General features: G+C 45.1%; 2 protein-coding genes across 3 annotated transcripts in view; both read right to left on the reverse strand.

The window, feature by feature from the left end:
* Window positions 1-11,044: 11,044 nt before the first annotated feature.
* Window positions 11,045-80,761, reverse strand: LOC143929768 (T-box transcription factor TBX1-like). The gene is made up of 9 exons (XM_077453744.1): window positions 80,561-80,761; window positions 59,137-59,206; window positions 48,570-48,777; window positions 29,545-29,646; window positions 28,286-28,457; window positions 24,603-24,758; window positions 14,763-14,830; window positions 13,006-13,062; window positions 11,045-11,114 (listed from the first exon to the last, which is right to left on the reverse strand). The coding sequence occupies exons 1-9, from the start codon at window positions 80,759-80,761 to the stop codon at window positions 11,045-11,047; spliced, it is 1,104 nt and encodes a 367-aa protein (XP_077309870.1).
* Window positions 80,762-141,537: 60,776 nt separating this feature from the next.
* Window positions 141,538-144,179, reverse strand: part of FTSJ3 (FtsJ RNA 2'-O-methyltransferase 3) — a 68,927-nt gene continuing 66,285 nt past the window's right edge. For both annotated transcript variants that reach the window (XM_077454663.1, XM_077454664.1), the window contains exon 22: window positions 141,538-144,179. This exon is cut by the window's right edge and continues 939 nt beyond it. The gene's annotated coding sequence lies outside the window, so the exon portion shown is untranslated.

Below are 144,179 nucleotides of genomic sequence, written 5' to 3' on the forward strand. Positions count from 1 at the left end.
TCCCATGATGTACGATAAAGAAATGGGATGTCTATGACTCCAAATTTGTTAACTGCTTGTAAATCTTTGATCCCATTATATAGGGAAAAACGTTTAATTCCTACTTTCCCTCAGTAGCTACAAAGGGTTGACGAGCTTTGTTTAATGGAAGAAATAACTTGCAGAAATAAAGGGCTGACCAGGAAATATCTTGAAACATGGGCAAAATGGTTTGAATTCAAGATTAATAAGCTACTGTATATTATGAAATAATTTCAGACTTTAATACAAGGTTGGAATATGACTTATTGAATAACAATAATTAATTTCAGTATTTTTGCACCCTCTCTACAGCTTTATCTCTAGATCTGTTGTAGGTTGCCTCCAATCTCTCTCCCTTTTTTCTTTTTTTTTTCTCTCTACCGGTATTATGTTTTTGTGATTTTTTTTAATTTTGTTTTTTCCTTTGTGCTTCCTTTTCTGCTGTTGCCGCCCTCCCCACTTTACTTTTACTTTGTAAGTGGAGAGGAGAGGATGGGAATTTTCATGCTAACGTGATAAATTGCTGTACATGATATGTGTTTTAAGATATTGTTTGGAATTTACCAAATTGTTGAAAGTAAGTAAAAGTAAATAAAATAAAAAAACAGTTTTATTGTGGGCATATCTGCACATGTGTTGCCACAGTGGTATGACCCTTCTGGTTTTCTTGGTAACCAGTTCTTGATAGTCTTCTCTTCACTTCTTTTATTTGCTTAAAATGGCTACAATATCTCTAAAATGTCTTCCCCTCTGATATGTTACATTGATCATTTAACACCATCTTGAGATTCTTATTGTATGTCAAAATTTTCGAATATTTATTCAGAAGTTAGTTGATCTTATCTAACTATGCTCAGGGCTGCAATCGGGGGGGGGACATCCGATATAAATGTAGGTGGCCCGGTGGCGTCCTGACCGCCGGTGTCACGTACCTTAAGGCAGAGCCCGGAGTGCAGGGAGTGGCTTTTCGTAGACCTCTGACTCGAGAGACCCTGGTAGTGATGACAGGGGCTCGGGAGCACAGAGGGGCACAAGTGCCTGACTGGATGGTAGATGTAAGAAGCAGCAGACCGTTGATGGTGGAGGTGTATTGTAGTCCAGTAGCGGAATGCAGACAGAGGTAAAGTTCAGCAGACAGCAGAGGGATTCCTGTAGTCCGGCAACGGGATGCAAGTGATGGCAGGGTACAGCGAACAACGGGAGAGGTTCTGTAGTCCGACAGCGGATGCAGGTGCAAACGGGATACTGCAGAAGTGGGAAGAGTCCAGTAGTCTGCAGCAAGAGGTAGAAGGCAACAAGCGCAGAGGGAGTAACAGCCGGGTATGGTGGAAGACTGGGAGGTGTCCTGTAGTACAGCAGCGGTGAACAGGCAGCTTACAGATGACGGATGGTGTAACAGTCCAGGTCAGGCACAGGCGAGCAGATCAGGTACAGAAACGGAATCCAGAAGAGTAGTCGGGTACAAAGCCAAAGTCGGGGGGCAGGCAGCAAACAGCAGAGTCGGGAACAGGCCGGGTTCAATACGGATCAGGATACGGATGCAGGTTCAGGTTCAGATACAGGTTACCAGGAAACACGGGAACGCTGTTGATCAGGCAGCAAGGCAGTGAAGCAAGGATCCAGTTTAAATAGCGCTATTGGCGCCAATTGCGGCAAACGGCCGCGCGCGCACCCGCGTGCGTGCTCCTGCACGCACGCGCACGTGCACGCGCCCGCGCACACCGCTGATCGCGGTAACGCTCCAGAAACTGCACAGAAGATCTCCTGCGACTAACGCTGCTCGGACACCTGTGAGAAGGATCTTCCTGACATTGCCCCCCCCCAATGGGCAGCCTCCGGATGCCCAACTGGGACATCTTACTTGGGTGAGATCTTTTGAATGCCAGAACCAACCTCTTGGCGTGGATACCAGTCTCTGGTTCCCAGGAGTTTTCTTCTGGCCCATACCCCTTCCACTTCACCAGATATTGGACCTGGTTGCGTCTCTTTCTGCAATCTAAAATCGCTTCAACTTCAAATTCCTCCTCACCATTAATAAGTACAGGTTCAGGAGGACCCACGTTCCGATCAGTGAAGGGATCCTGGATTGAAGGTTTTAAAAGGGACACATGAAACACTGGGTGAATACGCAGCGATTCCAGTAATTTCAGTTCATAAGCCACATTATTAATTTTCCTGGTTACTGGGAAGGGACCCACAAATCTTGGGCCCAGTTTTCTAGATGGACATGTTAATTCCAAATTCAGGGTAGACAGCCAAACTAAATCCCCGGGTTTTAGATCGAGCTCCCCTCTCCTCTTTTTGTTAAAAACCGCCTTGTTGCGTTCTCGGGTCCTTGCCATCGTCTCTTGAAGCAACTTGTTATTGGTGCAGAAAAAGTTCAAAGTTTCTTGAGCCGCCGGAACCGTACATTCTGGGATGTTGGCTGATAAGAACTGAGGGTGAAAACCATAGTTCGCGAAAAAGGGAGACTGATTCGTTGCAGAATGAACAGAGTTATTGTAGGCAAACTCGGCAAGTGGTAAAAGGGATACCCAATCGTCTTGCGAAAAAGAAGAATAACAACGCAAATATTGCTCAAGGGTTTGGTTTGTTCGTTCGGTCTGGCCATTGGTCTGGGGATGGTAGGCAGAAGAGAACGAAAGGTCAATTTTCAGGGACTTACACAAAGCTCTCCAAAATTTCGATGTAAATTGTACCCCACGATCGGAAACAATGTTTGCAGGTATACCGTGGAGCCTTACTATCTCCTTAATGAAAATCCTTGCGGTCTCAGGGGCAGAAGGTGTACCCTTCATGGGCAGAAAGTGAGCCATTTTGGAGAATCTGTCAACCACCACAAGGATAGTGGTATAGCCTTCTGACGGTGGTAATTCTACAATAAAGTCTATGGAAATCATTCTCCAAGGTCTTTCCGGAATGGGAAGTGGTTTCAGCAACCCCCAGGCTTTGGTCTTGCTACCCTTGTTCTGGGTACAGGTGATGCATGATTCTACATAAAGCTTACAGTCTCTTAGCAGCTGAGGCCACCAGAAGGTGCGTTGGAGAAGTTCGGCGGTCTTGTGTACCCCAAAGTGGCCGGCCAGTTTGTGGTCGTGGCAAGATTTGAGAACAGCAACCCGTAGTTGTTGGGGCACGTAGATTATATTTTCATGCCATAACAAATCATTACTGGAGTGAAGGGTGGTGTTTGATGGGTGCGAAGCCGAAGATGAAGCTTGCTTGAGTTGGGATAAAAAATCTTCCTGGAGCATAAGGAAATTTCCGGGTGCAAGGATGGTATCTGTAGATTGAAGAACTTCGGGTTCGCTGAACATCCGAGACAGCGCGTCGGGTTTGGTGTTTTTCGATCCGTGCCTATAGGTAATGTGGAAGGAAAATCTTGTAAAGAAAAGTGCCCATCTGGCCTGACGCGGCTTCAGCCTCTTAGCAGTCTTCAAATACTCTAAGTTCTTGTGGTCAGTGTATACTAGAATGGGATGAGCTGCTCCCTCCAGGAGATAGCGCCATTCCTCAAGTGCAGCTTTGATAGCGAGTAGCTCCCTGTCCCCGACATCATAATTCCTCTCCGCTTCAGACAACTTACGTGAGAAGAACGCCACAGGATGCAATAAGGCCTTGGGGCCCTGTCTCTGAGAGAGGACTGCCCCCACTGCAATTTTGGATGCATCCACCTCGAGGATGTAGGGTAGCGCAGAATTAGGGTGCTTCAGGACAGATGCTGACACAAACTGCTCTTTAAGGGAGGAGAATGCAGCCTGAGCCTCTGGAGTCCACTGGAACTTGATACCCTGTCTGGTTAATCTTGTGATCGGGGCGATGATCGTAGAAAAACCCTTGATGAACTTACGATAAAAATTCGCAAACCCCACAAAACGTTGAATTCCTCTCTTATCAGTAGGGGCTGGCCAGTCCAGGATGGCCGAAACTTTTTGCGGATCCATCTTGATTCCATCCACCGAAATAATCAGCCCCAGGAACTGAATGCTGCGACGTTCGAACTCGCACTTCTCAGGTTTTGCGTACAAGCCATGTTGATGAAGCCGAGTAAGAACTTATTTAACGTGTTCCCTGTGAGCGGGCAGAGAGGGGGAAAAAATCAAAATGTCGTCCAGGTACACTATGACAAACAGGTCGAGATAGTCTCTAAAAATATCATTCACAAAATGCTGGAAAGTCGCAGGAGCGTTGCATAGCCCAAAGGGCATTACGAGATATTCAAAGTGTCTGAAGCGGGTGCGGAAGGCAGTCTTCCATTCATCCCCGCTTCGGATACGGACCAAATTATAGGCTCAGTGAAGATCCAGTTTTGTGAAGATAACGGCTGATCCAAGGCGCTGAAATAATTCGGGCACCAAAGGCAATGGGTACCGGTTTTTGACTGTAACCTTATTTAAGTCCCGATAGTCGACACAAGGGCAGAGAGAATGGTCCTTCTTTTCTACAAAAAAGATTCCTGCCCCTGCTGGGGAAGTAGAAAGACGTATGAACCCCTTTTTCAGATTGTCATCAATGTAAGTCCTGAGAGTCTCCAGTTCCACTTCCGTTAAGGGGAATATCCTCCCGAAAGGGATTTCGGCTCCAGGGAGGATCTCAATCGGGCAATCATAGGGTCTATGAGGGGGAAGTGTTTCTGCCCCTTTCTTGCTGAACACATCCAAGAAGCTATGGTAGGCCTCAGGAACACACTGGCGAGTCTCAACATCGGTCTCCATACACATTAAATGGGGTGAGATCTTAATTGCTTCTTGGAGGCAGTGCTGCCGACAATAGGGAGAGAAAAAGTAAATGTTTCCAGTGGACCAGTCAATTTGCGGGTTGTGTGCCCGAAGCCAGGGCATACCCAGTATGATAGGGAAAAGGGAAGACTCAATTATGTCCAGGCAGAGTTGTTCCTGATGGTTACCGGAAATAGTGGCAGTCAAAGGAAGCGTCTCTTGTGTCACCGGCCCAGATTTGATAGCTGATCCATCGGCAAGGTGTACAGTCAATCCCTTCGCCCTGGGCCGTAAGGGCACTTGGAATTTTCGGGCAAACGACAAGTCCATAAACCCACTACACGCTCCAGAATCAATTATCGCTGCGACTTGAATGTTCCTTCCGGGAAGCTGAAGAGAAACGGGAACAGCCAGGTGAGTAGCATTACTAGGCACAGCAGGTAAAACAGGAGTAGACAAAGAAGAGCGCTTACGGAATTTGGCAGGACAGGATCTCACGTAGTGTCCGGGCTCCCCACAGTAAAGACACAGATTGTTGAGCTGCCGGCGTTGTCGTTCTTCGGTAGTGAGAGTTGGTCTAAGTAAGCCCAGTTGCATGGGTTCAGGAGTGTCAGCAGCGGGATGTGCAGGGGGGTTTGGAACACGGGGTAACATCCAGACTGGTCGGGACGGCCCGGCAGTGCGTTCTGCTCTCCGTTCTCTCAGGCGTCTGTCAATCTGAATGGAGAGATTAATAAGAGCTTCAAGTTTTGCTGGAATACCAACCCGGGCCAGTTCATCTTTTAAAGGTTCAGAGAGTCCCATGCGAAACTGGTAACGTAGAGCGGCATCGTTCCAGGTAGTATCGGAACTCCAGCGCCGGAATTCGGACGCATAGTCCTCTGCCGCTCTACGGCCTTGCTGAAGAGAATATAAGGCTGCTTCCGCAGTGGCCGCTTGTTGAGGATCCTCATAGAGCAAACCCATTGCTTGGAAAAAGGTGTTCAGGTTGTTAAGGCATGTATCCTTTTGCTCCAAAAGGCGGTGGGCCCATGCCTGGGGCTCACCCAGTAGGAGGGAAATGACAAAACCCACCTTAGTGGATTCAAGAGAGAAAGTTCTGGGTTGAAGTGCAAAAAATAGTTCACAGGCATTGCGGAAAGCTCTATACTTGCTGCGATTTCCCGAAAACCTCTCCGGAGTTGGGACCTTGGGCTCAGGGGGCATCATAACCACTGATGGCGCAGAAGAAGTTCCCGGCACGGTAGAGCCTGTGGTAGATAAGACCTGGACACGCTCTTCCAACCGGGAATAGCCTTCTTGTAGAGATTTAACAGCCTGGGTAAGTCCAGCAAGATGACGGCATAAATCATCCATAGCAGAATCTCCCTGCGTGGGCTCAGACATGGCTGCCTGATACTGTCACGTACCTTAAGGCAGAGCCCGGAGTGCAGGGAGTGGCTTCTCCTAGACCTCTGATTCGAGAGACCCTGGTAGTGATGACAGGGGCTCGGGAGCACAGAGGGGCACAAGTGCCTGACTGGATGGTAGATGTAAGAAGCAGCAGACCGTTGATGGTGGAGGTGTATTGTAGTCCAGTAGCGGAATGCAGACAAAGGTAAGGTTCAGCAGACAGCAGAGGGATTCCTGTAGTCCGGCAATGGGATGCAAGTGATGGCAGGGTACAGCGAACAACGGGAGGGGTTCTGTAGTCCGACAGCGAATGCAGGTGCAAACGGGATACTGCGGAAGTGGGAAGAGTCCATTAGTCTGCAGCAAGAGGTAGAAGGCAACAAGCGCAGAGGGAGTAACAGCCGGGTATGGTGGAAGACTGGGAGGTGTCCTGTAGTACAGCAGCGGTGAACAGGCAACTTACAGATGACGGATGGTGTAACAGTCCAGGTCAGGCACAGGCGAGCAGATCAGGTACAGAAACGGAATCCAGAAGAGTAGTCGGGTACAAAGCCAAAGTCGGGGGGCAGGCAGCAAACAGCAGAGTCGGGAACAGGCCGGGTTCAATACGGATCAGGATACGGATGCAGGTTCAGGTTCAGATACAGGTTACCAGGAAACACGGGAACGCTGTTGATCAGGCAGCAAGGCAGTGAAGCAAGGATCCAGTTTAAATAGCGCTATTGGCGCCAATTGCGTCAAACGGCCGCGCGCGCACCCGCGTGCGCGCTCCCGCATGCACGCTCCCGCATGCACGCCGCTGATCGCGGTAACGCTCCCGAAACTGCACAGAAGATCTCCTGCGACTAACGCCGCTCGGACGCCTTTGAGAAGGATCTTCCTGACAGCCGGGCATCCAGAGCTGCCCGCTCCGCTACAGCTTCTTTTGTTTGCCCAGGGGGCAGCAGATGCCCAGAGCATCGGGTGTCATGTGACTGGTGAGTGAGCATGGTTCAGTCAAACTGAGGAAAGGGCTGTACCTTGTATCAGGATAGGAGCTTGGTTAAATGGTGGTGGTGAAGAGGAAGGGAGGAGCTTTCCTGGACCAGCCTGCCCATTGAATGTGTAGGTGCTACACATTCTTGTGTAGCACCTGCTGCACAATTCCTATGTCTGTGAGCTGAGCTGATCTTTTTGGGCTGTCTCTTTGCTGAAGGGGATGTCTCTTCACTGGAGAGGATGCCTTGATGCTGGATTGGGATGCCTCTTTGCTATATTGGAATGTCTCTTTCCTGGATTGGGTGGTCTATTTGGAACGGATGTCTCTTTGCTATATTGAGCTGTCTCTTTGCTGGATTAGGATGCCTCTTTGCTGGATTGGCATGCCTCTTTGCTGGATTGGGTTGTCTCTTTGCTTGAGGGGCTGCCTCTTTGCTATATTGAGCTGTCTCTTTGCTGGAGGGCATGTCTCCTTGCTGGATTGGGCTGTCTCTTTGCTATATTGTGATGTCTCTTTGCATGATTGGGTTGTCTCTTTGTTGGATTGGGCTGTCTCTTTGCGGACAGATCTCACCACTGATCCCCGCTGAGCAAGCGGATGACAGGTCAGTATCCATGCAGAGCAAACACGGACACGGGCCACTGATCTCTATGGGGCCGTTGGATGGCAATGGACCGCTTGTCTGTTTCTATCCAATCACCACCCAATCTGAGAGAGGGATGGGGACCGAATCCCCATCCATCTGTTTTAGCAGACATGATCAGATTGGAAGCTGTCGGGTGTTAATGGACACATATCCATTGACATCCACAGTTCCATAGAGAGCAATGAGGTATCCGATCTGGTTCGCCTGAAAAACAGACATATGGGCCTTTAAATGGTTGTAACCCTAAAACAAAACATGCTCCTGCCCATTTAAGCCATGAGATACAGCACAGTGTTTTTGTCATGTCAAATGTCCCTTTCTATGTTGTACAATACCTGGCTGATCCTGCCTTCCCCTCTATAAGCTGACCAAATTTATATTGTTATGTATTTATATGTTGTGTGTGTGTCATTGGGGTCTCCAGAATTCTGACGGGTTGATGTGGGCTACCAAGGAACAAAGGGTGGTCAGCTGTCAAGTACTCTATCCTTTCAATAACCACTTTAACTGTTAAATCTTGAAAGCCACGATGACTTAGAATGCACTCTTCATTTTTATATAATAATTTGTGTGAGTGTTAAAATAAAAGTGGGTGTACTGAAGGAGTCAGTGGGATGGCGAGTTGGTGGATTTGTTGATACTGCCAGTGGCTGAGCCCTGGGGAATTTTGGTGGTCAGCTGTGTAAGGGGCCCCAAAATTTCTGATGGCTGCCCTGACTATGCTGATATACTGTATTGCCAGTCAGAGGGAGTAATAGTGCCCTATCTATGTTATCAGTGGGGGAAATAGTGCCTAATCATTGGCATCAGTGGGATGTATAGTACCCTGTTATTGGTATTATTTGGAGGAATAGTGCCTCATCATTGGTATCAATGAGAGGGAAAGTATGGCATCATTTGTGTCAGTGACAAGAATTATGCCCCGCTCTTGCTGTCCAGCGATAAAATTAATGTCTCATAGCAGTGGGAGGAATAGGGCATGAAGAGCCAGATAAGGACAAGCAAAGGGCAGCATCTGCCCCAGGGGGCCACTGTTTGGAGACCACCATTCTAAACAGTAGTAAAAATGCTCACATATATTAACATATGCTATTCCAGAAAAACTATCTATTGTAGGGCTTTTCATCAACTCTAGTTCAGCCAGGGAAGTACATTTTCAGAGCTTTGGGTTTTATTTAAAAGTAAAAATCCAAAAAACTCACAAGGTTATCCTCACATTGGTTTATAGCATCACCAAGATAGAATATACATTTTGAATATTTACACTGTTATACAAGCTGTGCACTCACTGCATTACATTGTAGCAAAGTATAATTTCTTCAGTGTTGTCACATGAAAAGATAATAAAATATTTACAAAGATGTGAGGGGTGTACTCACTACAGTGTGTGTATATATATATATATACACACACACACACACAGTATATATTAATTATCTTTTAGACTTTTCTTATGAGAAGGTATCATGGCAGACTGCAAACATCCCAATAGAAAGGCTTATGACTGGGTAAGGTAAAGTGGATGTAGAGTGTAAGAGTAGCCCCACATTTCCAATTCTGGGGTCTCCTGCTGGCGCTTTCAGATCCACCTCTTCCTATGGTGGCACATGCCTGGGCATGCTCCCTAAAGTCAGAATGTGTACGCCCAAGAACACATACAGTATTGCTCAGTACTGTACCCTCCAATAGGATTTGACTCACAGCCAAAAGAGAGAGAGGGAGAGAAGACTTGCAGATGGGCACAGCACTGCATCAATACAAGACTCAGATAAGTATTGAGGGAGAGGGAATGGAGAAACAGCTACTCAAAATTATGTCAATCTTAATCTATAGAATGCATTAATGTAAAAAACAACAGAACAGCAGGAGAGATTGATGTAATAACATCGGATTGTTAGTACAGCAGCTCTGATTGGAACTAGTGATGTATACCAGGCTTTAGGACAATGATCAAGTCTTGTTTACAACTGATAATGAGATCTGTCAGCACAGTACAGACTGGGTTACTTATGGCATATACAATCCCCTTATAAACCTAAAGAGAACAAAGTATGTATTTATGCTAGAGTTAGTATTATAGACCATCTAAAGCAGCAATTTTAAGTAATTTTAAGTATAAAGTGGTTCTAGAGTCTAAATGCTCTGTTTCAAATGTCGCTTTATGCATTGACATACCTCCTTAGACCCAGTCTGTCCAGACAGTCCTCTAGCACACTGCAGTTTGAAAAAGCTCAGTACAGCTTAATTTTTTGCTGAGCTAAAATACAGCCTAACCCTTCTAAGTCCTGTCTCTGTGAAAACCTAACACTGAATGAGGGAACATGGAAGGAGTGGGGAGGGTCTAGCTAGGACTAAACTAATTAGCACTAAACGGGGGTTTGGGGCCAAACACCCTACTAACTGGTCAACCCAATCCCTAAACATTTGACTCCACTCACCAATACAGCATGTCTATGAATGTACACAGCCTGGATCGGGAGCACACCCCACAAGTGCCCCCATAGCACACAGCTTGCTAAGGGGCACCTGGAGGAAGAAGGACCAGATGGTGCCAGTGGGAGAACCACCAAAGAGGAGATAATGGACCACTCTGTACAATAGCGTTGCATATAGCAGGTAATTATAACATCTTTTTTATTCTAAGTTAAAAAAAATTGTCTTTAATATTACCTTAAGTTATGCTGAACAAAACATGTAACACATATAAAGTAGGTGTTATCCCAATTTGGCTGCAAAAGTGGAAATACACCTTAAAGTGACTGTCAAGCCATTTTTTTTCCTGGCTTTTCAAGAGATACAGAGATGACCCCTCACTTCCTGTCCTGCTAACAACATTTATTGGTCAGGAAGTGATAGTAACTTGCAACAGAAACACAGACAAAAATAAAAATCTTACTGGGATCCAACTTTTTCTTTCTGTCTATGTTGCTGTTGGAGAGATCCCCTCACTTCCTGTCTTGTGAAACTTTGTCGGCAGGACAGGAAGTGAGGATAAATCTCTATAAAAGGAGCTCCAGATAGCAGTAAAAACCTGACCGAGGTTCTCTCCCTTTCGCACGCTGTCCAAAACTAAGACAAACATTTAAGATGAACAGACTGTACAGGCCTAAGGTAGATCAAACATGCTATACTCTGGGTGAGAAATTAAATAATCAGTCGGTGTTCCTATCAGACATGTACAGTATAAGTGGCATTTTTACATAATTGCAGATTAGTAGCTTTTCCATTCCTTGCTGATTTCTGAGTCCCATTGAAGAGGCACGGCCATAGTGAACATATAAAAGGGGCTCATTGTGCAGTTGGCTGCATGTGATGTGCTTCTGAACAGAAGGAGTGGTGGGATTCTGCATTATGCCAACTGTAATAGGGAAACATGTAAATTAGACATGAGCATACCAAACAAACCTGTGAAGAAAGAGAGACAAGGAAAGCACAGAAAAATGTATATGCATGTAGCGCTACCCCCGCAGGGGCTACTGGTGACAACTGTTTCCCCAAATAGTACAGAGGCTGCCCATCACTCACAAGCACACTAGCTCCAATGACTCTGTCTAGGGCAGTCTTCCCCAACTTTTTCAACACAGAGGAACCCTTGAAATAACTTTCTGGTCTCAGGGAACCCCTGCTAAAAATTACTTGTGATTCAATAGTGTGATGGTCAGTGGGAAGAATGTTCCTCACATTTGTGGTTGTTACAGATAGCTAAAAAGATCAATGGTGTCAGTGGGCACTTATCTGATAGGTAGAATTTGCTCATTACTCAAGGAACCCCTAGCAACCTCTGGAGGAACCCTAAAGTTCCACGGAACCCAAGATGAGAACTCCTGGTCTAGGGGATGTCTTTTTGATATTTATTGCTTAAAGAACTTAAACAGGAGAGGGGTTAGAGCATGGGATACTCCAAAATGCTGCACAGGATGATACTGCTCCTATATAGGGACACATGGGAATGGCCAGTAAACTGAGACCCTATGAGAGCTGACTCATCATAAGAGCACGCAGTCACCAGAGATCACAATTTAGGGTTATTACTCACAAGTCTCCCTCCAACTTCCTCTGGGCAAAGCCCAGTGAGGGAGGCAATCCTTCTACAGACCCAAACCCAATGGTGAAATCCCACAGCCAGCTCCTTACAAGAGATCGCTTCAGGCTCCCACCTCTGCTACTGCTGAAACCTCAAAATCAGCTACACGATCCGCTTTGGAACCCTCCCTGAGCAGAAAAACAATCTCTCTATGGCTCCAGACTATTTATCAGCTCCACGGCCACCTTCTTGGCAATCCTTTCCAGGGATTGGCTAGGGCATGATAAATAATCATATTGATTCTCCCAGCCCCATATTCTGAAAGATTCTTCCTGAAGCTGGGAGAAACAGTCAAACTCTCAGCCCGTGAACCGCAGAAAAAAATAAATTTGCCTAGCATCCAATGCTAGGAGGGTGCTACACATAAGGAAACACTATTGCACAGAGTAGGGGAGGGTTAGAACCACTGTCAGGATTTTTCGGCCATCCTGTATTTCATTGAGTAGATTTTGCTAACTTGGCTTTGGCCTAGGTAGATCAAAATATACCTTGCCCCTGTCGGATCCTTGGGGCCCCTAGGGGGTTCAGGGATTGTGGCCTTTCCTATTTGGAGGATAGACCATTTGCTGTACCTCTGTGCACTTTTTTTTTGTTCACAGTGGATTTACTACGTACCATGGAGTTCCATAAATAAAAGAAGACAAAAAAACCCCCATCTAAATCTGTAAGCAAAAAAATGGGGAGCATACCAAAAATCATTAAAACACAACCCACCTGTGTACCTGAGGCTTTCCAAAGCTCGGTTCTGTTTACTCCTATGCTGGTGGCACATTTCTACCAGCGCCAATCCCTATTCACTGCAATTATTCCTAGACTACAATGGTGAAATAAAGCTGGGACAGAAGAAAATAATGCTCTAGCTTTTATATATAATAATGTAAACTACTTTCTTTTTTCCCCATCTTTTTTATTATATTTTTGACTTTTTTTTTACATGCTATTATTGGGTTCCATTTCTGTTTTTTGAGAATTATTTTTTCCGGTATCAGAGGGCATGCATATGCACATAAGAATACTTATGTGCATGAAAATTGTGAACTAAACTTGTTATCTTTTTTTTATTTTCAATAAAAAAGATTGAAACAGACACAAATCAGCCAAAGCAGTGTAAAATAACCAAAAGCACTTCTTCATTTTGATGATTCTTTACTTGCAATATATTTACCTCTTGGGTGAGTCCCTTGCCTGCATTTTGACTGGTGCAGGAATATGGGATAGCAACCTAGGAAAGACAAAATATAACAATGGTGTTTTTGTAAAGTTTACTATTGCTACTTTACTTTGTTAAGAACGTATAACATACTTTTTTTAACGAAGTTGCATAAATATTAATGATTGCTCTTGAGTATTTCACATTTGCTGCTTATAGCCAAAGGTTGGAGTCTTTCTTTAATGTGTTGCCCTTCCATGTGCGCCTTGCTGTGTAGGCCAGTTATAGGTGGGGGCAGTGGTCATTTGTTTATTACCGATTTAATATTGGTGATGGGACACACTGGGCAACCTGTGCTGCCATTGTGCTGGGTGTCCAATGTGCCCCTGTGCTTTTAAGGAGGATTGGGCTACCTCCAGGCCCACCTGCCCCTTATCTATCCATTAGAATGCATGTGCTCCCACCCAGGGTTGTCTTTAGCACAGGGCAAAAGGGGCAGCTGCCCTGGGCCCAGTCATTGTTGTGGGGCCCAAAGCAGCTGCCCCTTGAGCCCGCAAATAGTTGAAGTGAATTCGGAAGTGCCCAAGAAAATGTTTGCCCAGGGTCCAAATCATTATTAAAGACAGCCCTGTTCCCACCATGGAGACGCTCATAAATTTGCAAGGGTTAGGACTACGGTAATACGGGGTGCAGTGAAGGGGCCTTGCAGCTTACACATGCATTTGCAAATGTGTGCTAACTAAACCCATTTTTAATGCATACTTTAAGTAAATTATTTTGGTAAGCAGACTGGTTCTTGAGTTGAGCTGGGAATTTTCTCTGGTTTTGTCTTTCATGAATTCTCCTTCCATGTGCTCCTTGCTGTGAAAGACAGTTATAGGTGGGGGCATGGGCCATATGTTTATTACTGGAGTAAGTTATCCACCTTTACATAACCATTCTACTATTGTGCTGTTAATAGTCTGTAATGTAATCTGCTATTAGGAATACACACAGCTAAATTAGTCATATATATTAGACCCCTCCCTCCTTTTTAGCTGATAGGGATCGATATTAATTAATTTAAATCACAAAAGTGAGCAATTGCCATTGGGCTCTGTTATAGATATAATATAAAGCTGTCCCAAAACTGTTTTACTATTATTGTTGTTGTCGGATAGTTTTATGTGTTTTTGTTTCTTTTTTTTTTTTTTTTTGTAATGCAATCAAGCAGCAAAAGCAGTAATAGACGTGTGATTCTTTTTTTAGTTATTTAAAGTAGTATTTCGGGGCATATAAAAATTATGTGTGCTGGAAGAACACTAGAAATCTGGACCAGTAGTCAACACATATAGTAAGATGCCCACTGCATGATGTCCGTCATTCATATTCCCGTACCTGTGCTTTCGATTGGAGCACTGTGCAGGGGTCGTGTCAGACCTCTGGAAAACTAGACCGTTGGACTGTGTTTGAGTAGCAGTCCATATGTCTAATGTGCTGCCAGCATAAGGTATATTAACCCTAGCTGGAGCACAATAATACAGTCAATATATAAAAAAGGATATAAAACATCAGTTTATTGATCTGTAAGCTTACAATATTGAATGATTGAAAACAATTGTATGCTCCTCTAAAACCCGTGCTTGACCAGGTCTGGAATAACAGGGCTGTTTTCATTTAATTTTGGATAGGTCAACTTTCCCCTGATATACGCTGGAGCACCAGGCATATGAGTTGCATATTTAGCCAGACATCTGCACAGCCAGGATATTTTGTGAAATGGTTCTTCTTACCATTCATCTCCTTCCACATCCCGGAAACCCTTAGCGAATGGGTTGCTTGCAATCTTTAGCTGTGTGATCTGTGACGGGAATAAGAAAACAAGAAACTATATCTTGATCACTTTTCTGTATACCAGAACTAACGGTACCTACAAAAAATATAGTTTATGGGACAGATGGCTTTTATTTTCACATTGGGAGCTCCATTGGCAAAATATCCCTTAAAAGCTTTGTTGCCAGAGACATTTTTGCATACTTTGCACTAAAAAAAAAACATTTTAGGCCTGAAGATTAAGTAAAAAACCCCTAACATTATATATTTTTTGAACGCAAACACCCTAGAGAATCAAATAGTGGTCGTTCAAATTTTTAAGTCAAAAGATATTAGTGCAATGGTTTAGAAAAACTAAATTTCAGTAACATTTTAGGGCACATAAACCCAATATATAACCTAATTTGTTAGTAAAACATAAAAGATGATGTTTATGGGGAGAGTAAAAAGATAATGAACATGTTAAGCCTTAAAATTGCATGCACCTGTGTGCCATAGATGACATAAAACAAACGAGTAAAGCACAACACCATCAAAATGTGTTAATAGAAAACAAATAATATCAAAAATATGCTTTAAAGTGCTTCATATTCACAAAACCACAATCCTCATAAAACGCACAAATCCCTTGTTTGTAAGTCATAACATACAGAAATAAATGTGTGGTATAAATGTGCAATATACTCAAATTGTAAATAAGCTGGAAAAAAAAAATGAGGGAAAATAAGAAGAAAAAGACTCTTTCAATAAAATGTCCTTCATTAATGATGCATAGAAACTCCAAATGACAAACGTGCCCAAATTCCAAATTTCCTGTGCACAATAATGAAAAAAAACATGCAGAAGTGCTTCCACCTCTGTGTATCCACCACCAATATAGGCAGTACAGTAGTGCAGCGTAGGTGGAAGGCCTACATGATGGGGTTTGGACAGGAAGGCTGAGAAAAGAAGGGGTTAAAATAAGTCAGTTAAGAGTAGGAGGAAGTCAGGAAGGTGGAGTATTTGAAGAGAAAGGGTATTGGTGGAGGATAGGGTGTGGCAGGGCGGGGTAGGGTGGTTCTTAGAGGGTTGCTAGGTGGGGTGTGGGGAACCCTGGATCAGATCAGCTAGGACAGCAATCCAGTGATATTCTCATGGCAGGGACGGTAGTTATTTTTGCTATGGAGGATTTGGAAGCTATGCTGTCCACTTTCAGGGCAGCTGTGGTCGCTAACGGGGCAGGTGACTGCTACACCTGCCCCTGTAAGGCAACGTGCTAGGAGGTCACGGCCTCCTGAGCCCACAACTGACCCCAAGGGGTTGTCGCCGGGGGGCTGGGAGGAATCCCCCTCTGAGGCGTGCCCCTGGGGGGCGCAGTGGGTCATCAGCCCACTTCTGCCCCCCCTTCTGAAGTGCGGGACCATACGGCCTCTGAGGGATCCAGGACTGCCTACAGAGGTGCCCATCGGAGGAGGAGGAGGTCACCCAGCGCCGGCCTGATGCCTGGGGTGGCTGGGACTGGCGCACGGAGAAGCGAAGGTGCGGTGGAGAAGAGAGCCAGCATGTCTACTAAGACCCGGGACCTGTCATCGGCTTCTGTCAGCTCTGTGAGGCAGAGAGCGCAACAGGAGAGGAGAAGCACTGCCGAGGATCGAGCGGCGGCTGGGAGTGACGTCACCGGCCGGAGGCTGTAGCCGGGACCGTGCCATGCACAGGGTGCACTTACTGACCCCACCTCCCACCTCAAGCAGGAAGTGAAGGAGCACATTTAGTGGGGTGAGTATGTGGAAATTTTTTCCCTCTTGCCCTTGGAAAAGTTTAATCTGGATAAGGTTAAACCGGATGAGAGCAAAAAAGAGGAGGAAGAGAAACGGCGGTACAGGCTTATTCCCAGGACGTTTGGAAATTGGCTCCAAGCGTTTAATATTTTGGCGAGCGTTATCGGGGAAAAGGCGCCGGAGCAATGCTCTGCCCTTTTTTGTTATGCTGACGCGATTGGTGAGGCGTAGCGTGTTTATGGTGGGTTGTCTTGGTTGCGCTATGATGAGCAATTTAGGCAGCGTAAGGGGGTTAGGCTTCCATCCGGTGGGACCACAAGAATATTAGCTTGTGGATGCGTTTGATGACTCAGGCGCGGACATCCGGCCCTCCCTTTGAAGGGGGGGCTGGTGGCGGTGCGGGAACCTCATCATCGGCCGGAAAGCGGAAAGGTTTCTGCTGGCAGTTCAATGAGGGGAACTGCAAGTTAGGAGGCACATGCCGTTTCCGGCATGAGTGCTCTGGGTGCGGAGGGTCTCATCCGCTCTCTAAGTGTTTTAAACAGAACAAAGGCAAGTCTGGTGAGCCTGGAAAGAGGGAGGATGCCAGTGAAAGTGGAAAGATTGGCTCCCTTCCCAAGTAGGTATCCTGCTAGGACGGCGGCGAATCTTTTGTTGCATGGTTTTTCAGTTGGATTTGTTATTCCGAGCACGTTGGCTACGGTTCCGCCGGTTCCTCAGTAATTTGATTTGCGCGTGGCAACACCCGGAGGTGGTGTCGGCTAAGCTGGCCAAGGAAGTGGCTTTGGGTAAGATGGCTGGTCCGTTTGGGGCCCCCGCCCCTGGTGGACTTGGTTGTTTCTCCACTGGGGGTGGTTCCTAAGAAGGAACCTAATTCCTTCCAGTTGATTCACCATCTTTCCTACCCAAAAGGCTCGTCGGTCAATGATGCCATTGACCGAGAGTTCTGTGCAGTTTCTTACGCTTCCTTTGACAGGGCAGTGTCGTGGGTCCGCAGGTTTGGCAAAGGGGCCCTTTTGGCAAAAGCCGACATTGAATCGGCTTTCCGCCTCCTTCTGGTGCATCCCAGCAGCTGGAGGCTGCTGGAATGCATGTGAAAAGGTCAGTATTTTGTGGATTTATGCTTACCAATGGGCTGTTCAGTTTTGTGCTCTTTCTTTGAGTCTTTTAGCTCCTTCCTGGAATGGGTGGTTAAGGGTTGTCAGGGTTGCACTCCATAATTCATTATCTTGATGATTTTTTGGTGATCGGCCCGGCTGGGAGCAAGGTTTGTCAGACTCTATTGGCTGCATTGCAGTGCATTTTTCTTTCGCTTGCAGTGCCGCTTGTGCAGGACAAGACGGAAGGCCTGGTTACGACAATCAAATTCCTGGGAATTGTGATTGACACGATCCGGATGGAATGTTGGTTACCCCCGGCAGGCAAAATTCAGTTCGCCCAACAGTGACTGAAGGGCGTGCAGAATCTTGTGACCCCCATGTGGAGGACTTGCAGGCCTCTGTAGCGGCAGCTCTCGGGGGTCACAAGATTCTGCACGCCCTTCAGTCACTGTTGGGCAAACTGAATTTTGCCTGCCGCATTATGCCAATGGGCAGGGTTTTTTGTAGGCGTCTGGCAGCGGCCACATCCAGGATTTGGGCGCCGCATCATTTTGTGCGGCTGTCTAAGGATCACAAGGCCGACCTGCGGGTGTGGCGGTTGTTCCTGGAACAGTTTAATGGTAAGTCAGTGTGGATGGAGAGAATGGTCTCGGCTTGGGATTTAGAGCTTTTCACGGATGCCGCGGGGGGCGGTGGGCTACGGGGCCATTATGGGTCGGCAGTGGAGTGCCGGTAGTTGGCCCGATTCGTGGAGGAAGGCGGAGTTGTTAGGTAACCTGGTGCTTTTGAAACTGTTCCCGATTGTCTTGGCTGTCGAGCTTTAGCAACAGGATTTCAGGAACAAATGGGTGCGTTTTCATTGCGACAATCTGGGGGTGGTTCAGGCGGTCAACAAAGTATCGGCTTCGTCTCCTCCGGTCGTCCGGTTGCTTATGCATTTGGTGTTAGAGTGTTTGTGTTATAACTGTTATGTTTGTGCTGTGCATGTGCTGGGTGTAAATAATAATGTGGTGGATGCGTTGTCTCGTCAACAGTGGGACAGATTTTGTGTGTTGGCACTGGAAGCAGAGCGGCACGGAATTCCTTGCCCGGCGTTCTTGTGGGACATCGTTTTTGAACAGTGGCGGGTTTGCTGCAGAATTCGGTATGCACAGCTACTTTATCTGCGTACGAGATGGTATGGTCTGAATGGCGTTCTATGGAATCGGAGAAGGGTGGGTGTTCTTCGGACGTCGGGGGTCGAGGACGTTACCAAACGAGCATTGGTGAGGAAGGTATTACGGGGCTACCGTAGGGGTAAGGTGGTACAGGACCGGTGCCTCCCTGTGTCCTTCCAGTTACTGGGCACTATTGCGAACGCCCTAGAAGGGGTTTGCTCTTCAGTTTACGAGGCCGCTCTTTTTAGGGCGGCATTTGTTTTTGCATTTTTCGGGGCGTTTCACATCAGTGAATTGGTGTGCGTGTCCAAACGGGGGGGGGTGGTGGCATGGATTTGGAAGATGTGCATATTAGGGGTGAGGTCCTCTCTATGCGTATTGGGCGTTCTAAGATGGATCAGGCTGGGAAAGGTAAGTGGGTGGTGTTGGCTTCAGTCCCGGGCTCGCCGTTGTGTCCGGTTCAGGTGGTGCGCCATTGGTTCAGGGTTAGGGGGTCAGTGCTGGGGCCGTGGTTGGTTCATCAAGATGGGTCGGCGTTGTCTTGATTCCAGTTCGGGGGCCGTATTTCATAAGTGCTAGCGAGCTGCTGGTGTGGAGGTGAGGAACTACTCTTCTCATTCATTCCGTATTGGGGCGGCCACTGAGGCAGTTCGCTGGGGTGTGGAGGAGGAGCTGGTGAAATGCATAGGGTGATGGGAGTCGCATTTTTTTAGGTCGTATGTGCGGCCTCATTTGTTGTAAGGAGGGTGGTCCATGGTTTTGAGTCAGGTTGCTCTGGGCAAGTTAGCAGTAGGTTTGTTCATGCGTTGTATGTGTTTTCGTTTCTCGTGTTGGTGTTTTGTTGGTTTGTTCGTGTCAGGGCCTTTTCGGTGTTCTGGACTGTCATCTTCTTTTGCAGGTGCAGAATGTTTGGTGTGGATCCTGGGCATCTCTTACGTGTTCTGGGGAGCAAAGAGGGCGGAAGTTAGGTCGGACGGGCGCCAATTGGGTTTCCCGAGGGACCAGGTGAAGGTTCGCTGGATCGGGGTTCCTGGGATGTTGTGGTCACGGGTGCTCCCTGAGGTTCATCATTATGCCAGGTTGGATATGGTGCTGCATGTAGGGGGTAATGACCTTGGGCTGCGAGCATCTAGGGAATTGTGCAGGGACATTAAATTTGATTTGCTACGTTTGCGGACCATGTTCCCCGACACTATCGTGGTGTGGTCTGACATGGTGGCCAGAGCGTCCTGGAGGTTAGCAGTGTCGGTGGAACAGGTAAACAGGGCCCGCATAAAGGTTAACGAAGCTGTGGCAAAATTCTTCGTTCGCAATGGGGGTCTGGCTGTTAGGCACCGGGATTTGGAGAAGGAGCCTTGGCTGTTTTTGAGGGGGGATGGGGTACACTTGAATGTGGTTGGTATTGACATGTGGTTTTTGGGGCTGCAGGAGGGGATTCAGAGGGCCATAGCAGTGTGGCGGTCCGGCCAGGCGTAAGGTGTTACGCCAGCCGGCTTTGGCGGTGGTCGTAGGGTTTTTTGAAGGCGGGGGATGGTAAATGTATTTGGAGAACGATGGGCTGGGCCCATCACAGAAACAAGTGGACCTGCCCTAATGAGGACAGAAGTAAGAGGTGGCTGTACTGGTTGGTTGATTTTGCCAAATCAATGTCCCTGTGCTGGCATAAGTCACGGCTAGGGGCCGGGTAAGAGGCAAGGTGGTGCCGGATACAGGGAGTAATGTCAATGGTGCCTTCAAAAATCCTCAGCAGTTTATGTTACCTGACGATTAGTGATGTTTAACCACTTTCAGACCGGACCATTTTGCTGGTAAATGACCAGAGGTCTTTTTACACTTTGGCACTGCGCTGCTTTAACTGGTAATTGCGCGGTCATGCAATGTTGTACCCAAACAAAATTTGCGTCCTTTTCTTCCCACAAATAGAGCTTTCTTTTGATGGTATTTGATTGCCTCTGCGATTTTTATTTTTTGCGATATAAACGTAAAAAGACCGCAAATTTTGAAAAAAAATGATATTTTCTACTTTTTGTTATTAGAAAAATCCAATAAACTCAATTTTAGTCATACATTTAGGCCAAAATGTATTCAGCCACATGTCTTTGGTAAAAAAAAAGTCAATAATTGTATATTTATTGGTTTGCGCAAAAGTTGTCACATCTACAAACTAAGGTACGTTTTCTGGAATTTACGCAGCTTTTAGTTTACGACTGCCTATCTCATTTCTTGAGGTGCTAAAATGGCAGGGCAGTACAAAACCCCCCCAAATGACCCCATTTTGGAAAGTAGACCCCCTAAGGAAATTGATAAGAGGCATGTTGAGCCCATTGAATATTTTATTTTTTTGCCTCAAGCGATTGAATAATGACAAAAAAAAAAATTTTTTTTTTTTTTTACACAAAGTTGTAACTAAATGATATATTGCTCACACATGCTATGGGCGTATGTGAAATGACACCCCAAAATAAATTCTGCTGCTTCTCCTGAGTACGGGGATACCACATATGTGGGACTTTTTGGGAGCCTAGCCGTGTACGGGGCCCCGAAAACCAAGCACCGCCTTCAGGCTTTCTAAGGGCGTAAATTTTTGAGTTCACTTCTCACTACCTATTACAGTTTTGAAGGCCATAAAATGCCAAGATGGCACAAAACCCCCACAAATGACCCCATTTTAGAAAGTAGACACCCCAAGCTATTTGCTGAGAGGCATGTTGAGTTCATGGAATATTTTATATTTTGCCACAAGTTGCGGGAAAATTACAAACTTTTTTTTTATTTTTTTTTTTTTAACAAAGTTGTCACTAAATGATATATTGCTCATGCATGCCATGGGCATATGTGAAATGACACCCCAAAATAAATTCTGCTGCTTCTCCTGAGTACGGGGATACCACATATGTGGGACTTTTTGGGAGCCTAGCCGCGTACGGGGCCCCGAAAACCAAGCACCGCCTTCAGGCTTTCTAAGGGCGTAATTTTTTGATTTCACTCCTCACTACCTATTACAGTTTTGAAGGCCATAAAATGCCAAGATGGCACAAAACCCCCACAAATGACCCCATTTTAGAAAGTAGACACCCCAAGCTATTTGCTGAGAGGCATGTTGAGTCCATGGAATATTTTATATTTTGCCACAAGTTGCGGGAAAATTACAAACTTTTTTTTTTTTTTTTTTTTTTTCACAAAGTTGTCACTAAATGATATATTGCTCACGCATGCCATGGGCATATGTGAAATGACACCCCAAAATAAATTCTGCTGCTTCTCCTGAGTACGGGGATACCACATATGTGGGACTTTTTGGGAGCCTAGCCGCGTACGGGGCCCCGAAAACCAAGCACCGCCTTCAGGCTTTCTAAGGGCGTTACAGTTTTGAAGGCCATAAAATGCCAAGATGGCACAAACCCCCCCCAAATGACCCCATTTTGGAAAGTAGACACCCCTAAATTTAGGGGTACACTAGTGAGACTAGGTAATAAATGGCGGGTGCCCTGAAACTATAAAAAAATAACTAACCAACCAGCGTCACCTGTAACAGTTATATGGTGATCACTGGTGAAAGGGTTAACTAGGGGGCAATTAGGGGGCTTTATGCGGTAGTATATGGGGGTCCCTGGCGCTATAAAAAGCTGCAGCGAACCTAAATACCTACCTGCCTAACTAGCGTCACCTGTGACACTAATACGGCGATCAGAAAAACGATCGCTTATTAGGCTGGGTTCACACTGGAGCGATGCGGGAACGCCACGAATGCGCGGCGGGATCCCGCATCGCATGCCTCCCGGCGGCAGTTCACACTGCCCTATGCGAACTGCTGGGAGTGTCAGTGAAATGTTACTGACACCCCCAGATCAGTTCGCATATCGCAGTGCGATCTGCAAACTCGGATCGCATGGTGTGAACACCCATGCGATCCGATTCTGCTGCGGGCCAAAAAAAGGGTCCCGTGCGAATTTGCGGCGGGTGCGGCGGGTGCGGCGAATGGCTGAACTCGAATCGCACAGAGATCGGATGTGATTTGCACTGCAGTGCGGTGCGAATCACATCCGTTCTCATAAACCGCTGCAATGTGAACCCAGCCTTAGTGACACTGGCGACGGGGGGTGATCACGGGGTTAAACCTTTATTGGGGGGGTTAGGGGGGTACCTTAGAACTAAAGGGGGCTAACCCTAACTGCCCTAACAGTTATTAGTCACAAATGACACCCGCCGGGTGATCAGGGGGTTAAACCTTTATTAGGTAATAAATGGCGGGTGCCCTGAAACTATAAAAAAATAACTAACCAACCAGCGTCACCTGTAACAGTTATATGGTGATCATTGGTGAAAGGGTTAACTAGGGGGCAATCAGGGGGCTTTATGCGGTAGTATATGGGGGTCCCTGGCGCTATAAAAAGCTGCGGCGAACCTAAATACCTACCTGCCTAACTAGCGTCACCTGTGACACTAATACGGCGATCAGAAAAATGATCGCTTATTAGGCTGGGTTCACACTGGAGCGATGCGGAAACGCCGCGAATTCGCGGCGGGTTCCCGCATCGCATGCCTCCCGGCGGCAGTTCACACTGCCCTATGCGAACTGCTGGGAGTGTCAGTGAAATGTTACTGACACCCCCAGATCAGTTCGCATATCGCAGTGCGATCTGCAAACTCGGATCGCATGGTGTGAACACCCATGCGATCCGATTCTGCTGCGGGCCAAAAAAAGGGTCCCGTGCGAATTTGCGGCGGGTGCGGCGGGTGTGGCGGGTGCGGCGGGTGCGGCGAATGGCTGAACTCGAATCGCACAGAGATCGGATGTGATTTGCACTGCAGTGCGGTGCGAATCACATTCGTTCTCATAAACCGCTGCAATGTGAACCCAGCCTTAGTGACACTGGCGACGGGGGGTGATCACGGGGTTAAACCTTTATTGGGGGGGTTAGGGGGGTACATTAGAACTAAAGGGGGCTAACTCTAACTGCCCTAACAGTTATTACAGTCACAAATGACACCAATGCAAAAAAAAAAAAAAAAAAAAAAAAAATGACATTGGTGTCACTGTGACTGGGGGGCAGGGGTAATTGGGGGGGTGATCGGGGGGTAAAGGGGGGGTGTGAGTGTGCCTGGCATGTTCTACTGTGTGTGTAAGTGTTGGTGCAACTTACTGATCCGCTCTCCTCCGTGTCGGAACGAAAAATACCGACACGGAGGAGAGAATACATCACTTCCTCTCCTGTGTTTACATTACAGGAGAGGAAGTGATGTCACCGGGGATTTCTATTCGTCGGGAGCGATCGCGAGGGGGTGGCCATGAATGAATGGCCGTCCCCTCGTCCGGGATCGCTCCCGTACGAATACCGACCGCCGCAGGCACCGGGCGGGGGCCCGATCGGGCCCCCGACCCGCGGGAGGCAAGGGACGTACATGTATGTCCTTATGCCTGCCCGTGCCATTGTACCGACGTACATCGGCGTGCGGCGGTCGGCAACTGGTTAATGATTTAAAAAGTGTTTTTGCTGTTATGTTTTTTGGTTAATAAAAGGCTGCTATGGCCATTTAAAACCCAAGAGCAAGGTGTCTGGTATTATTATTACAGATGGGTTATGGGTAACGGTATTTGGTTTAGCCTGAAGTTTGGACAATACCCCATACAAGTTTATGCTGCCGCTTACCTCCATGGTAGACCTACACAATGCTAATGGTGGTGTCTCAGGGCTTTTATGATGCCCAACATGCCTAAAATTTGGCAAATGTACAATGGTATGGCATCTTTTCAATGTTATCTGAGTTTTTACTATTCAACTTACCCTGTGGTTCTGATAGGCAGTCACCGCTGTGAACTGGGTTTCGGGAAAGACAAAAGAAACAAAATTCTGTTCAGCACGTGCTTCTCCCCCTTGTAGGCGATCGGAGAGCAAGATGTGAAGTCTTGGCTGGTAGCGGTGCATGGAGTTTAGTATGATCTGTACAAAGAAAAGGAATCATTTTTTTCAGAATTGCTCTACAAAGATCTACTGTCAATTCTTCCTGTTGACTATAAGCATACTGTAGCAGATCAAAGGGGACTGCAAGAAGGGCCAAACTTCAAGGTGAGATAGAACAGGGGCGGATCCAGAGCCTAGTCTCGGGAGGGGCACTGCCAGAAAATATGTTTTTTTGCAGGCAATTTATCAGGGAAATGGCTGGTGTTGGCGCTCCAATCATCCCGGCACCATGGTTGTTATGGTGTCAGGATGACTGAAGTGCATTATTTCTATTAATACATTGTAATATAAAATGAAATGGTTCAACTCACCATAATGCAGAATCAGTGGGAGCCCTGAGCGTGTCACTTGCCACTGTTGCCTGCCACACCTTTGTGGATTGTCACTTGCCATGTCACCTGCCACCAGACGTGGATTGTCACTTGCCACGTCACCTGCCACACCTTTGCGGATTGTCACTTGCCACGTCATCTGCCGCCAGATGGGGATTGTCACTTGCCACGTCACCTGCCACACCTTGCAGGTTGTCACTTACCACGTCTCCTGCCACACCTTGCGGATTGTCACTTGCCACATCACCTGCCACCAGATGCAGATTGTCACTTGCCACGTCTCCTGTCACTCCTTGCGGATTGTCACGTGCCTGCTAAGGTGATGCTTTGCTTATCTCTTGCTTCTTTGTCCCAGAGTCAAGCAGCAGAGATATAATGTAATCTCTCTGCTGCCCATGCTGACTGCACAGTGAGGGCGGAGGTTACGGCAGGGATGCGGGGGCGGTGAGAGACGATGTCATCTCTCTTCTCTCCTGGCTGCCAGCCCGTTGATTGGCCAGGTGCCCACTCACACCTAGCCTGCTTTCACCCGCCTACACACTGAGCCACACGCCCACCCGTCCACAAACCAAGCCACACGCCCACCCGTCCACAAACCGAGCCGCCCGCTCTGTCCTCCGCCCGACGGAGTTGCCTGCTCTCTCCTCTACTCACAGAGCCGCCCGCTCTCTCCTCCACTCTCTCCTCTGCCCGGCCCACAACAAATTTCTCGGGGGTGGCAATTGCCTCATTGCCCCCCCTCTGGATCCGCCCCTGAGATAGAATTAGTCGTAACAGCTCCTTCTCCTGCCAACATATGCTAGTCTTTTACTTGTCTGCCAGAAAAAGGAACTTGGCAAGGGACTTGCTGATACTTTGATCTGGTTGTGAAATAGAATATAGAGGACCTCAGCTATGAGAAAAGTTTAACGGAACTTCATTTATTCTCCCTTTATAAGAGACACTTAAGGGGGGATTTGGCCGGTATGTATAAATACAAAAAATTTTCCATATCATAAAGTTGTTCAATTTAAGCTCATTTCAAATGACAAAGGGTGTTCACGAGGCGGGAATATATTTCTACTGGAGCAAATTGGACCATGTTTTCTAAAGATTTTTTTGGTTTCTTTTGGATAAACAGTGGGATTAGAGTCCTGTATGTTTTGATTTATTAATTCATTTTTCTATTGGTTGAACCTGATGGACTTGTTTCTCTTTTAAACCTGACTATGTAAGTGTAGAATAAGCAATTAATGAATTTGTCAGTCAATAAATCTGCATGCCTCCACACATTTAAAAAAGATTTCCAGTATAATCACTTCCTGTTTCCAATTAACATTATTAAATAGACTGCTTCAGTCTCAGAAAGAATTGTAATGCAAGTTTTCTGCAGTTGAAGTAGTATTATACTTGCCTCTCTGGTGGCTGCTGTCTCCTACTTTTTCTCTGTTTCAGAATTGCAGTCTTTGTAAGACTCTTCAGCATTCAACTCTCCCTGAAGTGTGGTTCCATTCTCTTACCCCAACAGCATTCGACTCTTTCTGGATCCTGGAGTGTGGTTCCTTCCTCTGACCGAGTCGGCATACCACTCTTTCTGGAGTGTGGTTCCATCCTCTGAGCCCATCAATATTCAACTCTTCCTGGAGTATGGATCCATCCTCTGATCCAGTCAGCATGTGACTTATCCTGAAGTGTTTTCATTCTCTGACCCCGTCAGCATTCAACTCTTCCTGGATCCTGGAATGTGATTCCATCCTCTGACCCAGCCAGCATTTGACTCTTCCTGCAGTGTAGTTCCATTCTCTGACCCCGTTAACATGTGACTCTTCGTGAAGTGTAGTTTCATTCTCTGACCCCATCAGAATTCGACTCTTCCTGAATCCTGGAATGCGGTTCCATCCCTTGTCCCAGGCAGTATTTTACTCTTCCTGAAGTGTGGTTCCATTTTCTGACCCCATCAGCAGTCAACTCTTCTTGGAGTTCCATCATCTAGCCTAGATGTAGTTCCATCATCTAGCCTTATCAGAATTCAACTCTTCCTGGAGTGTGGGTCCATCCTCTGATCAGCCACTATTCCACTCTTCCTGGAGTGTAGTTCCATCCTCTGGCCCCATCATCAGTTTAATTCTTCCAGGAGTGTGTTTCCAGTCTCTGTCCCAGTCAGCAATGCATTCCATTCTTCCTGAAGTGTGGTTCCATGCTCTGGCCCTATCAGTGTTCGCCTATTCCCAAAGTGTGGTTCCATTCTCTGACCCCATGAACATGCAACACTTCCTGGAGTGTGGTTCCATTGTCTGATCCAGTCAGCATTTGACTCTTCCTACAGTGTGGTTAGATCCTCTAGCTCCATCAGCACACGACTCTTCCTGGAGTGGGATTCCATCCTCTGGCCCCATCAGCATTCTACTCTTCCTGGAGTGTGGTTTCATCCTCTGACACAGTCAACATTTAACTCTTCATGAAGGGTGGTTCCATCATCTACTCCATCACAATTCAATTGTTCCTGGAGTGCATTTCCACCCTCTGATCTCATCAGCATTTGACTGTTCCTGGAATGTGGTTCCATCCCTCTGATTCCATCAGCATTTGACTCTTCAGGGAGTGTGGTTCTATTCTTTGGCACAGTTAGCATTCAACTCTTCGTGGAGTGCAATTCCGCCCTCTGACCCAGCCAGAATTTGACTCTTCCTGGAGCGTGGTTATAATCTTTGGCCCAGTCAGCATTGAACTCTTCCTGGAGCATGGTTCCATCCTCCCATCACTGCTAAGTACTTTGGTGAGATGGGGGTCTGTGGAGGGCATGGGCATCTGGCACTGATAGAAACTGAATGCTACAAAATCTTATGTAGGTTGCAGTGCTGAAACAGATGGATGGTGGGAGACCCCCGGAGAGAAGAATATAAATGCTTTTGCAGGAAACTTAAATTAAGACTGAAAGCTGAGTTGTTTTTTTTAAAAGCAGTCACTGCTTGCTCAACAAGTATGAAGCCAGTAAAGTCCCAGCTTACATACTTGTTCTTGGTCAATAGCTTTCTTATTAATAAAGCAAAGATCAGTCTGACAATTATAGTGCATGGATACTCAAAATACAGTTCAGTAGCTCCCTTATTTCCATCCTGACAGGTTCTTATGAAACTGATTCTGATGAAAGAGAGAAAATGGACTGCTGGTCACAGATATGATTAATGGCCTCACATGTCCTCTCATGTCCTGTACATTGTTGGTAAGTTTGAGTCGATCAAAGGAGACAGTCTGCCTCATCCAGTGAGAGCCTTTCGCTGGTGAATCTGGGTGAAAGTGGAGGCGGCCAGGCGGTGCAGGATCTGCAGTTCCCGAGACAAGCCAAGAGGAGGAGTGAAAAGCATACCTGGGAAATGAAAAATGATAAGAAGTTGAAAGGCACACACAATTTACAAAAGAATGCAGAAATTAAAATGTGGGATGTTTTTTTAAAAAGACTGGCTGGCAAAATTTTTAGCATGCCCTCCTTTCCTTGCACTGTGTGGACAAACCAAAAGTTCAATTTAAAACCTAGTTAAACCCTTGCAAAAAACTCTGATAATAGTTTCCGTCCTTCCTTATGTGATAAGTTAGCCCACAAGTATAGTAAAAAATCTACACCGCAGGAAACTGCATGGTAAATCGTGTCTCTCTGCTGCAGTCCGACACACCCCCTTTGTATTAGAGCCAGAGTCCTCTGCTCAGCATATACAGTAGGTGGGGTGCAGCAGCAATAACGCACAGTCAGGTGGAAAGAAAACTTGTACTGAAGTAATGCAGCAACAGTTCACAACAAACCCAGTGGGAAGATTGCCCAACTGTGTACACTTACAGTTTTGAACAACATTGAGAGAGCAGATCCAAGACGATCTGACAGTGACTGTTAAGAGGGCAGAATGTGGTCTGACTGTCTCATGCTAAAGCGGGAAGCTGTCTCGTGCCCAAGCGGGAGGATTTCCAGTGGAGTTGCAACCCTATGCTATCCCTCCTCGTCAGGAACTTTTCCCTACCACTAGTACTGTCCTTAACAAATGGAATAACTTTTCCATTGCTACTCACTCGCATAAAGTACGCCAAACCTGGAAGCCGGAGCCTTAAATTGGCTCTGCCGAACCCAAGATGACTGCCAGAGTCACATCAGTGACAGCATCCAACCGGAGAGCTTCCCCGGGAAAACCTCCTGACTTCCTCTCCAGGTGCAAGGTCACTGTGGGTAAGCCCCACCTGCAGTGCAGAAAGTAGACTGCACCTGCCTACAAGCACACAGAACACAGCAGTCCAGCTCTGCTGCATGATGGTAAGGGATAGGCTTTCAAATATAGCTGTTGGCCATAGTAACACAGTGCAGGCCATGACTTTGCCAGGGTATCGCAGCTGAGTGAAGTTTGCATCGAAGGATTATTTATATCTATTAACTAAATTAATTTCTGTGTTCTATTCATTGATCTATTTACCTGTATCTTTTGTCACCCACTGGCAAGAAATCCAGAACAAGGGAATATTCGGAGGTAGGATCCATCCCCCAAATGCGGATCTGGAAAAGCGGGAACATCCGCCTTGACACATCAGAGAAATTTAAAAAAGAAACCGAAAAAGCAGATTAGTTCTGAAATTTATGAATATAACTTAAATTTACAGTAAACATCAACAAAATTTTAAGGATGGAATAGTAGTCTGCATTACAAAAAAATCTAATTTTTTTTTTATCCTGCCTTTTATCTGCAGTAAATGGTAACCTGGTTCGAAAACTGTGTCCCCCTCCAGAACTCTGTTACTGTATATCAATGAAAGAGACCCTGTCATACCTCTGTAGATAAGTTAGGCATTCAACACTTCTGTTCAGAATACCTGTGTCCCCCACCAGTTCCCTGTAAGAGAAGAAGAATTAGACTTGCTTCTCCAGCAGCCCATTTCTCATACAGCCCCTCGGTTTCGGTGCTGCAGTGACTGTAAGTGCATTTGGCATTCAACACATGCAGAAGTCTTGGGATTCCCATTTACACATTAGTACGCTTAGTCATCCAAGGAAATGTATCACCCTCTTATTGTGGTGTAGGCTGCTAGGTAAATTTAGCTAGCTCCTCTGTAATCAGTGGAGCAGGGGTTGATTGGTTAGGGCTGCTCAGTGTCCCACAGGCTGCTGCTCTATCTACTTCACACTGTATTTTAGAGGATTCTAGAATTATAGTGGTAGGAACAACAGAGCAGCCAGCCTGCATATTTCTGGAACTCAGCCAACCCCCGAAGAGGTGTGCCCAGTAGGTGGTTGAAGAGCCAATAAATAGTCTGAGGCCTGAGGCAGCAGCTGCAGAGTAGGGATGGCCTTGCGGTTTGGGGCAAATTTTGCACGTTCGCGATTCGCCAAACCGGCGGACTTCTGGTGCTGTTCGCACGGCGGACACATGCGTTTACATTGTGAAAGAACTTTGACCCATGATGACACATCCATCATGGGGTACAGGACAGCCAATTGAAACATTTCAGCACATGGACAATTGGACATTCCCCCTACCTTATAAATAGACCTGATCTGGCGGCCATTTTACATTCTGTCTTTTGTCAGTGTAGGGAGAGGTTGCTGTGTGGAGCAGGGACAGACTGTAGTGACACAAATCACTAGCTATTAGGTCCACAAAAGTCCTTTTAAGGACTGGTATAGGTGTACAGTATATAGGGTTGTAATACACCTATAATATACTTTCTTTCAAGTATATTATGGTGCACTGCTGTGCTGCTGAGTGCTGACCGATTCTGCAGCTGTCTTTTATCAGTGTAGGGAGGGACAGTTTGGTGTTTGAAGCAGGGACAGTCTGCAAATCACTAGCTACTAGGTCCACAAAAGGTCCTTTTAGGGACTGGTATAGGTGTACAGTATATAGGGTTGTACACATATAATATACTTTCTTTCAAATATAGAAAGCATATTATACTTGACTGCTGTGCTGCTGAGCTGATTTAATTTGTTTATGTATTGCCAGCATATATTTTTTGTTATGTATCAAATACACTTTTCTGATTAATAAATTGATATTACACTGTTTCACAGCTTGGTATATCTCAAATATCCCTTGGGGTACTGGCTATGCGAATTTGAAAAACAAACGCGCCATTCGTTTGTGCCGCGTTTGTATTGTTTCTTCTGGGATTGCTATACCAGCCTAATGTAGATCACCAGCCTGCACGCATTATATTGATTTGTAATCTCTATTCTGTGGGTGTTAACCCACTATACCCCTTATTAGTGCAGGCTGCCGATCCACACAACATACCCTCTTACTATTTGTTTGGTTCAAAGTTTCACCTATAATCCCATTCTTTCTTGTGCTAGCTTGCATTGTTTATTTACTCTGTTCATTATGGCAGCATATTTGGGTAATGAATAGGAGAATTGTATGAACTCTGTGGCCACTGATTTTGTATCCAAGGAATCGATCGATTCTGAAATCTGATTTTTATTCCTTAATTTATCTCTCATTATCCAAATAAAAAGAATCATTTCATTGGCACATCAAATCCTTCCAGGACTACCTTGCTGAGGGTATGATCCCCTTCAGCTTATGTGTCCAAATTTTCCCTACTTTCGATGCTATAACATCTGAATTAAAATCTTCATGGGAGGCCATCCTTACACAATGCTCTGCAGATCTTATGAAACTGCTGATTCTTGAATATCAACATAGAATGACTGCACTAGACAGCAAAATTGAAGGCATCCATCAACAGCTTCTTAAACTTACTGATCATTCTTTACACCCCCCCCCCCCCCCCTCAAAAACAACTCAACGAACGTTTTGAGAAATTCAACAAGGAAACACTTCTAAAAAAATACAAAAAAATTTTTAGAGACAAAAAGGCATTTCAGGAGGCCCATGCCTACAGGTGGTCTGATTCTAGATGCACACCCCGCCCTACATCGTCTACACGTGGTGTACCTAAACCCAATCACACTAAATATGATGATAATTCATCTACCACATGTACTGACGTGGTTAATATTTCTGACCACTCTTACGGCCCATGCCGTCAGAAATGTGGACGGTCTCAGACTAAGTCACAGGATGACTTGCATGACACTGACAGCTCTTTACAACCACGCACTAAGCACTTGTCGTCAGCCACTCCAGCCCACGATAATAATCATCCATTAACTGCTGGTAGATCTAATTCTTTACCTACTCCCACGCAACTAAGTGATTTTTTAGACAAAATGCGTGCCCCACAGCTCATCCAACAATCATATCCCAAACTGCACAAGCTCAAAAAGTAATATCCCCTCCTTTTCAGGCACTCAATTTGATTAATTTGTCCGATCACAATTCATTCCCACACGAGATTTCAGTATTACAAAAAGGCCTTACTTTCTGTCCTATTTCACAAATTGATAAATTTTCGGTAATAAAAGACATTCACTTATTCATTCGCAACCTAATATTACAGAGTTTGTATTCTAAAACTCCACTCACTGATCCAGCACTTCATTCTTTTGCTGAGGCATCCGCAGTTCAGAATCGTATTGATCTTCTGGACGAAAATGCACCCACCGACTTAATCAACATCCTCGACCTTGACCGCATCTTTGCGGATATTGATGCGGACATAACAACTAGTAAACCACACACATCTATAAAAAAGAAATCCAGTGTATATCCACCCCCTAGCATGAATCATAATGCAGCTCTATTTCTCAAATTGGTTACCCGTGAATTACGTCAGTTCAAACCTACTTCCAAACACCATAGAAATCTTACATACCATGAACATCTCGCCCTCCAGAATCTCAAAATGAATTCCTCTATTGTTATCAAACCCACCGACAAAGGTGGCAACATAGTAATTCAAAATAAATCCGATTACGAAGCAATGTGCCTCGCTATCCTTTCTGACACTACATGCTATAGAATTATACCCCATACTTGCATTCAAGAATTTACCCAACAACTCTATAGTCTAATAGACCAAGCCTTTCATCCAACAAGTTATTGACAAATCTACTCGATATTTTATTAGACCGGCTTTTCCTCGTGAAGCTACTTTCTACGTACTTCCTAAAGTGCACAAAAAACCCACCCAGCCACCCAGCCGACCTATTGTATCCAGCCGTGGCAGCTTGACTGATAATATCAGTAAGTATGTTGACAGACTGTTGCAACCTCCTGTTACCATTTTACCTTCATACATACAAGACACCACACATTTAATTCGAGTCTTGGATGGCCTCCTCATCGATGGTGACACTATTCTAGTTGTGATCGACGTAGAGGCCCTATATAGCTCCATTCCCCACCACTTAGGCCTTCAGACCATTCATCAGATTCTGACACGTTCTCAGCAATACTCGCCAGCACTCTCAGATTTTTTGTTACAATCACTGGAGTTTATTCTCACACACAACTTTTATTCTTTTGGGCGTTCCCACTACCTCCAGGTGCAGGACGTCGCCATGGGCACCTGTTGTGCCCTGGCGTACGCCAATCTGTACCTGGGGGAGTGGGAACGCTCACTTTTTTTCTAATCCCAATATGTCCCAGTTTTGCCGCCATGTGGTGACCTGGTATCACTACATTGATGATATTCTGTTTTTTTGGAACAGTTCAGTATAACTATTACATCAATTTTTAAAATTCTTAAATCTCGATAATAAACTTAATTTAAAATTTACTATGACATACAGTACTTCAATGATCTCATTTTTGGACCTGACTATTACTAAAGACCAGAGGGGTTATTTGCAAAGCACATTGTTTTGCAAACCCACTGCCAGAAACACCATTCTATCTGCGGATAGTTTTCATCCCAAGCCTTTACTTCAATCTATCCCTTATGCACAATACTTACGTGCACGACGCAATTGCTCTACTAATGAACTATTTAACCAAGAAGCCACCTTACTTAGAGAGAGGCTCTCTGCCTGGAGTTATTCTAATAAAACTCTAAAAATGGCATATAAGAAAGCCAAGGCGAAAAATCGCCACGACCCTCTTTTTCAAAAACGCACCACTACACGTCCCCCCCCCCCCCCCGGATCATTGTTCATATTGTCAGCAGCATCAGCAGATCAAAAATATAGTATTAAGATATTGGCACATTCTAACCTTGGACCACAATCTTGCACCTTTTGTTCCAGCCCAGCCACTATGCACATTTAGAAAAGCCCCCTCTATCTGCGACAAGTTGATCCATAGTGAATACTCACATACTACTTCCATTAATACTAAACTACGAGGTACTGATCCCTGTGGTAACTGCAGGTATTGCAAATACATCAATACCGTTCACAACATTATGTTACCCAATCAACTATTTTTTAATCCCCGTCACTATGTCAACTGCCGCAAAGAGGGGGTCGTATATCTTCTACTTTGTGAGTTTTATGTTGGGAAGACCAAATTACCATTCTGGAAACTTATTTACCGCCACATCACCACTATCAATAACAAAGATCCTGACCTCCCAATAGGCGGACACTGTGCCACGGTACATTCTGATCACACACCACATGTGCGCTTCCTAGCCCTCGTTCATATCCCTCCTAGTATTCGAGGAGGTGATCACAATAAACTCTTACTTCAGAGTGAATTAAGGGGGATTTTTCATCTTAATGCCACCTCACCATCTGGCCTCAATGAAGCCTTCAACTTTAGACCCTTCTTGGAAGGTTTTCAATCGGGGATGTGTGAGCTTGATCTCTAACCAATTCAATACATTATATGATTGCTGACCTTTGGTCTATCAGCACCATACTGATACTATAGTTGCTGTTTGATGCACCTTTCTGCTGATCCTGCTGACGTATATCTGTATAATTGTATAAATTTTTGCATATAATATTTAGTTTTATGGTAGCAATATTATCATGCTAATCCTCTATTTATAATACACCCATATTACTTATGTTAAGTATTGTTATTTTACTTTTGTACCTTCTCTTCTTTCATTGTTCAGTCATTATCATTTGTTATACTCATTCAAATATGTTGTATTCTGTTCAGAGTTAATATCTACCATCATGTCTAAATATCATGTTTTTTCCAGCCACTAGCATTACCCAATGCCACCAGGGGTTTATTGAAAATATATATACTGCTATCATACACACATCTATATTGGCAGTTGGCTAGCATTTCCCTGTTTGATTGACACTACCGCCATGGTCCATTAGGGGGCGCCTGCGTAGACTGCTTACTTTGTAATCCCATTGTTTTGCATTTCTATGCTGCTCACACAGTTTTTACTTCCTCCTTGTACATTTTTTTCATAATAGCTGCTGTGGTACCCGGCGCGCGGGAGACATGCGTGCCCCCATCGTCAGTGGGAGGGGCACAGTCTTATAGCCCAATTGGTGGGGTAGTTTTATTCCACCATGGTACGCTTGCACTCCAGCATGGAACGCTGCATCCAGGGCTACCCGCGCACCGGTGACATCACGACGCGGGACGCGTCCACGCCCACTATGTGGCGGGGCCACACCCCACGCCATCCTGTCAGAGCTCTCTATGTGGCCACTGAGTTATGTGCCAACAGGCACTCCCACTGGCCCCACCAGCATCAGCTGTGATTGTGGTCCAGCTCCTCCCACTCACAGCTGATTCATATCACCTTACAGGGTGATATAAGACATACACAGGCTGCAGTTAGTACGCTGCCTGCTGCATGCCGCTTTAGATCTATACACTGTGTAACATTTGGTGAGTGATTTCACCCTACTTATACTTATGCCTATTGAGGACAACCTGTTCCCATATACTTATTTTATTTATACTTTCTTTTGTCCAGACTATCCACCAATGCTGCTTTATGCTGGTGTTTGCACTGGGTTAGGTTTTCCCATACCTTCCTAGCTGAGAGAGCTTGTTACCATTGCAGCTTCTGACACTTTTGTCTCAATTCTAATACCATCCCATCAAAGTGGCTTATTTGACATCAGGCACTGCCTTAATTATTGTGGCAATCATCAACAGTACTATACTCGCACCCCCTGCTGGTATCTATTGGTGTTAATGCTTGGCTGGTATGTATCAAACATTTTACTATGTAAAAATTTTTTGCAAGCTTTCTGTACATTTAAATTTACATTTTGCTGTAATAATTTCAATCACATTTCTTAGACTCTGTACATACAAGATAAATTATATGTCTATGAAAAAGGACAGTTGGTCCGAAACATGTCGGCATTTTCTCCAAAGCTACTTAAGTCGCAAGTCTACTATTGACACCATTTCTAATTGATTTAGTAATTTATGTATTACCAGCAGATGTTTTTTGTTATGTATCAAATACACTTTTCTGATTAATAAATTTATTGATATTACACTGTTTCAAGGCTTGGTATATCTCAAATATCCCTTGGGGTACTGGCTATGCAAATCGCATAAGGCCACTTTTTTTGTATATAGGGTTCTGGTGCACTGCTGCTCACTGCTGTGCTGCTGATTGCTGAGTGCACTGCTGACCGATTCTGCAGCTGTCTTTTGTCAGTGTAGGCACAGGACACTGTGTGGAGCAGGGACAGTCAGTTTAATCACACAGCTGTTACTATTAGGTCCACAAAGGTCCTTTTAAGGACTGGTATAGGTGTACAGTATATAGGGTTGTACACGTATAATATACTTTGTTTCAAATATAGAAAGCCTATTATGCTTGACTGCTGACCGATTCTGCAGCTGTCTTTTATCAGTGTAGGGACTGAGGCAGTCTGCAAATCACTAGCTACTAGGTCCACAAAGGTCCTTTTAAGGACTGGTATAGGTGTACTGTTTGGTGTGCAGTATATAGGGGTGTAATACACGTATAAAATACTTGCACATATAGAAAGCATAGTATAGTGCATTTCCACTGTGCAGCATTGTGACTGCTGAGCGTTTCTGCAGCGATACTACAATGAGTGACAAACGCAATAAAAAAAAAGTATTATAACTGGTGTGATAGACCAGTGGCCCCCAAAAACGTCAGATTGAAGCAGGGTGTTATATACCTTCTTCCACATACATACTGCACTTCTCTAGAGACTTTTCTCACAGGGTCATTTAAAAAATGACAGGCAGAGGAAGAGGCAGGCCCTTCCGCAGGGGTGGTAGGGGTAGGGCAGGAGCAACAGACTTGAGCCAAAGTGGCAAATTGCAGAAGGTGCGTGTGATTACGTCAAAGGACGCACCAAACTTGGTTGAGTGGCTCACTCAGCCTTACTCTTCTGCACCCTCCTCATCCTCTTGATCTGCACCCTCTTCACTCTCTGCTGTGTGCACCCCCAAAGACACTACCACCAACACCACCACCACCATATACCTTCCACTTGAGTCACAGGAATTATTTTCCGATCCATCACAAGACATTTCCCATGCGCAGCCATTCTTGGCATTAGATCAGGAAGAGGAGGTAGCAACAACCACCACTCAGCAGTCTAACGACAGTTCCCCGATCAGCCCAAGGAGGTTGGTCCCCGGTGTTGCTGCCTACCCCGAGATCTCTAATTATAGCGGTGGGGAAGGTGACATCGATGATGACATGCCTAGTGATGTCACGTGGGTGCCCACAAGAGAGGAAGAGGAGGGAAGTTCAGAGGGAGATATGGACCAGCAGATAGGGAGGAGAAGCAGGCGGAACTTCGATTGCACAGGAGGGACAAAGCAGACTGCTAATGTATCAGGAGCAAGGCATCAACCATGTACGGTCATATCTGGCGATCCCAGGACACCGTCACATGGCTCCGCAGTGTGGGCTTTTTTTTAACGTGTCCGCTGCTGACAATAGTGTTGCCATCTGCAAACTTTCCAGTCAACGCATAAGTCACGGTAAGCCCAACACTCACCTAGGGACGACCGCCTTAAGAAGGCACATGAGCTGCCATCACCGAGCCCAGTGGGAGCAACGGAACCCACACAGCCACACTCCAGGCTCTCACCGTCCAGCCTTGTCTTCTACTTCTCCTTCTCCTCTATCCTCACAATTGTCCTCCACTCCACCTTCCATCATGCCGTCCTCACGTTTTTCTGCAAAAAGGCAGGCTTCTGTAGGCCAAATGTTCGAGCGTAAAAAAAATCATGACGCGGGATAACCCTCTTGCCCAACGGTTGACGGCTGGCTTGTCAGAACTGAGCCCACCAACTACTGCCATATAAATTGGTGGACTCGGAGGCCTTTCGAAAATTTGTGGCCATTGGAACACCACAATGGAAAGTCCCAGGAAAGAAGTATTTCTCACAGAAGGGCATCCCAGAGCTATATGGCCATGTTCAGCGGCAAGTGAATGTATCTCTGGCACACAGTGTCGGTGCCAAGATACATCTGACCACAGACACGTGGTCTAGCAAACACGGGCAGGGAAGGTATATCACTTTTACTGCCCACTGGGTGAACCTTCTGACGGCCGTCAAGCATGTAACCCGTAGCACCAGTGTAGATTTGGTTTTACCACCACGGATTGCATGCAGGCCTCCCTCTTCTCCTCCTCCTACTCCATCCTCCTCCCTCTCCTCCTCGGCTGACTCCTCCTTTTCCGCTGCTAGCGTCTCTTCCGCTGCGCCACCCAAGCTCCCTAGAACCTATTCGACATGCCAGGTGAGACATTGCCATGCTGTGCTGCATCTGTTGTGCCTGGAAGCCAAGAGCCACACTGGCCCTGCACTCCTTTCAGCTTTGCATTCACAGGCAGCAGTGGCGGCCCGCCCATAGGGGGCGCCCGGGCGCCGCCCCCCCTCTCCCTAGGTGTAAAAAAAAAAAAAGTTAAAAAAAAAAAAAAAAACGGGCCCTTTAAGACATTAAAAAAAAAAAAAAAATGTCATTTAACAATTTAACACAGTGTACTGTGGCGCCGGTCACAGTGCACTATGAGAAGCGCCACGTCGATGCAATCACAAGATTGCATCCATGGCGCTTCATTTGCGGGTTAAAAACCCGCCTTGCGGCGCACTGCAGAACGCCGACTAGCTTCCGCCCGTAAAATCACTGTGATTCTACGGGCGGGAGCATTGTCATTCTTAAACAGGCAGTCACTTCCGGCTTTCGGCTGCTTCACGAAACCCGGAAGTGACGTAGGCAGCTCCGTTCCTTAGCCCGAGCGGAGCTGCCAGACAGTGAGAGGTGAGTCACCGCATAAAGGCTTTCTAGCTTCTACTTTGTGGAGAATGTTCGTGCATTTAGCTGAATGAATGCAAAAAGCTTTCACAGCCAGAAAGGTTTCCCCAGGCCAGGCGACTTTTGCCGTGGCCAATCAGAGAATGAGCTCTGAAGGGGGAACTCCACGCCAAATTTCTGAAAAAAAATTTGACGTGGGTTCCCCCTCCGAGAGCATACCAGGCCCTTAGGTCTGGAATGGATTCCAAGGGGAACCCCCTACGCCGAAAAAACGGCGTGGGGGTCCCCCCCAGATCCACACCAGACCCTTATCCGAGCACGCTACCCGGCCGGCCAGGAAAGGGGGTGGCAACTGTGACATCAACCCATGTGACCAACCCATGTGACATCAACCCATGTGACACCGCCCCATTGTCCCTATATAAGTGGCAGCGCAGCGCTTCCCTGGCTTTCCGGCCAGGGAGATCATCGAGGCAACATCTCCTGGAGAAGAAGGAGAAGAAGAAGAAGAAGAAGAAGAACGGGCGGCAGCGGCGGCGGCAGAAGACCGGGCCACCGCCTCTAAAAGAGCTATAAGAAGGCGCGGTGGCCCGGCAGAAGAACCGAAGAGGGGGACAAGACCCCCGAAGTCGGGAGAAGAGGCCGGCGGCGAGGAAGAAAGCCGGACTCCTCCGCTAGCAAAAGAGCTACAAGAAGATAGCGGAGGAGTCCGGCGAGAAGACCCCCGAAGACGGAAGACCCCCGGAGCTGTGCAATAAAATATTTTAACCCTGTGTTGTGTTTTTTTGTACTTTTTTCACAGGTGAATGGGTAGGGGTACATTGTACCCCATACTCATTCACATAGGGTGGGGGGCCGGTATCCGGGGCCCCCTTATTAAAGGGGGCTCCCGGATTCCGATAAGCCCCCCGCCCGCAGACCCCGACAACCAACGGCCAGGGTTGTCGGGAAGAGGCCCTTGTCCTCATCAACATGGGGACAAGGTGCTTTGGGGTGGGGGGGCCGCACGCCCCCCCTCCCCCAAGGCACCCCCCCATGTTGAGGGCACGCGGCCTGGTACGGTTCAGGAGGGGGGCCGCCCGCTCGTCCCCACCCCCTTTCCTGGTCGGCCGGGTAGCGTGCTAGGATAAGGGTCTGGGGGGGACCCCCACGCCGTTTTTTCGGCGTAGGGGGTTCCCCTTGGAATCCATACCAGACCTAAGGGCCTGGTATGCTCTCGGAGGGGGAACCCACGTCAATTTTTTTTTCAGATTACATAAGGGGCGTGTTTTATGAGAAGTGGGAGGGGCCAAAATGATGGGCGGGTTCATGATGGGCGGGGTCTGGTGCCCCCCCCATCCAAAAACTTCACCAGCCGCCACTGACAGGCAGATCAATGGCTAACACCGCTCAATTTGACAGTTGGTAAAGTGGTGTGTGACAACGGTGCCAATCTGCTTAGCGCATTGAAACAGGGCAAAATTACACACGTGCCATGCATGGCACACGTCTTAAACTTGGTCGTGCAGTGATTCGTTGTCCAATACCCTGGGGTCCAGGACATCTTGCGGCAGGCAAGGAAAATCTCGGCCCATTTCAGAAGATCTTACACGGCCATGGCTCGCCTTGCTGACATTCAGCGGCGACATAATCTACCGGTCAGACGTCTTATTTGCGATTGCCCGATGTGATGGAACTCAACCTTCTATATGCTTGATAGGCTGTACCAGCAGAAACGTGCAGTTGACGACTACCTGTACGAACTCTGCGGCAGAACAGGTTCTGGGGAGCTTTTTTCACCGCGCCAGTGGCTGCTCATGTGCGACGCATGCAGACTTCTGTGGCTATTTGATGAGATCACCAAACTGGTCAGTCGCAGCCATGGCGCCATCAGTGACATGGTACCTTATGCCTTCTTTATAGAGTGTGCATTGCGTCGTGTCATTGATCAAGCGTGGAGGAGCAGGAAGACGAGGAAGTCGCAATGCTGGAAGAATTCCCAGGGGGAGCTACTCTGAGACAAGTCAACAACAGGAGTCTGAAGAGGAGTCAGAGGAGGATGGTGCCGGGGCAGATGAGGAGAAGCAAGAAGAGCATGCTTTAAACCTTTCTGGGATCCCTGTTGTTGTGCGTGGATGGGGAGAGGAGAACGAGGACAACGACATTATCCTGGATGATGAGCAGGAGCCTGGCCACCACACCGCTTCCAGTTTAGTGCAAATGGGGGCCTTCATGCTCCAGTGTTTTAACAGGGACCCCCGTATAAAAAGCATAAGGGCCAAGGACCAGTACTGGATGGCAACGTACTTAGACCTCCGGTACAAAAACATAATGACAGAAATGTTACCACCGTCACAGAGGGCTGTCAGAATGGAGCGCTTCCAGGCCTTGCTTCGAGAAATGCTGCATTCTGCTTTTGCGTGCGCTGGCAGGAGGAGGAATTCCCACTCCCAGAGAAAGAGTTGCAGATACCAATCCAACAGCGCCTGCAAGAAGAGGGCGGTTTGAAGATGTGTTGGTGACTTCTGATATGAGGTCATTCCTTCAGCCGACCCATCGACAGGTGCCATCCGGATCCAGCAACAGGGAATGCTTAGACCGACAGGTGTCTGACTACATCGGGTTAAAGGCCGATGTGGACGCTCTGAGGAGTGATGAACCCCTGGACTACTGGGTGGGCAGGCTTGATATAGCACACTGTACTATATTCCCATACCCTCCTGTTTGAAGAGGTTGAGCGGTGTCATATTTTTGGGTCCCGCAGCGAGTTGCTGGTATCAGTGCTGGTGTCAGTGCTCTCTATCACGGTACTGGTGTGGTCTCAGTGCTCTCTATCATGGTGCTGGTGTGGTGTCAGTGCTCTATATCACGGTGCTGGTGTGGTGTCAGTGCTCTATATCACGGTGCTGGTGTGGTGTCAGTGCTCTCTATCTCGGTGCTGGTGTCAGTGCTCTCTTTCCATCTCGGTGCTGGTGTGGTCTCAGTGCTCTCTATCACGGTACTGGTGTGGTGTCAGTGCTCTCTATCACGGTACTGGTGTGGTCTCAGTGCTCTCTATCACGGTGCTGGTGTGGTGTCAGTGCTCTATATCACGGTGCTGGTGTGGTGTCAGTGCTCTATATCACGGTGCTGGTGTGGTGTCAGTGCTCTATATCACGGTGCTGGTGTGGTGTCAGTGCTCTCTATCTCGGTGCTGGTGTCAGTGCTCTCTTTCCATCTCGGTGCTGGTGTGGTCTCAGTGCTCTCTATCGCGGTGCTGATGTCAGTGCTCTCTATCACGGTGCTGGTGTCAGTGCTCTCTATCACGGTGCTGGTGTCAGTGCTCTCTATCACAGTGCTGGTGTCAGTGCTCAGTCTCTATCGCGGTGCTGGTTTCAAACAGTGAGGGAGATAGCAGAGGAGAAGCCAATCAGCAGGCAGTGCCAGCACCATGGCTGAGGATCAGCACTGGACTGGCACCTCCGGACCACCGCAGTGGAGCCCTGCATAGGTGGGGGTAATGGCTGGGCAGAGGGAGGTGCTCAAGCACAGGTTGGCACACTGGGACACTGGCACAGGACTGCGCTGCCCTGACTGTGGCACTGATAATCTCCTGCACCCACTTCATAGGCTGCTCTGACCTTGTCTCTCCTCCATGGCCTTCATGCGCTCCTGAATTGTCAAAATTTCACAGATAAAAAAAAGAATGCTTGTCGTTGTCGATCCCAGATTCACTTAATACTTTTGTTATGTCAGTGTCCATGTGGTGGGACTATGTGTGCACAGCTAGTAAGTATTTTGTGGCTGAAAATATGACCTGTAGGTTTTTAAAGCGGTGTTTCACTGTCTCAAATGTTTTTTTTTTTTTGGGGGGGGTAAAATGACAATCATTAATATAGTTAAATATATCACTCACTTGTTCCATTTTAAAAGACTTCTGCTGTCAGTTTTGTCCGCAAAAAAAAAACCTATAAAATTTCATGCTGCCAGTTGTCATATTGCCTGTGGGCATGTGAAGCCCACAGGCATCCTCTTCCACGACACTGTGCTGCTGATGGACCAGCATGCACCGCCCATTCTATTGCCGATCTCGCGCATGTGCAGTAACATCGAATTGGAGCGCTGTCAAAAGGATAGGTTGCCATCACAACGGGCGGCATCGTAGAAAGTCCCGCCCCGTTGTGATGGCAACGGAGCGTCGAAATCCTGCGATAACTCACGCCAGGCCGCCACACAGACTCCTGGGAACAATCACAAAAGCTCCCAGGAGTCAGTGCGGATAGAGGAAATTACGATTTAGCCGCACTGTCCCCGCCCATATCCGCAGTCCCCACATCCATGAAGACAGACAGACTGATCAGCATAACAAAGGTACAGTTAAAAAACGAAAAAACGAAGGGTCCGTTTTTAAATGAGATCATCTACATAATCATCATGAGCTATTGTCTTAAAATCGGGTGGAGCTCCGCTTTAAGGTTCGCCTGCCATTAAAGTCAATTAGGTCCCCCGCAAACTTTGCAGTTCGTGAACTTTTGGCCGCATTCGCGAAACGTCCCGTCTGAAGTTCGTCCATCACTACTGCAGACAGTGGCGGAATTATAGGGGTCGCTGAGATCGCCAAGGCGACCGGGCCCCGTGCTGCAGGGGGCCCTTGAGGGCCCCCCTGTATATCTGAAGGAGCAGGCGGCTGAGACCGAGCTCCCCGATCTTCAGCCGAAGTGTAATCGGCACTGTGCGGGGAGCTCAAAGTCATCACACTGCTTGTAACTAAAGTGTAAGCAGTGTGTGCTCTTTGTCTCCCCCTACAGTGCAGTACCCAGCAGGAAGAGGTAAGATAAAGCACTGCCGTTTTTGAAAAGACTTTATGTGTGTGCATTTGTGTGTGTATGTGTGTGTGTATTTGTGTGTGTGTGTGTGTATGCGTGTGCATGTGTGCGTGTATGTGTGTGTATGTGTGCGTATGTGTATGTGCATGTGTGTAGCTGGTGAGCGGGCAGGGGGGGCACACTGGCGGCATTCAAGGGCACACTAGCAGCATTTGATGACACACTGGCAGTGTTTAATGGCACAGTGGCTGCAATTGATGGCACAGTTGTAGCATTTGAGGGCACAGTGGCAGCGTTTGGCACAGTGGCAGCATTTGGCACAGTGGCTGCAATTGATAGCACAGTGATAGCGTTTGAGGGCACAGTGGCAGTGTTTGAGGGCACAGTGGCAGCGTTAAATGGGCACAGTGGCTGCAGTTGATGGCACAGTGGCAATGTTTGATGGCACAGTGGCAATGTTTGATGGCACAGTGACAGCTTTTGATGGCACAGTGGCTGCAATTGATGGCACAGTGGCAGCGTTAAATGGGCACAGTGGCAGCCTTTAATGGCACAATGGCAGCATTTGAGGGCACAGTGGCAGCGTTAAATGGGCACAGTGGCAGTGTTAAATGGGCACGGTGGCAGTGTTAAATTGGCACGGTGGCAGCGTTTGATGGCACAGTGGCAGCGTTTGATGGCACAGTGGCAGCGTTTGGGTACAGTGGCTGCGATTGATTGCACAGTGGCTGCATTTGAGGGTACAGTGGCAGCGTTTGACGGCACAGTGGCTGCATTTGATGATTTGGTTTATAAAAAATTTTGTGCCCCCCAAAAATTTTGAGCACCAGCCACCGCTGTTTAGATGTATGTATGCACATTTTATGTATCTGCGTTTAATCCTGCCCCCCCCTTCCCATATTAGAGCTGGGCGATTTTCTAAAAAAAAAAACTCCATTCACAAATCAAATCCAGTTTTTTTTTTTATGGACACCGCGCCAGTCCTGAGGAGCTGCGGGCAGGAGTTTTTAGGTGAGGCCGTGGCTTCGTACTAGTCCACAGGTCCGGCCTCGCGGGCTAGGCCGAAGCCACGGCCTCACCTAAAAACTCCTGCACGCAGCTCCTCAGGACCGGTGCGGTGTCAGCACTGATCCTGGTGAAAAAATAAATATCTAGAAAAAACTATTTGCTGAAAATTTTAATCGATTTGACCTCTCAACTCAATTCAAGATTCAAATCGATTTTTTTCCCCAGCCCTACCCCATATGTGTACAATCAGAACTGTTTTTTTTTTCTTGCTTGTTCAAAGTAGCAGCAAAAAAATGCTATTACTCTGAAAAGCGATCTGTGCTCAGATCGCTTTTCAGAGGCATTTGACAGCTGGTAAAGGGGCAATATGTTGCCTCCTGACCACCTGTTTTAATCCCTTAATGTGATTGTAAAGGTTTGCTTTTTTTTTTTTTTTTTAATAACAAACATGTTATACTTACCTTCACTGTGCAGCTTGTTTTGCAGAGTGGCCCCGAACCTTGTATTCTGGGGTCCCTCGGTGGCTCTCGTGGCTCCTCCTCTTATCAGACAACCCCCTAGGAGAAGCGCTCTCCCGGGGGGGGGGGGGGGTTACCTTGCAGGCGCCCCCGACGCCTGCCTCATTGGATTTTATTAACAGCAGTGGGAGCCAATGGCTGAGCTGCTATCAATCTATCCAATCAGGAGCCGAGAACCCCGGGCAAAGGAAGAGCGCATCTCCACCTGGTGAAGTTCCAGGGCTCAGGTAAGTAAAAAGGTGGGGGCTGGGGTTCCGGTGACTGCCAGGTGTTTTTTCACCTTAATGCATAGGATGGATTAAGGTGAAAAAACACGAGGGTTTACAACCCCTTAAATGCCTCATCACTATGCTGCAACTGCATGCAATGCACACAGTTGCAGGGTGGTTGCAGTGCAGCCCCATTCACCTAGGGATGTACTTAAAGGGTGCCCTGACTGGAAAAAAACATGGAGAAATTGGTTCCTTTACATGTAGCCACCCACTTGCAACCGGGTCCTGTTGTTCCGCCACCAAACTCGGAGTAAAGGGCCCTGTCAGGGGGGCCCTTCATGGTTTCTTGCATCGGGGCCCTGAAGGTTCTAGTTACGCCACTGACTGCAGAGTTCCTAGATGCAGTCCTGCTGGAGGAGATCCCTGTGTCAAGGTCCAAGTTAGGCTTTGCTGGGGCAAGCTTAAATCCTGGAATCATGTTGGATCTGCAGAAGCTCACTGGAGGGTGCCAGGAGGAAATTAGTGGAATAGAGTCCAGATGTCATATGGTGGTGTGAGTCTGCAACTCCCTCACTGAGAAGAGCCTGGCGGATTTCAGAATGAGGGAGACGATGATTCTGTGGCTGTGTGAGTAATGACCCCACTACTGGAGAGTATGACCCCTTTCACACCAAGGGCATTTTGCAGGCGCTATAGCGTTTCTAATTATCACTTTTTTAGCACCTGCCCCTGATGAGAAGACGCTATTTTTTTTTTATTTAATTATCTGAAGCTGTAGTTTGGTTTAGATTAATTTCTCTAAAGTTCTGGTTTTTGTACTAGTTCAGTTGGGTTGCACTGATTCCCACCTGACCGTAGGTGTCACTGTCACCGTCAGTGGGTGTGGAACAGCAGCAGGCTGGATGTATTGAATACCGTCTCTTGCTCGGAAATGGTTCAGTGGGTGTGGTTTCCCTGCTGCACATTCTGGGAGTGGGAATTTAAGGTACCGACGCCATTTTTCTAGGTTGTTCATTCATTTTGCTTTCTGGGGTCCATGATCCCTCCTGGTCTGGGGTGTGTGACGCATGGTCCTGCACCTCTGGACCTGCTGGCCCGAGGCTCTGCAAATGAGAGTGTAGGCCCAGGAATGTCTTGGGGCCTACTGATCCAGGGGTGGCCCTGTGCTGTGTCGCCTGCGGGGAGAAGTTGAGGAAAGCTGGAGGATCCAGGGGAGGACTTTTCCAGTGGAGGACCAAGAGCAAGGCTGGTGTCTATGGAGGAGCCTGGAAACTCAGTTTGAGGACGTATCCCGGATCAATATCCTTACAGTATCGCCGGGTCAGCTGAAAGAATCTGGTACTGTATGATAGTTCTTCCTAAAAACTCTCAAGAATCTCTAAGTTTAATTAACAAATCTGTGGCAGAGACTTTGTTGCGCACCTACTTTCAAGAACCACTAAGTTCATTTAACAAGTCTGTGGCAGAGACTTTGTTTAGCATATCATCGGCTGCTAGGTCAAGTGAGAGGGGCCTATCCGGTGACTGCTGGATCCAGTTTGTGGAGCTTTTTGTCCTCTGGATCTGATTGATACCTCTAACCCGCAATTACCAGGTGCCTGAACTCCCCTTTATCCTCTAATCCTCTGTTGAAGGACTGTGTCTTGTGTCTTTCTTTGGTGTTATCCCTAAATAAATCTTCAGAAAGAACCACGTGTCTTATACTTCTTCATTTGGGCTACTTTCCACAGGACCCCCCCTATGATGAAGAGGCGAGCAGAAAGAGGTAACAGTAAGCCAGAATAAAACCAGCAGCTCCTTCGGGGGTTAGTGCTACACTTTCATGCCTCCCCAGCTAATCAGATCCCTCTTTCCCTGCCAATCATCTCCCCTTGCTGATCCATCATAGATCCCCTCTCCAGCAAATTTCTCACCTCCATGGCACATCATGTCCTAAGCAGATCCCTTATCTCCCAGCCAGATTACCTTCCCAACAGATCTCTTACTTCCATGATAGGTCACCTACCAAACAGACCCCTCACCTTCCCAGGAGATTACCTACCCAGTGGGTCTCTCGCCTTTGTGGCAGATGACCAGCAAATCACTCATCTCCATTTTAGATCAGTTCTCCAGCAGATTCCACACCTGCATGGCAGATCACCTCCTCAGCAGACCCCTCACCTACACCACCTCCACCACCACTACACACCATTCACAGGCTTGACTGTTGCAACTCTGGAGTTTTAAAAAATTGTATCATTCCCTGCCACGTCTAGACATGAATGTGACAGAGTTTACACTATGGTAGCTTCTTCATAGGGACAAAGGAAAGGGCACTCCTCTTCCCCCTCTGGGTGCAGATAATCAAGGGGCTCTTGTCCAGAACAAGTTGTGAGCTCTGCTGAAATCTGAGTCGCTCATCAGTTACCTCTGGCTTTTTTTTAAAGTTGAACTCAGGGATCGTAGTTATTGTTTTTAATACAAGAGTCATGTGTATTCTTACTTGACTCTCAGAGTTTTGTGTGTATCTCTTCCAGATTTGTGCAGTAATCCAATGTGAAACTTTGTGCATGAACTCCCTGTAATAAAAAGACTGGTCACTGCTGATCCCTCTCTTTGTGCAGGGTGACTGGTCTTGTCTCCTCCCCCCTCCTGTAGCTTTATACAGACTGTCTGTACTGGGTGGGGTCTGTTGGGTCCCTCCTACAGCTCTGTTCTCCACATAGTGATGGAGTCACTGCTCTTTTAAAAAGTTATAAATTATCTGAGTTTGCAAATGTAATTGGTGCAGGCAAAGTGGATTTATATTCTTTGTGGTTGTTGCAGAATATACAGGTATTTTAATGAAAGTTTTTGTGTCTGGAGTTCAGTTTTAAATATCAGTCCATGCGATTTAAAAGCTTCTCACCTCCCAGCTTTTGTCACAATCATTTCAGTGCCAAGACTATTGAATGTCTCCCAAAGTGCTGAGGTCTCCAGGCTGACCATAATACTCCGCAAAGCAGCATTCTTACGTGAGACATCGTCTTGTGGAGGCCGAGGGACGTCTGAGAGAGATGAGCTCCATGAGCCGATGTCGGAAGACACAAAACACCCAGAATGGATGTTGTGCACGTCTGAAAGATAAAGAAAACACCGAACCAATAACCCCAGTTCTTGGTAGTCCAAGGGAGCTTATAGTGGAAAAAAAAAAAAAAAAAAAAAAAAGGTTCAACACCCTCATGCTTTATGAAAAAAATGACATTAAATATTATACCTTCCCTATTTTGATTTTGCTCCATTCACGCAGAACAAATCTACATGCCAGTTTTACCAGATGAATAGTTATACAAACTTTTTATAAATACACCCCCATTTCATTAATGCTTATTTCTAATCACATCAAACTGTATGTAACTCACTCACTCAGCTTCCCACTACTCTAATCACTGGGAATCGTATAAAAAAAAAAACCTACATAGATGCTACCTGACACCCAACCATCTTCCAAAAATCTACCCAGGACATCCTACTACCTGCTGCAGGTCCTGTGGAAGTACTGCCACCATTCTATGGTTCTGCAGATCTATAAGCTTCTTCTGGAGACAAATATTTTCTCTGGTCTCTGTAATATCACATACCCCCTCTACACCTACTCTAACACAGATGCATTTCTCCAGTCGGTTGGCATTCATGTCTATGTTTTTGATATATGATGATGGTTCTACATCATCATATTACGTTTACAATTACTGGCCCTCATGCTCACCTCACTCAAAGTCCCATGGGCATAATTCTGTGTTGTTGTATATAACTTAGGGATGGAGGTGTGTCCCAGTTGAAGTCACGAGGTATGTGACGTAACGCGTAGGACACCGGATGTGATGTAGCACGCACGAGTGGACCGCTCAGCGTTTGTTTTCTATGTGCAATTGCCTCCTTCATATTTGTGAGTAGCCTGTATTTTTTAATAAATCAATTTGTTTTAAAAAATACTATACTATGGCTGGCTCCCTAGCTGTTCTTTGAGTACCCTCCCCCAGCCACCACGGACGTTGTGGGTTGCCATTAGAGGAACTGGACGGTGGTCTGTGTGTCTCCTCCCATCCATCCATTTCAGGAGTTACTATTCATGCTGTTTACCTTACAGCTGTAAGGTAATTGTTGAATTCACACACTGGTTGGTGAACACTTGGATGTTTTTGGCACTTGGTTTGGCACGGATGAATTACCTCTAGCAATAACTCAAGAACTGTTTATTGTTTGCTATATAAGAATTTTCTTGCACTTTATGTGACACTGTTTCCTTTATATTTATTGGGATATATATCACGATATATATTTCACATTGTATTTAATTTACAGTTTTAATTTATTCACTTTTTGCACTTTATATATATATTTTTTTGCACTTTTGTACTTTATATATATATTTTTTATATATATTAATTCCTGGTATTTTTAGGGTATGTATATATATATATATATATATATATATATATATATATATATATATATATATATATATTGTTATTATAGGTATTATGTCATTTTGGTACCGTATCCTAATTTAGGTTAGAGGTGATTTTTTTTGATCCCTTTAAACTTTCACTCTCACGGCAGAAGTGCAGCACCATTTATATTTATCATGTGTGTATGCTCCATCGGTCTTTTGCTGGCAGAATTCCAGACAGCAAAAGATTGGGAGCAGGTTCTCTATTTTTTGGTCGGGAAAAATTTCTATCTGAAAATGTGATCGTCTGTATGCAATTTGGACACGCAAAAAATCACACATGCTCAGAAACAATTTGATGCATGCTCTGAAGCATTGAACCTAATTTTCTCGGCTCGTTATAGTGTTGTATGTCACTGCGTTCTCGGTGGTCGAAAGTTCAGAGAACTTTTGTGTGGCCGTGTATATGCAAGGCAAGCTTGAGCGGAATTCCTTCGGAAAAACCATCCAAGATTTTTTGGATGGAAATTATGCTTGTGTGTACGTGGCATAAGGCATAGAGAGATTTGTGGCAACACATCCTTTTTCTTGCAGCAAAATTTAAAATCACCAAACTTTGGAATACCATCAGAATCCCGCTACGATTGCAGACCTGGACTATCAATGTGAGATGGAGAGGCTAGTGGCTAAGAAGAATTGAAATAACCTATGTCATTTTTTCTCGTTTTGGATAAAGTAGGGAAGAGTTAGACACTTTTTGTCTGTGTTCTCACAGAAAAGATTAATCTTCTGAATTAGTCCGGGTGACCATTATCACTGAGACGAAAAGTGGAGGGAAATCCAAAAGAGTTGAGGCAAAATCCTCCTCCTGTTCAACTCTCTAAAATGGAGAGTAACTTTGAAATTTCCTCTATACTTTTTAGACAAGCTAGCATGGAGGAGATCATGGATCCAGCTTATTGATACATATACAGTACATAGTTTTTATGTGTGATTTACGGATGTACGTTTACCTTTTGAAAGGATCCATGCCTCCACGCTTTGCGATATTGGGTATCTGTTGACCTTTCTGTCCTAGGCTGACAACATTCACTAACTGCACTGTATCTATAGATAAGCAGTGCTGTCACCCTAGAACAAGATGTCACGATCAGGGGTCAGGCTCGAAGACCAATTGCTATAGCAGTTGCAGGACTACCACTAACCAGCAGGATAGGTACACAGGCAGATGACACAGGCTCACCTGAGGGGCCTAAGTACTAACCGTTTTTCACCAGAGCTCCTGATGGCGGAGATGGATTTAGCTGCGTGTTAGTACCAGGTCGCGGTCCTCAGGATCACCCCACCAGGAGGTGAGCAAGCCGGGATTCAGTAGCGGATGAGCAGGTAAGGATCAAACAGAAGCGTGGTCAGAAAGCAAGCCAAAAGGTCGGTAACGAGTTGTTGCAGGTTGGGATCAGGCAGAAGCATAGTTGTGGAACAAGCCAAGGGTCGATAATGAGTAGTAGCAAATATAAATGGCAGCAGGGAAGACAGGAGCGAGATACAGGCTCGAGATAGCACAATATTCTGGCAAGGAGGAAGTGCAGAGACATGGCTTATATCATGAAGTTCATGGGAGGAGCAAAGAGTTCAAGGTTCAACTGAAATCAAGGTAAAAGGCAGGGTTGTCTAAAGGATCTGACAAGGCACTGCCCAGCATCTCAGATAGTTCAGTGAGAAGATTCATTGCGAGACACAGCTGAGGTCCCAGGTTCAAGTCCAGGTCCTGACAGTACTCCTCTCCTCCCAGGACGTCCACTGGACATCTTAGGGCCCGGTTTGTGAGGGAACATTCTGCTCAGGCTCCCAAGAATTTTCTTCTGGCCCATAGCCTTCCCATTGAACCAGATATTGCAATTTGTTCCTATAGATCCTGGAATCAAGAATTTTCTCCACTACATATTCTTCTTCACCCTGTACCTTAACAGGTAGAGGGGGTGGAAGAATTCTTCCCAAAAAAGTATTTTCGTGAAAAGGTTTGAGTAGCGATATGTGAAACACAGGGTGAATCTTCATACTGGCTGGATGTTTTAGGCGAAAGGTGAATGGGTTGATCTGGGCCGAGATCTGGAAAGGTCCCACAAACTTTTGTCCCAACTTTGCAGATGGAACATGAACCTTCAGATTTTTAGTAGATAACCAAACTTGATCACCCACATGAAAGGTAGAAAGAGCTCTGCAATGTCTATATGTAGCCTTCTTGTAACTTTCCTGAGCTTCCCTCAAAGTCTCGATCAATTTCCCCTGGATCTCCTGTAAAGCAGTTAATCTGTTGGTAACAGTAGGAATTGGAGTTGAGATCAGGGATAAAAGCTGGATGATACCCGGTATTTAGGAAAAAAAGGGGTCTGAGAGGTGGAGCTATGTTTAGAATTGTTATACACAAACTCTGCTGTAGGAAGATAGTCCACCCAGTCGTCCTGAAGATAATTAAGAAAACATTGAAGGCACTGCTCTAACGTTTGATTGGTCCTCTCAGTCTGACCATTAGACTGAGGATAAAAAGTAGAAGATAGATTATTTGTTACTCCTAGAGCTGAGCAAAAGCTTTTCCAAAATTTTGAAGTGAACTGTACTCCTCTGTCAGAAACGACATCTTCTGGAATTCCATGTAGTCTAAAGATTTCTCGAACCATCAACTCCACAGTTTGTTCTGCAGAGGGTACCCCCTTGACCGGTATAAAGTGAGCCATCTTTGTGAAGCAGACAATAACAACCAAGATAGTGGTCATTTCTTTAGAGGGGGGTAAATCAACTACAAAGTCCATAGAAATTGATCCCCATGGTCTTGATGGGACAGGGAGTGGCTGGAGCAACCCAAAAGGTGAAGCTCGGGGTGTCTTATTGCGAGCAAAGACCAGGCACAAGGCTACATAACCTTTGACATCTCTTTTGTACCCAGGCCACCAAAAGGAACAGGATAAAAGTTCCTCTGTCTTAGAAACTCCAAAATGTCCAGCAAGTTTGGAGTCATGAACCAACTTGAGGACTTCAACCCGAGCAACTTTAACTACATATAGGCGATGTTGTTGAGTCCAGAAGCCATTTTTGTTCTCAAGGATGATGTCCATAGGAGGATTTTTGAGGAGTGGGTCATTCTCATAGCCTTCCTTGAGGATGCTCAAGAGTGTTTTAGAACTTGTGGCACCTAGAAAGTTCTTTGAGGCAGGACTGTGTATACAGAGTTGTTTTCCTGGAGAGGCCTAGACAACATTCGTGATAAGGCATCAACCTTACCATTCCTTGACTCAGGTCAATGTGAGATAATAAAAGTGAACCTGGAAAAGAACAATGACCAGCGTGCTTGTCTCTTGGCAGAACGAATGAATTTCAGATTCTTATGATCTGTGAGAATGGTAACAGGATGCTTAGTGCCTTCCAGCAAATGCCTCCATTCAGAAAATGCTTCCTTAATTGCCAGTAACTCCTTATTCCCAATATCATAATTTCTTTTGGCTGAAGACATTAAACGAGAGACGTAAGCGCAAGGATGAAGCTACATCTTTTCACCATGTCGTTGAGAGAGGATAGCGTAGTCGTGGAACAAGCCAAGGGTCGATAATGAGTAGTAGCAAATATAAATGGCAGCAGGGAAGACAGGAGCAAGCTACAGGCTGGAGATAGCACAATATTCTGGCAAGTTGGAAGTGCAGAGACATGGCTTCTATCAGGAAGTTCACAAGAAGTCTTTTAGGATCCTAGAACTACAAACACCTCCCCCTAGGGCTCTTCTCTATTACATAGGTGGGGGGTTTAGTTTAAAGAAGATAAACATTGTTTACCAGTACAGTACAAAAGAAGTTACAAGGATATAGGATTTCTATCAGAATCAGCATCTATACATGCAGAAAATATCATTTATTATAGGTGCTTACCAAATCCTGCCGTCTCAACCCCTGAAACATCTTTAAAATATACCCCTTTCTAACCAATGACAACAAAGCTCTTACTTCACTCGCTGATCATTTCTCGCCTTGACTACTCTACTACAACTTCCTTCTCATTGTCTTACCTCTACATGGTCTATCACCTCTTCAGGTCATCATGAATGCTGCTGCCAGACTCATCCACCTTACCAAACGCTCTGTCTCTGCTACCCCTCTCTGTCAATCCCTCCACTGGCTTCCGCTCAGCCAAAGAATTAAATTCAAAATACTAACAACTACGTACAAAGCCATCCACAATTTAGTCCCCAGCTACATCACTAGCCTAGTCTCTAAATACCAACCTACTTGTTCTCTTCGTTCCTCTCAAGACCTTCTGCTCTCTAGCGCCCTCATCACCTCTTCCCATGCTCGCCTCCAGGACTTTTCCAAAGCCTCTCCAATCCTATGGAATGCCCTACCCCAATCTGTCTACTTTACTCTATTAGCTTTTAGACGATCCCTGAAAACCCTTTTCTTCAGAGAAGCCTACCCTACTCACACCTAACAACAGTTTTTTTAATTTTCTCCATCAGCTCACCCCCCCCCCCCCCCCCCCCCAAAGTTAATACCTTTTATTTCCACTTGACCCTTTCTAGATTGTAAGCTTTAATAAGCAGGGCCCTCTGATCCTTCCTGTATTGATTTTTATTGTAAGTGTACTGTCTGCCCTCATGTTGTAAAACACTGTGCAAACTGTTGGCACTATATAAATCCTGTGTAATTATAATAATAATAATAACAATACTGTGTATAGTACTGTCAATTTACAAATATATTATACATTCACATCAGTCCAGAGGAAACCCTTGCGGACACAGGGAGAAAATGAAAATTCCAGGCAGGTAGTGCCATAGTTGGGATTTGAACCAACAACCCTAGTGCTGCTAGATGGAAGGACATATCCACTTAGCCACTGTGTTGCTCCCATAAACCTTAACTGCTTGGCAACCAGCCGCCATCATTTTATAATGGCAGAGCGGCACAATCCCACGAAGCGTTGTAGCTATAAGTTTGCTCGCGGGATCAGGATAGCAGGCATGCCCGCTGCTCTGCGGGTGGTGCCGATGCTCGTGGCCAATGGTTGCTATGACTGCTGGCCCTGAGCACGTGGGACAGAGCACGGAAGTGTGTGTGTAAACACACAAATCCCTGTTCTGTTCTGAGAGGAGTGACAGATTGTGTGTTCCTATTAGCTAGGAACCATGATTCATCACTTCCTCTAGTCAGTCCCCTCTCCCTTCAGTTAGAAACACGTAGCAGGGAACACAGGTAACCCCTTGATTGCCCCTAGTGTTAACCCTTTCCCTGCCAGTGACATTTTTACAGTAATCAGTGCATTTTTATAGCACTGATCGCTGTATAAATTTCAATGGTCCTAAAATGGTGTCAAAAGTGTCCAATGTGCCCACCATAATGTCGCAGTCCTGATAAAAATCGCAGATCGCCGACATTACTAGTAAAAAAAAAAAAATAATAATAAAAATGCTATAAATCTATCACCTATTTTGTAGATGCTATCAATATATGCTTATTACCAAAAATACGTAGAAGAATACATATCGGCCTAAACTGAGAAAACATTTGCCTTCTTCAAAAAAAAAAATGGGGATATTTATTATAGCAAAAAGTACAAAATATTGTGGCTTTTTTTTTTTTTCAAAATTGATGCTCTTTTTTTGTTTATAGCGCAAAAAATAAAAACTGCAGAGGTGATCAAATACCACCAAAATAATGCTCTATGTGTGGGAAAAAAAAGATATCAATTTTGTTTGGGTGCAATGTCACGCTCAATTGTCAGTTAAAGCGACGCAGTGCCGAATTGCAAAAAATGTCCCGGTCTTTCAGCAGCCAAATATTCCTGGGCCCTGAATGGAGTGAAAGAATGGAAAATAATGAAGGGCCAGGCATAACAAGTGGGAGAGGAGAGACAGCAGGGGGTTAATTGGAGAAGGAAGTAAAGGGGAGGAGGCAGGTGAAAATTAACTAAGGGGGAGGGGTGCTATAAAAGAAGGAGGCGGGGACTTCTGGGATCAGTGGGGGAGAAAAAAAAGAGAGGAGAAAGTGTCAAAATGGGCAGCACCCTCGGCCACTAGGGGGAATGGGCGGAATCCTCGCCATTGACGGAGCTCGGGAGCGGGGCTACAGGCTGTAATGGCGCCCATGCCTCGCCTTCTAGGACCGAGACCAGGGGGAGAGTGATCCCTCCCTTCACAGGCCTCTGACCGGGAGAGATTCTGCAGGGGAGGCACTACCGGAGGCTGCTGGCGGTCCGGTGGCTCAAAGAGAATGGAGGGATGCAAGACCAGACAGGGGAAGACGGGCAGGGCCTGACAGAGGAGCCACACGTACAGACCTGCGCGGTGTGGAGTCAGAGGGAAGACACGTGAAATGAGGCAAGCGACAGCAGGGATGGAATCCACAACCTCTAAGCCTGCTTTACCTGGGAGGCTGGTTACACTGATGCTCTCAGACACAGAAGTACAGTCGGAGGGGGAGCTATGTAGCACGGAAGAAGAGGAGCACCAGGAGATCGTGCTGCCAGGAGGGGAGCAGGCCCAGTCAGCCCAGTAAGTTACCTGTTATATCTGCTGTTGATGTGAATGATGCATTGAGCAGGTTGTTAGGTGTGGGGAGCGAGGGACTCAGGAGTGTAAAGGGGGTCACAACAGAGGCCACAGCGGGGGTGCCGCCTGGTCCACGGGTGGCAGGCAGCACACCTGTCACCTCTGGGTGCAGGAGCCATTGCAAGAGCTGCTGGGGGGGGGCTAAGGGATTTGGTCCAGCGTTTTGCGGGCAGCCCAGTGGTGCCAGCACAGGTAGAACCGTGGGTTGGGGGTAGTAGGGGAGTCCACTGCTACACCGGAAGCCGGAGTGACAGCTGGAGAAAAAGCGGGCAAGGGCAGACATGGTCAGGATAGCGGATGCGGGAAAATGGGAAGTCTATTTGCTACGAGGGAGCCCATTTGAAGCAAGAGGTTAGGGATAAGATCGGAAAGGGTGAGTATGTGGAAATCTTCTCACTGTTACCTCTGGAAAAATTAAATTTAGGGTAAATTTAGGGTAAAACCGGATGATTCCAAAAAGGAGGGTGAGGAGAAGAGGCGATATCGGTTGATCCCTAGGACATTCATGAATTGGCTACAGGCGTTCGCCAGCATCATAGGTGAGAAGAACCCAGAACATTGCTCTGCATTGTTCTGCTATACGGACACCATAGGAGAGGTTCATAGAGTATATGGGGGGGAACGCGTGGCTACGGTATGACGAGCAGTTTAGGCAGCAGAGGGCGGTTCGGCCAGCTCTTAGGTGGGATCATAAGGATATCAGCCTGTGGATGCGTTTGATGTCTTCTGCTAGGGCCCTGAACCAGTTTTTTTCCAGGGGGGGCTGGGGGATCACCCACCTCTGGACTGCAGGGGGAGTATCACCCCTTGTCCCGCTGTTTCAAAAAAGGAAAATGGGCAGGGGACTTTGTTCAAAAGAGGGACAACACCGGGGAAGGAGGTAAGGATGCGGCCCTTTCTAAATAGGTACCCAGATAGGGAGGCGGCGAGGGTGTTGGCCGAGGGGTTTTCGGAGGGTTTTAGGATACCATGTTCCCTAGCGGTGGTACCTCCTATGGTAAAGAATTTGCGGTCGGCACTGCAGAACCCTGGGGTGGTTTCCAAAAAATTGGACAAGGAGGTGGCGTTGGGGCGCATGAGTGGGCCGTTTGCAAAAAAGCCACTGTGGGATTCAGTAGTGTCACCTTTGGGAGTGGTGCCTAAGAAACAACTGAATAAGTTTCGCCTTATTCACCACCTCTCATTTGCAAAAAAAAAAAAAAAAACAGATGTGATGGAAGTGGTGGGGGGCTCATCAGTGGTATGGGCCCCTCTGGTGTGTTTCCAGCGGAAGGGTAGGCTGGAATACAGGAATGGTTGCACTGCGGGAAGGGGGTTGTCTCCAAGCTGATAATACCGCTGGAGGCCTGGTATGGTGAAATATGGTCCCCGCAGTGTACTGGTGGAAAGTTAAAATCTAAAGTGTGAAATTCGGGGGGACAAAGATCAGCAGACTGGGAGTTAAAATTGTTGTTACAAAAAGGTTGTACATATTTATACATATCTTCATTGGAAGTTATTTAATATTGTATTTAATAGTTTATTAATAAAAGGCTGCTATGGCCAGTTATACTCCAAAAACTCTTGTGTGGTCTATTTCTTTATAAAAGGGGGAGGTAAGATAGGGGAGGTAAAAGAAAGGGGTTTTGAAAGATAAAGGGGGTTATTGGAAAGTTGGGGCTATCTTGCAAACATTGGTCATGGAGAAAGCCATTCATATGGGGGAGCCTTCTTGCTGGGAGACCCAAATTGATCCCTCTAGAGCAGCTTCCTTCAATGCAGAGGAACCTTTGAAATAACTTTCTGGTCTCAGGGGATACCTACTAATAATTAGTATCTAAAACTCATGATACATTAGTGTGATGGCCAGTGATAAAAATGCTCCTTACACTTGTGGTCAGTGGGAAGGAGGAGGAGGACATACCCAAAGAGCTCTGTGAGAACTACCCTTTTTTCAAGCCTGGGCCTTGCCTGTTAGCTTGGCCCAGGAATAATGCCTGATCCTGGGGGAGGCACAGAGAGGGATCCCCCTGATGACACAGGGCCCAGTGAGGAGGAGGTGGAGGCCAGTGTTTTCAGCCAGAAGGTTGTCAATCGCTTTAAGGCAATTGGGAGAGCGGAGGAGAAGCTTAAAGTTTTGAAAGCTGAGCATAAAAACTTCAAAGCCTAATACTTCCAGGCCTGGAGTAAAAATCGCACAGCCATGAAGCCTGAGTTACAAGATTTGGAGGAAAAGGTAAAGCAGCAAACTTTATTGTTGGAGAAGTTGAAAGAAAAAATTTGAACATTTAAAGAAAAATTTGACAATGAGAGGAGATTTGTCAGCCAGTCCTCAGCAGGTTCCGTGGATCAGCCTCAGGTAATTGATGACCCGGCCCCATCTGCCTTTGCTCCTCTCCCCCCCCCATGTAAGGCCTTGGAATCGCCAGCGGCAACCAGTCAGGGGGTTGCGAGTGAGCATGGCACCCTGACCTTCATCAAGCAGATGGAGCCACCCTGAGTGCAGACAAGTTTGCCATTTCTGATGATCCATCAGAGGTCCCTGAGGATGAGAAGAAAAATCAACCAGGGAATGAAGATGGACCTGCACCAAACCCCCTGAACATGGAAGTTACTAGACCTGCGTTTGCTGAGACCAAGTTTGCTGCATGTGTTTCACACAGTATGACTGACACCTGCAATGAGATTGCCTCACTTGAGCATCTCTGTGTTTCAGCAGAGCTGATTGATGCTGGTGGGGGAGGGGGTCAGCATACTGCACCATGTGCAGTGGAAGCCATGGATGTGTCAGTCCAGCCTGCACTATCCTCTGCAGAAAGTTCTGTCCTGATGGAAGAGAACAGGCCAGCTGAAGATTCCACCAGCACAGCACTGGGAACTGACACTGTTGGGAAGACTGCAGGAACTGTGACTATACCAGCAAGTATTAAGAATGACAGTCATGATAAAACAATGAATGTGGTGGGTGGTGGTGATGGTGAAAGGGTTAATACTGCTGGGAAAAATTTAAAATGACATTTCTCTTTCTGCTCAGAGGAAAGACTCATCGATTGTGCAGACCAAATCGATATCTGCTAGAAATGTGTCAGATGGTTCAAAACACACAAATGTTTTTTTCTGCTGGGAAGAAAGTGGGCAGTTATGTGTCAGTTTTGGGAAATCGCACCAAGGAGGGTGGAGGGAATTTTGTAAATATTAGTGGTCACAATTTGGGGGGGTTTGGTGGTGGGATGGTTAGTGGGTACAGGAGGAGAAATGTGGTTCAGTTGAAGTGGGAGAGGGAGGGGACCCCACCAGTAAGGGGGAGGGTAGCTGAGCTGGTTTTGGAAATGGGGTTTAAAGCCTTGGATATATTTGCTTTGATTTGCCCAGTGGGGAATTAGGAGTTTTATTTGTCCTTTGTAAAGCCTAAGGGTCTGGATTTATTCTGGGAGCGATATAGGAGGTGCAAGGGCCTTCCGCAGTGGAGTGGTTTGCTGCCAAAGGTGATTTCCAGGCAGCCTCTGATAAAATCGGTGATGATCCTGGTGCGCAACGAATCCATACCAGAGGCTGATTTAATAGTATGGCTACGCCGATATGGTGAGATCCTCACTCCACTGCGGAAGGTCCTGGATGAGCATGGAATATGGACAGGGGCCTGGACAGTGTCCATAGAATTGGGGGTGCTGGGAAATGTAGTTCAACATCTGCCCTGTTCACCCTTTCTGGGGAGAGATCGGCTGACAATATTCTACCAGGGTCAGCCTAAATTCTGTAATAAATGTAGTGAAAAAGGCCATTTTGCATCTACCTGCACCTGTAAGAAGTGTTCACTATGCGAGGATCTGGACCATTTGGCTAAAGATTGTACCGAAATTTGGTGCAATTTGTGCCAAAAGCTTGGTCATCCTTATAGTCAGTGCCTGGAGGCATTACATGCCAGGATTGGAGGCTGAGCTGCAGAGGCTAGATAAGGAGGATGAGGCCGCTGAAACTGTTGTTGTTCCTCCTGTGTCTGTTAAATCTGTTGTTTTGGATTCCGTTTCCCATGGTAATGTGGTCCCTGAGTCTGTCCCTTCTGCGTCTGTTACATCTGTTTCAGATTCTGTTTCCTGTGGTAATGTGGTCCCTGGTCCTGCTGTACGTAGATCCTCCAGACTAGCAGAAGCTGCTGGGGGGGGCAGGTTTAACGGATCTTCCCACTCAGCCTCCAGTCCCTGTCCCTCAGCAGTGCAAACGTCGTCAAGGGAAGGTGGGGGTACTGGATGGGGCTGGGGCTGATGGAAGGATGTCCATATCCCATGTCTCACCCTCTGCTGAGGGGGATTCGGATGATGAGGGGTGGGAGAAGTTTAGGAGGAAGAAAAAGAAGAAGAGGAAGACAAATAAATTTGGTTATTTCTTGCTCAGGGTCGGGCCCAGGATGGGTTCCTCTTGGTAATATTTTTTCAGCTTTGTCAGGTGATGAGATATATGATATATCCTTCTCTTTATCATCCATGGATGAGGAGTCGTCACGTAGTTTGAAGAGAGCTGTTTCTGGTGATGAGGGTGTGGTAAAGGTTAAGAAACGACTACCCCAATCATCCTGATGGCAGTTCCCACTCCGATAAAGGTGGCAACCATTAATGTCGTCAGCATTAAATCTGCAAGAGCTTGTGATATTGCCATATTTTTGCTCAGCGAGTTTGATACCGAGATTTTATTTTTGCAAGAGACCTGGCTCAATACTTTGGCCGATGTCCATCTAGCAAAAAGGGAGTGGAGATGCGGTCCCTCCTTTTGGTCTCTTGTGGCTGAGACCAGCAGCGGAGTTGCAGTCCTTTTTAAAACCGATATGGTAACGTGCCGGCGGGTAATTGAGGTAGAGATTGGGAGATGCATGGTCTTGGACGTCTCTGTTAGGGGGCAGGACCTGCGCCTAATCAATATCTATGGACCGCAGTCAAAATGGGGCAGGAAATGCCTCCTCACAGAGATCAAGCCCTTCCTTTTTACTTCCCAGCAGGTTGTCTTTTGAGGTATTTTTAACACCATAATTAGGCCTGAAGACAGGAGAGGCTCCATAGACAGACTGGCTTACGATAGCATCTTTCTTAGAGATATGGTCAGACAAGCAGGCCTCGTAGATGTGCAAATTAAGCACTGCCCTGGCAGCACGGGATTCACATTTCAGAGAGGGAATAGATCCAGGGGAGATCTCTGAGGTGAAGTTTGTTCTTAGAAAGTGTCAATATGACCGGCATGCCTCCTTGGTTCTGGAGAGGGATTATGGAAAATATCACTCGCCTGATCCTTACCAGAACTGTAAGCAAGGCATAGCAGTTAAGACGGTCATAGGCTTGAGGGATAGTACGGGTTCCCTGGTGAAGTCCAGATCAGGGATCCTGGAGATCTTCAGATCATATTACGCAGACCTTCTGGGAAGAAAGGATCTTTGTTGGGACAAGATGCAAAGCTTTCTGGATTCTACTCCAGGATTGGGAAGTGGTACATTGTCTTTGATGGATTTGACAGAACCAATTTCAGTGGATGAGGTAGTTCATGCTATAGAGAAGCTGGGTACCAAAAAATCTTCAAGTGTTTTGAGTCCATTCTGGCTCCCTTTTTAGCAGAGGTTTATAACAGCTGTCTAGAAGAGCGTTCGCTCCCTCCCTCCATGAGGCAATCCGCTGTGATTCTTCTGTCAAAGGGTAAAGACCCCTCAATGATTGAGAACTGGCGCCCCATCAGTCTTCTCAATGTTGATAGAAAGATCTTGGCGAAGATTCTGATTTGTTGTCCAGTCATCAGCACTGCTCAGTCCAAGGTAGAAGTACCTTTTCAGCGGTTTTAGCTGTCCGGGAGGCTTTGGAACGATGCAGGGCTGCTGGATGGAGAAAGTACTTGCTGGCATTGGATCAGGTGAAGGCTTTTGATAGAGTCAATCACGAGTACCTGTATTTGCTACTTGGTAGATACGGCCTGCAGGGGAGGTTTATAGATTGGCTGAAGACATTATATAGAGGGGCTGAGAGCTTCCCACTGGTTAATGGTTGGGTTGGACAGCCTTTTGAGGTTGGCTCTGGTGTGCGTCAGGGATGTCCTCTGAGCCCCCTGTTATATGTATTTGCAATCAACCCCTTCATAAGGCTAGAGTGTGGATCTTTATGCGGGGTGCCTTTGGGCATTGCTGGTGTGCTGCCTTTGAAGGTCGTGGTCTATGCCGATGATGTGTCTGTTATTGTCTCTGGGATGGAGGAGGCGCAGAAGGTGGTCTCTATGATAGAGCAGTACACGGAGGCTTCTGGTTCTAAAGTCAACCATGAAAAGAGTGAAGGTTTCTGGATGGGCTAGGAGGGTGAAAGCTCTAAAACTTTCGGATGCCTTCCCAGAGCCCCAGCAGGAAATTAAAGTGTTGGGCATCAAATTTGGTCCTGGTGACTATGGCCATCAAAATTGGGAAAGCAGTTTGGTGTGTGCCAATGCCAAAGTAGCAAGCTGGAAGAAATGGAAGCTTTCCTTGAGGGAGAGGGTTGACTTGATCAAAATGTACCTGTTCCCAATTTTTTTATATGTCAGCTTCATCTGTATCGTTCCAGTATCTCTCTATGCAAGGGTGTACAGCAGTTTTTTCCAACTGTTATGGGGAAGTAGGCTGAACCTGATCAAACGCAATGTAACTTACCTGTCTAGGCGGGAGGGTGGACTAGGAATGGTCAACCCAATCGTTTTCTTTTCTCTGCTGTTTTTTAAAGTACAATCTTGGTAACATGCTAGCAGAGAACCCACTGGGATGGGTGGGTATTTTTCAATCTTGTTTTAGGCCTTTTCTGCGATGCTGGGAAGATGGCGGGCCAGTGAAAAGTCTGAGAGTCCAACATGGCAAGCTCCCGGCTTATGTTGCCCCGTGTCTGAAAATATTTCGGCAGTGGCAGGTAACAGTGGAGGATATCAAGTCCCTCCCCAGGAAGCTTCTTGAGAAGAGGATTTTGAGCTCTGCTTTCAATGTGTCACTGGCCTTAAGGGATTGCCCAGGCTCTGTAATGAGGGAGAGGTTGCGTTTAATGAATTTAGAAAGAATCCCCTTGAAGTTTAGGGATCAAGCCTGGCTTGCTTTCCATGGAAGGCTCTATGTGAGAGGGAACTTCAAGCATCGCCCTGTGGATGATCGGGATTGTCCTAGAGCGGAGTGTGTTGGTAAAGTCGAGTCTATGGACCACTTTTTGCTCCAGTGTCCCTTTAACATAGGGGTGTATAAAAGGGTGGGGAGGGCTCTAGGCATCCCCTTTTTTTCTATCGCATGAGTTATGTGGAGTGGGTGTATGGGGCATTCCCGACTCGCTGGGATTTTGATTTGGATACACTGTTTTTCGTTAGTATAGTTGTACGTTACTTCACATGGAATGCACGGTGCCAGATTACCCTGCAGAAGAAAGTCCTCTCTGTTGAGGTGGTGGTGCATGATATTCTGGGTGAGGTTGGGAAAATTCCAGGTCTTGAGAAGGGCAGGGAGCCTCGGGCAGTCTGGATAAGGGCGTGGAGGAATATCAGATCTGCCTTTGGTGAACTGCCCATCTCTGGGTGAGGAGCTCTTTTATTTTTCTGTTTCTTTCACTCCCTTAGCTTTTGTTGGTTAGTATCTTCTTTTTGGGCTGCATGCATAATGGGTGCGGGTTTGTTTCTTGACCTCACAAGTTTGATGTCTGGTGTAGTGGTGTGAGTCGTAATAGGATTATCCTCAATAATGACATGTTCATGATGATTTATGTTTTTGCTGTAAAGTCTTTTTTGTTTGAGAGCAGATTTGCTATATTTATTTTCATTTATGTAAATGTGTGTATATATATATATATATATATATATATATATATATATATATATATATATATATATATATATATATATTTTGATTTTATGCTTATTGATTGCAAGAGTTTTAATAAAGAAAAATTGGGAAGAACGATCACCTTACAGATAGCTAAAAAGATCAGTCAGTGTCAGTTAAAACTTATCTGAATTGCTGAAATTGCTTTTTGTCCAAGGAACCCCTAGAAACCTCTAGAGAAACCCTGCTTTAGAGAAGGTGGTTTTCTTGCTGATGGCCTTGTCATCTATAAGATCTGGGAAAACTTAGCCTTAGCAAATACACCCATACCAATGGAAACCTATACCAATCCCTAGAGAAAGGCCTGAGGTGGTTTTGGTGCCGATAGCCTTGTCACCTATAAGACTTGGCCAACCTTATACCTAGTACACACAATGGTTTAGGTTTGGCCAATAATTATTGGATGAAAGATCGTCATTTTTTTTTTTTTTGCATCTCCATATCGAAAACAAATAGGTTAGTAAGTACAACAATTCTTGTGCAACAGAATAACATTTTGGATGTGTTGTAATGTATATGTATTGTATTTTCAGACAAAAACTGTGCTGTTTAACCACTTAAGGACCGGGCCTATTTTTCAAACTATGTGTTTATAAGTTAAAATAGATTTTTTTGCTAGAAAATTACTTAGAACCCCCAGACATTTAATATTCTTTTTTCCAGAAACCCTAGAATATAAAATGTCGTTGCAATACTTTGTCACACTGTATTTGCGCAGCGGTCTTACAAGCGCACTTTTTTTGGAAAAAATACTTTTTTTTACTTAAAATAATAAAACAGTAAAATTAACCCAATGTTTTTTTTATATTGTGAGAGATAATGTTACATAAAGTAAACTGATACCCATGTCACTCTTCAAAATTGCACCCGCTGGTGAAATGGTGACAAACTTTTACCCTTAAAAAGCTCCATAGGCGAAGTTTAAAGATTTCTACAGGTTACCAGTTTTAAATTACAGAGGAACTTGAAGGCTAGAATTATTGCTCTTGCACTAACGATCGCGACGATACCTCACATGTGTGATTTGAACACCGTTTTCATATGCGGGTGCGACTTACATATGCGCTCGCTTCTACGTGCGAGCGCAGCAGGATGGTGGGTCTTAATTTTTTATTATTATTAAACTTTTTTTTTTTCCCTTTTGACACTGTCCTTTTAAAAAAAAAAAAAAAATTGGTCACTTTTATTCTTATTACAAGGAAACATACATTGTAATATAAAAAAAGCATGACAGGGCCTCTTAAATATGAGATCTGGGGTCAAAAAGACCTCAGATCTCATATTTACACTAAAATGCAATAAAAAATAAATAAAAATTCAATGTCATTTGAAAAAAAAAATAAAAAAAAAAAAAATGTCCCATTTAAGAGCAGTGGGCAGAAATGAAGTTTGACTTCGCTTCCGCCCTCCAATGCTGTGGAGCCGAGCGGGACCATCTTTCCCTCACTTGACATCCAGGCAGTGAGGGGAGAGAAACCAGTCGGCTCCGGAGCATGGCGGGGCCCCTCTCCCGCCACCGATAAAAGTGATCTTGCAGTGACAATGGTATTTAATGTCAAATTAGTGACGTATAATGACGGAGGCTGGTCTTTAAGCAGTAAAATGAAAATCGTACAATCTGGTATCTTGTGAGAAAATGGTTTTCGTGTTTGTCCCTTTGGATAATTTCAGACGAAAGCTGTGTACTAACAATCCAATTATCGTTTGAAAACAATATTTTTTGTATGATATTCTGATTTTCTATACTAGGCTCAAGTCTAATGTAAATACACCAATTGGGTGGTATGCCCCCCATCACACGCCTAACCCACCAGGACCTAAAACATAATTTATTTCATGTGAAGAATATGCTACATGTTTTACAAGGGTGAACTGTATCACTCTAAGCCCCTGTACACATGGTCGGAGATTTCCACAACCAAATCCGTCGGATTTTGCCCGTCGGATTTTGTCCGTCGGATCTTGTCCGAAACTGTTGCATACACACGGTCGGACAAAGTTGGCAAAAAATCCGATCTTTCAGAACGTGATGATTTAATTTCGTTACGATGGGACTACATTCAGGCTAGTAGCCAATAGCTTTGATGTAGGAATTTGATTTGAGCATGCGTGGCACTTGGTCCGATCAAAATTCTCTACACATGATCGGAGTATGTCCGATCGGCCCAGTTGGTCGGGAAATATTTCCAACATGTTGGAAAATTGGGTCCGATGGATATTCAGACGGAATCAGTCTGATGCATACCACACACAGTTGGATTATCCGACGACACGGTCCGATAGGACACATTCCGACGGATTCTCCGACCGTATGTACAAGGGCTTACACGTCACTATTAACTGGATAAAAGGGTACACCTCTGGTCAACAGGGCCTAAGACAAGGTTTCTCAACTAGGGTTCTTCCAGAGGTTCTTTGAGCAATTTCTGCCTCTCAGATAAGTTCCCACTGACATCATTAATGTTTTTAGCTATCTACACGGGGGTAATTCTTCCCAATGACCACAAGTGTAAAGAGCTTTCTTCCCATTGACCATCACACAAATGAATCATGGTGTGTAGATACAGTCATTTTTAGCAGAAGTTCCCTGAGCCTGGAAAGCTTTTTCAAGGGATCCTGTTTTGAAAAGGTTGAGAAAGGCTGCCCTAAGTTTTACCTCTGTAAATACATGTCAGTATTTCAGTGGGATATAGTCAAAGTATACAGTGCATCCAGAAAGTATTCACAGTGGTTCACTTTTTCCACATTTGGTTATGTTACAGCCTTATTTCAAAATTGATTCGATTTATTATTTTCCTCAAAATTCTATAAACAATACCCCATAATGACAAAGTAAAAGACGTTTGAAATCTTTGCAAATTTATTAATAAAAAAATGAAAAAAAATCCCATGTACATAAGTATTCACAGCCTTTGCCATGACACTCAAAATTTAGCTCAGGTACATCCTGTTTCCACTGATCATTCTGGCGATGTTTCTACGACTTGTTTGGAGTCCACCTGTGGTAAATTTAGTTGATTGGACATGGCACACATCTGTCTATATAAGGTCCCACAGTTAACAGTACACGTCAAAGCACAAACCAAGACAAGGTTCAAGGAGGTCTTTAGACCTCCGAAACAGGATTGTATCGAGGCACAGAAAAAATTCTGCTGCATTGAATTTATCAATGAGCACAGTGGTCTCCATCATCCATAAATGGAAGACGTTTGGAAACACCAGGACTCTTCCTAGAGCAGGCTGCCCGGGCCAAACTGAGCAAATGGGGGAGAAGGGCCTTAGTCCGGGAGGTGACCAAGAACCTGATTGTCACTCTGACAGAGCTCCAGCGTTCCTCTGCAGAGAGAAGAGAACCTCCCAGAAGAATTACCATCTTTGTAGCACTTCACCAATCAGGCCTGTATGATAGAGTGGCTAGACGGAAGCCACTCCTCAGTAAAAGGCACATAACAGCCTGTCTGGAGTTTGCCAAAAGGCACCTGAGGGACTCTGACCATGAGAAACAAAATTCTCTGGTCTGATGAAACAAAGATTGAACTCTTTGGCCTGAATGGCAAGCATCATGTCTGGAGGAAACAAGGCACTGCTCATTACCTGGCCAACACCATCCCTACAGTAATACATGGTGGTAGCAGCATAATGCTGTGGGAAGACTAGTCAGGATAGAGGGGAAGATCGATGTAGCAATGTACAGGGACATCATCAGGGCCGTCTTTAATATTGATTGGACCCTGGGCATGCAGTTTTGCTCTCCACCTGCTCTTAGATATACATTAAATAGCAGCTAGACTCAAAATCAGTTTAATGAATCAGACCAGGTGGCTATTGCAATTGGTTGCCAGAGGTTACAGTGTATCATTACTGCTCACTGACTGGTTGCTAGAGGTTACAGCACACATTACAGCTCACTGATTAGTTGCTAGAGGTTACAGCACGATTTCTGCTTGTTGATTGGTTACTAGAGATTACTGTGGATATGACCTCAGGGGGGCATGATATACATATCAATGCTGCCAGTCGCCCCTATTTACATATGAATGCCGATAATTTACATGTAAACACAGGGTCTGCAGATCAGTCATCTGTACACAATAGGGCAGAGCTGGGCAACATTAGTAACATTATCATATTGAGATATTGGGACACATCACAGGACTAAAACCTCAAGGGATGAGGGAATTTAAACCAGGATAGTTGGCAAGTATGAGGCAGCTTCTTTGGGCCCCATAACAATGACAGGGCCCAGCGCAGCTGACCCTTTTTGCCCTGCCTTAAAAACGGTCCTGGACATCATTGATGAAAACCTGCTCCAGAGAGCTCTGGACCCCAGACTGAATGAATTCATCTTACAACAGGACAAAGACACTAAGCACACAGCTAAGAAAACAAAGGAGTGGCTACAGGACAACTCTTTGAATGTCCTTAACCACTTACAGACCGGACCATTTTGCTGGTCAAAGACCAGACCACTTTTTGCGATTCGGCAGTGCGTCGCTTTAACTGACAATTGCGCGGTCGTGCGACGTAGCTCCCAAACAAAATTGACGTCCTTTTTTCTCACAAATAGAGCTTTCTTTTGGTGGTATTTGATCACCACTGCGGTTTTTATTTTTTGCGCTATAAACAAAAATAGAGCGACAATTTTGAAAAAAAACGCATTATTTTTTTACTTTTTGTTATAATAAATATCACCCAAAAATATATAAAAAAAACATTTTTTTTCCCTCAGTTTAGGCCGATACATATTCTTCTACAAGCGATTATTGATTGGTTTGCGCAAAAGTTATAGCGTTTACAAAATAGGGATAGTTTTATGGCATTTTTATTAAATAATTTTTATTTATTTTTTACTAGTAATGGCGGCGATCAGCGATTTTTATTGTGACTGCGACATTATGGCGGACCCATCGGACATTTTTGGGACCATTGTCAGTTATACAGTAATCATTGCTATATAAATGCAGTGATTCCTGTGTAAATGACACTGGCAGTGAAGGGGTTAACCAGTGGGTGGCAGTGTAGGGGTTAAGTGTTCCTAGGGGTGTGTTACTAACTGTGGGGGGTTGGGCTTTCATTTAGTGAACACTGATCTCTGCTCCAATCACATGGAGCAGAGATCAGCGTCACTAGTTGCTAGGCAGAATGGAGAAATGCTGTTTACAACGGCATTTCTCAATTCAGCCATCCCGTGAGACGATCGAGTCCGGACTTACGGGGTTCCAGACCGGCGGCACGCTCGCAATGGCAGGACGCATTGAAGATTGGACGTACCTGTACACCAATATGCCTGCCCATGCCATTCTGCCGATGTACATCAGCGTGCGCTGGTCGGGAAATGGTTAAGTGGCCCAGCCAGAGCTCAGACTTGAACCCGATTGAATATCTCCCGATTGAGAGATCTGAAAAAGGCTGTGCACCGACGCTCCCCATCCAACCTGATGGAGCTTGAGAGGTCCTGCAAAGAAGAATGGGAGAAACTGCCCAAAAATAGGTGTGCCAAGCTTGTAGCATCATACTCAAAAAGACTCGAGGCTGTAATTGGTGCCAAAGGTGCTTCAACAAAGTATGAAGCAAAGGCTGTAAATACTTATGTACATGGGATTTTTTTTTTCATTTTTTAATAAATTTGCAGTTTTCAAACTAACTTATTTCACATTGTCATTATGGGGTATTGTTTGTAGAATTTTGAGGATAATAATGAATTGAGTCCATTTTGGAATAAGGCTGTAACATAACAAAATGTGGAAAAAGTCAAGCGTTGTGAATATTTTCCGGATGCATTGTATACTATGGAAAACATTACCAACACATTGCCTCCCCAGCCCTCCTCTGTGTATAAACAAACATAAATTTCCCCCTGTAAAGCTGCTGTCTCTGCAAGTCCCACAGATAGCTTGCTCTCATAAGAGGTGAGTATTGTTATATGTCTCCAAATACATGGGATTTAAGTCTCAAATCGAATTCTCAAAAAAAAAAATGTAAAAAGTGCCCAAAAGTGACAAGAACAGAAACAAAGCAAAAAAACAACATATTTCATCCTCTTAAATCTTGGCTTTGCCAGGGGACTAATATTTGTGAAAAGCACATTGAAGAGAAGGCAATGAGATAGCAAAATGGTGCTCGCTGTGTGTTTTTCCCCATATTTATAGAGTTTCCTATGTGCATGATGACATCATTAACACAGCACCCTCTGCTGGTGAGTCAGCCACTAACATATAAACTAAACCATTCTTCATAATTTATTTAAATCACACACAGGATACTACTGATTCATAATCCTCCATTGGTGACTGAAGGCTGTCTAAACCATACACTGCCCTTATTTATATCCCACTTAGGCCTCTATTGCCACAGCACCCTCTATCTATGGCCTGACAAATTACATGCAATTTGGTCTACTAAATTTACAGTTATAGGTGTATGGCCTAGAGTTACCACCTCATCCCTTTAAACCCAAACGCATTTTAATTACACAGGCTCTTTGGCTGATTAAGGTGGTAATTAAACTCACTTGGTGCCTTATCTGCATTCAATTAGCCTCAGAACCTGTGTAATTCAAATCTAAATTGCAAAATAGATCAAGACCCAAACTGAGGAATGATCTCTAAAGCATCTCACAACCCTAACACACTATCCACTTCCAGAAAACAATTATATATTTTACAAAAATGATATTTATATATGTTACAAATAAATAAAAAATAATATAAAATACATATTAATAAAAACAATTACTTTCATTTTGTTAAACGTATCTTGAGAAGTAACATTTTGCTTGCCGTCGTCTGTAAAAGTTTTATTCTGGACTGGTATATCGTTTAAAAAAATATATATATTTTGGCAGCTCCAGTGAAGCACACATCAAGCGCTATGACTTCATGTGTGTGTACGCATGACCTCAGAATGATATTGTGTCATGCATTTTAAAATTGTGCGACTATCATTGAGAATGTACCCCAACTCTGTGTATGAGGGCCCCCCAAAGGTCTAAATTTGACCCTACCTGACACTATAGGGCAGCCAGGTGGTTTAGCCTGATTGTTTTGGGAGACAAAAATACCTTATGTCCACCCACTTTCATCTTACATTGAAGATGCAAGGGATTTTGTGTATAAATTGACATTTTTCTCTATATCTGACAATGTTTTGCTGGCCAACCTGGATGGTGAAGCTTTGTATGGTAACATCAGACACACCCGGGCTTAACAAGCTTGGGAGTACTTTCTATCAATTTGAGAGATTTCAGGTTGACACTTGTGTTCATCCTAGAGATTCATCCTTGAACATAATTATTTTATTGTGTATAGACAGCTGGTGGGTACGGTGATGGGAACAGCTTGTGCACTGACTTACGCCAATTTATTCCTTGGCTGGTGGGAAGACACTTTTGGGTTTACTGATAATATACAAAAATTTCCATCAAATATAATCTTATAGACTTCATTTTTAGATGATGTATTCATTCTGTGGAATGGGTCGAAGAAAGCATTTGGCAGTTTTGTGGTGCGACCAAACAACAACGCAATAGTGATGTTTTTCATACAGAAATACACAATCAATGTCTTGGTTCTCAAAATCAGTAGACAGGAAAGGGGGGTAATCGAAAAAACCGTACACTGTAAACCAACAGCAATGAATAGTCTTTTGCACAGGGACTGTCATCACCCCAAAGGTCAATTTATGTGCACAAACCACAACTGTTCCACTCAACACGACTTTGAATTACAGAGAAGATGGCTTTTTAATAGTTTTATAAAGAGAGGATATCCTAAAAGGGATTTGTTGAAAAATCACATAATTTAGTATTGAGTATGAAAATAAACGATGACGGTAGGGGTCAAACATGAATAATTGGCGCACATTCATCAGTCGGGTGACATCTACAATTTAACTAGCTCCAACCCGAGCCATTTCTACATTCCTCTCATACACAAAAAAGTTTTGCCTTTTTGTTACTAGAAAATTACTTAGAACCCACAAAACATTATATATTTTTTAAGCAGTGACCCTAGAGAATAAAACAGTTGTTGTTGCTCAATATTTGCACAGCGGTTTATAAAACACAAACTTTCAGGAAAAAATACACTTGAATGAGTTTAACTTGACAGCTAGAAACCGGGCACTGCGTCGCTTTAACTGACAATTGCGCGGTCATGCGACGTGGCTCACAAACAAAATTGGCGTCCTTTTTTCCCACAAATAGAGCTTTCTTTTGGTGGTATTTAATCACCTATGCGGTTTTTATTTTTTGCGCTATAAACAAAAATAGCGACAATTTTGAAAAAAAACGCATTATTTTTTACTTTTTGTTATAATAAATATCCCCCCAAAATAAAAAATAAAAAATTTCCCTCAGTTTAGGCTGATACGTATTCTTCTACATGTTTTTGGTAAAAAAAAAATCGCAATAAGCGATTATTGATTGGTTTGCGCAAAAGTTATAGCTATTACAAAACAGGGGATAGTTTTATGGCATTTTTATTAATAATTTTTTTTTACTAGTAATGGCGGCGATCAGCGATTTTAATTGTGACTGCGACATTATGGCGGACACATCGGACATTTTTGACACATTTTTGGGACCATTGTCATTTAGGCTGGATTCACACCTATGCAGTTTTAGTGCTTTTTGCATTTTTCAGATTTGCACTACAGTCCATTTAACATGGTTTCCTATGGAACACATTCTGTAGTGAAAATCTGCAAAATGCAAAAAGCACTAAAAATGCATAGGTGTGAATCCAGCCTTATACAGCAATCCCTGCTATATAAATGCAGTGATTCCTGTGTAAATAACGGTGGCAGTGTATGGGGTTAAGTGTTCCTAGGGGTGTGTTACTAACTGTGGGGGGCTGGGCTTTCATTTAGTGAACACTGATCTCTGCTCCAATCACATGGAGCAGAGATCAGCATCACTAGTTGCTAGGCAGAACAGGGAAATGCTGTTTAGAACAGCATTTCTCCATTCAGCCGCCCCGTGAGACGATCGCGGGTATGCCCACGGCGATCGAGTCCGCGGGACCCGTGACCGGACTCACGGAGTCCCGATGACAGGGCGGCCTTAAAGATTGGACGTACCTGTATGCCAATATGCCTGCCCGTGCCATTCTGCCGATGTACATCGGCGTGCGCCAGTCGGGAACCGGTTAAAAATATATATATATTTTTTTAGCCACTTTAGCCCTGGAAAATTTGGCTGCTCAATGACCAGGCCATTGTTTGCGATACGGCACTGCATCACTTTAACTGAGAATTGCCCGGTTATGCAATGTTGTACCCAAACAAAATTGAGGTCCTTTTTTCCCACAAATAGAGCTTTCTTTTGGTGGTATTTGATCACCTCTGCAGTTTTTATTTTTTGTGCTATTACAAAGAAGAGCGACAATTTTGAAAAAAAACACAATATCTTTAACTTTTTATCAAAAAAAACATATTTTTTTTCCTCAGTTTAGGCCGATATGTATTCTTCTACATATTTTTGGCAAAGAAAAAAATTGAAATCGTAATAAGCGTATATTGATTAGTTTGAGCAAAACTTATAGCGTCTACAAAATAGGGGATAGATTTATAGCATTTTTATTATTATTTATTTTTTTACTATTAATGGCGGTGATCTGAGATTTTTATCAGGACTGCAATATTGCGGAGGACAAATTGTACACTTTTGACACATTTTTGGGACCATTGACAATTATACAGCGATCAGTGCTATAAAAATGCACTGATTACTGTATAAATGTCACTGATAGGGAAGGGGTTAACTGTGTTCTAACTGTAGGGGGGATAGAAATGTCTGGGAGGAGAGAGAGATCGGTGTTCACACTTAGTATGAACACACAATCTGTCTCTACTCCCCTGGGAGAACCGGGATCTGTGTCTTTACACACAGATCCCAGTTCTCGCTCTGTCATGAGCGATCGCGGGAGCCCGGTGGTCATTGTGCCCGCCGGGTACTCGCATTGGCTGCGGGCGCACGCCCCTAGTGGCCAAAAGGCGAAGTGATGTAAAGTAACGTTGTTTTGCCCAGCCGTGCTGGTCGGCAAGTGGTTAAAATTAAAAACTACTGTAAAGGAAACGCTGCTAAATGCGAGTTACCACATTTAGCAGTGTTTACAAGCTGTTACAGACATTTGGAGTTTCAAATGCCTCTGAACATCCGTCTAAACCCATTTTTTTTTGCATTCCAAAAAAAACTTTTTATCGCTGTAAAAATGCCATTGGTCACAAAAATGTGTCAAAATTGTCTGATGTGTCCGCCATAAAGTCGCAGTCCTGATAAAATTCGCAGATTGCAGCCATTACTAGTAAAAAAAAAAAATAATAATAATAAAAATGCGATAAAACTATCCCCTATTTTGTAGACGCTATAACTTTTGCGCAAACCAATGAATATACACTTATTGCATTTTTTTACCAAAAATATGTAGAAGAATATATATCGGCCTAAACTGAGGAAAAAAAAAAATATATATTTTTGGGGGATATTTATTATAGCAAAAAGTAAAAAATATTGAATTTTTTTAAAAATTTACGCTTTTTTTTTGTTGATAGTGCAAAAAATAAAAACTACAGAGGCAATCAAATATCACCAAAATAAAGCTCTATTTGTAGGGAAAAAAAGCACATCAATTTTATTTAGGTACATCGTTGCACGACTGCGCATTTATCAGTTAAAACGACGCAGTGCCAAATCGCAAAAAATGGCTCGTTCATTCAGCAACCAAATCTTCCAGGGCTGAACTGGTTAAACAATGCCCCATGTAAATGAACTCAAACACAATATAATACACAATTTTTTGGTAAAACATAAAAGATGATGTTATGCTGCGTAAATAGATACCTAACATGTCACACTTTAAAAATACATACGATCATGGAACAGTGCCAAACTACAGTACCTAAAAATCTCCACAGGGAACCTTTTAAAACCGTTACAGGTTAGAATTCCACAGGTCTGTCGCTAGAATTATCTGACTTTGACATTCACAGCAATACCTCACACGTGTAGTACGATTGCCATACACATACAGAATGTGTGTGGGACCAAAATGCATGTTCACCTTTGCGCTTAAGCACAGGGCAGACAACCCAACCTGCAAAAACTAATTTCAGGATGGTGGCAAACTCATTTCAGGGAGGTGGCGCTCGGTGCCCCCATCCCACCAGTTTAATACAACTAGAGGATGATCAATTGAAAAGGAATTATACAAAGGTTTACTTTTTCTGATAGATATTAAAGGAACACTAACCACCATGACCACTTCAGTGAATTTAAGTGGACATGGTGGTAGGAGTCAGTATGCGCTGTGTTTCTGCTTAAAACAGGTAGGGGGGGCTGAGAGTGAGAGGGAGTCGACTGAGAGATGGGGGCTGAGGAAGGAGGGGCTCAGAGAGAGGTCGGTGGAGAGAGAGGGGGGCTGGGAGAGAGAGAGGGGCTGACAGATAGGGTGGCTGAGAGAGGATGGTTAAGAGAGAGAAGGGGGGACTGACAGAGAGAGTGGGGCTAAGAGAGAAAAGTGGTGCTGGGAAAGAAGGAGGGGCTGAGAGAGGGGGGGACTGACAGAGAGATGGGGGGCTGAGAGAGAGGGGGGCTGAGAGAAAGAGGGTCGGTTGAGAGAGAGGAGGCCTGACAGAGAGGGTGACAGAGAGAGGGAGGGGGCTGTTGTGAGAGCGGGACGAGAGAAGGATTTGTACATAGCTGATAGAGGTTTGGACAATTCTTCACCCATTAAAAGATCCATAGCACCTCTACCCTCCAGGTGGAGAATTGTGTCTGAAATGCATTGGCACAGTTGTAAATACCGGACAAAGTATGGATTAGGTAGGTTATGTCGTGTTTTCAATTGGTCAAGCGTTATGAGTTCTCCCTCCCTTGTAATGTCCCCCAGTACCTTAACACCCCTACTAGCCCAAACCATGGAGTCTAGCAGGGAGTAGAAATGAGGCAGGTTAGAATTCAGCATAGGGGAGCAGAGGGTGTAGTTCCAATGTAACTGGGGGACGTTAGATTCGTAGCTACTTCCCTGGCTTTTATGGTTGCTTTCATTGACACAGTCAAAGGTTGATTGGATTTTGGGCCTCTATACAGCACTAGCCTTAAACTCTCACAGGAGCCTAACTGAGCTGCCTCAAGAACTGTGACAGAGTCTCCATCATCCGCCAACAGCCAGCGTTGTGCAAAAACCATCTGGCCAGCCAGGTAGTACTTCTGTCAGTCTGGTAGTGCTAACCCCCCCTGCCCCCATGGTTCTTGGAGTACCTTTATGCCTATGCAGGGTGATTGGGGAGACCACAGAAAGGATCCGATAATACTGTTCAATTTGTGGAAAAATGACATGGTAACCCACACTGGAGAGTGCCTTAAAAAATACAAAATTACTGGCAAGTACTTAATTTTCAGGAGATTTATATGTCCTAATAGGGATAGGGGCAACTGTTTCCATGCCTGTGTTATTTGGTTAATTTGGGAGACTAATGGCAAAAGGTTCAGTGGTATATAATCCCGGATGTTATCTGTAAATTTTACCCCCAAGTAAGTGATAGCGGAAATTCACTGCAGCAGAAGATTGTCATCCTCTGCTCTCTGTGCCCCAGGACTTAATGGCAATATCGATGACTTGCCCCAATTCACCCGAAGACCCGAAAAAGAGGCAAACTTATTGAGTATGCCGCCTGAAGGGATGGTCCCGGATCTCTGAGGAACAGAAGCAGGTCATTGGCATAGAGCACGAGGCTTTCCTGTATGGATCATACCTGGATTGCACCTAACTCCTTAGATTGATGTAACGCTCTTGCCATAGGCTCCATCGTTAAGGCAAAGAGGAAGGGGGAAAGAGGGCATCCCTGTCTAGTGCCCCTTCCAATAACAAAAGGATCAGAGGTTAAAAGCCCCAACCAAATTGCCATCCGAGGGTCGCTGTACAATAAAGTAACCCATTGCCAGAAATTAGCCCCAAATCCCATACTCTATGCATATATAGCCAGTCAACTGAATCAAAGGCTTTTTCAATGTCAATAGATACTATAACTTTTTCTGGGACTTCTATAGTGTCTAATTGTAAATGAGTGACTAATCTCCATAGGTTAGTGTCTGCGGATTTCTTGTGCATTAATCTCGTCTGGTCAATGTCCATTAGTGAAGGAATGACCTTGGCCAGTCATGATGCCAACACCTTGGTTAAGATCCGCATTCAGTAATGCTATGGGGCGGTAGGACGAACACTCCTTTGGGTCCTTACCCTGTTTCAATAGGAGAACCATGTATGCTTCCATCATTGAAGGCGGGAGGGCTCCACTTTTAAGGCAGTAGCTAAAAACAACACTGATTCTTGGGGATAGTTGTGCCATATATTGTTTATAGAAGTTCACCGGGAAGTCATCTGGACCCGGGGATTTATGAGGCGGAAAAGCTGTTTCCAGAGCTGAAATATCAGCATCCAGAAAGGTAACCTCTGAGTCTGACAATATGGGGAGAGAGAGTTCATTTAATAACCCATCTAGCTCACCGGTGTCATATGCTGGTATTGGGGAGTAAAGCGTAGTATAAGGCTGGGTTCACACCGCTGCGGGTGGGAGACCCGGATGTGATTCGCACCGCACTGCAGTGCAAATCACATCCGATCTCTGTAGCGATGCGAGTTCAGCCATACAGATAGTATGGCTGAATTCGCATCGCACCCGCCGCAAACTCGCACGGGACCCTTTTTTTGGTCCGCTGCAGAATCGGATCGCATGGGTGTTCACACCATGCGATCCGATTCCTGTCCGAGTTTGCAGATCGCACTGCGATATGCGGACTGATCTGGGGGTGTCATTAAGATTTCATTGACACTCCCAGCAGTCCGCATAGTGCAGTGTGAACTGCCGGCGGGAGGCATGCGATGCGGGAAAACGCCGCGGATTTGCGGCGTTCCCGCATCGCTACGGTGTGAACCTAGCCTAATACTGCACAAATTCTTCCACGATACCGGAATGGTCAGTGACCATGTTCCCCCCAGCGGTTTTAATAACAGGGATACTGACAGGTATTGTTTTATCCTCCCTATTTCAGTGCGGCCCAGTTAAGAGAAGTGCACTGACAAAAATTGTCGTGTCTCTAGCAGAGATGTATAATTGGTCTCTGATGGAGAGTCGGTGTGAGCACTCGCACATTCTCGTTCATTAGCTAAGAGAAGCTCTCCCTGTGCATCCCATACCAAGGTCGGTTCAGCCGTATCAACATTGGCTGACCAGTAAACTGCAATGGAGCCCCGTATCTGGGAAGCCACTTGATCCTCCTGCAACCAGTCTGGCGACAACCTCCAGCCTCCACTCCTCCCCCAACCGGGAGAGTCAGGGTAACCGAAAGTGGGCAGTGGTCTGACGTTCCTCCAGCCAAGTATTCAGCATCATGAACATACATTAGCAGTGGAGGATTGCCAAACGCCAAATTAATTCTGGCAAAGGATCTATGGGTAGCAGATAAGTGTGAATAGGATTTGATATTGGGGTGTTTCCAGTGCCATAACTCAGTGAGACCAGTCACAGACATCCAAGAGCATAGGTCAGCGCAGGCAGGCCTATTGGTATTGCAAGAGTCCAGTGTGGGGTCTAAAATGGCATTTAAATCCCCCATGAATAGGGTAGGCAGGCTAATAAAGGGAGCCAATTTTACTATTAGATAATAAAGCACTTGCATCAGAATAGGAGGGGGCAAGTATATATTCACAATCAACATTTTCTAGTGGTATATATCCAGCACCACAGCCACATATCAACCCCCCCGGTCAGAGAACACCTGCTGAATAGTGCAAGGGACTGGCTTGCTAATTAGGATGGAAAACCCTCTTGCGTAAGTGGAGTATATAGAGTGTAATGCTTTTGAATCCAGGATTTTGCACAGGGATAAGATTTGATTTCCCTCCAGGTGGGTCTCCTGCAGGAAGACGACATGTGGCTTTACTTGTTTAAGGTACTGAAAAACAGCTGCTCTTTTAAATTTACTGTTCAAACCCCTTACATTCCAAAACACTACCTTGAGTCTGAGGTCCATCAGTAAAGTTCAAGGGAAAGGATATTACAACATGTTGCTATACAGATCCTGTGACATCATTTCTGAACTAAAGCAACAATTGGTGCAAAACATCTAAAAAAATAAAAAATGAACATGCTGAATGGTAAAAAAAAACAAAAAAAAAAAACCTGCTGTTATACCAGAAACTTGCAACCAAAAAATAGAGAATAAAAATTGTCCAGTGTGCAGCTTACTCCCAAAAAAACCAAAAACTGAAAAGGTCCAACCGTTGGTGTCAAAAGTTTGACATTGCTATATGAAAAACTTGCATCTCCACGCAGAACTCCTTGCCAACCAATTATAAGAGTGGTGCATCCTTCAAACTGCAGGTTATAGTGTCATCACTGAGAAAAGAGTGCTTATCAGCAATATACAGTGCCAGCCAGCACCGCAAATGTTGGTGATGCAAACGTGATAGTGAAAAACCTACCATGTATAGCAGAAAACATGGAGATAGAACAGGCCTCATCCGCCGAGGCGAATTGAGCACCCAGGTGGCGTTAGGGGTTACCATCCAGCCAATCACACGCATCTTGTGGAGTGTCAAAGAATTTGACCGAGCCTTTGTATTGAACCTGGAGATGGCTAGGATACAATATGTTGTACTTTATTTCTTTTTCTCTGAGGCGTCTTCCCACATCTGTGAAGGAGTGATGTTTCCTCTGTGTTTCGGCAGAAAAGTCTGGAAAGAGCATAATGCGAGCATTTTCAAACTTTAAATCCTGATGCTTGCTTGCTTCAGCCAGGAGCATATCACAGTCTCTATATTTTAGAAACTGTACTAGGAAGGGCCGAGGCAGAGAACTAGGGGGTCTAGCACTGGTGTAAACCCGATGTGCTCTCTCTACCACATACGTGAGCGGGAGATCCTCCAGGGAAAGCAGGATTTTAAAAAACTGTTCAGCAAACAGGACCGGTCTGACTCCCACCACTCTCACATTATTTCTCCTCTGCCTATCCTCAGCGTCATTAGCGCAATGTTGGAGTGATCTTACCATGTCCCTGAGCTCAGACAGTTGGGAGCCCTGGGAGTGGGAGGCATTTTCCACCTCAGAGATGTGGTCATCTGCCATTGTGAGCCTGCCTCTGATCTTGTCCAGGTCATGTCTGATGAGATTACACTCAGATGCCAGGTAGTCAAAAGGACCCATAAGCTCAGTCTTGGATGTTGCAATTGCCTCCAGGATCAGACCCATGATTGCCGCAGTATCCACTTCTAACCTGGGGGGTGGTGGTGATATCTCCGGTGCATAGTGTGCAATGCCCACGCTTGATCCCTGCTCTATCCTGGTGCGGTGTGAGGACGACACAGGAGCCAAGATGATGGGGGGTGGGGCCAACGTCTCCACACACTGGGAGCAGAGCTGCCTTTGATCTCATGGCAGTGGCAGACGGGTCTCCATCGAGGATGGCATTTTATGTGCTCCGCAGTCCCTACTACCTGAATCCGTGCAGTTATCTGAGCAAGGGTCGGTTTTGAAGGGCTCCAAAGGGGTAATTTTCAGGAGGAAAGCCGGAGCTCAGAAGAGACATGTCTTGCCCCAATCACATCCGGTCATGCCCCTACCAATTATTATGTTAGGATTAGGATGTAGGTGATATATATTATTTTTGTAAGTAGTTTTCTGAGTGCATATCCACTTTAAAATAATATATATCATTGTTTTATTGAAGTAGATGATGTGTTAGGCCAGGTTCACACTAGCTGCGGCAGCAGCTCACAGCAGGGGCGAATCAGAAGTGTGAACCCAGCCTCACACTGGTGAGATCCTTTAGCTGTGATAATTCCCCAGTTTGGCTTTTGATCGATTTAACAATTAGGATTTTTGGTCCATACACCAATAAATGGAAGTGAGGTAGACCAGATTGTATGTAATTGGTTGTGCCACAGGTAGAAGGTGCTGTGGCAGTAGAGCCCTAAGTGGGATATAAATATGGCAGTGTATGGTGTTGAAAGCCTTTAGTCACCAATAAAGGATGACGAGTCAATAGAATCCTATGTGTGATTAAAATAAAGGTGAAGTATGGTTTAATTTATATGCTAAGAAAACTAGCTGAGCCAAAAAATAAAGATTACTAAATGTTAAACCCTTATAAGCAATGATTCAAAAAAGTTTTTTGATTACATGAACCTGTAGTAATCTTTATTTTTTGGCGCAGCTAGTTTTCTTTTTCTTGAGTTTTCTTGGTGTGTGTGTCCCACTTCTGGCTGCGGCCTGTTAATTTATTCTTATTTTTACATTTTTTTGTTTTGTGTCTAGTTTTTTTTTTCTATAATTTATATGCTAGTCTGTTTTTGCTGTCTGTTTTCCATTGGCGTAGATTATCCTTCACTTCTTGTTCTGTTGACACAAGAGTAGCTAAGAGGAAATATCTCCAAGTAAAGGAAACCCCCCTTTTAGACAGTTGTTAGAAGAAACAAGCTTCTACATTGGAAGTTTATTCACCAGAACGAATATTCACATTAGGGGATTTCCCACTGTAATAAGTCCTAAGTTCCTACAGTCCTAATTGTTCCTAATGTCCACATTGGTTTATTTTTCACTGGAACAAGTGTCCACATTGGGAGATATCCCATCTGAACAAATGTTCACATTGGGAGATTTCCTACTAAAAGTGCCCACTGTGGGATATTTCTCACCGGAACAAGTGCTCAAATTGGGAGATCTCCCATCTGAACAAGTGCACACTATGGGAGATTTTTCATCTGAACAAGTGTCCACATTGGGAGATTTCCTACCGGAACAAGTGCCCACTTTGAGAAATTTCCCATCTGAACAAGTGTCCACATTGGGGCATTTCCCACTGTAATAAGCATACACATTAGGAGATTTCCCATCAGAACAAGTGTCCATACAGAAAAATTCCCTATAGAGAATTTCCACATTGATTGATTTTCCACTGGAACAAGTGTCCACATGAAAAGATTTACCAATGGATCAAATGTCCACTTGGGAGATTGCTCATTGGAACGTGTCTACAGTGAGAGATTTCTCATTGCAACAAATATCCACTTTGAGAAATTTTTCACTAGAACAAGTGTCCACATTGGGAGATATCCCATCTGAGCAAGTGTTCACATTGGAAGATTACCCACCAATAGTATCCACTGTGGGAGGTTTCTAACCTGAACAAGTGTCCCACCAAAAGTGCCCAGAGTGAACGATTCCTCGCCGGAACAAGTGCCCATGGTGGGAGATTCCTCATCTGAAAAAATGCCCACAGTGGGAGATTTCCCACCAAAAGTGCCCACAGTGGGAGATTTCTCACCGGAGCAAGTGCCCACATTTGGAGATTTCCCACTAAAAGTGGCTACAGTGGAAGATTCCTCACTGGAACAAGTGCACACATTGGGAGATTTGCCATTTGAACAAGTGCCCACATTAAGAGATTTCCCATCTAAACAAGTGTCCTCATTAGAATACTTCCCACCAAAAGTGCCCACAATGGGAGATCTCTCATCGGAACAAGTGTCTACATTGGGAGAGTTCCCACCAAATGGGCCTCAGTGGGAAATTTCTTACTGGAACAAGCGTCCACATTGGAAGATTGCTTACCAGGACAAGTGTTCACATTGGGGAATTTCTGTTAAAGTGATAATTTGAAAATAATTGATTCTCAATCAATTTTAGTCCCACTAACAACAGTCATCAGGACAAATAGAGTGAATGGATCTTCCTAATAGGGACACAAATAGCAGTGAAAACTTAAACAAGGGTCCTAATCTTCACCGCTCTATCCAAAACTAGAAAAAAAAAAGACTTTGGCTTTACATATATATTAAAAGGGTTACTGCAATTATGACAAACAAGCTACCAAGATTTATGTGACATAAATACTAAAAACAATCATTAGTATGGATGAAATTTTAAAATACTTTTGTTCTGATAAACCCCATATTACTATCAGTTTATAGACTATTATCAAATATATTACATTTCCTTTAACTCTCTTGAAGAAGCACACCATTGATCTGCAAATTATGCAGAGATACCCAAAGTATTTCCCTGTATATCTATAGCAAAAGCTGAATATAATATACCAACTGAGACTGTATGGAACAGAATACCAGTGTATTAACAGAAACTTTTATGTCTGTTGGGGGGTCCAGTAGGTTTAGGGGCAAGAAATAAAAATGTATATTGATGCAAATTCTGTGCTTGGAATTACTTATTTTTTTATAATTCACATGTATAATGTGTTTTATATATTCTATTTACTACCTCAAATTTTTTATAGAAATAAAAAAAACAATAGTTTTACATTTTTTACTATTAGAAAAGAGAATTAATTAATTTTAATTACGCATATGGAGAAACATAGAAGAGTGACCAAGTGATCCAATAAGTATGCCAAATTTCTTTTAGTCTGAGTAAAGATTAATGTTTGTCCCAAGCATGTTTGAATCCACTTACTGTTGATTAACTACCTATGCTTGAAGTCTATTCCATCAACTACTCTTTTGGCAAAATAATAATTTCTAAGATTCGTTTAAAATTTTCCACCTGCTGTTTTGAGGTCATGTCCCCGTGTTTTTGATATTGGCTTTATATTGAAAATACTGCCCTCCTGAACCTTATGCATACCCTTGATGTAGTTAAAGGTTTCAATCATGTCTCCCCTTTCCCTTCTTTCCTTTAAACTATACATATGAAGTTCCTGAAGTCTCTCCAGATATGTTTTATCCCCCATCCCCCCCCCCCCCGACAATTCACCATTTTTGTTGCCCGTTCACTCTTATCAATATATTTTTGTTAAAGAGATCGCCAGAACTGGACACAGTATTTTAAATGGGATCTAATTAAAGATCTATAAAAATGAATGAGGACCTTCCAGCTGGAGATGCCTCTAGTAATGCATCCCATAATTAATTCCATACCACTAAAGTCCCAATAGTGTCATAGAGAGCCAAATATTTTGGATTAGCTGTATACAGAACATTGGCAAGCATTGTATAGAAAAAAAAAAAAAAAAAATATATATATATATATATATATATATATATATATATATATTTTTTTTTTTTGTTTTTGTTTTTTTGTTTTTAATTATTTATTTATTTTGCATATGATGCCTCTCAATACCCAGTATGCAAAAAATTATACTAGTCAAAAATAATTTTTAAAAATAAGGGACATTAGTGGTACACAGATAAAAAACAAAAAAAAAATAAAAATAAAACAGTATTACAGAAACATCGCCATGTTTGCAATGCTGTAGAATGTCAACTCTTTCAAGGGAAGGTAAAGATATGGTTACCTAAGTGTTCTGAATCTTTGTAAAACTTTTTAAAGTATAATAGATTTTATGCACATAAAAAAAAAATTGTTCTTACCCGTTGAATGAGAGCGATGCATCCTCGCTCTTGTTCTGTATCTTTAAGAATACCACCAGTGCCCTGGACTTTATCCGCTTTCTATTGCAGTTTCTTATGGTCTCTCTGGTCCAGATCTCTCCACTATCCCTTCCCAAAGTGCTCTAAGTCTCCCCCACCCTTTTCTCTCACTACATGGGCTCCCCTGCTGTGACAACTGATGTCTACATGACAAGGTCTGAGAAGGCCTTTTAGGAATGCCAGAAAGGTTCAGCAGGAAGATGTCCTGGACTCAATCAATAGCTCATAATGAGATTATTGTCCTGGTGACAAAGCCACAGTCAGCACCTGCACATATGTGAGAGTAAAAGATGGAGGTACTGCTGACGGGACCGTCCCCAGGAGTCCCAGAAGCGGCATGGAACGTACACTCAGGGCAGGTGCTTTACTATCCTGCACTTGGCGATGTCTCATCTATCTTTGGGCTGCCACCGCAGTCACACTTTGTAATAAGTTCCATTAATCTTCCATTGACAGGCCTGATTAAGTTATAGCTTCCAGCAAAAGAGACGAAGCTGGCTTCATCTTGAAACATTGATCATAACTTTGTTTTCTTCAACAAGATCATAACTAACTGCAATTAGAGATCTTCAGTATAAAATATAGGTTGCTTTATGGAAAGGTGACAGTAATGGTATTCACAATAAAGGTTTGATATCTAAACAGAAAATGAAGATATGAGACTTTGTATTAATGGAGACCTCTGCTTAGAGAAAGTGCTGGCTTTGCAGGCTTCTTTCTGAAAATTCTAGCTGCCTGTTCATGGCTTAAAGCAAAGCTTGGTTGAAATAAGCATATACATTGTAGATATGGTAAAGTAAAGTGAAGTGAATTCAGGACTCTCCTAACACACATACTTGTTTCAGTCCAGTTACTGAGAATGGAGTGAGGCTATTGGACTAGCATGGCAGCCAGAGGACTGTTAGGGCTTTTGCATAAGGACAGTCCAGCTGCAGTGTGTCCTTCCTGGTATTTTAGTTTGCCTGGTAGCAGGGCTGGCACAAGACATTGTGCTGCACCCCCCCCCCAAAAAAAAAAAAAATCACGCCCACCAAAAAGGCCCCCACATACATTATTTTATATCATGACAATTAAAACTAAAATTAAATGTATCAGGAGTTAGATTTACATACAACTGTGGTGATGGTGGTGGGGCATTTTGTCCAATGCAGCTGTGGTGGTGGTGGGGGGGGTTCATTCAGAGTAGGCAGTGGTGGTGGGGGTTCAGCCTGGGGAAGCAGTGGTGGTGGGGGGTTCAGTGAGAGGCAGTGGTGATGGTGGGGGGGTTCAGTCAGAGGCAGCAGTAATGGTGGTGGGGATGGTGGGGGGGGGGGTCCAGACAGAGGCAGTGGTGATGGTGGTGGTGGGGCTCAGTCAGAGGCAGTGGTGATGGGGGGGGTTCAGTCAGAGGTAGTGGTGATGGTGGTGGTGGGGTTCAGTCAAAGGCAATGGTGATAGTGGGGGAGGGGGTCCAGACAGAGGCAGATGTGGTGGTGGGGGGGTTCAGACAGAGGCAGTGGTGATGGTGGTGGTGGGGGGGGGGGGTTCAGACAGAAGCAGTGGTGATGGGGAGGGGGGTTTCAGTCAGAGGCAATGGTGGTTCAGTCAAAGGCAGCTTTGGTGGGAGGGGTTCAGACAGAGGCAGCGGTGGTGGGGGGGTTCAATCAGAGGCAGTGATGGTGGGGGGGTTCAATCAGAGGCAGCAGTGGTGAGGGGGTTCAGACAGAGGCAGCAGTGGTGGGGGGCTTCAGTCAAAGGCAGCAGTGGTGGGGGGGTTAAGTCAGAGGCAGCAGTGGTGGGGGGGTTCAGACAGAGGCAGCAGTGGTGGGAGGGTTCAGACAGAGGCATCGGTGGTGGGAGGGTTCAGACAGAGGCAGCAGTGATGGTGGTGGTAGGTGGGGGGGTTCAGACAGAGGCAGTGGTGATGGTGTTGGTGGGGGGGTCAGTCAGAGGCAGCAGTGATGGTGGTAGTAGGTGGGGGGGTTCAGACAGAGACAGTGGTGATGATGGTGGTGGGGGGGTTCAGTCAGAAGCAGTGGTGGTGGGAGGGGGATTTCAGTCAGAGGCAATGGTGGTTCAGTCAGAGGCAGCTCTGGTGGGAGGGGTTCAGACAGAGGCAGCAGTGGTGGGGGGGTTCAGTCAGAGGCAGCGATGGTGGGGGGTTCACTCAGAGGCAGCAGTGGTGGGGGGTTCAGACAGAGGCAGCAGTGGTGGGGGGGTTCAGTCAGAGGCAGCAGTGGTGGGGGGGTTCAGTCAGAGGCAGCAGTGGTGGGGGGGGGTTCAGTCAGAGGCAGCAGTGATGGTGGTGGTAGGTGGGGGGGTTCAGATAGAGGCAGTGGTGATGGTGGTGATGGGTTCAGTCAGAGGCAGCAGTGATGGTATTGGTAGTTGGGGGGTTCAGACAGAGGCAGTGGTGATGGTATTGGTGGGGGGGGTCAGTCAGGGGCAGCAGTGATGGTGGTGGTAGGTGGGGGGGTTCAGACAGAGGCAGTGGTGATGGTGGGGGGGGGGGGTTCAGTCAGAAGCAGTGGTGATGGGGAGGGGGGTTTCAGTCAGAGGCAGTGGTGGTTAAGTCAGAGGCAGCTTTGGTGGGAGGGGTTCAGACAGAGACAGCGGTGGTGGGGGGGTTCAGTCAAAGGCAGCGATGGTGGGGGGGGTTCAGTCAGAGGCAGTGGTGGGGGGGTTCAGTCAGAGGCAGCGATGGTGGGGGGGTTCAGTTAGAGGCAGTGGTGGGGGGGTTCAGACAGAGGCAGCAGTGGTGGGGGGGTTCAGTCAGGGGCAGCAGTGGTGGGGGGGTTCAGTCAGGGGCAGCAGTGGTGGGGGGGTTCAGTCAGAGGCAGCAGTGGTGGGCGTGTTCAGACAGAGGCAGCGGTGGTGGGGGGGTTCAGACAGAGGCAGCGGTGATGGAGGGGTTAGTCAGAAGCAGCAATGGTGGGGTGGTTCAGACAGAGGCAGCGATCAAAAACCACCAGAAGAAAGCTCTTTTTGTAGGAATAAAAAGGACTTCAATTTTGTTTGGATACAGCGTCGCACAACCATGCAATTGTCAGCTAAAGCAACGCAGTTCCGTATCTCAAAAAATGGGCTAGTCATTAAGGGGGAAAATCTTCCAGGGCTGAAGTGGTTAAATTACTGAAAGGTGATTTTACATTGTGAAACCATGCTGCAACTGAGTTTGGCTCGCAATTGCAGTGCAGTCACATTCATCTTAATGGGAGAGTCCGGTGCCGCCTGTCAAACTCTGTACCCCAAATTAGAAATTGGTTTGCATGCAGCTGCCAAAGTGAAAAAGCCCTAAAAGCATCATCTCTGCGAGTGTGATCTGAACTACAAGCACATATAACAGCATCTTGTTTCATTTGGATGACAGACCTCCTTCCTGTGCAACTGCCAGACTCACAAACTTCTCTGCAGCAAGTTGTTGTGTTGCTCTGTATCTGTGAAAGCAGTGTTTACCATTATTATTCCTTATTGTACTGGGTAGGTAGTTATTGTGGATTGATCAACAGGTACATTTCTGTATTTGCCATTGTTTTTTAAGAGCGAAAACATGGCGAATTGTGCAGAGATATAGTAAATATGCTATTTGCCCTAACATACATTTAATGGCACTTCAAGAAGTGTCTAGACCAAAGGTTCTCAACTAGGGCAGTGGGCAATTTCTGCCTCTTAGATAATACTTTTAGCCATCTCTAAGTGGAGAACTCTTCCCAATAATTGAACAATATACACCCAAAGAGCACAAAACTGGAGTTTTAAGGTACAGAAAAAAATCAAAAAGCAAAATTTAGAAGAAATAGAAAATTTTATTACATAGATAATTGTAAAACAATTTGTAACATTTATGTCATATCGACCCAATGGTCAAGGTACAAAAATGTGATTGCCTCTACATGTTTCACCATAAATGTGGCTTCTTCTGGAGCTTTTGTAGAACCTTGTTACTTAATATTTACCACCTTTCAAAATGATCTTAGTTCCAAATGATCCCCTGGACCCATCAAAAGATTTTATGGGGAACATCTGTGCCAAATAAAAGGGAGCAGAGATATTGCCCTGTAGCAGCACCTAGTGTTACGAGGGGTTTAAATAGATCAATCGATGTTTCAGTCCTTTTCCGTGTACAAAACCTCCTCTGATGCCAGCAAATTTACAGGGTAATTATGCCATCTGAGCACTTCTCCCTTTCAGTTTAACACTGTTCCTTGGCTCTGTGTCAGCACGACACCTCTTTAACCAGTGAAGATTGATTAAATCTAACACTTAAAGAGGAAGTAAAATTTGTTCCCTGCAAAGTAAAAGCATAATGGGCTAGTATGCTTTGCATTCTTCGCAAAATGCTTCCCATTTTGTTCCACTTACCTGCCGAAGAAGGTCGTGATGTCATTGCTGTTCCTGCTGTGTGGCCACGTCCATATTTAACCGCTCTTCTTACTGGGGGGTGGTGTACTCCTGCTCTGTTACTGGCGTGCGGGAGCTGACGGTCACGGCACTGGCACTATAGAAATGGCCCTTTCTTCTGTGTGCATGCGCCGATGACGTCGCAGCAAGCGTGTATGGCGAATATCCCCTAAACCGTACAGGTTCAGGAGAGATTTCCAGTAGCTACAGGTAAGCCTTATTATATATAGGCTTACCTGTAGGGAAAAGTGGTTGTTCAGGGTTTACAACCCCTTTAAAGCTCTATTAATGTATAGATACACTATACCATTCTGTTTATATATGGATTTATAATAAGAATGTATATGAATTGATATTAGATATCACAATGAGCACTTTAAAAATCGGAAGTACCATATACGATTTGAGTTGAATAGTATCCATCCCATTTTATGGTTTTGAGAAGATAAACACAATATTATTTCTGTGAAACGGATCCAATATTATCTAGCTAAATTTACTCTCATTCACGGAATCCCTTAAGATAGCTAAATAAAAGCAAAGTGCCTCATTAAATAGCTTTGTTAACCTTGAAGCACTGTATATGTGGATAAATATGAATTTATAACACACCCATGGAGAGCACTGTAAAAGATTAGAAGCACTTCGCTGAATTGGATTTGAAGAAAACAATCTTGATTTTAGTTTTTGTGATAGTTACACAGTATCACTTTTGTTTATTTAGATCAACAGAGACACATCCCATCTCATGTTAAGGAAGTCCATATTATAGGGAGCCCTATATAAGGACGGACGGATGGACTTGTGTCTAACTGGATGGACTTGTGTCTTTTTTCAACCTGACTAACTATGTAACTATGTAACTATGTATATAAGCCAGGTGCCACGTCAATTTATATTATCCAGCAGATGACATGACTCGCCAAATCATCACTGACTGTGGAAATTTCACACTGGACCTCATGCAACTTTTGTGCCTCTCCACTCTTCTTCCAGACTCTGGGACCTTAGTTTTCAAATGAAATGCAAAATTTACTTTCATCCGGAAAAATGACTTTGGACCACTGAGCAAAAGTCCAGTCCTTTTTTGCCATAGCCCAGGTAAGAAACATCTGACATAGTACAAGGAATGTGACAGTTGAAGCCCATGTCCTGGATACATCTGTGTGTGGTGGCTGTTGAGGCACTGACAGCAGCCGTAGTCCACCCCTTGTGAATCTCCCACAAATTCTCAAATGGCATTTGCTTCACAATCCTCTCAAGGCCACAGTTATCGCTTTTTGCTGTGCACCTTTTTCTACCACACTTTTTCCTTCCACTCAACTTTCCATTAATATGCTTGGATACAGCACTCTGTGAACAGCCAGCTTCTTTAACAATGACCGTCTTCTGGGCAACTATCATTCAGCAGTCTTCCCTGTGAATGTGTAACCTACTGAACCAGACTAAGAGACCACTTAAAGGCTCAGGAAATATTTACAGGTGTTTTGAGTTGATTAGCTGATTAGAGTGTGACGCCATAAGTCCACAATATAGAACTTTTCACAATATTCAAATTTTCTGAGATACTGCATTTTGGGTTTTCACTAGCTGTAAGCCCTAATCATCAAAATAAAAAGAAAGAAACGCTTGAAATATATTACGCTGTGTGTAATGAATCTATATAATATACAAGCTTCACTTTTTGAATTGAATTACTGAAATAAATTTACTTTTTGATGATATTAGGATTTTTTCTACAGCTTACCTGTAAAATCCTTTTCTTGGAGTATATCACGGGACACAGAGCAGCCATAATAACTAACTGAGTTATATGCCACCTATAGGTGAAAAGACAGGAAGTCCTCCACTATATAACCCCTCCCACACAGGCAGTACCTTAGTTTTGTAGCAAGTAATAAACTTCCCAGACAAGATGGGAGGGATCTTTGTGCCCCGTGATGTACTCCAAGAAAGGGATTTTACAGGTAAGCTGTAGAAAAAAAATCCTAATTTCTTTATCGTACATCACGGGACACAGAGCAGCTATAGAAACTAACTGGGACATCCCCAAGCAATGCTTTTTGAGGGGAGGGAACCCATTGTGGCCAAAGAAACACCGTCAGAACAACAGGATCTGTATTGCTGCCTGCAGTACACTGCGTCCAAATGCAACATCCTCCTTACATTCACTTAATAAAACCTAGTGAATGTATGCACCGAAGGCCAAGTAGCAGCCTTGTAAATATGAGCCATCGATGCTTGATGATGAACTGCCCATGAAGCACTCACTCTTCTGGTAGAATGTGCCCTTACTGGAAAAGGTGGGGCCTTACCCCCTAGTCCGTATGCCTGAACAATCACTGCAAATCCATTGAGAAATTATTGACTTAGATGATACCTGTCCCTTCTTGGGATCTTCTGGCAATACAAAAATCAGTCTTCCGCATTTGAGCTGACATTCTCAGATAGACCCCGATAGCCCATACTAGATCAAGAGAGTGAAATAATTTCTCTGCAGACTGTGGATTCGGAAAAAAGGAAGGTAGAATGATAACCTGATTTAGATGAAAACTGGACACTACCTTGGGCAAAAATTCTGGTTGTGGCTGCAAAACCGCCCTATCCTGGTGCAAGATCAAATAAGGTTCTTTACAGGACAGAGCCGCCAACTCCGACACCCTCCTGGCCGACATCACTGCCACCAAGAAAACAAATTTTCTTGTCAAGAGGACCAGAGGAATCTGCCGGAAAAGTTCAAAAGGCTGCCTCTGTAAAACCCCCAGGACTAAATTTAGATCCCAAGGGCACAGAGGCGGTGAAAGGCCTGATCGGTGAAAGCACACAAATCATCCCCTGTACAAATGTTCATACAAAGGAGTGAGAAGCAATAGGCCTCTGAAAAAAAGATTGCTAAGGCTGAAATTTGACCCTTAATTGTACTTAAGGCCAGATTCATATTCACCCCTTTTTGCAGAAAAGTCAAAATTCTCCCGATAACATATTTGCGGGATGCCACCTCCTGGCCTCACACCAGGCAATATAGGATCTCCAGACTCTATAGTAGATACTTCTAGAGACTAACATTCTAGCATTGAACATGGTAGACAATATTGACCCAGAAATGCCCCGGTCCTTTAAGATCCTGGATTCAACAGCCAAACCATTATATTTAGAGACCGTAAAGGAGGGTGGAATATTGAACCCTGGGAGAGCAGATACGGACAGAGTGGAAGAACCCAGGGGTTTCCCACCGCCATTCTTACAATCTGTGCATACCAAGTCCTTCTGGGCCAGGCTGGAGTTACTAAGATCATTGGCTTTCTCTCTTCCCGGATTCTGCGTAGTAGCCTAGGCAACAGCCGGATTGGAGGGAAGGTATATATCAGGGAAAACTGATCCCACAGAAATATCAAGGCATCTGCCCCTAATGAAAGCGATCCCTGGTTCTGGACACAAAACTGTCTAGTTTCCTGTTGAACCTGGATGCCAGCAGGTCTACATCCGGAAACCATCAGCAGCAGATCGATGGAAAGACCTTGGTATTTAGGGACCACTCCCCTGGAAGCATTTGCTGGAGTCTGCCTGCAAATTCTCCACTCACAGAAAAAAACACCGCCTATAGGGATGGAACAAATCTTTCTGTTCAGGTCAGCATGCGATCCACTTCCTTCTGGGCTGTCTGACTCCTGGTGCCTCGCTGGTGATTGATGTATGCCACAGCCGTGGCATTGTCCGACTGGACCCTCACAGGATATCCCTGTAGTCTGGAAGTCCAGAAGCTTAGAGCCAAGCGAGCTGCCCAAATCTCCAAAATATTAATGGGCAAGCTCCTCTCCCCTTGAGGACCACCCTCCCTGGATGGTGGCCTCCTCTAGGACTGCCCCCCATCCAGAGAAACTGGCGTCTGTCATCACCACTCTCCAGGCCACAGACCAGATTCTTGGTTAACATCCACCAATTGAAACTCTGACGCATTTTCAGCTGAAAAGACATGTGCCAGCCCAGAGTCTGGGCAGTCTTGTTCCAGAGAGACAGGATGTTGTTCTGAAGTGGAACTGTGCATCAGGAACTGCTTCGAATGAAGATACCATTTTTCCCAGTAGCCTCATACACAGGCGAATGTAGGGATATTTTTTCCCTTTTATGACCTGAACAAGGTCTTTCATGACTCTGACCTTCTCTGGAGGCAAAAATACCTTTGCCTTGACCGTGTCTAGTATTAGACCCAGATACTCTAGGCCAGCCTTTCTCAATCGTTTCAACACAAAGGAACCCTTGAAAGAGTTCTCTGGTCTCGGGGGAACCCCTGCTAAAAATTAGAAATCTACAACTCATGATACATTAGTATGATGGTCAGTGGGAAGAATGGTCCTTACACTTTTGGTCATTGGGAAGAATTACCTCCTTGCAGATAGCTAAAAAGATCAATGGTGTGAGTGGGAAATTGCCCAATGCTGAAGGAACCCATAGCAACCTCTGGAGGAACCCTAGGGTTCCACTGAACCCTGGTTGAGAATCACTGCTCTAGGCGCTGAACCGGCTGCAGGGCCGATTTTGACCAGTTCAGAATCCAACCCAGTAGCTCCAAGAATTGAACTGCCCGGGCTACATTCTGCCCCAGGTCTGGAACCATTTGATCTATCAATAATAGATGTCCAGGTATCCTGCAACTAATATTTTCTGAGATCTTAGAATTAATTGCCAACACCTTCGTGAATACCCGAGGTGCCATGGCTAACCCTAAGGGCAGTGCCATAAACTTAAAATGTTGGTCGCAGAAATCTTTGATAGAACCTGAAAATTGGCACGTGTAGGTACGTGTCCTTGATGTCTATGGACGCCAAGAACTCCTCTCCATGCAAGGAGGCTATGACTGAATGAATTGACTCCATCTGGAAAGAACAAATGACTAGAAACTGATTCAGAGCCTTGAGGTCCAGAATAGGCATTTGGCTTTGGTATTATGAAAAGATTTGCGTAAAAACCCTCAAATCTTTCATTGACTGTAACCTCTTAAATTTTTCCTTGTGACCTTAGCTGATCTATTGCCTGAAGAAAAGACCTCTTTTTTTACTGGGTCTGTGGGGACATTGGACTGTAAGAACCAAGAGGGGGGAAGCTCCCATAAATTCTATTTTGTACCCCTGAGACACAGTAGAAACAACCCACTTGTCTCGGATAACTTCTTCCTAGGCGTCTGAGAACTCTAATAGCCTCCCCCTCCACCCGCATGAGTGGGGGGCGCCCCTTCATAAGGAGGGCTTGGGACTGACTTTAGGGACTTTAGGGCTTTCTGCCCCTGGCCTTGAGGCTTTCCCCTAGACCCAGATGGCTGAGGCCGTCAATACTGCCTGAAATTAGAAGTGCTGGGTACTGAAGGACTAGACACCTTAAAGGAAAGTCATCTGCTCCTCTTCTTAACTGGTAGAAGAGCACTATTACCCCCTGAAATCTTCTGGATATACTTATCCAGGTCCTCTCCAAATAGCCGCTCCCCGTGAAAGGTGAAACCAGCTAATAGTCTTTTGCAGGGTAATTCCGCAGACCAGTATTTTGCCAAAGAATCCTACGCATATGTACTGACAGCAGGGCCAGTCAGGACATTTGTTGTATGGAATCCTTAAGGACATCTACTGCAAAACATAAGGCCCGAGGTAAGTCTGCCCAATCCTCTGCAGAGATTGATCGGGAACAGTCTTAGTTACCCACTTCACCTGGTCCCTTAAAGACTGAAATATACCAATAGCTGCCACTGCCAGTTGTGCAGTAGACCCGGCAATAGCAAATTGAGTCTTTAACCACTTATGGACTGCCACACACCGATATATGTCCTTAATTTGAAGGGTGATAGCGTAGCTAGCTGCCATAACCCTGGTTTCCTCTTCTTCGGCCATTGCTTTCCGATAAGAGTGGTCCCTGTGGCGGATTTGCAGCAAGATCCCTTTTATCGGTGGCAGGAGAGGAGCCGTCAGCCGCCAGCCGCAGTGGAGGTGATCAGATCTTCACCCTTGCTGGGCATGGAGACGAGTGAGGGGAAGATGGCCACCCATCTCCATAATAATGCAGGGTGGAAGCGAAGTCAAAACGTTACTTCTGCCCATAGCTCTTAAAGAGCAAGTAAACCCTGAGTTTACTTCCTCTTTGTCTCCCTGCAAAGGTAAAGCATAATGGGCTACTACTTACCTGACACAGGAGCCAGCGATGTCACTGCTGTCCCCTGTAGTCAGGAGCGTCCATCTTCTTCTGGGTATCGGTTCTCCGGCCACTCACAGCGCCGTAGCAGCGATGATGTCACTCCCGCGCATGCGCACGGGAGCTGCTAGCCGTTAGCAGCGGCATGCCCCTAACAGCGATAGTGTGCCTGCGCGCCACTGTCTACGGTACATGCAACGTAGACAGCTATGACTGTCTTTTAGTAAATATCTCCTAAACCGTGTAGGTAGACAACCAAGTAGCGACCTTGTAAATCTGAGTCATAAAGGCTTGGTAACGCACCGCCCATGAAGCACTTACTGCCCTGGTAAAGTGCACTCTAAGACCCCATTCACACCTGAGTGTTTTGTAGCTTGAAGCCTGAAGCTACAAAACGCTAGAGGGGAAAAATTATATTATTCTCAATGGAGATGGTTCACATCTCCACTACATGTCGCCTGAAGCCGAACGCCTGAAGCTCAAACTTGAATTGAGCAGATTTGGGCACTTTTCTTCTTTTAACATTGGTGACCTTTTGCCCTGCACAAAATCGTGGCAAATCGCGGTAAAAACCGCTTGAAAACGCTACGCTCAGGTGTGAATGCAGCCTAAAGGAGGAAACCTTTACTTCAAACCACAAGCCTGAATAATAACTTGACAAATCAACATTACAACTATTGATTTAGATGCTATCTGCCCTTTCCTGAGACCTCCTGGTAGTGCCACAAAAAATTTTTTCCGTAACTGAGCAGTCGCTTCAGATGGGCCTTGACTGCTCTCACTACAACGAGAAAGTGCAACCATTTTAATAGTCGATTTTAACACTGCCTACCCATTTTTTAGGGCCCTCTGGCAGCACAACAAACGTCAGTTTCCCGTATCTGAAACATTCAGATATACCTTTACCGCTCTCATTATTTTGAGAGGAAGTAATAACTTTCCTTCTGTAGAACAAGGTTCTGTAAAAGGAAGGTAAGAAATGTCTTGATTCAAATGACAGCTAGATCCTTTTAGGAAAGAAAAAAGCTGGGTGAGGATTTAACATCACCCTATCCCTAAGAATAATTAAGTATGGCACTATACAAAAGAAAGCTGCCAACACTGATACTCTCTTGCGGAGACTACCGCAACCAAGAACACCAATTCCCCCGTTAGGAGGATTAAAGGAATATGGTGCATCGGCCCAAGGTGCTGTCCTTGTAAGCCTACAAAGTACACTCAACCCTACGGGCACAAGTGCGACCAAACTTGGCGGATTTATACTCGTTGTCCCTTGTATAAAAGGCCCAGATCAAAGAATGTGAAGCAAGTGGCCTTTCAAAAACAATGACAAAGGCCGAGATCTGAACCTTGATGGTGTTCAAGGCTAGCTTCAATTTTACCCCCAACTGTAGGAAGACACGAATTCTACCTGTGACATACCTCCAAGGATGCCACGTTTTGGATTCATACCAGGAAACATAGGCCCTCCAGACCCTATAATAAATGGTCCTAGAGGCCCGCTTTCTTGCATTAATCAGGGTCAGTGGCAGCCCGTCCATAGCGCCGCCCCCCCCCCCCCCCCAGTCTAAAAAAAAAAAAAGAAAAAAAAACGGGCCCTTTAAGACATTTAAAAAAAAAATGTAATTTAACAATTTAACATAGTGTACTGTGGCGCCGGTCGCAGTGCACTATGAGAAGCGCCACGTCGATGCAATCACAAGATTGCATCCATGGCTCTTCATTTGCGGGTTAAAAACCCGCCTTGCGGCGCACTGTAGAACGCCGACTAGCTTCCGCCCGTAAAATCACTGTGATTCTACGGGCGGGAGCATTGTCATTCAGAGACAGGCAGGTCCCTTCCGGCTTTCGGCTGCTTCACGAAACCCGGAAGTGACATCGGCAGCTCCGTTCCTCAGCCCAAGAGGAGCTGCAAGACGGTGAGTGGCATAATTGACTCTCTGACTGTGAAAAAAATGAAATAATTAAGTAAATAATAATGAATTACCAAATGCACCTGACCTAAGCCTTTACTAGACCACTCTCTGTGTGCTGTGCACTTGTGCAGGAATTATTATATTAGAGAGCAATAAGCAATTTGTAAAAGAAACAAATAATTTCATGCTTCTTGCAGGAGGATCACATCATGCCATGCGGTATTCTTATTCAGCAAGTGCAAAGTAATGGTCTGCTATGTTGCTTGTTACTCACAGTTAATTTGCTGGCAAAGACATTTTATAAACCTTTTTTGTATTTTAGTATAAATATGAGATCTGAGGACTTTTTGACCCAGATCTCATATTTAAGAGAACCTGTCATGCTTTTTTCTATTACAAGGAATGTTTACATTCCTTGTAATAGGAATAAAAGTAACACCGTTTTTTTTTAAAACTGTGAAAAAAAATGTTTTTTAAAGCACCTAGTCCTGACGATCTCGTGTACATAAGCGAACGCATATGTGAGTACTGCGCCCGGCCGCCCGCATATGAAAATGTCAAACCACACATGTGATGTATCTCCGCGATCGTTAGACTGAGCTCAATAATTCTAGCCCTAGACCTCCTCTATAACTTAAAAGATGCAACCTGTAGAATTTTTTAAACGTTGCCTATGGAGATTTTTGAGGGTAAAAGTTTGACGCCATTCCATGAGCGGGCGCAATTTAGAAGCGTGACATGTTGGGTATCAATTTACTCGGTGTGACATTATCTTTCGGAATATATCTAAAAATTGGGGTAACTTTACTGTTATCTTATTTTTTTATTTAAAAAAAATGATTTTTTTTCCAAATAAAGTGCGCTTATAAGACCATTGTGCAAATACAGTATGAAAATAAGTATTGCAATGACCGCAATTTTATTCTCTAGGGTGTTAGAAAAAAAAAAACAATATATAATGTTTGGGGGTTTCTAAGTAATTTTATAGCAAAAAAAACAGTTTTAAAGATGTAAACACCTACATTTTAAAACGAGGCTGGTCCTTAAGTGGTTCAGAAGGCATTTGCTGTATATAACGTTTAAGAATCAGATCACTGCTCGGTCAGATACATAAACCCAGGGCAGGGACATCTTTAAGGCCGGGCAAAAGGGGCAGCTGCCCTGGGCCCTGGCATTGTTGTGTGTCCCCAAGCAGCTGACTCATACTTGCAAACTATCCCAGTTTAAATTCCCTTGTCCCTTGAGGTTTTAGTCCTGTGCTATGTCCCAATATCTCAGTGTGAAGTTCTGTTACTAAAGCTGCCCTGCCCTATTGTTGTGTACAGATAACTCACCTGCAGAGTGCAGACCCTGTGTTTACATGTAAATCCCGGCATTCATATGTAAATAGCGGGGCACCGGTGGCATTGATATGTAAATAATAGAGGGGTCATTCATATGTATATCATATCAAATAAAAATGTTTGCCCAGGGTCCAATCAATATTAAAGCTTTTTTATTTATTTATGTATTTATTTTTATGTAAAAGGACGAACTTCCGATGCAAAAGGCTGGACTGATATTTTCAACCCACAATCTATATATGATGTGCAGGGTCCTGTGTATAATGTAGAGCCTGGTATGGTATATGATGTGCAGAGTCCTGTGTATAAGGTAGAGCCTGGTATGGTATATGATGTGCAGAGTCATGTGTATAATGTAGAGCCTGGTATGGTATGTTATGTGCAGAGTCCTGTGTATAATGTAGAGCCTGGTATGGTATATGATGTGCAGAGTCATGTGTATAATGTAGAGCCTGGTATGGTATATGATGTGCAGAGTCATGTGTATAATGTAGAGCCTGGTTCATGATGCATCTCTGGTGTATAATGTAGAGCCTGGTATATGATGTACAGAGCCCCTTCCATCAGAATAATACCTCTTTCACATCAGAAGATCCCCATGACATAAGAGTTTGTTTGCTGTTGTAAACAAAAAATCACTGATTTGTGTGTACTTTTATTGCATTCTTTAACAGTTGGTTTAAACATTGACATTTTCAATATTTTATCCAGATATATAATCTGTCCTGTGATTCTGGGGCTGTATACTCTGTCCTGTGATCTGAGCTGTATACTCGTGACACTATGGGTGGAAGGAAGTGGAATACAGGGGACGGATTAGGTGGATTACACAAGGGGCGTGGTTTAAGAGAAGTGGGAGGGCCAGAAATAATGGGCGGGGTCATGATGGGCGGGGTCTGGCGCCCCCCATCCAAAAACTTCACCAGCCGTCACTGATCAGGGTAGTTACCACTGAACCAGAACCCCCGATTCTTTCAAATGTGGGCTTCAATAGACAAACTGTTAAATTTAGCGATAGTAAGGCCGGATGGAATACCTGCCCTTTGCGAAAGCAAGTCTGTACTAAATGGAAGAGTCCACGGTTTCCCTACTGCCAACCTTACGATCTCTGCATACCAGGATCTTCTGGGCCATGCCGGGCTAGTAGTATTACCATCTTCCCTTCCACTTTGAACCTGTGTAGAAGCTGCGGAAGCAGCTGAACTGGAAGGATCGTATAAATCAGTTAAAAACTGATCCCACTGGGTCACTAACGCATCTGTCCCATATGCGAGTGGATCCCTAGCTCTTGACACAAAGTTGTCCAACTTCTTGTTGAACATGGATGCCCAAAAGAAAAAAGTCAGGGTGCAGAGGCCATTCTCCCGGGAACAATTGTTGATGGCTCCAGAGAGCCACCTGTCAATTCTCCATTTCACGAAATGAAGATTGTCGATAGGCAAGGTACAAGCGCCTCTGCCAGAACCAGAACATGGCCACGTCCCTCTGGCTGCGTGACTTCTAGTGCCTCCTTGGTAAATGAAGAAAAACACTAATGTGGCATTGTCAGATTGTACCCTGAGAGAACAATCCTGCAATCTAAACGCCCAGGCCATTAAGCCAGACGTGCCATTGGAAGTTCTAGAATGTTGCTAGTCAAGGCTGGGCAGTGGTCTCTTTCAGGACTGGTCTCCATCCCTAGAGGCCAGCCTTCGTAGCCACCAACTCATAGGTAATCGGCATGAAGGATCTTCCTTTCTGCCATCTTTGCTGAGGTTCCGGTGTATCCCTGGGACCAGATCCTTTGGATAATGCCTAGGTTATGATCTACTTGTTCCAGGCAGACAGAATAATGTTTATAGTAGCCTTGAACTAAACTGAGCATAGGAAATCGCTTTGAATGAAGCCCTTCCCTAGCACCTTAGCAAAGGTAAAAGTAAGGAACTCTTCCTTGCCTTGACCCCTTTTTGGGCTGAGTCCCAAACACTCCAAGCTCCGATCGTAAGAAAGTACCTTTAGACTGGGATTCCAACCCAGGAGTTCCAGATACTTGACCATACTGGACCACCTAGGTCCAGCCATTCTACTGACTGATCTATCAGCAGCAGATAGCCTCAGTATGCAATTACGGCTATACCCTGAGCCTTTACCCCGGGCACGGTGGCTAACCCGAAGAACCAGACCACCAACCGGAAGAAGTGCCGTTCCCCTGCGAAGCACAGATAACCTCTGTAGCCCATGCAAATAAACACATACGCAAATGGCCCATATCTGTATGAGGCAAGTATTAACACCATATGCCTCTATGGAAGCGTGTGTTCATGGAAGCATGAATTTATACAAGTTTGTTTTAGGCACTACAAGAAAAGTGTGCACTGTAGACACGCATACATATAGCACATGTGCTATAGAACATGTATCCATGAAGACACATATTCCTATGAACATAAGGAATCCTGTATATTTAAGGAAAACGTAAAACTTAAATTAACATGCCTCGTTATGTAACCATGCCATTCTACGCAATCATGCATCCTTAAGTGATTTTGCATTTTTTATATGATCAAATATTTTATGCATTATAAGCACTACTGTGTGGACAAGTACCCTTGTGTGACCAAGGACTCTTATGTGATCCAGCACCCTTGTGCGACCAAGCATTTTTATGCAATTTTAGGCATGTCTCTGCAAACAAGCACTTTTAATGTGACCCAGCATCCTCTTGCGACTATGTAAAAAAACAGAAAACATGCATCTTTATGTGATCAACAAGAACATGTTCTGTTACTTGTTTTACCCATATGATGTACATTCCAAACTCATGTATTTTATGCAAACATGTGGACTAAAAGAGAACTTATCCTCCGCCAAGGTGCATTTCCACAATCATGTGATTTAACTGTTTGTGCATTAGTAACACTGTGCATCTGGCTAGCTTGTAAGCAAGCATCTGCATGAGGATCCTGTGGATGTTTTTTAGCCTGATCATCAAGCATCTTTATGCGATCAAGACTTTCTGCGTGACCATGCGACTAGGAGAAAAGAAAAAAACTATACATATCTCTACAAACATAAACATGCATCTTTAAGCGATCCTGTCGCCTTATGCGATCACGCGTTCTTATGTGATCAAAAATAAGCATGTTTTGTGTGTGTTTTTTTTTTTTATAAACACAAAACATGTCCAAACATGCATTTTGTACACAAATGACCATGTGTCTTCATGCAACCTGTTTGTTTACGCAGCAACCTTGCGTTTCAGCACCAACTGTGCAATCTAGCACTGAGCGATCCAGCCACTGTATATTTCAGCATCTGTGCGACCTTCGCAACTGTAATTCCACATCTGTGCATGTTAGCAACTGAGCGATTTTAGCAACTGTACATATCAGCATCTGTGCATACTAGCATCTGTGAGATTTTAGCAACTGTACATATCAGCATCTGTGCTTATTAGCAACTGTGTGATTTTAGCAACTGTGCATATCAGCATCTGTGCGTATTAACAACTGTGTGATTTTAGCAACTGTGCATATCGGCATCTGTGCGTATTAGCAACTAGGGATGGCCGAACGGTTCGCCCGGCAGTCGTTTCGCGGCGAATTTCGGCTGTTCGCCGTCCGCCCAATCGGCGGACTATTGCCGCCATTCGCCCGGCGGACTTCTGTGTTTACTGTGTAAAAGAACTTTGACCTATGATGACACATCCATCATGGGGTACAGGACAGCCAATTGAGACATTACAGCACATGGACACTTGGACATTCCCCCTAACTTATAAATAGACCCGATCCGGTGGCCATTTTACATTCTTTTGTATGTCACTATAGAGAGAGGTTGCTGTGTGGAGCAGGGAGAGACTGCAGTGACCCAAATCGCTATTTGGTCCACAAAAGTTCTTTTCAGGACTGGTATAGGTGTTAGGTGTAGTTCAGGATATAGGTTTGAGGCACTGCTGTGCTAGTGATTGTTGCAGCAGCCTGTCTTTTGTCAGTGTAGAGAGAGGGACAGGACGCTGTGTGCAGCAGGGACAGTCAGTTTAATCATCAGCTGTTACTATTAGGTCCACAAAAGTCCTTTTCAGGACTGGTATGGTAAAGTAATACAGGATATAATTTTGAGTGCTATTCATGTTATTGTTCCAGCAGCCTGTGTTTTGTCAGTTTAAATAGGGACAGGCAGGAAGCTGTGTGTGGCAGTGAGGGACAGTCAGTTTAATCAGTAGCTGTTACTATTAGGTCCACAAAGGTTCTTTTCAGGACTGGTATGGTAATAGGCTTGTACACGTATAATATTCTTTCTTCCAAATATAGAAAGAATATTATACTTGACTGCTGCCCTTCTGCTGCAGTAGTCCTTTATCAGTATAGGGACTGAGGTACAGTCTGCTAATCATTCACAACCTACTAGTTCCACAAAGGTCCTTATAAGGACTGGTAAGGTATAGGGTACTACAGTACATAGGGTTGAGTGAGGTACAGTCTGCTATTCCTTAAGGACTGGTATAGGTCCACAATATATAGGGTTGAGGTGCACTACTGCTGACTGCTGCCCTTCTGCTGCAGTAGTCCTTTATCAGTATAGGGACTGAGGTACAGTCTGCTAATCATTCACAACCTACTAGTTCCACAAAGGTCCTTTATAAGGACTGGTAAGGTATAGGGTACTACAGTACATAGGGTTGAGTGAGGTACAGTCTGCTATTCCTTAAGGACTGGTACAGTGCCTTGCGAAAGTATTCGGCCCCCTTGAACTTTTCAACCTTTTGCCACATTTCAGGCTTCCAACAAAGATATAAAATTTTAATTTTTTGTGAAGAATCACCAACAAGTGGGACACAATTGTGAAGTGGAACGAAATCTATTGGATAATTTAAACTTTTTTAGCAAATAAAAAACTGAAAAGTGGTGCGTGCAAAATTATTTGGCCCCTTTACTTTCAGTGCAGCAAATTCACTCCAGAAGTTCAGCGAGGATCTCTGAATGATCCAATGTTGTCCTAAATGACTGATGGTGATAAATAGAATCCAACTGTGTGTAATCAAGTCTCTGTATAAATGCACCTGCTCTGGGATAGTCTCAGGGTTCTGTTGAAAGCGCAGAGAGCATCATGAAGACCAAGGAACACACTAGGCAGGTCCGTAATACTGTTGTGGAGAAGTTTAAAGCAGGATTTGGATACAAAAAGATTTCCCAAGCTTTAAACATCCCAAGGAGCACTGTGCAAGCGATCATTTTGAAATGGAAGGAGTATCAGACCACTGCAAATCTACCAAGACCTGGCCGTCCCTCTAAACTTTCAGCTCAGACAAGGAGAAGACTGATCAGAGATGCAGCCAAGAGGCCCATGATCACTCTGGATGAACTGCAGAGAACTACAGCTGAGGTGGGAGAGTCTGTCCATAGGACAACAATCAGTCGTACACTGCACAAATCTGGCCTTTATGGAAGTGTGGCAAGAAGAAAGCCATTTCTCAAAGATATCCATAAAAAGTCTCGTCTAAAGTTTGCTACAAGCCACCTGGGAGACACACCAAACATGTGGAAGAAGGTGCTCTGGTCAGATGAAACCAAAATCGAACTTTTTGCCCACAATGCAAAACGATATGTTTGGCGTAAAAGCAACACAGCTCATCACCCTCAACACACCATCCCCACTGTCAAACATGGTGGTGGCAGCATCATGGTTTGGGCCTGCTTTTCTTCAGCAGGGACAGGGAAGATGCTTAAAATTGAGGGGAAGATGGATGTAGCCAAATACGGGACCATTCTGGATGAAAACCTGTTGGAGTCTGCAAAAGACCTGAAACTGGGATGGAGATTTATCTTCCAACAAGACAATGATCCCAAACATACAGCAAAATCTACAAAGGAATGGTTCACAAATAAACGTATCCAGGTGTTAGAATGGCCAAGTCAAAGTCCAGACCTGAATCCAATTGAGAATCTGTGGAAAGAGCTGAAAACTGCTGTTTACAAACGCTCTCCATCCAACCTCACTGAGCTCGAGCTGTTTTGCAAGGAAGAATGGGCAAGAATTTCAGTCTCTCGATGTGCAAAACTGATAGAGACATACCCCAAGCGACTTGCAGCTGTAATCGCAGCAAAAGGTGGCTCTACAAAGTATTAACGCAAGGGGGCCGAATAATTTTGCACGCCCCACTTTTCATTTTTTTATTAGTTAAAAAAGTTTCAAAAATCCAATAGATTTCGTTCCACTTCACAATTGTATCCCACTTGTTGGTGATTCTTCACAAAAAATAAAAATGTTATATCTTTATGTTTGAAGCCTGAAATGTGGCAAAAGGTTGAAAAGTTCAAGCGGGGCGAATACTTTCGCAAGGCACTGTATAGGTCCACAATATATAGGGTTGAGGTGCACTACTGCTGACTGCTGCCCTATACTGCAGCAGTCCTTTATCAGTATAGGGACTGAGGTACAGTCTGCTAATCATTCACAACCTACTAGTTCCACAAAGGTCCTTATAAGGACTGGTAAGGTATAGGGTACTACAGTACATAGGGTTGAGTGAGGTACAGTCTGCTATTCCTTAAGGACTGGTATAGGTCCACAATATATAGGGTTGAGGTGCACTACTGCTGACTGCTGCCCTTCTGCTGCAGTAGTCCTTTATCAGTATAGGGACTGAGGTACAGTCTGCTAATCATTCACAACCTACTAATTTCACAAAGGTCCTTATAAGGACTGGTAAGGTATAGGGTACTACAGTACATAGGGTTGAGTGAGGTACAGTCTGCTAATCCCTAGCTACTAGTTCCACAAAGGTCCTTAAGGACTGGTATAGGTGTCAGTGCTCTCTATCACGGTGCTGGTGTCAGATCACTCTATCACGGTGCTGGTGTCAGTGCTTTATGTCATGCTGCTGATGTCAGTGCTCTCTATCACGGTGCTGGTGTCAGTGCTGTATATCATGGTGCTGGTGTCAGTGCTTTATGTCACGCTGCTGATGTCAGTGCTCTCTATCACGGTGCTGGTGTCAGTGCTGTATATCACGGTGCTGGTGTCAGTGCTTTATGTCATGCTGCTGATGTCAGTGCTCTCTATCACGGTGCTGGTGTCAGATCACTCTCACGCTCCACAGTCCTGAATTGTCACAACAATTTCACATATAAAAAAAGAATGCTTGTAGTTGTCGATCCCAGATTCACCTCATACATGTATTTTGTCATTGGCCATGTGGTGGGACTATGTGTGCACAGCTAGTAATTATTTTGTGGCTGCAAATTTGACCTGTAGGTTTGCAAAGTTCGCCTCCCATTGAAGTCAATGGGGCCCGCCGCGAACGTTACGGTTCGCAAACTATCGGCCGTGTTCACGGTCCGCGTTCGCAAAACGTCCCGTCGGAAGTTCGTCCATCACTATTAGCAACTGTGTGATTTTAGCAACTAAGCATATCAGCATCTGTGTGTATTTAGCAACTGTACGATTTTAGCAAGTCTGTAAGCAAGCACCTGCTCAACTGCAGTTGGTCCTATACTTATAACTGTAGGACAACAAGCACATATGCACTATGCTCAAACCTTTCAAACATGTATTATAACAGAATGCATTTCTAAACTGCAAGCGCATATTATGCTGTTCGTGCCCTCAAGCAGACAATGACAGTTTTAAAGTGAACTGCTAATCATCCAGGGGTGTATCTACTACTTAAGCCCCATACACACGATCGGACTTTGTACAAACTTTCCCGTGGATTTTTGTACTGAGGGCGTCGGCCGAGAACTTGTATTGAATACACACAGCAGGACTTTTTAGGCAACAAACACGAATGTAGTGACGTTTCAAAGTACTGACGACACTTCAAAAGAGGACGTTCAATTACTCCAGCGCCACCTTTGGTCAACTTCTGTATTGTCGTCTGATCTTTTGCATTGGTTCTGAGAATGCGTGTTTGTACTTTGTACAAAAGTCAGATGGTTTTGTGTACACACGATCAGACTTTGCTCCATCGGACTTATGTTGTCAAAAAAATGATTTTTAAATACAGCTTACCTGTAAAATCCTTTTCTTTGAATACATCACGGGACACAGAGCAGTTATTCAACTACAGGATCCTAACCGAACACCGGATAGGGAAAAAAGGAGGAGGCCTAGCAGTGATCTTTTAAGCTCACCTGGGGCTCACCAAACCATCATCACAGAACTCAGTGCCTTTTATGGAAACCCTGACGCTACATCTCCAATCAACACCCCATGACACCACTCATATTCTACTGTGCTACAGACCACCGGGACCAAAGTCCAATCTTCTTTCACCCCTCACGGAATCCTTCACAATACACACCCTAAAATTCCAAAATTTCCTGGCACTCGGAGATTTCAACCTGTGGGCAAACGAGCCCAAAGACCCAATCGCGACTGCCTGCATCAATCAACTAGAAGAATTGGGTCTCCAGCAACTGATAAAGACTCCCACGCATGGGTCAGGACACACCCTGGACCTCATTTTCAAACAGAACATTGACGTCAACATACTCGACAACATAATATTGCCATGGACGGACCACCACGCCATCAAATTCAAAATCGCTACCAACATCACCCACGAAAAACGCAAACCTGTAACAACAACGCACTGGACCAGATCACATAAAAAACTGTACTCCGAATCCTTCAAAACCACTCTATCCAACAAGATAACTACTATAACCTTAAACCACTCTGTGGCAGAAACACTCAACTCCCTGAACAGGGCATTACTGCAATCAGCAGACTCGGTAGCTCCAAAACGCAGGGCTCTCATCAGGAAGAAAAATTCTGGATGGTTTAATAGCTCACTCTCCCTACTAAAACAAGAACGCAGAAGTTTGCACCAACATTCCTCAACCGCCGAAATTTTCACTAACCCCAATTACCGCAGACACCACAGAAAACATCATTAATAAACTTTGTGACAGTACCTCACCAATTGACATCATCCCCACAAAACTACTGAAGGAATGCTTTGACATCGTGGCTCCAACCATAACCCACCTCATAAACCGATCATTCCAAAAGGGATTGTTCCCAGCATCCTCAAACAAGGCATCATCAAACCTCTACTCAAGAAACCAAACCTGGACCCTCAGGACCCAAACAACCGTAGGCCAATTACGAGCCTCAACACCATTTCGAAGATCATGGAGAAAGCAGTAGTACATCAGCTACAACTCCACCTGGATACTCACAAACTCCTGGACCCGCTGCAAACACGCTTCCGCCTGGGTCATGGAACAGAAAAAGCACTCCTTAAGATTTGGGACGACGCCCTCGAAGCAGCGGATGACGGAGAGCCGTGTCTCCTCGTACTGTTAGACCTAAGCGCAGCGTTTGATACAGTAGACCACAATAATCTACTCGTCCACCTCACAGAAGTAGCCGCAGTCCAAGATGTAGATCCCCAATGGTTCGCGTCCTTCCTAGGAAATCGGTCACAGACACTGAAACTAGGAAAATTCCTCTCTGAATCCCGGGCAGTCACCTGCGGAATCCCTCAAGGCTCTCCTTTGTCACCGGTTCTCTTCAAAATTTACATCCGCCCACTCCTCCAAATCATCAGATGCTCAGACCTTTGCTTCCACTCTTATGCTGATGACACGCAACTTTATTTCCGGATCAATGGAAAAAAAGATCACCAACAACAACTTGAAAACTGCCTCAAATCAATAGAGGACTGGATGACCACTAACTCCCTCCAACTCAATGAATCAAAGACAGAGCTTCTTATCTTACACCCAAATCATAATCCCGTCACCAAATCCTCCTGGTCTCCACCCACAGTCTTTGGGAAGACTATCTCTCCAAAGACCAAGGCCAAGAGTCTCGGGGGTTATTTTAGACGCACAAATGTCAATGGATGCGCAAATAGGATCTGTAGTCAGTGGATCTCACCATCTGCTATGCATGCTTCGCAGACTCATCCCTTTTATCGCAAAGAATGACAAAGCAGTGGTAGTGGGAACAATCATTAATTCACGACTGGACTACGCAAACTCGCTTTACATAGGATTACTACAATATCAACTTGCGCGATTACAACTGATCCAAAACACGGCGGGAAGGCTGATAACAGGTAAAAAACCCTGGCAATCCATCGCTCCTTCGCTGAGGAGCTTACATTGGCAAACAGTAAAAAATCAGATCAAGACCCTTTGCCTCACCCACAAATGCGTGCATAGAGAAGCTCCGCAATACCTAATGGAGAAAATAAATCAGTACACACCAAACCGCAGTCCTCGATCAGCCAACAAAAACCTCCTCATTGTGCCCAAAGCCCGGTATAAATCCAAGGGGGATCGGAGATTCGCTGTTCAAGGTCCTCGGCTATGGAATGCTCTACCAATCAACATCCGCCTGGAAGAAAATCACCTGACTTTTAGGAAAAAACTCAAGACCTTCCTCTTCTAACTGATGATCAAAGCTCGCCACAGCGCCTTGAGGCGATTCAGTTCGCATTGTGCGCTATACAAGTATTTCATTCATTCATGACTATCTGGGACATACACTACCTCTAGGTGATTGGACACTGGAAACCAATAGCAAGAAGGTTCCTCCCATATGTAGCAAGCAATGAAAGTCCCAGAAAAGAGGGGAGGGATCTCTGTGTCCCGTGATGTATTCAAAGAAAAGGATTTTACAGGTAAGCTGTATTTAAAAATCCGTTTTTCTTTACGGGACACAGAGCAGTTATTCATGACTATCTGGGATGTGAGCTGACCTCTTCACTTTCCCTATATGATGAATTTATGTACAAATAGTTATTCCTATGTTATGTTGTGCTTGTTTTTTGCCAATTGTTCTTACATCATTTACTATGTTCTGTATAGATATCCTCCTGAAGAAGCGATTTGTCCTGCAAAACTAGTAGAGGGGACCCTGTGCGCCACTAAATTTGAACTCCCCTTTGGAGTGAAAAAAGATGAGCCTTCGCTCTACTACCTGAAAAATGCAACTAAAGTAGATATATATCTTAACAACTAGTAATGAATAAATATATAGAAATATAAAAAATATATATATATAAAAATATATAATCACAAAGTGCACGTGCAATTATATAGTGCAAAAAAATGCAGCAAGATGAAATAGTGAACACAAAACTATCATAAAGAGTGATAAAGGAGAAAAAAGTCCTGCGCAAAATATGCCAAAACTATATATATATATATATATATATATATATATATATATATATATATATATATATATATATATAAATAGTCCAAAAATTGCTAAGTGCAAACCAACGTGTAAATAAATCAATATAAGTATAAATAAAAAGTCCATATAATAATAAGCACCAATGATAAAATATGATGAAAAACGGTGATGTAGATTCAAACAGTAAAGCCCCGTACACACGAGAGGACTTATGTCCGACAGACTTCCGAAGGAGTTCCGTCGGAGTTCTGCTGGAATTCCGACGGAGTTCTGACAGACTTTTTGGCTGAGCGGACTTGGCCACACACGATCACACTAAACTCCGACGGATTCAAGCGTGATGACGTACGACTAAGGAAGTTCATAGCCAGTAGCCAATAGCTGCCCTAGCGTCGGTTTTAGTCCGTCGGAGTAGCATACACACGAGCGAATTTTTCGAAGGGACCGGGTCTGGTGGAGTTCCTTCGGAAAAATTTGAAGCCTGTTCCATATTCTAAAGTCCTTCGGACTTTGGCGAGTCAAAAGTCCGTTGCAGCCCACACACGATCGAATAGTCTGACGGACTCAGTCCGTCGGACTTTGGATGTTGAAAAGTCTGCTCGTGTGTACGCGGCATAAGGGCTCCCAGAACTCTCACCTTAAGACAGAGAAAACAGGCTCATCACAAACACAGGGGGTCTCCCATTTCATTCCTCATATCCAGCCATTAAAAGAATCCAGATGAAAGATGTAAATTTCTATATTCGGCCACTAGAGGGCCATTAATAGCATAAATGCTTATACTATTAATCCAGAGGATATATTCCGTAGTGTATGGCTCAAAACAAGAGAGGGGGGGGAGAAGGGAGAGAGAGAGGAGGCTCCAATAGTGTAGTATTTAAAAGTATTAGAATCAATTTATTAATAAAACATGAGACTCTCACATTATAAATGAAAAAGCACAGCAAGAAAGATAAAAATGGTGGCGTGGCGTCTTCCGCCAGTCCTACTCTACTTTCGGTGCGTCCTACGGCCACTCCCTACGCGTTACGTCAGACCACGTGACTTCTTCATGGGGATCATCCCCATGAAGAAGTGGGAGTCTCATCCCCATGAAGAAGTCATGTGGTCTGACGTAAAGCGTAGGGAGTGGCCGTAGGACGCATCGGAAGTAGAGTAGGACTGGCGGAAAATGCCACGCCACCATTTTTATCTTTCTAGCTGTGCTTTTTCATTCATAATGTGAGAGTCTCATGTTTTATTAATAAATTGATTCTAATATTTTTAAATACTACACTATTGGAGCCTCCTCTCTCTCTCCCCTTTGGAGTATCTGTCAAGAACGCTTGCATTGTGGTGTACAATTATTTGTATTTTAATAATGATGTCTTGTTACTTTTTTTATGTGTTTATTAAATAATAGTAAATTTTAAATTATACTTTTGTCTGACTTTAAGTACCGGTATAGTCCAAGTAACACTATTGTGGTTTGGGACTGCTTAAAGGACCAGCGTGAGCGGCTACCCTAACACTCCCAGATACTAGAAAAGAACACACGACCACAAGGGGCTTGGAGGGTGCTGCACACATCACACGAATGAAAAAAATGGAACAAGTTCCCCCACAATCGGGGTTTTTAGGCAGCAGAAAACAATAATAAATGCATATCAGGGTAACATGAGTAATATTTTAATATTTATTACCATGAGAAAATAGCAACATGGCACAGAGGTAAAAACATAAGCTCCACCTGAACAGTTAAAAGAGACTCCTATATACAGAGTACAATAAGAACAATGGATGTGCACAAGCAGACACAACTATAAATGACACTGTACAATATAACAACAGTAGAGGTATAGTCCTAACGCGTTTCAACCCAATCAAGGGGTCTTCTTCAGAGAAATGGTCTGTTATAAAACAAAGATGCAATAAATAAATACATCAAATGTTAATTATACTGGGAATACCTTATATTTTTTAGTATAATTTACCCAATACTGCACGTCCAAGAAGATAAAATAAATAAAGTGCTTTTAGTGGAGTTCCCCCTCGGGGTGGTGCCTCGATTTCCCTTCACGTATCAAGAGTGTTACCAAATCCAAAAATATCACCAAATGCCAGGAGGGAAAGGTCAAAGGTCCAGAGGCGTGGCTCACGGGAGGTCACACACATACCTCACCACCCATGGGTATAGGGAGTGGGTGCGGACGTTGGCAGCCGGACAATATGGTGAGTCACACCTGCGATAGAATCCCAATGTATAAATAAAATTAGGGACATACATTTGTAAAGTATGAACACAAGGTGTATATACGGCATGAAACTATTGTCATACCTATAATCTATGTATATAGAGGATAACCACACCTAGGTGTTTAAGTATATCTATATGATAATTTGAGAAGGAAGAAAAGGGAGAAGGAAAACAACGCTCACAGACTCGGTTTCTGATAAAATCCCAAAAAAAAAAAAAAAATTTATAATTTATTCAAAAAAGGGGAAAAAGTGAAAAAAACTATTAAAAATGATAAATGGGTAAATAAATGAATCAAAGAAAAAAGAAAAGAGAAAACGACAAAAACAAAGACAGCAAAAATAAGTGAGAAAAAGGATCGCTGAATAAGAAGAGTGCCAGTGAGGAAGTGACTAATGTGTGTATGAAGCAACAAAGCTGTATGTATACTAAAGTGAATGAAAGTGCAGAGTATGTAAGTAATGTGAAAGACAAAAAGTGACAAGGTGCCTAAAAGGAACCAGGTGTGTGTTGTCCTATTCAAGTTTTTATTTTTTTATTTTTTAGGCGTGGTGGGGGTGCGGACTGATACGGTGTGCCACAGCATTGGCACCACATGTCTTATCCCCCCTGGGGCGAATGCCACTCCCCACTATCATGGTCCGGTCGCCAGCTGCTTTGGGGGACGTAGGAGCTCTGTCGTGACTCCCCGGAAAGGGTAGCAGGGGCTTTGGTTATCTACACGAGCCCCTCCACATGTCTCCCTTTGTCTTATGGGTGGGCTGTTCCCGCCCAGTCAGGGGGGGACACTTATTCCCTTGCCGGTGGCATCCTTGGACACTTCCGGACGCGTACCTCACATGCGCCCGCACCAAGCGGACGCACGTGACGTACTGACGTCACGCAGTTGCGACGGAAGTGATGTCATTTCGGGGCTGCTTTAGCGACCTTCTGGGACGCCGGGGCGGCCACACACGGCTTGCCTGATTAGGCGACCATGTGGAATGAGGCATGTACCGGCCATTAGACAGGTGGCCCACACCTGTGAGGAATCCCAGGGTTTAATTTAAAGAGGGATTCCACCAAAAAAAAAAATATTAAAAGCCAGTAGCTATAAATACTACAGCTGCTGACTTTTAATAAATGGACACTCACCTGTCCCGGGTTCCAGCGATGCCGGCAGCCGAGGCCAATCGATCGCTCGGCTCTCGGCTGCTGTCGCCACCATTCTAGGTGAGAGAATCAGGAAGTGAATCGAATCGGCTTCACTTCCCGGTTCCCTACTGCGCATGTGCGAGCCGCGCCGCACAATAGGAAATCTCCGCGCTGTCACTGGGACCCGTGTGTGTCCCAGCAGACAGCGCGGCAGGGCAGGAAATGGAGTAGACTCCCACGGGAGTCTATGCCCGGAAGTGGGTGAAAATACCTGTCTTTGACAGGTATCTCCACCCCCTCCCCCCTGAAAGGTGTCAATTGTGACACCGGAGGGGGGAGGGATCCGATCAGCGGAGGTTCCACTTTAGGGTGGAATCCCGCTTTAAGTATCCCTCCCTAACAGGAAGTGAACACTCATTGTCTATTATCACATGAGGAAGGACTCAGGAACCTCTAGCTCTCGGATGGTATGCTTGGCTATTTTCCCTCCTGATCTGCATTTATCTATTTACTATATTTATGTAACACTTTGAAATTCCTGTAGAATAATATTTTGATTTATTTATCTATCAAATTATAGATTGGGTGACTCCATATAATTGAGTCAATGACTGCGTCTGTTACCTTTCCCGGGCTAGGTTTCTGGTCACAGTCCCCCCCCCTTCCCCATTTGGGAACCCTTGTACCAATCTTATTCATTCAGGTAATAGCCTCGATTTTTACTATGGAGTTTGTTCACCTAATTAGGTTAGCATGTCCACCTTTTGGTTTTTGGTCTTTTTTTTTTTTTTTTCTGTTGTTTTACTCTCTCACCACTCCACAACCTTCTTTCTCTTATGTAATTTTTATGCATAAGTTAGTATCACGCTCACCAACACACACCTGGTTCCTTTTAGGCACCTTGTCACTTTTTGTCTTTCACATTACTTACATACTCTGCACTTTCATTCACTTTAGTATACATACAGCTTTGTTGCTTCATACACACATTAGTCACTTCCTCACTGGCACTCTTCTTATTCAGCGATCCTTTTTCTCACTTATTTTTGCTGTCTTTGTTTTTGTCGTTTTCTCTTTTCTTTTTTCTTTGATTCATTTATTTACCCATTTATCATTTTTTTAATTGTTTTTTTCACTTTTTCCCCTTTTTTGGATAAATTATTATTTATTTTTTTGGGATTTTATCAGAAACCGAGTCTGTGAGCGTTGTTTTCCTTCTCCCTTTTCAAATTACCATATAGATATACCTAAACACCTAGGTGTGGTTATCCTCTATATACATAGATTATAGGTATGTATATATAAATAGTTTCATGCCGTATATACACCTTGTGTTCATACGTTACAAATGTATGTCCCTAATTTTATTTATACATTGGGATTCTATCGCAGGTGTGACTCGCCATATTGTCTGGCTGCCAACGTCCGCACCCACTCCCTATACCCATGGGTGGTGAGGTATGTGTGTGACCTCCCGCGAGCCACGCCTCTGGACCTTTGACCTTTCCCTCCTGGCATTTGGTGATATTTTTGGATTTGGTAACACTCTTGATACGTGAAGGGAAATCGAGGCACCACCCCGAGGGGGAACTCCACTAAAAGCACTTTATTTATTTTATCTCCTTGGACGTGCAGTATTGGGTAAATTATACTAAAAAATATAAGGTATTCCCAGTATAATTAACATTTGATGTATTTATTTATTGCATCTTTGTTTTATAACAGACCATTTCTCTGAAGAAGACCCCTTGATTGGGTTGAAACGCGTTAGGACTATACCTCTACTGTTGTTATATTGTACAGTGTCATTTATAGTTGTGTCTGCTTGTGCACATCCATTGTTCTTATTGTACTCTGTATATAGGAGTCTCTTTTAACTGTTCAGGTGGAGCTTATGTTTTTACCTCTGTGCCATGTTGCTATTTTCTCATGGTAATAAATATTAAAATATTACTCATGTTACCCTGATATGCATTTATTATTGTTTTGTGCTGCCTAAAAACCCCGATTGTGGGGGAACTTGTTCCATTTTTTACCCTAACACTCCCATACCAATAATTTCTCTAATACTATCTGGGATGTCCTAAAGCAATGCACCTGAGGGGAGGGATACACAGCTTAGACAAGTCCCAACTGTTAGACAAGACTGTCTTAGACAAGACCCAAAGACTGTCTCTTCTCGAGACCTGACATCCACCTGGTAAAATCTGGTGAATGTGTGAACTGAAGACCAAGCGGCTGCCCTGCAGACCTGAGCCATAGACACCCGTCGATGCACTGCAGATGAAGCACTAACCCCTCTAGTGGAATGTGCTTTCAGGTCTCTCGGTGGAACCCTGTGCCTCAACTCATATGCCTGAATGATAGTTTGGCGAATGCAACCTTGAGATAGATGAAGTTGTAGCTGCCTGTCCTTTTTTAGGACCCTCAGGCATAATAAGTAGAGAGCCAGTTTTCCTGAAAGGGGCTGACACCCTTAAGTAGAGTGAGTGGAGTAATCTTTCTTCCTTAGACCTGGGATTTTGAAAAAAGGAGGGCAGAATGATATCTTGATTCAAATGAAAATTGCAAACTACTTTTGGCAAAAACTCCCGAGGAGGGCGCAAGACTGCCCTGTCCTGGTGCAGAATCAAGTAAGCTTCTCTGCATGAAAGGGCGTGTTAACTCCGACAATCTTCTGGCCGAGGTTATGGCCACCAAGAAGAATAATTTCCTGGTCAATAAGACTAAAGGAATCTGCCCAATAGGCTCAAAGGGTAGTTTCTGAAGGGCTGATAGTACCAAATTCAAGTCCCAAGGGCATAATGGGGGGCTTAACTGGCGGTCTTAGGTACGTCACTCCCTTAACAAAGGTACGCACCAAGGAATGGGCTGCAATTGGTCTTTGGAAAAAAAAAACAGATAAGGCCGAAATCTGACCCTTAATTGTGCCTAAGGCCAATCTTAAGCGTACTCCTGCCTGAAGGAAAGCAAGAATTTGCCCAATTGTATATTTACGAGGGTTCCAACCTTTCCCTTCTCACCATGAAATGTATGATTTCCAAACCCTGTAGTAAATGGCCGTAGAAACTGGTTTCCTAGCATTTATCAAAGTGGACAAGACTGCACCTCTAACCTCACGGTGCTTTAATACCCTGGCCTCAATAGCCAGGCCGTCAAATTCAACGACCGTAAAGCAGGATGGAATATTGGTCCTTGTGACAACAGATCGAGATGTAACGGAAGGAACAACGGGTCCCCTACTGCCAATTTCACAATTTCCGTGTACCAGGACTTCCTGAGCCAGGCTGGGGTCACCAGGATCACTGGTCTTAGCTCCTCCTGTATCCTGCGCAGCAGATGCGGCAGGATTTGAATTGGAGGAAAGGCATACAGCAGGGAATACCGGTGCCAGGGAGTCACCAATGCATCTGTCCCGACTGCAATAGGACCGTTGGTTCTGGACACAAATCTGTCCAGTTTGCATTGAACCTGGATGCTAGGAGACCCACATCTGGGGTCCCTCAATGCTGACAAATCTAGAGAAAGACCGCGGGATGAAGGGACCATTCCCTTGGCAGCAATTTTTGGCGACTTAAATAGTCCGCCTTTCAGTTGTCTACCCCCGGTATGAATACCGCCGACAGAAATGGCACATGCCTCTCTGCCCATCTTAATATGTGATCCACCTCTTTCTGAGCCGCTATGCTCCTGGTGCCCCCTTGGTGGTTGATATAAGCGACCGCTGTAGAATTGTCAGTTTGAACTCGGACTGGGAGACCCTGCAGCTTGGTCATCCAGAAATGCAGAGCTAGCCGGGCTGCCCGAATCTCCAAGAGATTGATGGGCAAGGTCCTCTCTGCTTGAGACCACTGTCCCAGGACCGATGCTTCCCCCAGAACTGCTCCCCAGACCAGACGGCTGGCGTCTGTGGTCACAACTTTCCAGGCCACTGGTGGAAAGGATTTCCCGACCTTTAAATTGCTGGTTTTTGACCACCAAGTTGGGCCCCGTAGAGTCTGTTGGGACAAGACCATAGGATGATCCAAAGTTAGAGTGGTTTTGTTCCAGGCCTTTAAAATGTTGCTCTGGAACAACCTGGAGTGGAATTGAGCATAAAGGGAATGCGCTGAAAGACGAAACCATTTTGCCCAATAACATCATACAAAGCCGAACAGATGGTTTTTCTTCTTTTTTTTACCCTCCGGATGAGCTCCACTATGGAGTTGATCCTTACAGGAGGTAGAAACACTTTTTCTTGGATGGTGTCCAAGTTTAGGCCCAAGTACATTACTGCAAACTGCTAAAGCAAAAACTGTACGGTCTTTAAGATGCTTTGGACCAGGACGGGACGAGATTGATCCTTCAAAAGAAGATCGTCCAGATATCCTACCACAGAAATTCCCTGGGATCTTAGGACTGCCAGCACAGGGGCCAGAATTTTTGTGAAGACCCGAGGGGTCATTGCCAAACCGAACGGCAATGCGACAAATTGAAAATGTCACCCTTCTACCGCGAAAAGCAGAAACCGTTGATGCGGCATGCAGATGGGCACATGAAGGTATGCATCCTTGATATCTATGGACGCCAAGTAATCCCCTCTCTTTAGGGATGTTACCACTGAGCGAGTTGATTCCATATGGAAACTTCAGACACTTAGAAACAGATTGAGAGATTTGAGGTCCAAAATGGGCCTTACCTCCCCATTCGGTTTTGGCACGGTGAACAGGTTTGAGTAAAACCCTTTGAACCTTTCCCCGTGCGGGACCACAATGATTACTCCCTGCTTTTGCAGATGTTCTAAGGCTAGGAGCAGACATTTCCTTTTCTCTGGTTCCACCAGAACCCTTGAGCTCAGGAACCGGGTTGGAGGAAACTCCAGAAACTCTATCTTGCAACCTGACGTTATGATGGAAATGACCCACTTGTCCTGAACCTGTTTCTCCCAAGCATCCAAAAACAGTCAAAGTATTCCCCCCACCCGTAAGAGCGGGGTTCGCCCCTTCACAGGGTAGACTTGGAACTGGGCTTGTTTAACCTTGGAGTCCAGGGTTTTTTCTGACCCTGCGTTTTTTTTAAACCAGATTGCTGAGGCCGTCGATACCAATTGGGAGAAGAAGAACTTGGTCCTGGAACACGGGGAATCTTAAAGGAGGGACACTTATTCTTCCTATTAAAAGGGAGCAAAGCACTTTTCCCACCTGAGATCTTTTGGATATACCTATCCAGATCTTCGCCAAACAGGCGTTCACCATGAAAGGGAAAAGCTGCAAGAAGCTTTTTGCATGGTGTTTCAGCCGACCAGTTTTTTAGCCACAAGACCCTGCGCAAATGCACAGACAGAAGTGCACAGCGAGACATCTGTTGGATCGCATCTTTTAATGCGTCTACAGCAAAGCACAAGGTGCGAGGGAGCTCCGATAATTCCTCTGTAGCTTCTCCTTGACAAGAAAGGTTCCTGACGAATTTCTTAACATGATCCTTTAAGGACTGGCAGATGCCAATAGCCACTATCCCTGGCTGAACAGCTGAACCAGCTACTGTAAAGGAGGCCTTTAGCAAGGTTTCTAGCTTTTATCGGCCAGGTCCTTAAGTACCTGGGCTCTATCCACCGGGCAAGTCTAATTTTTTTTTTTTCAAATATAAAATTTATTGCATTTATCTCCGGTTAGGGGCATACCCCACAATACAAACAGAAAGAACAATTAGAGCCATAAATACAGAAAGCATTCCGGTATAAGAGAGAGTAACAACCCGAGTAGTGCAATGAAAGAAGACATGGTAAAACAAATGGGTAGATAAGGGGTCCTTGCTTCCACGTGTAGTAAGCAGGAAGAAAAACCGTGGGGATGAGAGCTCATTGAAAGGGTACAGAAGTGGAGTACAGTTTCTGTGCCTCCTCCTCCTAAGCGAGGGGAGGAAGCCCAGAGTCGCCAGAGGTGTATAAGGGGAAGCATCAAGGAAGAACGGGGGTAGAGATAGAGAGAGAAAGAAAAAAAGGAAAACAAAAAGGGGGAAAAAAGAAAGGGGGAAAGGAGGGGGAAAGAGGGCAGGGATAAACAGAGAAGGGAAGGGACAGTCAATAGACAGAGAGGCAGACATGGCGGTGTGCAGGTCGACAGTTCCATAGTAGGGGAGCCAGGGGAGAGTCAGGGCTTCAGCAACGATTGGCCTTCAGTGGAGAATATGAACAAACACCAGATGTCCCAGTTTTTTTTTATATATTTCTTGTTTGTGTTGTGCAGTAAGAATTAGGTCCTCAATTTTCCGTATATCCTCTATTTTCTGCAGCCATTGAGCCACAGTCGGGGGGGAGCTTCGTTTCCAGTGAAGGGGGATGCACGCCTTAGTGGCATTGAGGAGGTGACATATGAGTGATTTCCTATACGTTTTAAAGGAAGCCTCTGAGAGATGAAGTAAAAAGAAAGCGGCATCATCCGGGATGGGGTAGGCCGCAAACTTCTGAGAGATGCGACGGACCTCCTCCCAAAACGGCCGCAACCTGGAGCAGGACCAGAACACATGGAGGAGTGTGCCTCTTTCTTCCCCACAGCGCCAGCACCGATCCGAGGACAAGGGGTAGCATTTGCTTAATCTGGACGGTGTCAGGTACCAACGAGTAAAGATCTTAAAATTGGTTTCCTGAATTTTAGTACAAAGAGAGGATTTGAGGGCTAAAGTGACAATGCGTTTCGTTTGTAGCGGTGAGAATGTACAGTCGAGGTCCCGCTCCCACTTTGTTACACAGGGTAGGTTAGGCCGGTCTACAGGTGAGGATAACAAGGCATAAGTCTGGGAAAGTACGTGAGCCAACGGGTCAGTCGTGGAGCATAGGTTCTCAAATGGTGTCAGGCAAGGTGCGAAGTCCCGGGGGCGTGGTAGGGAGTGTAGAAAATGGTGCAATTGTAAGGCTGTCCAGAACGGAAGACGGTAGGGTCCTGAGGACACAGTGAGTTCCGGTAAAGAGGGCCATCTCCCCTCCACCAGAAACTTGGCGGCGTGGTCAAGGCCAGAGTTGAGTAGAGATGCATATGTAGTATGGTGTAGACCCGGCTCAAAACTTGGGTGACCCAAGATGGGGAGTAGGGGAGAGATTTTGGAGATGAGAGAGGTCCTGGAGGCTGCACCATAGCTCTGCTTCAGTGTTGTACCAATAAGGGGGTGCAGTTTCAAAGGCGATGGGAGCTCTTTATAACACCACAGTGTCCCTTTCAAGGGTATACGAGTTTGTGCCTGTTCGATCTGCACCCAGAGTTTAGATGCCGTATTACGCCTCCAATCAATAATCCTACCTAAATGAGACGCCACATAGTAATTACGTATGTCGGGAAGTGCTATGCCCCCACAATTTTTGGGGAGGGTTAGCTGTGAGTGGCGCAGCCTAGGCTTCCTACGCGCCCAGACAAATTTGGTGAAGAGGGATTGCACTTGCCGAAAGAAAAGAGGGGGTATATGAATGGGTAGGGCCTGAATGAGGTAGATAAATTTGGGGAGGATAGACATTTTCAGGAGGTTACTTCTCCCGAACCACGAGTGAAGTCCTCCCTCCCTAGAAGCAATCGAGATTTAGTCAGTAAAGGTGGAAAGTTAAGGTCAAAAGTCCGTGCAAGAGAAGCCGGGATTTTCATGCCCAGATACGTCAAAGCCTTATCGGTCCATTTAAAACTAAAATTGGCCTGCAAGTCAGAGAGGGTCCGGGGCGGTACTGCTATGCCCATAGCTTCAGACTTCGTAAAGTTTATTTTCAGGTGGGAGATCGCACCATAGAGCTGAAACTCTCTGAGGAGGTTCGGTAGGGAGATTCTGGGGTTAGTCAGCGAGAATAAAAGATCATCCGCATAAGCTGATATTTTATAATGACCGACACCAGAACGGATTCCCGAGATATCAGGGTTACGCCGAATAGTACAAAGAAACGGTTCCAGGGAGAGGGCAAAGAGCAAGGGCGACAGGGGGCAGCCCTGTCTCGTCCCGTTCCCGATGGGAAAGGGACTCGAGAGGACCCCATTCGCCTTGACTTGCGCAGAAGGAATAGAGTAGATATTGGCGATCCACCGCAACATTTTGTCCCCCAAACCTATGTGGCGGAGGACAGAGAACATATAAGGCCAGTTAACCCTGTCGAAGGCTTTTTCGGCATCCGTACTAACCAACACACAGGGAATTTTTTGGGTTTCTGCAATGTGAAGTAGGTTCAACACCTTAATGGTGTTGTCTCTCGCTTCTCTAGAGGGTATAAACCCCACCTGATCTAAGTGGACAAGGGACTGGATATGCTGTGCTAATCTGGTGGCTAAAATTTTGGAGAATAGTTTCAGATCTAGGTTTAAAAGGGATATCGGCCTATAACTACCACATTGGCCAGGGTCTTTTCCTTCCTTAGGGATCAGGGAAATATGTGCTCTCAGAGTGTCCCTCTGGAAGGAGGTGTTTGCACTCAGCGCATTGAAAAGGGTCACCAATCGTGGGCCCAGTGTTGGAAAAAGGGCCTTATAATACTGGGCTGTGAAACCATCCGGCCCCGGTGCCTTGTCTGCCTTCAACGTGGAGACTGCTATTTGCAGTTCCGCCAGAGTGATGGGCTCCTCCAGAAGAACCCGTGTCTCTGGCGGAAGTGAGGGGAGTTGAGAGTTTGTAATGTACTCATCTATTTGGGATTGGCTATGGGTAGAGCCTGGCAGGTTATATAGGTCCATATAGAAGTCCCTAAAGGTGTTGGAGATCTGTGCTGGAGTCGTGACTCTCTGGCCTTGCGAATTGACTATCTGTGGGATATATGAAGCCGATTTGATAGCTCTAACCGACTTGGCCAACGTCTTACCGCATTTGTCACCGCTTTCATAACAGATACGTCTGGAAAATTGTACCGCCGCTTTTGCTCTATAGCGGAGAGTCTCGGTTATTTGTGTGCGGAGGGTCAACAGCTCTGTCTCTAAGGGTTGCGTGGGAGCATGTTTGTGTTGTGTCTCCAGTGTCGCTAATTTGGCAAGCAAGTGCGTGAGGTGCTCATTTCGTTTTCTTTTAAGAAGTGCCCCATGTTTAATGAGTATTCCCCGAATTACCGTTTTATGGGCCTCCCAGAGAATCCCAGGATCGCAGCCCTGAATGTCATTCTCCCTGAAATACAGGTCAAGCTCAGTAGTAACATCTGTAAGGATCTCGGGTACTTGCAAAAGGCTCTCATTGAGCCTCCAGAAACGAGATCTAGGGGAAGGGTGGTCACTGAGAGAGTAGGTCATATAGATGGGGGCATGGTCCGACCAAGTAATCTGCCCCAGGGAGGTAGAGGATACTAAGTGTAGCTGATCGTGTGGAACCACACGTCTATTCTGGAGTAGCTTTTGTGTGGGGTAGAGTAGAAAGTATAGTCTCTCTCAGTGGGGTGGTGGAGCCTCCATATATCCCATAGCTGGGTGTCATGTAGGGTTTGGGTAAGCCGCTTCCGACAAGTGGGCGACATAGAGGAGTGTCCTGACGACGTATCAGAGGAGGGAGATAAGGGGACATTAAAGTCGCCGCCTAGAATCAATTGGCCCACTTTAATATCCATTAAGCGTGTTAAGGTGTGTCTGATAAATCTGTCCTGGTGAACATTAGGTGCATAGAGGGAGGCTAGTGTAAATTGCATATCTCCAATCAGGCCTTGCAGAAAGAGAAAACGTCCCTCTGGATCCGCTGTAACCGCCTGGCATTGCCAAGGCAGCTTGCCAGAGATCAAAATGGATACCCCTCTGGATTTAGAGGAGGGGTTCGTGGAATGGTATACCCTGGAGAAGTGTCTATTCCGGAGAAGGGGAAGCTTATCGTCCCGAAAATGGGTTTCCTGGATGAAGACAATGTCCGCATGAGCCTTTTTGAGGTCATGCAGCAACATCCGTCGCTTCTCGGGGGTATTCAGGCCCTTGGCATTCAGGGATACAATCCTGACTGAATCCACCGCCATGTCTGAGAAAGGGAGCGGGTGGGGACAGGAAGGGGGTGGAAAGTAAAGAGGGGGTGTGGAAAGGGGTTAGGAGAAGATTATAGAAAAAGGGGCGGGAAGTACCAAGGTGAACGGCCGAAGCCGCGGATCACCCTAGTATCCCGTGTGGGGGATGCGGTAACAAACTAAATGGAAGACACAGTCTTCGTATGTGTATAACCCTGTAGTTCGGGGTACACAGCGGCCTACGGGGGGCGAAGGTAGACAGAGGACCGGTGTTGAGGTCCCGGACTCCTCGTCCACCCCGGCATGAAACGGTACAATTAATAGTATAAGTCGGTAATACAAAACATATGGTAATCTGCAAACCTGTGAATAGCATATATGCAAGAAACGGACAGCAGGGAACAAACATTAACATAGCCCATGCGGGCGGAACCTGTAACATCACAGCGGTGGAGATAACAAAGGCGCTCCATCACCCACAACACCAAAAAAATTGAAAAATAAAATAAAAGTAGCATCTCCCGATCTAGGACAGCGAACACCAACCTCCCTCCTCCCACCACTGTAACAATGAACCCACAGTTAAGGAGTTCCAGGAGGCGTCACTGCTGGTGGAACAGGAAAGTTGATATATATACCTGGATCATCTCCACCCACCCCCAAAAATCCCCCATCTAGCAGTGTGTCCCGTCTGCCGACCTTACAGATGGGGCAGGGTAGGATCCCTCAGGTACAGGAGCGAATAGTTGCAGGCAGACTTGTAATAGGTCTGTTAAGGAATCCAATGTACATAATGATAATCAGAAAATGTCTATTTGCTTATGTATATACATGTTCCTTACTTATTATGTAATATACAGATTGACTTTCTGTTCGGAGCCAAGATGGCGTCTACCCCCCACATCCCCCGCGTTAGAGGAATGCATTCGAGATAAGGGAACCAGCTTCAACCAAACTTCAAGCATCAAGTTTCTTCATTTCTCTTGTATTGTAACCAATAAGATGTACCAATTAGACTGACATAGTAATGACGTATCTTTCTGTATAAAATATTAACACCGCCCACGAATAAATCAGTATTTAGAAGTAGCCGAGCTGAACATGTCTCAGAGAGTGTTTACTTCTAGTGTGCATGCACATTTATACTTTTTAATTAGGAATAGCAGCAGATAACCAAGAACTAATTTATAGTTCTTATTTCATTTCAACTGGCGCCCATGTGTGGGGGCTTTCAGGCCACAATCGAAGGGAGACCGCATTCCAGGACTGAACGGCTGGCCAGACCAGAGAAGGGGGTTAAGCGCGCAGCCCTAACAGTACGGTAAGCATATTTATCCTTACCATTGTACGACTTCTCTGGTTTGCCTGGTTGATTTGGTCTTGTTGGCTCCTTTCGATTGTTCAAAGAGGCAGGTAACTTATTTCTCGCCTGAAGCCGTTTTAACGAACCTGCTAATGGTTTTCTGCTGACTATTATCTGTTCAGTGTCTGTCATTCTGAAAGGCTGCAAATTTAGCAGACTGAAAGTGCAGCTGCAGGCGTGTGTCCATCCTCACCCCTAGATTGTATCTCTGGTGGTGGGGTGGAATTCTGCAGGCATTTATAGACGGGGTTACTCGAGGTTGGCTGTGTAGGACCTCTGAGGGTTAATCTCAAACTGTGAATTAGGGCAGTTTGAAAGAAGACTTGCGGATGTGGCAGTCTTGCGTCTATGAATGTTCTGCTCGGGAAAGCTTTCCTGAGGGTTTATCTCAAACTGTGAATGAGGGCAGTTTGAAAGAAGGCTAGCTGGAATTTGGCAGTCTTGTGACTCAGGTGAGCTTTTCCCGAGAGCTATCTTTGCAGTTCAAAGAGTGTCAGGTGTCATGTCCTGTGTGTATTTGTCCATTACTGTTTGATATACACGAAGAGGGTTGGAGAGAAGGTGGCTACCTGGAGATTCAGTTGGGCCATAAGCCACTGCTCCACACCACCTCTGACGTGCTAGTTTTGACCCTCGAAGAGATAGAATAGTCAGGAGTGTGCTAGGAGACAGATCTCTCGCAGGGATGCGAGCCCCCACCCTAGGAATTCTTTGATAAGACAGCAGTCAGAGGAGTATTAACCACTTTGTTGCCTGTATTCTCCTCTTAAGCCGTCCGCTGAAAGAGAGAGAGAGAGAGAGAGAGAGAGAAGGAGAGAGAGAAGGGAATGCTAGAATGTGATATTAGAAGAGGAGAGAAGAAGATGTTGCAAGAAGCAGAGGAATGGCATGTGCTGATAAAAAAAAAAAAAAAAAAAAAAGAGGCGCTATGTGTGATAACGGCTTATTGGATGTGGCAGAAGCATGGTACAGGACGGCAAGGTCATTGCACAAAGAAGGTTGGATAGAAGAGGAAATCAAGAAAGATGCAAATTGTACTATGTATGTGTATCACAGAGTTAAATGTGACTGTACCGCCCCCATATACAAAAAACTGGAACGAAGGAGGAGAGGGACAACTAACGCCCACTCCCTTCTCACCACCCCAACCCGAGCACAACCCACTGTGACCACTCCCAGGAGGCCATCTTGGTACACCCAAGCCCTCACTTCAGGCACAGCCCAGTGCACTTCCTGCCGGAGGCCATCTTGGTACACCCAATAGGCCCAGCCATGGCATATAACCAGTTCTCCCCGTTTTAAACCAGGATGGTTCCTACCACACACCTGTCTTCCCTAATATGGAAGCACTACCTTCACAGGCCGGATATGTTAATGATGAAGAAGCGTCCGAGTGGGAAGACCAACAACAGGCAGCAAGGCCACCTGCTGATTTAACCCCTAATCCGGCTCCGGACTCATAGTTCCGAGAGGATCTCAAACATATGCTGACAACCATGAGAAACAGTGCCCATTCTCAGCCCCCGCCCCAACACCAGTCTCGGTTACCAGAAGGGGCACTGGTGATGTATGTCGCTTTTACCCCATCACAAGCAGCAACCTTAGTGACAAGTCTGCCTGACCCAGAGAAACAGCCAATGCTCTTCTACCGCAGGATAGTGCAGATACAAGAAGCTTACTCAGGTGCCTGGAGAGACTTGATCAGCCTATGCCAAATTAAAGCAGGACATGTCTTTTGGCCAGTTATGCAGGCGGCCCTACTATGATGCCTGCCTGGCAAGTGCCACTTCTTATACCTCAGGCTTGGAGTTCTGTGCACAACTCCGCGACTGGGCAAAGGAGAAATTGGCAGATCAGACCACCACAATCCAAGATATTGCCCAAGATAAAGGGGAGTCTGTGGAGAAGTATCATGCTAGACTCATACAGGCCGTTGAACATCTGGGCTTCTCCCTCTATGAAAAGACACACACACACGTGTTATCATCTGCTTTTGTCTCAGGACTCAGAGAGGATATCAGGAAAAAGCCTGATGGTGGCCCGCCCTGAATATCGCTCAATGAAAATGTCCAATTTACTGTTGGTGGCCAGAGGGATAGAAAACCAAAAAAAAAAAAAAAAACAACGCCCCTCATGGTAACACAAGACGAAGATCCTGCCTACACTCGTCCACCACCACTGCCCAATACCAGGGAAAAGATCATCTGTTACAACTGTGGGAAGCGGGGTCACATCAGAAGAGTATGCAGAGCCCCAAGACATCTGAGACATGACAGGGATCCCCGCGAAGGGCAACGTGGACATGGACCTTCACCACCACGCCCCAACTCATGCTAGGAAATGAGAAAACCCGTGTCACCCCTTATGACAGTGTCCTCAAATGAGACTGGGGGACCCCTAGAAAAGGTCACGTTACCTATACAAGGAAAACCTACCACTTTTCTCATTGACATGAGTGCAGCCAGGAGTGTGTTGAGGGCTGAGGACCTGCCTGATAATTCTTTCCTTTCCACTATTGATGTTCCCTGCGTGGGAGTGGATGGGGTGCCCTGCTCCAGTCCACTCACTGAGCCTCTCCAAGTGAGGACATTTCCTGATTTGCTTACCAGATTTGTGGTGTCCTCTACATGTCCCTTGAATCTACAAGGAGCTGATGTGCTGTCCAGACTACAGGCGTCAATCATTTTCACACCTATGGGGGGGGGGTGAAGTTACATACTCCCCTATCCTTGGAAGACTCATCTGCTTTGTATTCTCTGCCTCTCCTGATGACACTTCATGAAGCAATAACTCCAAGTTCAATACAAAAAGAAGTACTTGACAGAATTCCTGCGTGTCTATGGTCCACAGGCCCGGAAGACATTGGTCACTTAAAAGTGCCACCAGTTTCAGTCAAGCTCAAAGAGGGCGCATCATTGCCCCGGAAACCACAATACCCACTTAAGTTGGCGCAATCAGAAGCTATCTCGAAACATGTAGCTGCCTTGATCCAGAATGGGGCCTTGATCCCCTGTACCTCACCATGTAATACACCTCTTTTTCCTGTCAAGAAGAAAACACCTAAGGGAGAACCTGACAGATACAGGATGGTGCAGGATCTGCGAGCAATTAACGAAGTCACAGTGTTGGACACCCCAATTGTGCCAAATCCACATACCTTATTATCAGCTGTACCTCCAATGGCTGAGTACTTCACTGTGGTGGACCTGGCAAATGCATTCTACAGTGTACCCCTGCATCCTTCCTGCAGGTACCTCTTTGCCTTCTCCCACGAAAAGAAGCAGCAACGTACCCAGACAGTTATGCCAAAAAGGGGCACAGAACTCTCCAAGCTAGTTTGCAAATGCTACGGCTATCATCCTTGACATATAACAAGAGGATCACCTGGAAGTGATTCTCCTCCAATATGTTGATGACCTTCTCCACTGTGCAGCCGACTTACCCACTGTTGAAGTCACCTCAGAAAGCCAGTTGGGCTATCTTGCCACACAGGGTTGCGAAGCCTCAAAGCCCAAATTGCAGTGGTGCTCAACATCTGTAATTGTTCTTGGACACTGTCTTGTCCCATGGGACAAGACACCTCACTGAAGACAGGGTGAAAGCAATCTCTGACATCCCACTGCCACAAGGCCAGAAGCCCCTTCATTCCTTCCTTGGACTAATTTCGTATTGCAGAGCATGGATTCCAGAAGGCTCCCTACTGATGCAAGCTTTGTATGATGCCCTGAAAGCAGACCCCTTCCAGATGTTTCCTGAAGCAATATCCAACTTTGAGGCCTTCAAGCACACCATCTCTGGCGCTAGGGCTCCCAGACTACGACAAAACGTTCAAGCCCTTTGTATCCGAACATCTGGGACATGCTACAGGTGTACTCGCCCAATCACACGGCATCTGCCTACGCCCTATAGGATATTATTCCTGTCGGCTGGATGCGATAGCAAGAGGAGGCCCATCGTGTCTGTGAGCTGTCTTTGCTGCACAAGCCTTGTTTGACAAAACTTTGGACTTGGCTCTCGGACTCTGCCTCGTTCTGCTTGCTCCCATGACATTGCTCCCATACTCCACCAAGATCCAGCCGAAACATCTGTCCATTGCCAGACACTTGAGACTCCTGTGTTTCTACCTTCTAGACAGCATTACTCTATTACGTTGTCAAACACCGAAACCTACCACCCTACTTCCACTTCTCGAGGGGGGAAAGGAGGAGGAGTCGAGTCTTGACTTGTCACCCCATAACTGCATCGAACGAATGCGGCTGGAAACCACGCATCTCCCCACCGTGAGTGAAATACCCCTGCAGGATCCAGGTCACCACTGAAAACTCGGTTCTCCAAACTGAAACCTTACCGCCGGTGATGTCTGCACAGGTGGCAGAGCTGCAAGCACTTACTACAGCATGTAAATTGGCAGAGGGAAAAAGAGCCAACATTCATACAGACTCAAGATATGCTTTCAGCGTTGCCCATGATTTTGGTGTTATCTGGAAGGACAGAGGGTTCCTGATGGCTGCAGGAACACCTGTGAAACATAGCTCAGCCATCAAGGACTTGGACGCCCTGCTTCTCCCAACCCAAGTGACTATTCTAAAGTAAAGCACACGACAAACTAAACTCGAAGGAAGCTCGAGGCAATCTAGACGATTCAGCTGCCAAACAGACAGGCAGTGTTCCACGGGAAGTGGACAGCAGGGTGGTAGAAGAAGACCACCCTGTGCTTATCCTACAGACTCTCCCAGTGGACAGAGTTTATCTGAAATAATTACAGGAAGTAGCAAGTCCGGATGAGAAGAAAAGCTGGAAAACGGAGAGGAGGAACTCACAGAGATGGACTATGCGAGTGCAACAAGAAGCCTTGTCTACCCAGGAGTATATACCCAGCCATGGTGCAATGGGCAAATGGAACTGCCCACTTGACAAAGACTCTTATGAACTTATGAGTTACTTCATTGACCAACAACTTCTGCAGATCATGCACTATCTGCAACAAATGTAACCCAGAATGGACAGAAAAGGCACAGAAGAAGCACCTGGCAAAAGCTCCATACCCCTTCCAGAGGATACAAATTGATCACTCCCAAATGCCAAAGGAGTGACAGATTCGAATACGCCCCCTAGTGGAGGTGGACATGACTGCCAGGACCACAGCTAAGGAACTACTGAGTGAGATAGTATGTAGATTTGAGGTCCCAGAGGTGATAGAGAGCGATCAGGCCCAGCCTTCACAGCAACCCTTACAAAAGATTAGGGCAGCACTGGGGGTTCAGTTGGCTCTACACACCCCTTACCACCCTCAAAGTAGCAGGAAGGTAGAAAGGATGAAAGGGACACTAGAAAAACAGGATGTTAGAAGATGGCCCAAAAGACTAACATGAGTCAGCCAGACAGTTTGCTCATTGCCCTGTTCAGTGTCAGACACACACCCCGGGGGAAATATGCCCTATCCCCTTATAAAATTTAGTTTGGTTCAGCCCCCAGACTTGGCTGTCACTTTCCACAACAGTTACAGTTGCAATCTGATGTGTTGACTAATTATGTAACCGCATTATCACGAGAATTAACCCAAATGCATGTCCAGGTGTTTTCTTCCATTCCAGATCCTGAATTAGATACAGGAATACACCAACTACTGCCTGGAGATTGGGGGCTGGTAAAGAAATTTGTGAGAAAACATTCTCTTGAACCCAGATATGATGGTCCATTCCAAGTTTTGCTGACCACAGCCACCTCAGTGGAATTGGCCGGGAAGAATACCTGAATACACGCTTCCCACTGCAAGAAAGCTCCACCCCCGAGGACAAGATCCCGCCCACTTCATGACGACCATGCTGCATATCCTTTTTCTGTTTGGTCTAGAGGGGAGGCCCAGAAGGTGGTCATCACAAAACATTATAACATAATTACATTTTGGTACAACTCTTCAGGTACACATGTGACCACCTTTACCTTTGATTACTGTGACATAGTACCTTGTCTGTTTGACTCTTTCATGGCAATGCCATTGGTACAGTGACATCCCTGATGGTAAGGATATACATGTGTGTTTTACAGACAGTTACTGGGGCCAGAATTGTGGTTCCTGGGAGGGACAGTGGGTTGGAACATAGGACCAGATTAGAGGGTATCTGGACCGGTGAATGTGCCCTGAAAAGGTGATTACGCCCCTCCATATCCTAGCAGAAGATACCCCTGATACATACACTGACCCAGCACACAGTCAGAGGAGGAAGCGAGCAGCTCTCTCCGGAAGCTTTGACCCTCATGTGTACATAGATGCTATAGGGGTCCCAAGGGGGGTCCCTGATGAATTCAAAGCCAGGGAATTGCTGGCCAGTTACCCCCCACTTCCTACATGACATTCCAGAACCGGATGGCCTTAGACATGCTGTTAGCTGAGAAAGGAAGTGTCTGTAAAAATAGAAAAAACGGGAACCTGTTGCACCTACATTCCTGATAATACCGGCCCAAATGGTAAAGTAACTTTAGCTATAAAGAAATTAGAGGATCTGTCATTGGAGTTGAAGAAGAACTCCAGTATTACAGACCCGTGGGATCAATATTTTAGCTGGATGGGTGGGTGTCAGAAGGTGCTCGCCCAGATAGGGGTAACGGTACTAATAATCCTGGTTCTTTTACCCCCCGATTGTATGCTGTATTCCACCTTTCGTAAAGAAGTTAATGAGCAAGGCTGTAGACAACAGCCCACCTACATTTCTCCACCAAGAAGAAGAGGACCCTCTTATGATGGAGGATGACAAACCCTTCACTCCTCTACAGTCACTCTCTGTCCAAAATCTCACAATCCTCTAGGGTTATAGGGGTAGATAGCACCTGATTGCCCTTCTCCAGCTGTATCGAGGGGGGTAGTGAACTAGTTGCTGCCCAACTCTATATACAGCCTAAAAGAGTTGCTGAGGAGAATGAGCCAGGTGAGTAGGACCTTTTAGATGAGGGACAGAAGAAAATAGCCATTTTAGGGGGGACTGTTAAGGAATCCAATGTACATAATGATAATCAGAAAATGTCTATTTGCTTATGTATATACATGTTCCTTACTTATTATGTAATATACAGATTGACTTTCTGTTCGGAGCCAAGATGGCGTCTACCCCCCACATCCCCCGCGTTAGAGGAATGCATTCGAGATAAGGGAACCAGCTTCAACCAAACTTCAAGCATCAAGTTTCTTCATTTCTCTTGTATTGTAACCAATAAGATGTACCAATTAGACTGACATAGTAATGACGTATCTTTCTGTATAAAATATTAACACCGCCCACAAATAAATCAGTATTTAGAAGTAGCCGAGCTGAACATGTCTCAGAGAGTGTTTACTTCTAGTGTGCATGCACATTTATACTTTTTAATTAGGAATAGCAGCAGATAACCAAGAACTAATTTATAGTTCTTATCCATTTCAGGTCCAAGGTCAACAGTGGGGCCAGAACCTCATGTCATACATGTGTGGTACACCCTGTGAGGGGAGAGCAAGGCAGAAAGGAGTGTGGTCCCCAATAGTTCCTCCTGCGCCTCCCGCGCCCCCCCTCCAGTACCTCAAGGTCCGGGGGGAGGAGCACCAAAGAGATCAGCGCAAAGGTAGGTACAGAGGAAAGAAACTACTTGGCAAAATACGGCAGGAACCCCAATCCCGGATCTCTCACCATATCCATCTCTCCGAGCTCGATATCCCCCGACGCTGCAGGGAGAGCACTTCCAGCAGACAACAGACTCGCACCGGGGGGGCGAGAGCAGACTCAATGCGGCAAGGTAGAAACAGCCGTGGGGGGCGTCACACAGCCGGGTGGGCCGGGGTTGGTGAGAAGGGTTGCTGGGATGAGGTGCCAGGTCTGTGCAGTCCCATGCGATCAGCCGGTCTCCGCAGGTGGCATGATCACGGAAGAGTCCTCCAGAAAGGCGGCACAGGAGGGGGGGGCACGGAGCCCTCCCGCCGGGGCTGAGGAGTCTCGAAAGGCGAGCGCCGTACACAGCTGCAACAAGGGTTGGATCGGGTACACCGACGAGATGGAAGGGGCGTTGGTGGCGGTCCTGGCACAAAAATCCACTCGTAGAGGACGAAGGAGGTAAGTTGTACAGCAGGGAGAGCTTAGGAATGCACGCTGAGGAGGGCGGAGCGCCATAGGACCAGGAGAGGGAAGACAAGTAGAGCTGATGGTGTTGCGGCAAAAGCGGGTGAGGACATCCTACGCCTCCCGGTCGCCGTCTCGGGAGAGGGCACGGGGACGTCTACTCCCCCTCTGCGGTCTGCTCGGCAACGGGGCAGAGCGCCCTGAGGCAGTCAAGCGACCCTGTGTTCGGGGCAGGTAGTCCAGCCAGTTAGGGACCACTATGGGGTCAGCACCAAGGAAAGCAAATAGTCCTGGCAAGGCCTCCGGGGACCGCAGCAGGTAAGAACGCTGATTTTTGAGAAAGGTCACGGAGATGGGGAACCCCCAACGGTAGGTGGCATTACAACGCCTGGTCAAGTCCAGGAGGGGTTTCAATAAGGCCCGCCGATACAGGGTCGGTCTGGAGACATCAGGCAGAATCTTAATGCGGGCCCCGTCGAAATCTATGTCGCCTGCCTCCCAGGCTCCACGTGCAATTATCTCCTTATGCGTGTAATGGTGCAGGCGGCACAGTACATCTCTGGGTCGAGCCGGATCCTGCGATTTAGGGCCCAAGGCCCTGTGGACCCTGTCTACCTCCACCCTGTCCGGCAGATGGTCTCCCGCTATTTGCCGGAATATCGCCGTCACCGTGGCTAGGAGATCCCCCGGCCCAGTGGCCTCCGGAAGGCCGCGGAGCCTCACATTATTCCGGCGGCCCCGGTCCTCCATTTCTTCCATGCGCAGTTGCATCTCCACCGCCGCGTGGAAATGGTCGTTCTGTTGCGATTCAAGGAGTGTCACTCTTCGCTCCAGGGAGGACGTCGACTGCTCCCCCGCCGTAACGCGGGTGTCTAAACCTTGCACCTCCTGTCGGATGGCCGTAATCTCAGTCCTGTGCGCCGCTTCCACTCTTTCAATGATGGCTTCTATGTCTGCTTTGGTCGGCAGGGCCTGCAAAAGGGCCTTCAATTCCGGGTCCGTCCGGTAAACCGGCAAGGCACCGGGGTCACCCAGATCTGTGGACGGTGCCGCCGGTGAGCCCGTATAAAGCAGCGGGCTCCGCGAACCCTCCGACATGGAAGGCTCCTCCACTATCTCCGAGGCCGGAGAGTCCAGGCCACGTGAGTCCGCCATCTTGGGCTCGGAGGGTCCCACACTCGAGAGATGAAACAGTCGGTGTAGCTCACCGGAGGCTCGTGAAGTGTTGGCTCGACTGAGCTGCTGTTTAGTGCGCTGGGTGGCCCGTTTCTTAGAGGACATTATACCAGGTTCAATGGTGGTAGAAAGCCCGCGGTGGATACAAGGAGGCCTGGAGCTCAGTAAAAGCACGTCTTCACCTGGCCATGACCAGACCACGCCCCCGCAAGTCAAATTTTTATTTACTGAAGAAATGGCGGCAATCACCAGAGTTGTATCCCACTTCTTCTTGAATTTCTCCTCCATAGGATACAAGAGGGGAAACCTTTTTGGAGGTAAATATATCCTGTCAGGATGATCCCAATCTGCATAGATCACCTGTTCTAACCAAGGATGCACAGGAAATGCCTGGGAAGCCTGCTGAGGTCGAAGAGAGCCCAAAGTAGAACAGGAGGGTCCAGTCTTCTGAACTGGGGGTAATTTAAACCCAGTTCGAACCATCTCTGTCAGAGAATTGACAAACAATTTTTGGGAATGGGAGGCTGAGAATGGCTCGTCCGAGCTAGACTCTCCCGTTGAAGAGTACTCAGCTTCTCCTTCTTCCCGATCCTTTGCGACCAGATCCTCCTCCCACTCCAGGTCTGGGTCCCCTGGCCCTGCCTGGTTATTAAAACCCTGATGCTCAGATGAGGATCAGGCTCTGGAGAAGGAGATCTGTTACGTTTTTCTCCCTGCTTGTGTTACCGAGGCAATCATACCCATTATTTTACCTTCAAGGCCAGATAAGGCAGATGCCAAATCATCTTTAGTAACATAAGCTGAGGCAGGGGCGCCAGCTGTTGGCACAATGTCTGACAAATGCAATGGCTCAGCTGGGCCAGAAGCCACAGGACCTTCAGGGGAAACTGGAATAATATCCTCAAGAGTTTGATCTCCTGTTTTTAAAGGAGGTACTCTTAACCCTGTATTGGTCTTGCTCCCTGTTCATCTTTTCCTGGAAGACATTGCTTACAAGTATGGGAAGACAGCACTCCCTCTGAGCGTCTAACTGTAATCCAGTATGCAGCAGCTATTACAGTTTTAACACTGTCCCCTTTAACCTGATGCAACTGTGTCCAAAAACCTACAGACTCACATGCCCAACAAGCTCTATGCCTCCACGCTCACACCAGGTGAACTGCCTCTTTTTAAAGGTCCCAAATGGCGCCATTCGATCCGCATGGAAGGCGTGGCACCTGAATGTATACCGCAAGTGGCGCCAAAATACGGAGCATGCGTGCCTGAAGACCACCGACTGTAGGAGGCAAAATCACCTCAATAGTGCACGCGTACGACCGTACGGCAACACCACGTGCGCACGGCACTGGTGTCTCCGCATGTGCCAGCTTTTCATCGTTATAAAACACACAGCATGGAGACATTCTGTAACAGCTTTGAGAAAAGACACAGTAACAGAGGGGAACATAGCAATCCCAGAGGAAGTACTCGCCAGTCCACGCTGCAGGACCTGAAGAGCCAGGCCCAATCTTCCCCCATCACGGCGGGTAGGGCCTCTGTGGACCTTCAAGGACCGGGTCCCCCATCTTGGGGTCCACATCCTTGGGCCTGTAAAGCACCCTTTGGGTTTATCTTGGGCAAATTAATGACCAGAATACCACTATCCAAGGGTCCAGCGCCTAAATAGGACACATTACAAGCAAAACCTCATTCTTGCATCGAGGCTCGGGTACCATTCCTTTAGCTTCATGCCATCCGAACGGATCCGATTACAACGTCCTCACTGGAACGCTCAATTGACGAAACATCCCAGATAGTCATGAATAACTGCTCTGTGTCCCGTAAAGAAAAAGCAGATTTTTAAATACAGCTTACCTGTAAAATCCTTTTCTTTGAATACATCACGGGACACAGAGATCCCTCCCCTCTTTTCTGGGACTTTCATTGCTTGCTACAAAACTGAGGTAATTCCCGTATGGGAGGGGTTATATGGGAGGAACCTTCTTGCTATTGGTTGCCAGTGTCCAATCACCTAGAGGTAGCGTATAACCCAAATAGTCATGAATAACTTCTCTGTGTCCCGTGATGTATGATAAAGTTTGTCTGTTCGCACAGCCAAAAGTCTGATGAAAGCGGAAAAAGTTTGTCCGATGGAGCATACACACGGTTGGATGTTGCTCTGAAACGACTAATTTGCATGTTTGTTGTCAAAAAGTCAGATCGTGTGTACGGGCCTTTACAGCATGTACATGCCCCATGGATAGGCAGAAAATATGCAACATGTAATCATGACTTGTCTGTACCTGTTCCCAAGCTGGCACTCACAGCCTACTGTTCTGTCTCCAAGGCCATCCGACCTGTCAGCACATGGTAATGGCTGCCCTTCTTCCTGCCTACAATAGGCTAGGAGCAAATCTGTGCCCTCTAGTGGCTGGGGGAAAAGCTGTTTTGCTACAGTTACTTATTTAACCTGTATACATGATATTGCCCTAGAAAGGATCCCGCAGGTTTTGATTTGTTACTCACATGTAGGGTTTCTTTTCATGGTTTTAGATATTTGCGTGATTTTTTTTCAATACTTTACTTTTTACTATATATATGTTTTGATCAACATTGGCTTGTTGCTTTCTTTTCCCATTGTGAGCATTCGAGAGCCCGCTATGGTCTCACCTTCTCCCCAATTTTTGCTTCATATATACGTTTTTGCTCCAGGGAAGAAAGCCCGTCATATTGACGGATTAACCCTTTGACAGTCAGAACGCTCTCTTAATAGAGACACTGCAAACAAATGCAGACTCACCATTCCTCGCTGCAGGGTACTGCTGGAATATCACAGTGACCCAATCTTCACCCATCACAGCGGGTTGATGTCATGCCAGACCTTCAAGAATGGGGTCCCTTCTGTATGTAGGGTCCACTGCTTTGGGCCTTGTATAGCAATGTGACCAAGGTGCTGGAACTCAGGGCCCAGCTCTCCTAAGATAATCGTTACAGGCAAAACCTTGTTCTTTGGGATCAGGTACCATCCATTTCTTTGGCTCTTGGAATGGATCTGATAGCGTAGCTGCCTGACCCTGTTCGGGCCCTCTAAGGAGCACTCATTAACCGTGACCGACACTGGCAAAAAAACAGAGGTACTCCCTGTAGGGCAGGGGTTATATAAGGAGTTAACTTCCTGTCTAATTGATTACACCAGTGTCCAGCACCTGAAGGTGAGATATAACCCACTTAGTAATTACCATGAGCCTCTGTGTCCCATGATGTATGATAAAGAAAAGTGCGCTTGTAAGACCGCTGCACAAGTACGGTGTGACAGAAAGTATTGCAACCACCATTTTATTCTACAGGATCTTAGAAAAAAAAAAAGTATAATGTTTAGGGGTTAGTAATTTTCTAGCAAAAAATACTATTTTTAACTTGTAAACAACACATCTCAAAAAGAGGCTCATCCTTAAGTGGTTAATAAAGACTCCATATTCTTATCTGCTGGATCTTTAACCACTTAAGACCCGGACCAATTTGCAGCCAAAGGACCAAGCCCCTTTTTGCAATTCAGCACTGCGTCGCTTTAACTGACAATTGCGTAGTCATGTGACATGGCTACAAAACAAAATTGGCGGTCATTTTTCCCCACAAATAGAGCTTTCTTTTGGTGGTATTTGATCACTTCTGCGGTTTTTATTTTTTGCGCTATATACAAAAATAGAGCGACAATTTTGAAAAAAATTCCATATTTTTTACTTTTTGCTATAATATCCCCCAAAAAATATATTAAAAAAAAATTTTTTTCCTCAGCTAAGGCCGATGCGTATTCTTCTACATATTTTTGGTAAAAGAAAATCGCAATTAGCGATTGATTGGTTTGCGCAAAAGTTATAGCATTTACAAAATAAGGGATAGTTTTATGTCATTTTTATTAATATTTTTTTTTTTTACTAGTAATGGCGGCGATCAGTGACTGCGACATTATGGCGGACACATTGGACATTTTTGGGACCATTGTCATTTATACAGCAATCAGTGCTGCACTGATTCCTGTGTAAATGACACTAGCAGTGAAGGAGTTAACCGCTAGGGGGCAGTGTAGGGGTTATGTATGACAGTTTTTTTTTTATTGTAGGGGGCGTGGTCTGGCATGTGACATCACTGATCGTCTTTCCCTATAAAAGAGAACAGACGATCGGTGACAGCCACAGTAGGAAGCATGGGGAGAGGTTTGTTTACATAGACCTCTCCTGGTTCTTCAGCTCTGTGACCCGATCGCGGGACAACAGCAGCGATCGGGTCCACTGATCCCGTGGCCACGGTCACAGAGCTCAGGACCGCTGGGTACTTAAAGAGCCACGTACAGGTACGTGATTGTGCCCAGCCGTGCCACTCTGCCGATGTATATGTGAAGGAGGCGGTCCTTAAGTGGTTAAACACCTGGGCATTATCTACAGGACAGGTAAGACTCTTATTCACAGAGGAAATGGCAGCGTCCACAGATAGCATACTCAATTTTCTTATATACTTTTCCTCCATAGGGTACAAAAGTGCAAACCAACGGATGCAAGGGACCTGTGAAGGCCATAGAGATCCTAAAGAAAAGGAAACCTCAGGGACCTCTACAGGAGGCCATTTAAATCCTGATCGGACAATCTCCGTGAGGGACTGGATTAGCAATCACTGGGATTGAGAGGCTGAAAATGGTTCTTCAGAACCCGATTCCTCGGAAGTAGAGTCTGTGGCCTAACTTTCTGCCCAGTCATTTACTGCCACGTCTTCCCAATCCTGTTCCAATGAAGGTGGGAGCTCAGGTGAAGGGGATCTATCCCATTTCCTTCCACCTTGGGAAACTAAAGCAATCATACCTGCTGTTTTTCCCTCCAGCCCAGCTAAAGCTGATGCTAAATTGTCGTTTGTGACATAGCGGTGGGAAAATGCCACCAAAGGCGCCGGCACAGGAACTAGGTGTACAGGTGAGGGGGAATCCGAAGAGCCGCCGTCCTCCTATTAGGATCATCCCGGCTGGAAGCCTCCACACAGAAGCGCAGCCGTACCGCAAACACCACTGCCCAAGTGGACAGAAAAAAAATATGACACCTGGTCCTATAAAAAAGTAAGACTGCAAATACATTTTTGGTTTACTCAAGTGCAAAAAGAGTTTTTAAAAATATTTACCATTCCTGCCATAGAATTCTGCTAAAAAGTGAGATCCAAATCTTCCCCCATCCCGGCGGGTCTCTGTCGCTTGGACCTTCAAGAACCAGGTCCCCCTGAATATGGGTCTGAAGCTGTCATTTCTCCCATAGTTGTAGGACTTTGTGAGGAGTTTCCATAGTATGGAACATTTGTTTTTATTTTTTACTTTTACTTTTTTTTTAATCTCTCTTTTTTTTACGGTTTTAATTTTGGAATAAAAACATTTCCTTATTTGAATACTACACTATGGGAGCCCATATCTAATTTTTTTTTTACATTAAAACCTTATCTATACTGGAGAAAGCGCCTAGTTCGTCCAGCTGCGGGATATCCTTGGAAGGTCCATAGGAGCTGGATACTGGTTGGAAAGGTTGGAGCCTGACTGCATGATCTATCTTGGGAAACAGTATCGGTACATCAAGCCTATATGCTATGCGAGGTACCCCTGTAGGGGTTATTGGAGCTGGTGAGTGGGGACCCAAGACTGGGAACACTTAAAATTCACCTGGAATTTGTTCCTGTGTTTATCGTCAGTGCCAAGCACTTAATTATCACATAAGACTCTGATTAGATTGATTTTTTTATAATGTATTTTTTTGGACTTGGCACGTTAATTTTTTGGGGTAATTTTATATAATTTCAACTATTTTTTACTATTTAAACATTTGTCTTACACTTTTGAGACTATTTTTATAGATATATTAATTTTTTTAAATACTTGCATTTTTGTTATTGGAACCTCACGGTTTATGTATCACTTCAAACATTTATTTATATTAAAGCGGGAGTCCGCCAGGAGTTCCGCCATTTTTTTTTTTTTTTAAAAGCCAGCAGCTACAAATACTGCAGCTGCTGACTTTTAAAATAGTGACACTTACCCGCCCAGCGCGCCCGCGATGTCGGCACCCAAAGCCGATCTCTCGATCGTCTCTTGGGTGCTGCCGCCGCCATCTTTTGTATGGGAATCAGGAAGTGGAGCCTTTTCGGCTTCATTTCCCGGTTCCCTACTGCGCATGCGTGAGTCGCGCTGCACAATAATGATAGTCCCCGCTGTCTCTGGGATCCGTGTGTTTCCCAGCAGGCAGCGGGGGACTTTCGGAAAGGGGCGTAGATTCTGCGGAAAGGGGCGTACCTTCTGCAGAATCTACACCGGAAGTGGGTGCAGATACCTGTACTGTACAGGTATCTGCACCCCCCCTCCCCCCTGAAAGGCGCCAATTGTGGCGCCGGAGGGGGGGGAGGATTCCAATGAGCGGAAGGTCCACTTTAGGGTGGACCTCCGCTTTAAGTTCATATTTATTTGGCAACCTAGTGAGGTTTACACCACTGGTATATGCACATTGGTAATTTATTAGGATTACACTATTGATATATGCACTTTTATTAGTCACGATAGAGGCACATAGCACTTTCATTATATAGGTATCACCATTTATCCTCGTACTTGCACTATTATCATTCTAGTCCCCTTTTGGGGACCTAGGGTAGGCTGCACACCTTATTTCCCCTTTGACCTAAGCGCGGATACATCATTATTTTATTTATCCCCCTGAATATGGGGGCACTACCTTGGACCTGTAAAGCACCCTGCCGGAACTCCTTTGGGATCTTTTTACTTACCAAGCATCTGGATCCCAGGGTCCAGCGCCCGGAGTGTCACATTGCAGGCAATACCTTGTAATATTCTTGTGAAAACGAGGTTTCGGGTACTATCCATTTTAATGTATCCCCATCCGGAAGGATCAGATTATTTAGCCCTTTAAATCCTTCAAGATCTGTTCCAGGACCATTCTTTTAGGTAGACCATGGAGAGCTTCTCCAACCCTGGCCATCACCTTAAAAAGACACTGGCGAAAAAAACTGAGGTACTTCCTGTGTAGGAGGTGTTATATAGGGGAGGTCTTCCGGTCTATTTGGTTTGCCAGTGTCAATTCACCTATAGGTAGTGTATAACCCAGTTAGTCATTATGGCTGCTCTGTGTCCCCTGATGTACGATAAAGAAATAAAAAATTTTTGGAGATGCACCTGTATATCTGTAGCGTTTACTTTTCTATCTCCAAAGATCCAAGTGTTGTTCTCTCTTGTGCTTTGTGCCTCTGTTATCAGCATATGTCACTTCTGGCAAGTTTTTCCAAACATGAGATAAAACTTGTGTTGGGGAGGAGAGCTCAGCACAGTTTGTCTATTCACAACACAGTTTCTATGCTGAAGGGGGGGGGGGGGGGTGTCCCTTTCCTCTAATCAGCTCTCACACACTAACTGCAGCACTCCACCCCCCTCCTGTGCTTTCATCAAGGATTTTATCTAAAACTAGCCCTTTTGAAGGGATGTACAAAAGAGAAGAGTGCAGATTAACAATTAAATTGTATGTTAGAGGATTTGTTAAATACAATCTGAGACTATTCATTTCACTGGGTATATGGGAAGGCTTACAACCACTTTAATAAAAAAAATCTGCTGATGCTTATGTGATCTACAGGAGTAATTTTTCTCAACAAAAGTGGTGTTTCACAAGGTACTATATCAACAAATGAGAAACAAAAAAAGAAATGCAGCATTGATAAAGGTCCCAGAACAGCTGTAATTTATTCACAAATTTAAGCTGTGTCAGTGTAATTTATGACATACAACAAATCTAAAATAGAAAATTCATATTTTTACATACCTTTTGTAAGTCCAAGATTTTACATGATTAAAACAGAACTCCAAATGCATCACTAAGGACCTTGTATATACAGTTATGTGAAAAAGTAAGCGCACTCCATGAAAATTGTTGAATATTTAAACATATCTCAGCAGGCAAACAGATCTCAAGTCAAATAGTGCTACAAGTAAATGTGACATACTTGAACAAAATGACAAAGTGTATCATTTTCATTATCTAAATAAAATAAAAAAAATGCAGATTTGTCATGCTGGAAAAGTACATACCCCCTAAATCTAATACTACTTCAAATCTGTGAAATGAAAAGCTGGTGTTTGATTAGAACCTCCTTATGAAATATGTAAGTGGAACTTATCTTATTTAACCACTTCAGCTCCGAAAGGTTTTACCACCTTCATAACCAGGCCATTTTTTGCTATTCAGCACTGTGCTATTTTAACTGGCAATAGCGCAGTTACGCAACACTGTACACAAATTTTTATCATTTTTTTCACACAAATAGATCTTTCTTTTGGTGGTATTTGATCACCACTGGGTTTTGTTTTTGCGAATGAAAAATTCTAAATGAAAAAAGAACTAAGAAAAAAAAAAACTATTTTCTACTTTCTGTCATAAAACATATCCACTAAAATCTAATTTTATCATAAATGCAGGCCAAAATGTATTCTTTGGTAAAAAAAAAAAAAAAAAAATCCCAATAAGTGTATTGGTTTGTGTGAAAATTAGTGTTTACAAACTATGGGATATATATTGGAAAATGTATACATTTTGATGTACTGACGGCCTATCTTATTTCTTGAGGTCTCAAAATGCCAGAACAGTACAGATTCCCCCCAAAATGGCCCCTTTTTGGAAAGTAGACAGTATGAGGCATTTATCAAGAGACATGGCACATTTTTTTTAAGTTGTAATTTTTTGTCACAATTTCTTTTGAAAAGAAATTTGAACAAAATTATAATTTTTTTTTTTTTTACATGCGGTCACCAGTGCAGTACAGCATCATCATATGACTAGTGTGGCATTTGTAACAAAATATTTTTTTATATACTTTCATCAGAGTAGTTTCACTCTAGTAACACTACTACTCTGGGGGGGGGGGGGGTGATAAGGGTTTTTTTTTTTTTACACTTTGGTGTTACAATGAAAATCATTTAACAAGTTTTCAACTGTCATGAATGGGTTACATTCATGCCTGCTGTGATCTCTAATGATCGATAATTGGCTACAGCTAATCACAAGGTACAGGGTGCCCTGATTGGACCCAGGTACCATGTGATAACTGTGGAACAATCACAGCATAGTCAACATAGCTGGTATGAATTCATTCATACCAGCTGTGCTGACATAGTGATTACATGATTACTGGGCCCAGAGTACCAGGATTCGCAATCCGCTGTGCCCTGCAGACATGGTTATACATTCTCTTTTGCTAATGAGATATGTGGTGTCATGCCAAGATCATGGATAGATCACAGGTCAGATAGAGATTCATAGAGATAGAACTATCATAAAGATAGAGCTCTCTGAGGCTTTCAGAAAGAAAACTGTGGCTACCTAGGAGTCTGGCAAATAATTTTTAAAAGGTCACCATATTATTTGAAATCAATTATTGCACTGTAAATAAAAATCTACAAGTGGTGTAATTGTGTATTATATGGGTTATTTTTTTTAATCGTTTTGCAAGTGTTTTCCTTATAATTTGTTACATAAAAATTGCAACTACCGTTTTATTCTCAAAGGCCTCAAACAATTCATTAAATTGGGAAGTTTTATTTAATTTTCAGAGCTAAAATTTTCATTGTAACACAGGTGGAAAAAAATGGATAATCTTTATATTGAATTAACTATACATTCATAGCAAAGTGTGTTTGATGAGAACCTGAGACTATTTGTCTAAATGATGAATAGAGAGCTGTGGACTGTCCTAATCAAGGCCCTGATTTGATTCCCATTTACATTTTGTAGGTTATTTTGAAATGAGCATTTTGTGCAAGGAAACTCACAAACATCTTGTATCTGAGGGATTTTTTTTATGAAGAAGTGGTCAAAACTTTTACAAGTCTATGGCAGCAACGGATGGGCAGTTTTTCAAAATGTCTACAAAAAGTCAATTCTGCCATAGGGGGAATACCACCCTTTGACGCCAAGGATGTACTTACATTTTCCACAGTACATCAATTACAGCATTGATATTTTTGTTGAATATTTGAAAAAGGAAAATGTTCTCGTTATTACCCATGTATATCATCTTTATCTGTAGGCACGGTTTTGAAAAAACGGTTTACCATTTGCCTGTTCAAATAGAAGAACAATAATTTTACTTAATTTTTTACATGGCTGTATATAGTTTTAGTACAAGGAACTGTTCATACATACTTTCAGCTTCCGGTTTGCTATAAAGGTCTGTATTCCAAAGTATTTGTTCACAGCAGTTCGAAACATGTTTGGCAATTATGAGGCTTAGAGGGCCTGAAGACTGAAAGTAGATCTCTGTGTTTCATCTTGTGATATCATTTGTAATATCATCTTGTGCATCCA

Source organism: Lithobates pipiens, unplaced genomic scaffold (assembly GCF_037356315.1).
Source record: "Lithobates pipiens isolate NorthernLeopardFrog02 unplaced genomic scaffold, aLitPip1_a1.2 Scaffold_25, whole genome shotgun sequence".
In the NCBI taxonomy this organism is placed as follows: Eukaryota; Metazoa; Chordata; class Amphibia; order Anura; family Ranidae; genus Lithobates; species Lithobates pipiens.

Excerpts from the sequence above, each read along its gene's own strand:
- LOC143929768 (XM_077453744.1), bottom strand. The coding sequence starts at position 80,761 with ATGGGTCTGATCCTGGAGGCAATTGCAACATCCAAGACTGAGCTTATG. Across the intron at positions 24,759-28,285 it reads TACAGGACATGAGAGGACAT|ATCATACTAAACTCCATGCA; the intron begins GTGAGGCCATTA and ends TTCTTTGTACAG. Across the intron at positions 13,063-14,762 it reads GATGTGGAAGGAGATGAATG|GTTGCTATCCCATATTCCTG; the intron begins GTAAGAAGAACC and ends TGTCTTTCCTAG.